Raw genomic sequence first — 144,179 nt, 5'->3', positions numbered from 1 at the left:
CCACCAATCTTTCGATTACTGACTTCATTATTACGTAATGGATTACATGGATTAATATGCAATAGTCATTAAATCCCTGCACAGCTGCGTGCAGTACCAGCCCTCGAAAGCACATTCTCAATCACCCCCTGTTCCATTTTCCTAGTTCAGCGTGTAGGCATTCTCTTATTCTCTTTCTCTTTTTTCTTTTCCTTTCTCTCTCCCTATCTTTCCGTCTTTTTTGTCAAGTCGTGTCATGTCTTTTGTATTTCTCTTGTCTTGTTCCGTTCTGTCGTAATTTATATCTGTGATAAGTATTTGTAAATAAGTAATTCATAAGTTTGTTCATTTTTTGAGTGGTTCACAACATACAAGCTTGCTTTTTAGTGGACCTCTCAGTTCTTTTTTTTTCTCAACTGAAGCATAACTTTGTACTTTTTTGCCAGTATGCATTTTTTTTTATTTATATCATTTATTTTTTACAAAGTCGAATGTTTATGTTTATGATGTAATTCCAAATATATTATGCGTTATGTTTTGTTGGAAAAAGAAGAATGAAAAATAAATGAATTGAATTGAATTGAATTGAGTGTCACAATGATGAGGACAGTCAAAGCAAGCACAATTAATGTATGGACTGAAGGGTGGCGATCATGGAGATTATAATAATGTAGAGAAAGTTGTTGCCTCAAAGAATTTACCAAACCCATATTTGTCATTAGGGGTATATTGGTTCGTGATGGACACTAACTATCAAAGTGGACATATAAAGTCTGATTACTTGTAGAACAGTTAATGAAACAGAACATGTCAGTTTGTGGTTGTATCTACATGAAAGATTTTTAAACCATTCTATTTATGTGCCAAGGCAGCAGCGAGTGTCAAAATGAGGAGGGTATTCAGACCAAAAATGAAACTGACGATGACAATGATTGAGATGAGATGGAAAGAAAGTTGGTTGCCTCAGAGATTAAACCAATTTCTGTCAGGAGGACCATGCTGGTTCTTTGGTTAGACAAAACTCATAAAACCCGATACAATTAATCACTTTGATTATCAATTTTATGCTGATTACTTTAGAGAAGTGGTCAGTGTCAATTTACGATAAAAAAAGAAAAAACAAAAGTCAAAAACAAATATAAAATACAAAATAAAATCCAAATATAACAAAATACATATGAATTGAAATGACTTTTATGATGTACAATTATTGCTGAATATGCTATCCACAACAGATATACAAACAAAAAAGTAGACTCTCAATTATCTATAATTACACTAAAATGTGATCTTGGGCTTAATTTGCATAATTAATTGATAATCTAAGATCACAAATCATGTATCATTTCAAAAAATCTTGTGACACAATCGTGTAGATTACGGGTGTCATGCACTCCAAATTTCGTCGCGATCGTACCATGGATGGCCAAGATTTGGAGGAGGGGGGGGGGGGCAGTTTTAGCACAGCCAAAAACGCCTGGACCGATTGGCAGGGGGTAATGGAACATTTACATCTGATTACTTAATAGAGACAATGAAATAGGAAATGTCAGTCAGGCAAGTTCACAGTTGAATCTGACTCTTTTTTAATACGGTTTCCTCTGCCATTGGCATTCTTCTTAGATGCCTAAGAGATTAAATCCATTTCTCTTATGATGAGTATATTGGTCCCACAGCCATAGAAACTAACTTATTGCAATGTTCATGTCTGGTCACTTGTAAAACAATTAATAAAATTGAAAATGTCAGTCATGTGAGGTTATTGTTGAATCTAGCTTATCCATTTTGCTACCGTTGGATGTCTTGGCCCTGGAAATGGTGGTTTTGCTGTCAAAATCAAATTTGAGGGTCATTTAGAAGCCGATATATTGAAGAAAACATGTTTTACTGCGGCCATTTTGGAAAAATCCAAGATGGCGGCCATATAGGTATCGGCGCAAATGGAAACCTTGTTTTCCTGATTGCCTATACAATAACCTTTCCAAAAATGTATAATTTTGATACTCTCCAAAAAAAATCCGGCGAAATTACATAAGGAACCCGACTATTCGTTTTGCGGTGCAGGGTCACATATATGTGACCCGCTACAACAAAAGGATCCTAAAGTTACTGACGGCTAAGCCGAGAAAATCGAGTTTGAAGCCACATCATCAACATTGGTCATAACAATCGGATTTCTGTTTTTGGCATAATTTTGTAGTTTAATATTTTGTCTATCATCTGCCGACATTTTGTAGCTAAATGATCAAAGGAAAGGCAAGAAATTAATGTGTTTTTTTTTTTTCTGGGCCATGATTTTCCGACTTTCAACATAACAGAAACATGTCCGAAGATTTTGGATGTATCGCCGCAGGTAGACTCCGCCCCCAGCAACGAGGGAGTGATCTTATTGGTCAGTGCTTGGCATTCTAATTAACTGATTGGTCATGCGTAAATCGCTGGCGCTAAGCCTGAATGAACATCCCGGAGGTCGCTGGGAGCGTGCCTTCTATTGTCAAGCGGTGCAAACTGTCTCGCCTCCTCTTGACCATGACAGCGTCGGAAGGAAAACTTTGAAGGCGTTTTTCTCGAAACTATGATTTCATTAACCACTTGACATGCGCTAATAAAATCATCGATATCTCCGCAACCGAGTACTTTTATTAGTTATGCTATGTATGAAATTAAAGTAGAAGAGAAAGGGAATAATGTCATGTCATTTTTAGAGAATTTTCCTCCCCCGACTTTTGGATCCTTTTGTTGTAGCGGGTCACTATGCTATGATATCAGTCATAATTAAGATATAACACAGTCATTTTCCAAAGAAGAATAATGACAAACTATTTCTTAAAAACATAGGAAACATGATGCATGGTGCCTGATTCAAACTTATTACATAGTGGTAATTTCAAAGACACTCCCCTCTAATATGAATGGAACAATTTCCTACCGCCCCTAATCTTCTGGCGTTTTCATTGGTCGAAATCATGAGATATGAATTATGCGAATGAATTGGCATAATATATCAGTTATGCGTGGCGCTCATTTTCAGCATAGTGATGTTTCCTTTGAAAAGGCGCTCGCTACGCACTCTCGCAGCTCGCCGCGGTCGCGCGCTGTGTGTGCGAGTCCGTTACTCTCTGAAAGTATGTCGAGCTCCCTTTGCAAAAGGCTGCAAATCGTCGGAATTAGCAACCCGTATTCATTTTCTGACTAACAATTTTGCGAATAACAATACCTCTTCCCTTTTCAGAATTTAGGACCTCCAGGATAGTAAACTTACGAAATAACGAACCTTATTTCAGTTAGTATTGGAATAACAAATCCTCGGACCTAACAGTAACCCTCTTCAACAGGTATATCTACACATTATGTTTGTTTGTTTGTTCATTATCCATCTGGAAAAAAAAAAAAAAACATGGGTCTCTTATATGCATGAGCTGCAAAACGCTCGCACAGGAACCCGTCCTTTCTGAAGGACAGAATGTCTTGCCTCTTCCCAAGGGAAATAAAGAACATCGGTCACTGCCGAACGAGCGCCCGAGTCACCTGCGATGCATGTGTAATCACAAAGGGAAACTACGCATATCATAATATATTCGTTATGCTTTAGTCATGACAAAGCAGAAGTGAAACTCTTCACACACATACACACACACACACACACACACACACACACACACACACACACAGGTAAATGCACACACACACACACACACACACACACTCGCGCGCGCAGCCACGATGGATAAAATTTATAGTCGCGTTTTACTGGGATATGTATTCTGTAGACAATAATCCGGGCTCTACATCTCCTACTTTGAAGTTACGCTCTCCTAAAGTCACGCTCATCGTCTGGGGTCGAAGAAATCTTTTCGCAGATTCGTTAGTGGTCGCCTGTTTTTAGAAGTAAGTAAAGTGGCTGAAAGATTTATTTGCATGATCCTCCCTTTAAGATCTTTTGTATTGGTATTTGTATTGGATATGTTGAATGTGTCGAAGACCTTTTCTCCCTGCTAGCAAGAATGACATGCTCGCTAGTAAGCCAGAACAAGGAGCTTCTGAAGCTCGTTGGCCGGAAAGACGTCGGGAGTTGTGAACGACACAACCTAGCCCACAATCTGAAGTTTGATTGATATGAGTTGCGAAGGAGGCAGGTCGTCTTCAATTTCGTGTTACGTGTCATTGGGTGTGTAGGGAGTGCGAAAATGAAAGGCTGTGTGAGAACTAATTTATTTTCTTTTCTCAGGCTGCTCTTAATAAATTATACGTGTACAAGGAACTGAAACTAAATTCTTGACGAGAATAATTGTGACCTCTTCCGCTTTTAACAGAGCGGGATGTGATGATAAGATATTGTGTATGTGCATTGAATGACAATGCCTCAATAGCATGCACGCTTATTATTGCAGGAATTCTACTCCATGTTACTGATAAGCAGAGTGTAGGCTTACTGCAACCCCCGGAAAATAGAGGTGGGCAATAGAGAGTCAATTTAGGACACATTTTCAGAACATGCTCATCACACCTTACGTTGATGATTTTGTGCGTACTGACATCATTTTTGGAAAAAAAAAAAAAAAAACGGAAAAAAAAATTCGAAATCCGGGCCACCAAAATTGTCTTTTTTTTTTTATTTGGTGTTCCGACTTTCATTTTTGGGTGGCCCCGGCCCAACGAGTCACCGTTAGTGTCGAGCCCCGGATAATTTTAATGTAAAACACAATGTTCGACATGATACTAACTTTTGACCCATATTTAGGGATACACGTTCCTTCTCCTTTATATCTACCCAAACCGATTTTTCTTTTTTACATTTTCTTATTTTTTTTTTCAAGTCATAGTAACTACCGTCCTCATAATAACACCTTCTAGCTATCAGTTTGATGTTTCTAACGAAAAAAAAAACAGCAGGAAATATACAAATAACTAACGTTTTACATGTATGTGCCATGCACATACCGGTGTGGCCTATGCATCCAGGATGCATGTCAACTGTGAAACCAGTGCTAATAATGTATCTGTTTTTGTGGTAATTAAGATTTGGTCATTAGACCTGCATTCACAATATACAGTTCCACTCTACGTGCGCACAAATTTAATTGCGAAATTACTTGAATAAGTCATCTATATGTGCCAAGTGTTCCTCACAGAGGTAAAGTTTCGATTGGATGATGGGTCCCATCATTATATTACATAGAAGAATCTACATCAACAGTACTGTCTCTACATCAGCTTGCTTTGGGCATCAGTGCTGATGCTGATTTGTCGATTTCATTCTTTTTATATGCTCGATTGTGTATGCCTCATGCTCTTGGTCTCAACATATACAAAGGTACCAATTTCGTGCACCTTTGTAATCCCATATCACATTGCAGAATTCAATGACGCCCAGTTCACTATCAAAAGTTACTTCAAGGTTGGAATGGACAGTTGGTTGTTTGATGCCATTGGTTGACTTTAGATTGAATGCATTCACCATCGAACAGTAGGCAGATCAGGGGCAGGGAGATTATCAGACTGTCCTCCAGTCTTTAGAGGAGTATAGATCACCTTCATGTCCACCTCAGAGATTTGGTTTCAAGACCTTATACACATGTGAGGGCACAATAGCCTTGATGGGATATGAGTCTGCGGTATGGCTGCTCTCCACATAAAATAGCTTTTAGTTTCGTGAGATCTTGGGTATCCAGGCAAATCTTGAGCTCATCAACATTTTGTTATGGGCCTCCCTATGTTTTACATTCATGTAACAGACATCTTATGCACATACTCTAACTGCTTCTTGTGCTAAGTCGATATTTTGGAATGTGAAAAGAAAACTGGAAATAACTAATAAAGTCAAAGTCAGTCTCTCTCTCTCTCTCTCTCTCTCTCTCTCTCTCTCTCTCTTCCTCTCTCTTTTAGCCTGTCAGTTGAAGAAACTCGGAGATGGACTGAGAACGTTGCATTTTTTCTTTTTTTTTCTTTTTTTTTTTAAGCTGATGAAACCGTTATGGCATTGGCACCAGAAATATAAAGTGCCCCAACACCTTTTGAAGCGTAGCGCCGGCCATGTTCACAGTATAGAAACTCAGAGAACTTGATTACTGTCTTGTTATGCCTTGCAAAACATCCTTGTACAGATTTCTGTTTCTTTTGCAAGAAAATTGGCGTCAGCCCATCGATGATGAAATACCTCACGTTGGTCAGGCATCTCTGCACGACTTGTTACTCCGACTTTATTGCGATATGATAAGCACGAAATGTCCCTCATTTAATGTTCCAATATTTTTGTGCGTGTTCCTTGTACTTCTTGTTGATCTGGAATTTGTCTCGTAGAAGCATTCCATGGTTTGGAGCTAGGTATAGTCGTCGTACTCATGATGAAGAAAAAAAAAATGTTGTTTCTTTTTTTCGATGGCACGACTGACCACCTCAAACTATAGCCGATCCGTCTCATCCTGCATGTCGTCATTCTGTGTGTGTGTGTGTGTGTGTGTGTGTGTGTGCATGTTTTTTGACAAATTTTCTTAATTGTTTTCAAGTCATATTAACTACCATCCTCATAATAACAACCTCTAGCTATCAATCTGATATTTTCTACCAAAAATACAGCAGGGAATATACAAATAACTTACGTTATAGTATTATACACGGGTGTGTCATTCTGTTTTACTACTTGAAGGTCGGCAATGCATTGTCTTTCATACTCGAGTGAGTCTCCCAGGTAATATTTTGATTTTGTTAGACTGTCCATAACCTTGTTAATCACTTCCTTGGATCTTACAGTCAATTGTTTAAAGTTGATTTTAAGGTACAGCCCAATACAAAAAAAAGGAGCATCAAGACAATTTTATTTTGTTTCGTCACTGAATCCAAGTCTTTTGAATCAATAGTAAAGTCCAAGATGAATAATTGACAGTCATTATCATGGTGATTAGACCCTTCATTCTATACTTGCAGGTCGAAGGTTGCAGACGTGCAGTTGTGCTTTCGCTTTTCTACTTGGACTATTAATCAAATTTTGTATCTATTTTCTGTCATTAAGATTTGATTAATTATTGTTTGTTCTTCCTGATCATAGGCGTGATCTTCTTTTCGTTTATTGATTTATTTCTGCTGAATTTGTTTTGAATTTTGACCACAGATATGAACCCATATCATCGTAAATTGTTCGACTCTCGGCAGTCAAGCACTGCTTGCAGTCTGTCGCAGTGCGGGCACGTCCGCTGCTCTTTAGCTTCCGCCAAATACAGTTTCGCAATGTATAAATGTTATCTTTCGCTTTACTACCTTGACGGTGAATTACTTTGTAGGAACATTTATCATTGCAGCGAACAGTATGTTATTTTTGATATATTTGCCTATTTTTCTCTGTTTTGCTTTATTGTATCCACTATTATTATTATTCATGTATTTTCGAATGAAATTACATTTATTTTACTTGTGAAAGGAAAGTATTATCTGTATACTACTGTGTTATCATATATCCATAGTGTATTTACATCTTATGTACCAAAATTACATCTGATTCTGGGTATACGTGTGTAAACTGCGTAGTTCGCTGCATGTTGCCAAAGCTAAGTGTGCCCTATCATGTGGCTGCCATTTTGTTTCTCACCTCCTCTAAACACGCGTCCTCTTTATTCCTTTTGTCCTATATTATCCCGACTATTCAATTTATTGAGAGGCCTAAGACTTTCTTCAGAGCTCCTTATCGCTTGACCTCTTTCCACTGTCACAGCCGGTTTTTTTTTTTTCCCTTTGTAATCGGTCCAGAGCGCCTTCAGTTTTCTTTCACCCCTTATATTCATTTTGCCTCTCCCCTTCCCACTTCATTTTGAGGGACTTTACAGTACTGTTTAAGGTGGGGATTCTTGTTTTGAACACGCCTTATTGTGAAAAAGAGAAACCTATAATAAATATGAAAGAGTTTGTTAATTCAAGAATGGTTCAACGTTTATTTAATGAAAATTGGTTTTGAATTGGCTGAGACATCCATACAAGTAATAATTATATAGGTGACAGGCCACCCCTTTTTATCAAAATCTCTTTGTTTCACTTTTTTTTTTGATATCTCACTCAGTTAGCAAAATATCCGGGGCCCATATGGGGCAAATGAAGAGTTTCGTTTCGTTTCGTTTCGTTTCGTTTATTCATTCCAATAAAAAATCCGTGGTTACAAAACACACAAAACAATAATCAATCGAAAATTGACATAATACAGACAAACAAGGTTCAAGTTTACATATTTGCCAAAAATAAAAAATTCATGGAAATGAAAAAGAGAACTAGAGAAAGGCCTTGCGGCCTTGTATGAAATAAGTTCCCTCAGGTATGTACGAGTACTAGATTATGGAGGCACATAGAGTGTTTTACAGTTTCGAGACAAGAACAGAACAAAAACAACAAAAACATATAGATGTAACAGTCATATGAAAATGTGCAGAAAAAAAATATATGGTTCAGTATCTGTCAAGAAAGTACTTTTTGAGAGATTTTTTGAACATCTTTGAATATTTTTGACAGCGTATATCACTTGACAAAGAATTCCAAACAACGGGTAAATTAAACCGGACAGATTTTTTAAGCAAAAGTTGTATTAACCTTAAACATATGAAATAAATTACTGTTACGAGTATCATAATGATGGATGCTGTTATTTACGAAGAACATTTCAGAAATATTAAGAGGTAACATATTCTGAAAATGCAGAAATCCAATTATTGCTGTATAATATAAGAACAAATCATGGAAATTCAAAATCTTCAACTTTTTAAAATAAAGGGGCTGAATGAGCAAAATAATCACTACCAGTGCAAATACGAACTGCCTTCTTCTGCAACTTTATCAATGCATCTACTTTATACTGACTACAATTTCCCCAAACAACTACACAGTATGTTAAATAAGGTAATATCAATGAATTATACAAAATAATAAGAGCACGTAATGGCAAATGATATTTTACCTTATGCAATATGCCGACACACCTCGAAATTTTACTATTAACATAATCTACATGTGTATTCCATTGTAAATGTTTATCAATATAAACACCAAGAAATTTAACACTCTCTAATCTTTCTATACAATGTGAATCAACTGAAATTTCAATGTTCTGTATGTAATCAAAAACCTTACTAAATTTATTATAAAACATAAAAAACTAGTTTTATTAAAATTAACAATCAACTTATTACTTTTAAACCAGTTACTAACCTTTTCTAACTCAAACTCAATATTATCCTTCAAATTTTCAGTTCCAGATTGGGTATAAATTAAGGTGGTATCATCTGCATATAATATGAAATCAAAATTTGTAGAAGAATGGATGATATCATTAATATATATCAAAAACAGCAAAGGACATAAAATAGAACCTTGAGGGACACCATAATTAAATGCAGTTAAAGGTGAGGAACAATTTCCGAAAACTGTATATTGAAAACGGTTTGATAAATAATCTGAGAACCATTTTAAAGGGGTCCCTCGAATACCATAATAATGTAATTTATACAATAATATTTCATGATTTACAATATCAAAGGCCTTTGAAAGATCCAGAAAAAAATCCAAATGCAAAATTATTCATATTCAAAGCTTTAACAACTGTATCTTGGAGTTTTATCAAAGCATGATCAGTCCCATGATTTTTTCTAAAACCATACTGGTTGTTACAAAGGATATTGTTAAAAGACAAAAAAAGAAAAAACCCGATTATATATACATTTTTCTATTATTTTTGAAAAACATGGTAATATTGATATGGGTCGATAATTATTAAATGAATGAGATTCTCCTCTCTTATAAACAGGTACTATCTTTGCAACATTTAATTTTTTTTTGGAACTGCACCTGTTTGTAGAGATAAATTGAATATATAAAGTAAAGGTTTCAAAACTGAATATATTATTTGTTTCATTATGTATACATTTAAATAATCAACATCATACGAAAAACCGTTTTTCAATGATTTACAAACTTCAATCAACTCAGATTCATCTATGGGTTTTAAAATATCGACTTGGAAAAGTGATCTGTGAGGTAAGTATCGAATGAAGGAATAGATGTCATATTATCAGACAATGAATCTAATGCAGTTTTACAACAGTTTTCAAAATGAATATTAAATTCATTTGCTATTAACTGAGGATCATTTATTTCCCTATTATCACTAACAAAATAATTAGGGAAATGTTTCTTAGATTTTTTCAAAATATCATTAATTATTGACCAAATACCTTTGTTATCATTTCTATTTTCTGATATTCTGTTACAATAATTTTTTTTTTTAGCATGACGTAAACAATTGTTCACTTTATTTCTATACATTTTATATTTCCTTTCATTTATAACAGTTTTATCATTCAAAAATATCTTATACAATTTATGTTTCTTCTTTATATATCTTAACAATTCTCGGGTAATCCATGGTTTCCCTATTTTACACTTACGGACACTACTTTTCTTCAAAGGCAAATTTCTGTCTACTACTGAAATCAACAAAAACAAAAATATATCATAAGCTTCATTTGCATCAGAAGTTGAATATACAGAAGACCAATCTAAATTACTAAGTTATTGTTTTACTTTTTACAAACCTTCATCTGATATTTTTCGAATAATTTTCTCCTGAGATCTTTTCTCATGTTTGAATATTGTTGTATTTGCAAACATAAAAAATGGTAAATGATCAGTGATATCAGCATAAAAACTGCCACAATCCAACTCAGAACAAATAACATTAGTGAAAATATTATCAATAAGTGTTTTACTATTCCTTGTTATACGTGTAGGGGTATAAATTAAAGGGACCAAACCATAGGATGAGTTGAGATTTATAAAACGTTTGGCTTCTTGATCTAACGAAATTCCCAATAAATTTATATTAAAATCACCTAAGATATATACATTTCTACATTCATTTGAAATAATACGAAGAACTCTGTTATAAAAATAAAAAAAAACAAATCCATTTTACATCCTGGTTTCTTATATATCACACCCACAGTTGAGTTGTTATTACTGCCCTCAAAATCAACAAAAAGATATTCACAACAAGCCTTCTCTTCTTCAGTTTGAAGGATATCAATTCTGATCTTAAATTTAATACTATCCAAAATGAAAAATGCTACCCCACCCCCTTTCCCAGAATACCTATTTGAATTTATAAAAGTATATCCTTGCAATATATACGGGATTATAGGAGTATCAACTATCCAAGTTTCAGATATTGCTATCACAGAAAAAGAATGTTTAAGTGATGATAAAAAATCATAAATGGAATCAAAGTTTTTCTGCAAACTTCGGGCGTTGAAATGTATCAAACTAAGACCAGATATATCATCCAACTTCAGATTAAATTCACATGGCGTATAACATTTGTATGAATTGGATATTTCTAAGAAGTGAATATCTGGATCTATACTTTCAAGTGTATTACTCATTCTGAATATAAACACAATTTTTTATCAAATATTCAGCGTCAATGGAATTCATTATAATCAGTAGTATTGAATACTGTATTTGAACATATTTATATCTTAATTCTGCAAGTTTTGAGAAAAGTATGGATGAAAATAAAATATACACACACAGAGACATCACAAGAAACACACACATTAGGATTCATTCAAGGACACTACTGGAATAAAGGGGGGGGGGGAATCAGACACAAAATTTAGTAAAACACAAAAATCACATCAAAGAGTCAAAAAGAGTTCAAAAGTCTTTGAGTATGCAGAAGATAAAGTTAAAGTACCACCAGGAGATAGGGTGGTCGAGACTTGATGATTATATCATGCATGTTAAAAGTCACAGCTTTTTTATTTTATGTCTTTGTGTTGTGGACCAGTCTTGTTTGATTGTTTGTTCCTTTCAACAGCACGTAGATGCGACCGTCTCTGCTCCATGCCTGTTCAACTTTTTCGTTTGCCCTTGCCTCACTGAGGAGTTTCTGATTCCGTGCTGTCAGATCCTCTACAATAGACATCCTCTGACCCTTGAGCTTGCGGCGTTTGGAGATGAATTCCTGGCGTATCCTGTACGATCTGAACTTCACGATGATGCCCCTCGGGTTGTCTTTGCTCTGTTCCCTCTTCGGTCCAACTCTATGAGAACGTTCAATGTCCTCCAGCTTCAGGTCTGCTTTCAAGTGCTCTTTCGCGACTTTCAGAATGATGGCATCAGTGTTTTCCCCCAGTCTCTCGGGGTAGCCAAATAGACGAACGCAGTTCCTTCTGGAGTATTGTTCCTGGGCATCAAGCTTAACATCCATCGCCTGTATGCTGTCTTTCTGGTCGCTGACCTGCTTTCGGAGGTCAATGAGCTCTCTGGACTTTTCATTGTTGCTCATTTCAAGGTCCAGTATGAGGGCATTTTGTTTCTCTATGGTTTCCTCCATTGCTTTTATCCGCTTGGAAATCGTTTCTTCTACCAAAGCGATGAAGCTTTTGTTTTGTAGAATGTCTTTGATGACATCTTGTGTCAGCTGGGTGGAGTCAACCCGGTCAAGTGTAGATTGGGATCTGGTCTTCACAGTAGGCTTGTCAGAGGACATGTTAGGCACAATGCAGTCTTAACGACCAGATTAGGGCAATAACACTGCAAAGGATTCTTCAAAGGGGCATTCAGAGAGGTTCTTCGGTCCAGTGACTAGCACAGACAGAGTGTTAGTATGCAGTCTTCTCCAAGATACTCCAGCAAAGTGATCATGTGGAACTGACACATATATCCTCTCAGGGAAAGTAATTTTGACACACAAAAATGAAGCAAAGAATAGGCTCAGTCACAACACATATATATTATAGTTCGACTCCTGGTGGATGACCTCTCTCCACACAATGTTCACATATCAAAGTTACTCACTCAAATTGCTGAAAACTAGATCAATTATGATGAACTTCACGAGCCACTCTTCACCACTCTTCCTGCTCTGTCAACCTTTTAATATCTGTTTCAAAAAGTTCGGTTTCAAAAGGTACTACATCCATAATTTCAAGTTCTGAGAAAAACGTGATTTTTTATTTATCATATTTAGGAAGCTCAGACTGGAATGATATTTCCCCCTATTATACTACTAGATGATACAACACTAAAACCACTCTCTACGAAAATCCAGGTCCATTCATTTATTTTTCATGAGTTAAACATTCTTATATTTTTGTGGATATAGTACCTTTTGCAACCGAAAGTGGATGTAGTACCTTTTGAAACCGAAATTTCGCATGCCATAGATATATTCAGTGTGATGTTATGACATGTTTCGCGGATTTATTTTTTTCAGCAATGGTGTTGATGGGGATGGGATACGAGGTCAAGGGGGCCTAGGTAATTGGCAATGCCCTGCCCTATTTAGCATCAAGAACAACAAACCAATGTGCATCGCTAATGCCCCACTTCTCCCTTGCTGACTAATATTTTGTATGAATGACTGTCATTGGTCATAAGCATGGGGGGGGGGGGATCCATTATGCGTGAACGGTTATAGATGGGGAAGGGTCACAATATCTCACCAGGTGATTTCTCTCTACCCTTTTCTCCTTTTGTTTTTCTCTCACGAGCTTTACCACATGATTTCTTATCTTTTTCCTCTATGTACTACATTTTTGGCTATTTTTCTCTCTGTGAATTCTCCCTTCACGTGTCTCAAGAATACTGTATTCATTATCTTTTCTTCATTTTTTTTAAATGTAACTTCTGAGGGAAAAGGTGGAAAAGCAGCATCTGAATGTTCTGTATTCTCTCAACACTGTAATTAAATTCAGTACATGAATTTCATTCTTGTATGTTCTTTATCAGGTAAGAGAAATCTGATAATCTACTCATAGCTGATGAAAGTCAAGACCGTCGATGAGTAATATGACCACCTATACTAAACGCACATTTGGTATTACCTATGTGACATTGTATAAGTAAAAGGTGTCATTTACAAGAATGAATATATATCTAGTGTTCAAAGCTGTATGTCACTATGTACTTTCAAGCCCTGGTACTTGACATCATGCACGTATAGAATAGCACAGCATACCCACAGGTAAAGCACTGTTGGTAGGGATGTCAGGATTTCATGCCATTGTATACATTTAACAGAGTAACTTTGCTTTCAGACTAGTTGTCAAAAACTTATTAGCTGTGAAGCTATTTATGTAAGAAATAGACCATACCTACACAGTGTCTGTACTTTATTCTGGGGACAATTTATGGCTCAAACTCAACACCCTAGCAGTAACGCAGGGTGCACGTCACGAGACCGACACCCACGAGTCATACAGCCCACAAGTTATACAGCTCACAAGTCATACAGCCCACGAGTCATACAGCTCACAAGTCATACAGCCCACCAGTTATACAGCCCACGAGTTCGACACTGAGTGAATAAAGCCCACGAGTTCGACATCAAGTTAGATAAGCCCATGAGTTATACGGCTCACGAGACCGACACTACACACAAAAGGCTCATGAGACCGACAGTAAGCAATCAAAACCCACGAGACCGACACTACACTTAAAAGGTCCACGAGACCGACGCTACGCATACAAGGCTCACGAGACCGACATTACGCAAAAGAGGTTCACGAGACCGACACTAAGCAAAGAAGGCCCACGAGACCGACGGATGAACAGCGCCACCTATAGACCAATAAATTGTATAGGGTGTCCTGATACTTAGCATAGGAAGATATGAGAGATGGAAAAGAAGAGTTGCCATCTCCGGCAGGGTGTAACCCCATCAGTTGCCCCCCCCCCCCCCCCTGAAATGATCAGGATCTTTAATTGTGTTTGCATGGGTGTGTGTTTGTGAAACAAAATGAACAAAGTACAGTAAACGTGTGTAACAGATCTTTCTACAATAAACCTGCGAGGGTGTTAGTATCAATAAAAAATAAAAATAACGTAATCGTCTATTAAGGTAGCGTAAGGGATTCGGAAAAAAAATTAGATGCATCCATGAAAACAGCTATTGTATTTCACGAAAAATGTACTGTTTGGAGGAGAATAACACATGCCACAAATTGAGGTGAATCCCTGCGATATAAAACGTTTTAATCAGTAGCATTACATTACAGTTACAGAGAAAATTACAAATAGATCTTACTGCAAAACTTCCATGCAGGAGGGTAGAAAATCTAAAATAGAATAAGTAACTAGTGAATCGGGAAAGAGAAGAGGTAAAAATTATATCCTGTCCATCTTCTAGCTAAAAACTGGGAAAGCCTATTAAAATAGCACGATGGCATTATCAAAACTTTAAAATTAATCCGTATATCGTTCTTGCCCTCTTTTTAATTCATTTGTGGGGGGGGGGGTTGTCTTTTTTTTTGGGGGGGGATGAAGAATACTAATTCTTCTATTTTTTTTTGGGGGGGGATGAAGAATACAATTCTATTTTTCTACTTGATAACAATGTCGCTCCCACACCCCCCCCCCCCCCACCAGAAGCATGTAGAAATACATGTTTGATGTCGTTCATTAAAATTTACAAATTACAACCGCCAGTATCTTATTTTTTCGTTCATGGAACACCCTGTACAGGTGATTGACATGTAGATGGCGCTGTTTATCCTGTCGGTCTCGTGGGCCTTCTTTGCCTACTGTCGGTCTCGTGAGCTTTCTTTGCTTTAGTGTCGGTCTCGTGAGCCTTTTTAGCTTAGTGTCGGTCTCGTGGGCCTTTTCTGCCTACTGTCGGTCTCGTGGGCTTTCTTTGCTTAGTGCCGGTCTCATGAGCATTTATTGCTTAGTGTCGGTCTCGTGGGCTATGTTTGCTTAGTGTCGGTCTCATGAGCCTTTTGTGCGTAGTGTCGAACTCATGGGCTGTATGACTCCTGAGCCGTATAACTCGTGGGCTGTATGACTCATGGACCTATTATTGATGTCGGTCTCGTGGACCGTATGACTCGTGGGTGTCGGTCTCGTGGGATGCCCCCGTAACGCACGGTACCGGTAACTAACAGTAAATGCAGTACATGTGACTACATGAGAGTCGCGTAATTTCTCCAGTTTCTCCGCCGTTTCTCCTTTATTCTTGTCGACTGCTTTTAATTTACGTTCCTTCTCCTGGGATGGTTTGTTTTGTCAATGAGTTCTTCTTCATTTCCCTACATTGCTTGATCGAAATGTGATGAGTTATTCAAGATATTGGTCAGATTTGCGTGGTGATTTTAACAGAAAGCCAAAAAGCCAAAAGCCAACTTCTATTGTTTACAGATTAAAGTCAGTAGACAATGGTAGAGGGTCAAGCCAATGCTGCTCTCTGATTGGTCAATTTCCCGATGATGTCATTTGAGTGGAAGTAGTACCTTTTGCAACCCAAAGGAAATGGATATAGTACCTTTTGCAACCCAACTGAAATGGATATAGTACCTTTTGCAACCGAACTGATTTTTAAATGTAATCTTTAAACACTTTCTGGTTGGAAATTCATCTTTTTTTTTTAGTATATGTGTAAAGAGGTCCTAAAAATTAGTACATCAAGACCAAAAAGTGGATTTTGATGGAAAATGGATGTAGTACCTTTTGCAACTGAGCTCTTCAAATACGGGTTCATCTTGGGAAAACATGGGCCCCACATGGATTTAACATATGGTTTCCAGATGGGGCCATACGAGCCCCGTTTCCCCCATATGCGTCCCATGTAACTTTTGCACAGTTTAGACCGTGTGGTCCCACATGGGTCATATGGGTTTTGTGTGGGCTGAATATGGGACTGTGCATCACAAAACGAACAAAGTGGCGCAACCGTTGGTTTTACATGAGGACTCAAAAAGATTAAAGGGTCCATAGAATCATCATGAGTTTTTCTTATTTTCTCAAAGAGCTATCCTTCTACATTATTCTTAAATTTGAGGTAAAAACGTGAATAGGCAAATGTGTTTTAAGCAGTTTTTAATACCTTTTTTTTGGGGGGGGGGAGTAGAATGATCAGATATGTCTTAGTGGCCCCTTTATGTCTTGAAATCCTTTGCATACTCTTCATTTTCAAGTATAATAACTTTTTGAAGATAAAGCTACTGTCATGGAAGTTGGCATTAGGTAAAAAAAAATGTGTTGAGAACAGATTGCCTTATTTCAGCTTAATCTTATAAGTCCTTCCTTACTGGGCTCTGATTGCTTACATCCTGATTTATGTCCCATTTATCGCACAGCCAAAACGGTTTCATAAAGATTAAGCGCTTGAATAGACACTGTAATTCAGAGCCTCTTTTCTCAGGTCACACTTTTCCCGAGTGAATGCTTTCTTGTTAGTATTAAGGTAGGTTTAGGGAAGTCCATTTGAATTGAGTTCTATAGCATTTCAAATCTTAGAGGCTGCTCTTTCAGAATCTGCCTTAAACTAAAAATCCATGTCTGATGACTTGACTTGTTGTGTGTATTGTTGAGTAGGGTCACATATGACCTTTGCCAGGTCTGCCCCATGTCTTCCCCATATGAACCATATGGTCACCAGACAGTATGGTCTAACATGAACCCACTTCGCTCACATGGGACCCATTATTATCTTTCACCCTGCTGGAATACAACCCGTCTGGGGATCATGATAAGGAGCCCATGTATGTCCTTTCCCCGTAGGTCCATACACCGTCTTGGGCCCATATGGGCCAATTGGGTTTTGTGTGAGCCTATGGGCTCTGCCAGTTGAGCTCCATATTACCCCACATACATCACATGGGGCCCATATTGGTACTGTCAGGGCATGCACGTAATTTAGAAGATACAGTGTGTATACATGTACTCTTATAATTATACATATGTATGTATATATATATATATATATATATATATATATGTATATATATATATATATATATATATATGTATTGTTGTATATATATATATATATATATATATATATATATACACACACAAGTGTATCTGGAAGAAAAGGGATTTTTTTTCACAGTGGAAGCACAGAAATTTTTTTCTCATGTGAATGTTTGCAAAATAATACTAATAATAAAGCAAACAACATACAGTACGTGTACCAGGATAATTTATAACAGACCAGTTCCGATTTCTTCACAAAATCTACCCTCCGAAAAAGCTTGACAGAGGGCTTGCTCGAACCAACAACAACCAAGTGAACGTTTGCCTATGGAACTCAGTGGAAGAGAGCAGGTGAATAAAATGCTTTATTTCTAGGCTGTTGGAAAAGAAATATCAATAAGTTGTTGCGTAATAAATTACAAAAAACAGTCTATTGGCACAAGTGATGACACTTCAGAAGCTAACAGGAATGATGAACAATTCTGTATGATGTATTACAAAAGCATTCAGCTTGATGCAAAGTTACGTTGGGAGTAATGGAGTGAAACAAAGAACTTAATTCTTAGAATATTTGATGTAGCATAAAACTTAAAACTGTAAAATACGGAAAGACTACCAAATGAAGGATATTATTCACAATGCATTTAAAGAAAGAATGTAATGTTATGTTAAGATTATGATACATGTATAATGAATTATTATCTATGATGATCGTATACACACAAAAAAATATGCATAAACAAATGTTCAATACTTTGTTTTATTTTACAGTCCAAGGTAATTTAAGTATGATATTCAATCCTCTCACTCTTCCTTTTCAATCTAGAAAATACCGACAACATTCTGCCCATTTAATGAAAAATAAGAAATGTCACTGAAAGCGATTACGATTAACGTCCCACCAAAGTCTACAATCACAAAGGTAACAGTCAATCACTTTCTTCCTCTAGCACAATCTATGTCTGGCTTCTCGCCTAGCCTTTTCCTTTTTGATAACGCAAGTTAGTAATCAAACGGTCAGCCCAGTTTATGGTGTTTTTCTCGCTGGTATCTTGCATCCCGTTGCTCGTGCATGCGAATAATCATATCTGCAGTGGAAAAGATGATAAAAACTAAACGCTAAATCGCCAGTATATTACACATAAACAAATTCCATAACTGAAAACTTTAAATGCATGGACATTGCATATAAACTATCGGGATACTGCATCTCGAAATCAAGTAAGGAAACAAACAGAAAGAAAAAACAAAACTACTTGTGGGAGCATGAAATGTCCGTACCCTCATGGACAGATATGGTGCAGCAAGGCCGCAACGGAAAACAGCCCTAGTTGCCAAAGAGTTTTCACGCTACAACATTGATATTGTGAAACTCGGATTGCAGAGGAAGGCTCACTCAAAGAACCTACCACTGGCTACACCTTTTTTCATGAAAGGCAAAGCCAAAAAGGAAGACAAGATCCATGGACTTGGCCTGGCTGTAAAGACCAGTCTGATGAGACAAATTTCAGACCCACCCTCTGGCATCAGTGAACAGCTTATGACGTTACGCCTGCCCCTTAGTCATAAGAGACATGCAATAATCATTCGTGCATAAGTGCTCCAACGCTAATAAGTTAGGAGGAAGCAATCGAAGAGTTTTATACCGACCTCAGTTCCATTCTCAACAAGATCCCGTCCACTGACGAAATCATCCTTCTAGGAGACTTCAACGCTCGGATAGCCAGCAACCATGGTCGATGGGACAGGATTCTTGGTAGACACGGTGTTGGCAAGATGAACACCTCCTGCTGTTGAGTAAGTATGCAGAGTTTGACCTCGTCATTACAAACACAGTTTTCAGATTGGCAAACATATAAAAGACTACCTGGATGCATCCCAGATCAAAACAATGGCACCTGATTAACTATATCATTTTCGACAGAGAGATCTCCGGGACGTCTGTTACCAGGCTCATGCGAGGAGCTGAATGCTACACAAATCACAGGCTTGTCCTCACCACCATGAACTGGCACCTCGCTCCCCATCACCATAGACGGCCAAAGCTTGTTCGTGCTGCCTTCAACACAGCCAGACTCAAGCATCCTTTCGTCCTGCAGAAGTTCCAATCTAGGCTCAATGAAAAAGCTGTCGTCCACTGAACCATTGACTGGAGACCCAATGCAAGTGGAACCAGTTCAAAGAAGTGCTAACCGATGCTGCCAAGCCATGGCTTCAAGAAGCGACACCAAAAGGAATGGTTTGATGAGGAAAAATGCGGCCATCGGTCAGGTGCTTTCCGAAAAGAACGAGGCTTTCATGGAATTGGCAGAACGACAATGACTCCACCTCTTTGAGGAACAGATTCAAGTTGTTACAGAAAAAGGCTCAACAAAAGCTGTTCAAAATGCAAGATCAGTGGTGGGAGAAAAAAGCTGAAGAGATCCAGAGTTTTGCTGACTCGAACAAATCTAAAGAGTTCTTCAGCTCCATCAAAGCAATATTTAGCCTGTAAAATCCGTCTCCTGTCCCTTGCTGTCAGCAGATGGAACCACCTTGATCAGGGACAGGGTTGGCATATATGAGAGATGGAAGAAACACTTCAGCCAACTCCTGAATTTCTCGTCTGCAGTTGAACATGCCGCACAGCAAACAGTGAAAGTTGAACAGGTCCCACAGCAAACAGTGAAAGAGGAACTTGATGTTGCACCATCCATAGCCGAAGTCAAGAAATCCATCAAACAGACGAACTCAAGAAAGGCAAGAGGTGTACAAGACACTCAGCGACCAGGCCTTTTAAGCATTCTACGATGTTCTTACCAGTATCTGGAATGAAGAAAAAAATGCCAGCTGACTTCCGTGATGCCACCAAAGTTGCCTTATTCGAAAAACAAAGGCTCAAGAGCAGACTGTGGAAAAAAAGAGGTATATCCCTCTTGTCCATTGCTTGAAAAATTCTTGTTCGTGTCATTCTGAATACGCTTATCTCCCCCAGTTGCGGAGAAAAAACCTCCCTACGACTCAGTGTGGTTTTCGACGCAATGGTAGTATAGTCGACATGTTCTTTGTTACGAGACAGGTCCAGGTAAAGAGCATTGAGCAAAACATGAACCTCTATGCTGCCTTCATAGATCTAACAAAGGCAGTGTCAACAGTGCCAACAGGGTAGCACTCTGGACAATTCTTAGAAAACTTGGCTGTCCAGCAAAGTTCACTGCACTCATTAGACTGTTCCACAAACATATGACTGGAGGTTCTGTCAAACGGTGAACCATCCGAACAAATGCCATTTCCAGTGGTGTAAAGCAAGGTTGTGATCAACCTCTTCTTCGCACAAGACCTGTTCCACACTGTCAGATAGCTTGAGTTCGGCATCTACATCGTGTACAGATAAGATGGGTCGCTGTTTGATTTGCGATGCCTTTCAGCAAAGACAAAGGTGCTGTAAAGGCTCATTCTTGAAACTCTGTTCGCAGATAATTGTGCTCTGGTGGTAGCACATGGAGAGAACCACCTACAGATGATCGTCAACAAGTTCTCTGTAGGTTGAAGATGTTTGGTCTTACAATCAGTCTCAGAAAGACAGAAGTCCTCGTCCAGCCAGCACGGAACAGCATGCACCCTGCCAGCCAAGCATCACTGTTAATGGAACACAGCTTAGGAATGTCAAAAGTTTCAAATACGTCCTGGTCAGTACGCTCTTTAGTGACGGTACTTTTGACATTGAAATGTAAGCAAGAATTCTTCTTGCTTACATTTCAATGTCATACAAATTCCAGCTTGGCACTTGGAAAACTACGCACGAAAGTCCTACAACCCAAAAACGTTCGCCTTTCAACCAAACTCAAGGTGCACAACGCAGTTGTTCTATCATGTCTGCTCTTCGGCTGCGAAACATGGACCCTGTACCGCAGGCAAACCAAAAAGCTAGAACAGTTCCACATGCACTCCCTGCGGTCTATCATGCATATTCGATGGCAAGATCGCATCACAAACCAAGAGGTCTCGGACAGAAACAGGACATCAAGCATTGAAACAAAAATCCTCCAAGTTCAACTTCGATGGTCCGGTCATGGTATCCGCATGGCAGAGTCAAGAATCCCTCGTCAGCTCCTCTATAGTGAGCTGGTACAGGGCAATCGCAATCAAGACCGTCACAAGAAACATCATAAAGACAATCTCAATGCCAACCTCAAAAGGGCGCATTTACAAACCCTTGAACTTGAGACAGCTGCTGTAGAAAGATACCGATGGCGAGCCTTAACAAAGAAGGCTGTAACTACGTTTGAAGTTAACCGCAGCCAACGCTTTGCAGCTGCTCGGGAGCGATGGCATCAAGCTGCATCTACCTGTGTCCCATCGTCTGGCATTCCATGTTTCACCTAAAACCGCATGTGTGTAAAACCCTGTAACACCCATATGGGACCAATATGGTTTGATAATATTTGGGTTCTAGGTCGCGTGCCCATGTGGGTTTTATGCGAGTTTTATAATTTGTGACCGTGCACCTCAAAACGAACACAAGTCGCACACAATGATTTTGCGTGAGGACTGAAAATAAGTGAAATGGGTCAACCTAGCCGAACTTGACTTTTTCATATTTTCTGAAAGAGTGAGTCTTCTTTTACATTGCGCTAAAATTTGGTATCATAAAACGGACAGGAAGTGTGTTTTTTAGCAGTTATCTCGAACATTTTTGGTAGAATAGTGTGATTAGGTGTGTCTTTAGAATCACTTTTTAATTTCTACAAAGAACCTTGTCCACACTCTTCACTTTCAACTCTAGTAACTTTTGAAAGGATTGTGCTACTGCTTTGAAAGTTGGCATTAATTATGGACAGAATGAGTTAATGAGGCATGCTTAATTTCAGTTTAATGTATTAATCCCTTCATTGTCGTTACTCTTGTGGTTTACTTCCTGTTTTTTTGTTCCATTCATCGCACAGCCAGCACGGTTTGGTAAAGATTAAGCGCTTGAATAGACATTGTACTTCAGAGCCTCTTTTCTCAGTTCACACCTTTCCTGAGTTTGTGCTTTCTTTCCAATATTTAGATAGGTTAGGAGAGTCCATTTGATTTGAGTTACACATCATTTTAAAGCTTAAAGTCTGTTCTTTCAGAATATGGTCCTAACTAAAAATTAATGTCTGGCGATTTTTTGTTTGTTTTGAGGTGCAGGGTCACATTTATGGGTCCAGAAGGCCAATGTAAAACCAATATGGGTCCAAGATACTTCGCTACCTGAGCAGTCATTTCAAAACCAATAAAAAAACAACAACTTTTGATACTCCTTAGAATTACATGCTTTTTGACAGTCCTTAGAGTGGTTTCTGAATTTCGCACAAAACGTATAATGATAAATCCTCACCTCCATTTAACCCCACTCGATCACCTACCTACATTACCGTCACATTGGCAGCCATGTCTGGAATTCAGGATGTACCTTCTCTCATTGTTCCTAATGACCCGGAAGAGAACCCCGACCTCTCAGACATAGGACCTGACCCCATTCCGATTCCTGGCCGCCATAGTGACTTTACTGAAGATTTAAAGAAAAAAAAAAACAACGACCGAATTCCCAACCCCACTCTGATAAGGAATCTGATATGTATCACACAGCCACTCGTCCTCCCGTCAACCCGTATGTATCGATTATTGAAACTGTCAAAAGCATTACTCTCATATACGCCATCCAGGTCGCTCGTGAAATTAACAAAATGGAAAAAAGTTTCTCATGTCCGACGTATTAAAACAAAAATCCTTTACTATCAAATGTTTCAATCCTTAACAGGTTCGTATTCGAATGGAACTTAATAAATTCTGCAACACCCGAATTCGAGTCACGGACGACAAGTCATTCTCTCCAGTCCAAAATGTGTAATTAAACGCGTCTCGTCCGAATTAACGGAAACAGGAAATAAAAGTCTGAATTTATCTAATTTGAGAGAGAAGATCACGTTTCCAAACGCGTTTGAAACGGTGTTTGCAAACATGATTTATTGAAACGCAATTCTCAGGGTGCCGCATTTATTTGACAATCATACGATCGCAATTCGAGTGGTGTCATGCACTGCGCAGCTGTTTTACACCGTTTGACCCGGGAAGTAAAGGTCAACTGCTTACCATCAGACATGCCCATCAGTCACACATAAATAACGGGTAGAGAGCACACCCCGAAACAATTGGCATTTGACCCCGAGATATAAAAGCGTTTTAAACGGCATTGCGTTTATTTACTCACAGAACTTCGATCGTGGTGTCAAACGCGTTTCAAAACGCCCTTTGAAAGCATTTTCAAAACTGCGTTTCTAAACGCGTTTGGAAACACGGTTGCGTTTAACCCCTGAAAATGCCTGAATTTGTTATATAAGCGCAGCCTTAAAGGCGCTGACGGACCAGGATGTGACCAAAGTTAAGCGCATCTTAAAACTATCAAACTATGATCTTACCCCAAACAATGTACTTCATCTCTCTCGGACTGCCCTCACTTCCAGAATAGGTGTGCAATGTCTACGGAACTTTCCAAGTAAGGTCACTAACAAAAAAAAAAAAAATATTGTGGTACTCCCTGTGGTACTTGTCAGTACCACACAATGTACCACACACTTGTAATGTTACCACAGGAACTGTGTGGTACTGTACCACAGGCGTGTAGGGTACTTCCTGTAGTAATTGTCGGTACCACACAATGTACCACACACTTGTAATGTTACCACAGGAACTGTGTGGTACTGTACCACAGGCTTGTAGGGTACTTTCTGTAGTAATTGTCGGTACCACACAGTGTACCACATGATTAAATGTTACCACAGAAAATGTGTGGTACTGTTTTACAGGCTTATGTGGTACTCCCTGTGGTACTGGTCGGTACCACACAATGTACTACACAAATACTAGGTGTTTCAAAAAACATTTTCCACTTTTGATCATTAATAATTCTGAAACTGTTCATCCGATAAAACTGTCATTGATATGAGTAATAGCTGAATATTGTACAATTTTGTTGAAGGTAATTTGAATGTGAAACCCTAAATCAGTTTCATTAAATCTAAGATTGATTTTGAAGTAAGGTTTCAGATTTTGGTCAAATTTTAACCCTCTGTACAAAAATAAACTTTACACAGAAACCAATGATGTTTATGTGAGTGTGTGCTGACAATGGCCCTGAACAATGGACATGCCTGAACCATCTGTTGACTGGGCGTCAGTCTCGCGCTCCTTGGCACATGAATGCTTAATCAATAATTCATGTTGATTGCCCTGGGCACTGCTAGTCTGAATTCATGCTCGGTAAAGGGTAAAATGCATGCACATGGAAAAAGTAAGCACATGTTTCCATGTGCTTGCAAACACCACATTTCATTCCAGCTGGCAATCATTTTCAAATTTTGCTTCACATATCACTAAATTTGGGATATAATTAAGCATTTAATGATCTAAAGTTCCTGATTTTTATGCAACTGTCTATGTATACCGGTACTAACTAAATAGTCTGACAATTTTTCGCTTTTTCGATAAAAAGAGATCATTTTTGGTAAAGAGTTCAGCAGCATTTATCATTGGGGTGATTTGTTTCACAGTAGATTTATTTAAGGCTCCATATACACAAGAGTGTATACTCTAATTGATTTTCTTTTCATCCTGTCACCATGTTTACGATAGAACAGAAGGTATTCATTGTAATTTCGTTTTTCAGAAGTAGGGAGAGGACTGTCGCGACTCACAGACAGTATCGGCAGGTGTTTGACTTTTAATACACAGATACTGCCAGAGCCTGAATAAAGACTAGTTGTGACAGTGGAATTTCTCATGAATAAATAATGAAGCATTCAAACCCTGGCCATTGTTCAGGACCATTGTCAGGTGTTAACCACACACTCCCATACACACCCACTGACCCCCTGTGCAAAGTGAAATTTTGTACAGAGGGTTGAAAATAGAGCAAAATCTGGAACCTAACTGTGAAATTAATCATGGATTTCATGAAACTGATTTATGCTTTCATATTTAAACCACCTTCAACCAAATTGTACAGTATTCAGCTATCACTCATATCAATGACAGTGTTATCTGATATATAGTTTATGAATTATTAAGAATCAAAAGTGGGAAATGTTTTTTGAAACACCTAGTATATGTTAACACAGGAACTGTGTGGTACTGTGTCTCAGGCTTGTGTGGTACTCTCTGTGGTACTTGTCAGTACCACACATATACAACACAAGCATATGTCAGCACAGGCACTGATGGGTGGTACAGAATAGTACAGCAGGACAGTACCACAAGAAAGTACATGTCTAATGTCCTGTGGTATTGGGACGTTCCACAGGGTAGTAACACATGCTGTGGTATTTTGGGATGCATAACACAGGACAGTACCACAGGACAGTACCACATGAATTGTCCTGTGGTATATTGGGACTTACCACAGGGCAGTACCATAGGAAAGTACCACGGAAGATACCACAGGATAGTACCACAGGATAGTACCACACGACTTGTCCTGTGGTATTTTGGGACGTACCACAGGACAGTACCACAGGGCAGTACCACATGACAGAACCACAAGAAAGTACCACAGGATAGTACCACATTACAGTACCACACGACTTGTCCTGTGGTATTTTTGGATGTACAACAGGACAGTACCACAGGAATTGTCCTGTGGTATTTTTGGACGTTCCACAGGAGAGTACCACAGGCTGTACCACAACAGTACCATAGCAATAGTACCACAGGACAGTACCACACAAATTGTCCTGTGGTATTTTGGGACGGACCACATGAGAGTACCACACGACAGTACCACACGACTTGTCCTATGGTATTTTGGGACGTACCACAGGACAGTACCCAATGAATTTTCCTGTGATAATTTGGGACGTAATACAGGGCAGTACCACAGGAAATTACCACAGGAAATTACCACAGGATAGTACCACAGGACAGTACCACACGACTTGTCCTGTGGTATTTTGGGACGTACCACAGGACAGTATCACAGAACAGTACCACAGGAAAGTACCACAGGATAGAACCACAGGACAGTACCACAGGACAGCACCACACAACTTGTCCTGCGGTATTTTGGGACATACCACAGGACAGTACCACAGGGCAGTACCACAGGACAGTACCACAGGCAGTACCACAGGACAGTACCATTGCAATAGTACCACATGACAGTACCACACAAATTGTCCTGTGATATTTTGGGACGTACCACAGGAGAGTACCACACAACAGTACCACTAGACTTGTCCTGTGGTATTTTGGGACGCACCACAGGACAGTACCACATGAATTGTCCTGTGGTATTTTGGGACGAATTACAGGGCAGTATTACAGGAAATTACCACAGGATAGTACCACAGGACAGTACCACAGGACAGTACCACAGGGCGGTACCACAGGAAATTGCCACAGGACAGTACCACAGGACAGTACCACACGACTTGTTCTGTGGTATTTTGGGACGTGCCACAGGGCGGTACCACAGGAAATTGCTACAGGATAGTACCACAGGACAGTACCACACGAGTTGTCCTGTGGTATTTTGGGACGTACCACAGGACAGTATCACAGGGCAGTACCACACAGGAAAGTACCACAGGACAGTACCACACGACTTGCCCTGTGGTGTTTTGGGACGTACCACAGGACAGTACCACAGGGCAGTACCACAGGAATGTACCACAGGATAGTACCACAGGACAGTACCACACGACTTGTCCTGTGGTATTTTGGGACGTACCACAGGACAGTACCACATGGCAGTTCCACAGGACAGTACCACAGGAAAGTATCACAGGATAGTACCACAGGACAGTACCACAGGAATTGTCCTGTGGTATTTTGGGACGTACCACAGGACAGTACCACAGGACAGTACCACAGGATAGTACCACAGGACAGTACCTCACGACTTGTCCTGTGGTATTTTGGGACGTACCACAGGATATTACCACAGGACAGTACCACAGGAATTGTCCTGTGATATTTTGCGACATACCACAGGACATTACCTCAGGACATTACTACAGGAACTGGCATGTGGTATTTTGGTACAATACCACAGGACAGTACCACAGGAACTAATCCTGTGATATACCTGTGGTATGTATCCCAAAATCCCACAGGAAGATCATATGGTGCTGCATGTTCCCCACAGAAGTATCACACAGCAAATTAAATGCGTAATATCACACAGTCGTGCCCCAAAGCAATACCATACAATAATATCACACATATACAATAGGAAGTACCTCAGAAAAATACCACAGGTTATTCTTTTTTTTTTCTTTTACCAGAGGACTATCACATCAGGAGAATATCAAACAGCAGTACCACACAGGAGTACAACACATGAAGATTGTAAGGCAGAACCAACTGAAATAACAAAAACATAAACAAAAAAGCACATACAATATTCCTGAACTAATTGATAGATGAGTTATGCTGTGAATTATAGCAATTGATTTGTCATTACTTAACCTGTTTTATACTCCTACAGTATTACCTATTTAGTGAAAGTGCTGATGTAAAGCATGAGAAATTTCATAAGGACTTCTGTAGTACTTCTGTGGTACTCCTGTGGTACTCCTGTGGTACAAATTTTTACATAGCTCATGAATATTCACACAAAAGCACTCTGGATTTTAGAAAATACATATATGACTTTAAAAGTCAAATGATTAATGGGACTTACTTTGAACTTTATTAAATATTGTCTAATTATCTTATGTTATTCCCAGTATCCTAGATATTGTTATGAAAGTTTAATTTCATATCTTGATAATAAAGTATAATCTAGTTGGTAACCATGCCTTAATGCTTTACGGATAGACGGCCATTATATACGTACTGATACGGTCGATGACATTTGTTACGGGAGGTTAACTTTGGCCTAACGAACCATCATAACTACCAAAAATACCCAGACTCTCAAACAAGGTGTTTGGTCGATCTCGGTCATCTTGTCAAACTCTTTTATTTACATATTCCTCCGCGGAACAATAAAGTGCCCAGAAATGATAGTACAATGCACATGTATCCATAACACTTCCCCCTAAAAGAGTGCATTTAACGTTTTAACACAAATGGACTCTATGTACGTTGGCACAATATTTTGGAACAGCATTGTACATTCCTCATCCAATTCACTCTTATAACTCCATGAGTTTACCATGGTTGCATCATTATAAGAACACATAAAAAAGTATGCTATGGCTATAACATCATCACAACCTGTGATAAAACATGTACGACTTTAGTACCATTCAACATGTACCAATCTTACACTCTCGTGAGTTACTGCTGCTTGTGAGTTACAGCATACTGGAATTGCATGTAGTTGTGCAACACTGAATACTGCAATGTTAACTTTCTCAACACCTTAACCTTTATGCAATCATGTCATGCATACAGTACAAACAATACACTTGTACCAAAATCATGTGGTTTCCTCGTTAGAACACACATGCAACATAAGTCATTTTTTACACTGTCATTATCAATGATTTACCTGTGTACAACGATTATAAAACACGTCATCTCTTCCACAAGCAACTGCATATAATCCAACTGTTGTAATCATATTACAACCTAAAACCAAAACATCATATTCCATGATATGTGACTTGCATATACCTGTAGACGTTGTGTCAGCATCTATTGAAATGTCAAGATATCAACAAATGTCATATATCCTACTTATGTTTCTGAAAACTACACCAAAAGTATGACCTGCCTAACAAAGCATCATATGAACCTGAATGATATATCCCCGATGATAACCTGTGTGTATACCTGTATGCATCCCTGTATAACACAGTTCGCTTAAATACATGCCTGTTGGTATATTGGATCAACTGTGAAATACTGGACACCTTCGCCAAGGCAATGATTGAACTATAACAATGAGCAAAAGCTATGTACATGTATAACTATATAATTTCTGTACCAAATACAGTATACATGCTAATTAAATCCAAAAGGCAACATCCAATAAACTTAGGGTGTATGCCACAACAAATTGAACCAATACCTGTACATGTACAAGTATGAAACTTCAAATACCTGAATGGTGCCTACATTACTCGATACACCACATACTCTATACAAACAGCAACACTACCTGTTTGAAGTCATTTTACCAACAACTCACATTCTTGACAACTGTTGATGGCTAGTGTAACTTAAAACAGCCTTCATATCTTCTTTTGGAGAGTGACTCAAAACACTAATACTGTATAGCTTGCTGTGTTTCCTTATTAACACAAACATGTCTGAAAATACTTCAGTGTTGTTATTTACACACTTAAAGTGCCATTCATGCTGTTGGCATCACAATGATATAGTGTATGCAAGATACATACATATACATGATGTACACACACTGTCCTGTGTACTTGCAAAACAGAATTACACCTGTTTAAGTGTCACAAACATAAAATACATTTGCACAATTGTTGCATCTGGCAACAAGACAAAATACCTTGTATTGAGATGTCTCAATTAAGCACGGGAGAGTGTGTCCGCGACAATGTTTTCCTTTCCGCGAATGTGCCTAATGTCAAGGTTATACTCCTGTAGGATTAAACTCCATCGCGTCAGTCTCTGGTTTTTGTTTCTCATTCTGTTGACGAATGTCAGTGGGTTGTGATCAGTCCACACAACAACGGGTTGAGTTGTGCTGCCCACGTAGACATCAAAATGGCTGAGCGAAAGAATTAACGCTAGGGTCTCCTTCTCAACGGGAGAATACCTCCGCTGGTGCACGTTCAATTTCTTTGAGAAGTAGCAGACTGGTCTGTCCACTCCATCATCATCAGCTTGCATCATCACGGCGCCTGCTCCGACATCGCTGGCATCGACAGCTAGGCTGAAGCCTTTTGTGAAGTCCGGCGCTGCCAACACAGGACCACTCGACAGGATTGCCTTCACTTGGTCAAACGCAGACTGGCATGCGGCTGACCACTGGAACTTCACGTTCTTCCGCAGGAGATCAGTCAAGGGAGCCACAACATCCGAGAAGTTATGGCAGAAGCGACGGTAATATCCGGCCATGCCAATGAATCTCATCAGCTCCTTCCTCGCACTTTCACATGCACTTCTCTCAGCATACTTCTTCAACATGTTGATGTGACACAACCGTTTCTTTTTCTTCCTGTCTGGCGTCTGAATAATGTAATTCACATCACTCAGTCTCTCCTCCACGACATAGGGACCAGAGAAGCGAGCACACAGAGGATTACCAGGAATGGGCAGCAGTATCAATACCTTTTCACCGGGACTGAACATCCTTTCCCTGGACCTCTTATCAAACCACTGTTTGACTGTTTCTCAAATGTCCAGCTGCAAATTCACGTGCACGAGTCGGCCTACCACGGAACGTGGTCACGTAATTCAACAAACCGGGTAAGTCATCCTCACCCAACAGCTTCTCTCTCAAGACCTTCAATGGACCACGAACCTCGTGTCCAAACACTAACTCAAAGGGACTAAATCCTAAGGACTCTTGCACAGACTCTCGTACCGAGAAAAGCAACAACGGCAAGCCTTCATCCCAGTCCTTCTCGACCTCAAGGCAGTATGTTCTCATCATGTTCTTCAGCGTCTGATGAAAACGCTCCAGAGCGCCTTGACTCTGTGGATGATAGGCACTCGAGGTTACACATTTGATACCCAACTCACGCATCACTTGCTGAAATATCTTTGAAGTGAAGTTGGAACCCTGGTCTGATTGCACCACCTTTGGCAAGCCAACCGTTGTAAAGATCTTCACTAACGCCTTGTTAACGTTCTGTGCAGTGATACGCCGAAGTGGCACAGCTTCTGGAAATCTCGTAGAAACGCACATCATAGTGAGCAAGTACTCATGTCCAGCCTTTGTCTTTGGCAACTAGGACCAACACAGTCTATGATAACTGTGCTAAACGGCTCATCAAATGCTGGTATGGGCTTCAGGGGAGCAGGAGGAATCTTCTGATTAGGTTTTCCCACCACTTGACAAACATGGCAAGTCCTACAGAAATCTGAAACATCCCGTCTCAAGCCAGGCCAAAAGAAATATTTCAAAATCTTGTCAACCGTCTTATTGACTCCAAGATGACCACCAAGAGCTGACTCATGCGACACACTCAAAATGTGTTTACGAAATACTGTTGGAATGACAAGTTGGTGAACTTCTCGCCATTCTTCATCACTGGAAGAGTCAACTGGCATCCACTTCCTCATCAACACATCTCCTTTCTTATAGTAGCAAGTCCTTTCACTCGGTGCTTCTTCTTCAGCAAGAGCACTATCACACAACGCTACCAACTGTGGATCATTCTTCTGTGCGTCAATCAAGAGCTCTTGTTCAACCCAATCTCCGTTTCATCTACAGGCTGAGATTCATCTCCTATCTGACGTGATTTTGATGCTGCGGTTCTACTTGCTTCTACATCATCTAACCGACAGAAGAAACTCCCTTCTAGACTCATATCCTCCGGACTAGCCTTCAATTCAGACTTTTCTGATTTTCTAGACATGGAACGTGTGACTACACAAGCTGGGAAAATTTCAGGGAATTCCTGAACCAATGTAGCTGTCTCATTTCCTTCTTTATCCAAAGGGACTGCACTGACCACTGGAATAGTCACTTCATCTCCTGCAAGATCATTGCCTAATATCAATGCTACACCATCCACAGGAAGTGACTTCCTAACACCAAGGCTCACCCTTCCTGAAACTAGGCCTGACTGCAAATCGACTGTGTGAAGAGGGGCTTCAACGTAACCTCCTTCTACTCCTTGTAACAGTACACTTGTGCCTGTGGACGACATTTGCCCAAAAGGAAGGACACTGTCAAGAATCAATGACTGGGATGCACCAGTATCCCGCAGGATGGTAACCTTTCTGGCTTCATCACACCCTACCAATGACACATAGCCTACAGAAGTGAATGGTTCATACTGAGACTTAATCTTGTCTTGATCAGCTGACTAAAATCACACTCTGAACTTGTTCACACCAATCACCTGCCGATTCCACTGAACGACTCACCAATCCATTGGGATGAGACTTCTTTTCTTTGTCTTTTTCCTTTTTTTCTTGTTCAGAATGGGACAATTAGACTTCACATGCCCTGGCTGCCTACAATGGAAACACACAATAGGCTTCTCAGTGTTCCTACCTTTCTTGTCAGTCTCATTTTCTACCACTAGACCAGCTTTCACCTCTGTCTTACTGCTAGAATTTGTCTTGCCAACACTTAGACGATTAGGAGCTCCATATTTGCTTCCTACATACCTGTTTCCATGACTATGGGATAAAGTATACTCATCATCCACTGTACTAGCTACCAACAAAGTTTTCACTTCTCGTTCCTCAATATGCGAACGCACCTCTTGAGGTAGCGAACTCTTAAACTCCTCTAGTAGCACAAGTTCCCGCAAATCTTCAACAGTAGCCACGCCTACTGATTGCAGCCAACGAGTGAAGGCAATTTCCTTCACTTTTGCAAATTCTCTGAATGATCTGTGACTCCAGTTTTCTACTATTCCTGAATTTTTGTCTGTACGCTTCAGGAACCAAGGTGTACGCGTTCAGAATTGCCTTTTTTTACTGTTGCATAATCCTGAGCTTCTTCGCGTGACAGTGAAGCATAAGCATCACATGCCTTTCCCTTTAACTTAGTCTGCAAAAGATGAGGCCATTTTTCTTTCGGCCACTCCATGCGATCCGCCACCTGTTCGAAATGCAGGAAATATCTATCCACATCTCCTTCATCGAACTCAGGGACCATTCTGACATTTTTGGCGATATCAAAATGCCCACCACTGACGCTTACACCATACTCTCTCTCATGGACTTGACGAGCCCTTTCAAGAGAAACCCTCTCTCTCTCTCTAACTCAATTCTCGCTTTCTCAAGTTCAAGCTCTTTCAGACGTACTTCTACACTCCCTTGCACATCACCAGGGGGACTACCTGATATGCTACGCAATGCCTGGAGGGGAAATACTTCTTCATCTACAAGAAATTTGATTGTGTGCTGTGTAATCTCTGACTTTTTCATTGTGCTCTTCACAGCAGGAACCTTGTAGTTTTCTGCAACACGTAACAAATCAACCTATTTCAAGGTTAGCAACTCCTCAACTGTGGGTGAATCCACAAACTTCTCAATGGAAAAATTTTGATCTTTCTCCATTATGCACCAGTAATGTACAATTAATAGTGCAACAAGAAAACCTGACTTCTCACCAGCCAGCCAGCTGAAAAATACCCTTTTCGATTGAAGAAAACCAGTCGCACTACAAACAATAACCCGTATGCTATACCACACACGATCCCACTGGGAATAACCCGTTTGCTGCACCACATACGAACCGACTTGGAATATTAAACCCGTGTGCTAAACCACACACGAACAGCAATAGCATAACCCGTGTGCTAAACCATACACAAACCACCGTGGAATAACCCGGTGTGCTATCACACACGAACAACCATGAAATCACCTGTATGCTAAACCACATACAAACCACCGTGGAATAACCCGTGTGCTAAACCACACACGAACCACCGTGAAATCACCTGTATGCTAACCACATACAGCTGTACAAACCGTCGTGGAATAACCCGTATGCTTAACCACATACGAACCGCCGTAGAATAACCCGTATGCTGAACCACACACGAACCACCACGTACGGGACCAACGACCAACGTTTGACCAACGTTTCCACGCAGACACTACACACACGCAGCGTATACCCAGATTAAACCATCCTCAACACTACGCACGTGCCAAATTAACCCTTTCGATCCCGAAAGAAATACGAACGTGAGTTTCCCTCACGCAGACACAGAAAGACGACCGATTTACATCAAAATGTATAACATATCACTCCGCGTCCATCTCCGTGCGCACACACACACACACACTACGCCGTAAACGCACCATGCTTTCTCAAATCGTAACACCTTCACATACAGTACACTGTAACAATCACGATGCAAACGACATACATAGTTGCGCGACGTAAACTGTATCGCGATCGCCCATGTCCACGACATAGCATAGAGTGCTACACACGCTACTCACCGAAATTCATCGGCCCAGCGAGAAAGAAAAAACACTCCTGGGCTCATATCAAACCCGACCAAATCACCTAAGTCCGCAGAAACCCTGCCGAACTCTCGTGACGTGCCCCCAATTTGTTACGGGAGGTTAACTTTGGCCTAACGAACCATCATAACCACCAAAAATACCCAGAGTCTCAAACAAGGTGTTTGGTCGATCTCGGTCATCTTGTTGAACTCTTTTATTTACATATTCCACCGCGGAACAATAAAGTGCCCAGAAATGATAGTAGGGCCTACAATGCACATGTATCCATAACACTACCTAGGAATTGGATGACTATACAGATCTATTATAAGTCTAGAATGGCACTTGGCCATTTAATTACTCTCGTTTGAGGTTATACATTAGGAATAAGACAGGTTGTTAAGTAGGGCCATGATTGTCCTGAAATCCATCAATCACCTATCAGGAGTATTCCTTGATAATATGTGGCTATTTTTTTTTAATCTATCCTGTGTGGTATTCTCCTGTGGTTCCATGGTAATGCTGTGTGGTACTGCCTTGTGGTAATCACTGGCGTAGCCGGGGGGGGGGGGGGCGATGGGGGCGGTCGCTCCCCCTAAGATTTGGACCGGGGATTTGGGAGGCGGAAAAAAAAATGCGTGTATACTGTATGCATGCACATGAAGCGGGTCTCCTTTGCAACCTTTCATCAAATAAGATATTTTTTTTGAATATTTCACTCAAATTGTGCACCAGATCGTTGAATTTCAATTTAAAATATGCAAAATCTCTCGTGCTTGGGAGGGGGAAACCCCCTCCCAAACCCTCCCCCTCTGTGCCTCTTTCCCTAGCTTAGTACACTTTTTAGATTTGCACAAAAATTATGAATAATTCTGAGTGCACAAGACTTATCACTTATATTCCGAAAACTCAAGGTTCCCTCATGTATAAGGGGAGTTTCCCCTTTTAATCGACCCTTTCCTCCCTCAGTACCCCCCCCCCCTCCGTATTAGTTTTTTTTTTGTGATTTCCCAAATGTTGATTCCATCAAATATGCGTATACGAGATATCTCAACTTCAACCTCAAAAAGGCAAAAGCTCCATCGGAAGGGAAGGGTGGAGATAACACTCGCCCACGCATTCTCCCTGCTCGCCCGCCCCTCCCCCCCCCCCCCTTCCGCCATGCATAGAAGTAGACTGTGGCTATACCCAGATCGCTTTATTTCAATTCTAAAAACGCAAAAGCTCCGCGAGCGGGAGGGGAAATCCCCCTTCCCCTAAGCTCTACCTCACTAGACTTTATACATACACACAGATGGTGCACATTCGGAATAAGAGCTAAATTCCGTGATTTTAACACTTCGATGAAAAAGTATTGCACCAAAAATTTGCACCAGATCGCTGAATTTCAGGTCTGAAAACGTAAAATCACGTTCGTGTGGGAGGGGATATGCCCCTATCATCTACACCCTCGTGTGCATGCTTTTTCTGTTTGATTGCTGAACAGACAGCGTTCATGATATTCAGTGTAAGAATTAATACAAGAAGATTATTTAAATGATACCATTTTATAGGCATATTATTCAATAATAATCTACACTAAAATATACTGCAACCTTAAACAAGTGGGACTGTTTCAACTCGTTAAAACATGCAAAAACATGCATCAAATTGAACCATTTACAACATCAAAATGCAAAAAGTTCTTACCGTGGGAGGGGGGACACCCCCTCCCACACCCTCCCCTCCCCCTTCGTTCGCTCCGTTCGCTCGCGTTCAGTCGCGTTCATGATATTCAGTGAAAAGAATTGATACTAGAAGTGTATTTAAATGATACCATTTTATAGGCAAATTGTTCAATAATAATCTACACTAAAATATACTGCTACCTTAAACAAGTGGGACTGTTTCACGTCGATAAAACGCGCAAAAACAAGCATCAAATTGCACTATTTGCAACATCAAAATGCAAAAAGTTCTCACCGTGGGAGGGGGGACACCCCCCTCCCACACCCTCCCCTCCCCCTCGCTCGCTCCGCTCGCTCGGGTTCAGTCGCGTTCATGATTCAGTGAAAAGAATTGATACAAGAAGTGTATTTAAATTATACAAATTTACAGGCAAATTGTTCAATAATAATCGACATCAAAAAAAACTGCTACCTTAAACAAGTGGGACTGTTTCACGTCGATAAAACGCGCAAAAACATGCATCAAATTGCACCATTTACAACATCAAAATGCAAAAAGTTCTTACCGTGGGAGGGGGGACACCCCCCTCCCACACCCTCCCCTCCCCCTCGCTCGCTCCGCTCGCTCGGGTTCAGTCGCGTTCATGATATTCATGAAAAAATTAATACAAGAAGTGTATTTAAATCATGCCATATTACAGGCAAATTGTTCAATGATAATCTACATCAAGATATACTGCAACCTTAAACAAGTGGGACTGTTTCAACTCGTTAAAACATGCAAAAACATGCATCAAATTGAACCATTTACAACATCAAAATGCAAAAATTTCTTACCGTGGGAGGGGGGACACCCCCTCCCACACCCTCCCCTCCCCCTTCGCTCGCTCCGTTCGCTCGCGTTCAGTCACGTTCATGATATTCAGTGAAAAGAATTGATACTAGAAGTGTATTTAAATGATACCATTTTATAGGCAAATTGTTCAATAATAATCTACACTAAAATATACTGCTACCTTAAACAAGTGGGACTGTTTCACGTCGATAAAACGCGCAAAAACAAGCATCAAATTGCACTATTTGCAACATCAAAATTCAAAAAGTTCTCACCGTGGGAGGGGGGACACCCCCCTCCCACACCCTCCCCTCCCCCTCGCTCGCTCCGCTCGCTCGGGTTCAGTCGCGTTCATGATTCAGTGAAAAGAATTGATACAAGAAGTGTATTTAAATTATACAATTTTACAGGCAAATTGTTCAATAATAATCGACATCAAAATAAACTGCTACCTTAAACAAGTGGAACTGTTTCATGTCGATAAAACGTGCAAAAACATGCATGAAATTGCACCATTTACAACATCAAAATGCAAAAAGTTCTTACCGTGGGAGGGGGGACACCCCCCTCCCACACCCTCCCCCCCCCCCCTCGCTCGCTCCGCTCGCTCGGGCTCGGTCGCTTCGCTCCCTCGCAGACTAACCGCCCCCCTAAGATGAAATCCTGGCTACGCCGTTGGTGGTAATGACCTGTGATAATGACCTGTGGTACTGTCCTGTGGTACTGTCCCAAAATACCACAGGACAGTTCCTGTGGTATCGTTCTGTGGTGCTAGTCATGTGGTACTGCCCTGTGCTACTGCCCTGTGCTACATCCCAAAATACTACAGGAATTCCTGTGGGACTGTCCCGTGGTACTGTTCTGTGGTACCGGTCCTGTGGTACTGTCCTGTGGTACTTTCCTGTGGTATTGTCCTAAGGTACCGTCCTGTGGTAATTACCACAGGTGAACCACAGGACTTTTTTTTCGTAAGTTATATATTCATTTGTTTCTCACTGTTTTCACTGCATAGGTTTCGTCACATGAATGGTACATGAAGAATTAAACAGCGCTGTGTAAAGTGTGGAGAGAACGATGATATCTCTTCCTGCCCGTCCATATCCAATCCAAAATGTCTGCGAGGCGGGAGCTCACATAGCGCGGCCTTCGCAGGTTGCCCAAAGTTCACACTTGCGTGTAAAGTGTAAAATCACTTCCCTTTGAATCATGTCTCATAATAATATGCGGAAGCTGCCAAAAAACTAGGTTACCCAATCAAACACCAAGAATATGAATTCTAACCCATCTGACCCGCGACAACTCCCAGGTCCTAATGTGCCCGATTCCCCTCCTTAGTCCACCTTACCTGCTCCCATTCATAATTCCAAGTCCAACCCCACCACTTCCTCCATCACTATTTTTGGTTCCCATCCTTCCACTGTGATTGTGTCACATACCTTTCCGCAACCCCAACAGGCTACTGACAGGCCACAGTTTCACAGAATTGTCCCTGTCCCTACAGATACAAATACGCCCCCTACACAAACAAACAAACGGCAACTCCCATCACTCTGCAACATCCATTCTCCTGGCGAAAAAAACAAACAAACAAACAAACTAGTCTCTTTTGTGAGCAGAGTAATTTGCAATTTCGATGCGGCTAATTCTAATGACAAGAAACTCATGTTGGTTGTTCAATCTACAAACACTACTTGCTTCGATGTGGTCGTTTCCCAAGAACAGAATATATACGAACTCTTACATCACAACCAATCTGAACCTCATTATTTATGTTATCATATCACAAATGTATGTTATCCTCGTGCAAGAGACCTGGTGTCACGATGACACACATTTTTACATTCCGAATTTCACGGCTCTGTGAAGCAATCGCGTCTGCTCACGTGGAAGTGGCTGTGCAGTTTTTATCCGTCAAGACATACATTTCAGCAATGTTCATTCTCTACCTCACCTATAAAAGGATTTAAAGCCAATTTGTTTGGAAATGCTTCTGTTACTGTTGTAATTATTTACAATCCTATAACAAAGTCCGCACAGGATTTACTTTCTCTTGCAGCTGACTGCCTGCCATACTATGTCTTTATAGGAGATTTTAACGCCCACCATTGTGCATGGGGATTAACCACAATGGACCTCAACGGAAAAGTAATGTTTGAATCAGGATAATCTTATACTTAATGATTCCGCAGCAGGCCGCTTTGACATTGCCAGAGGATTTTCCACGTCAATTGATCCCTTGTTATTAGTCCCTCACTGTTCGGTAGTCCCCATTTCCCTCGGGAGTGATTACTATCTTATATCCTGCAATTGTCATTTTACACTGTCATTAAAGTGGTAACGATTCCTTCAAAATCATAACAATCTCCCGTCCCGTTGATTTTTTTTTGAAGTACTAAGTGGGAATTATTTCTGCCTGAATAAGAATTGTAACATCATTTTGCACACCTTCCGTCCAGCTAATATATACGATTTGTATGGTCTTTGTCTACAATGTATGACCCAAACTGATAATGCTTCTATTCCTCTCCAGAACCGATCTGTCCTCCACCTCTTCCCTTGTGGTTGGCGACAGTCATTGTGCCAAACGTAAGCTTGATAAAGTTATATCTTCACAATCCTGGGGCAACATTAGATCACGTAAAAGTTCTTATTTCACTAATTTTAGCGATTCTTTGGACCCTTCTCCAGGCTCTCAGATGCATGGTGCAACGTAAAGCGGTTGTCTATTAACAATCACGCCAGGAGTACATTCCCATCCATACTTTAAAATAAGCACACTTATAGTACTCATGACGCCCACTGTATCGTCATCGCTATGGCAGTTGCTTTCTCTCAAAAGCATTCTTTAACTGCCACTCTCCCTCACCCTACTTCCCAACTCCAATCATTGTTTATTATGTACATGACATTTATTCTCCTCTCAACGCTCCTTTCACTCCCTAGGAGTTCGAAACGGCAATCAAAGCTCCTAAGAACCGAGCTCATGTGGTCGATGGAATAAAAAAAAAAATACACACTGTTAAACCTTTTATCTGCCAGTATGATTTGCTTCCTATTAGAGATTATCAGTATGAGTCATTACTCCTCTACTATTCAATCTGTTTACTGATGAAAATTATACATTATTGTGCATCAAACGTGTCTGTGTATGCTGATATCATCGCTGTATGAGATTTTTACACCAATCACATAAATACATAACTCCAGTTTGATGTTAATAACATCTCTGGTTGGATGAAACAGTGTGGACTCTTTTTGTCTATACTAGGAAGTATAAAGTGGTAATTTTTCACTCTCGACAAGTCTTTCCCACAGATTTCTATATTTGTCTCAAGAAGTTGTCCCTTCTCATTAATACCTAGGGGTAACCCTTGGTTACTCTTTGTTATGGTCCCCACATTTCAAGACATTTGAATGAAATGCAACAAGCGGCTAAACCTCTTTCGTTCTTTAAAGGACAAGTCCACCTTCATATACACGTGGGTTCAGTGAATCCAGCAATATTAGTAGAACACATCATTGAGAGTTTGAGGAAAATCGGACGATTCGTTCAAAAGTTATGAAATTTTTAAGCTTCTGCTAAGTCAGGACTTGATGAGAAGACTATTATAGCTTGTGATGTCACATGAGTACAACGATACAAAAAAAAAGAAAATTCAACACATTTCCATTTTTCTCGCATAACAAAAGATCACTGGACTTCTCTCTCTCAGAATGCAGGGGGAATAATATTGCCCTTAACATACTTCAGTTACAAGTCGAAGAAATTGGCACTTTATTGAACAAGTAAAGTTTTGTGAAATTCTCTTTCTATTTTCCTTATATTGTTGTACGCATATGACATCATACACTGTAGTAGTCTTTTCATCCAGCAATGACTAAACAGATACTTCAAAAATTTATAACTTTTGAACGGATTGTCCGATTTTCCTCAAACTTTCACTGATGTGTTCTACTAATATTGCTGCATTCTCTCAATCCTTATGTATATGAAGGTGGACTTGTCCTTTAACCAGCTCAAACTGGGGCGCCGATACACAAACCCTTCTCTTACTCTACTGGTCTTTAGTCAGCCCTCATCTCAATTTCGTCTGCGAAATCTATATCGTTCGTATTCCCGCTCCTTCCTATCAAACTGATTACCATACACGATCATGCCCTTTGGTCTGAATTCATTTCCAAGATTGTTATGTCTCCCACTTTCTGGCACTGAATTTCTACTGAGAGGTACCAAAACGTCATAGAAACCACTACTATATTTGCAAAATATTTTTCCGTTGTTTCGCTGCAGAAACTACTTTAATGTATCAACGCCTCTGTTCTCCCCCCCCCCCCCAAGCATTGGTGTGATGCTTAAGAGTAGTCTGAATTAAATAAACATTGTATTTTTTTCTTCTCTCTCTGGAAATAATGATACAGCCATAGTAATGTTTTATAATGATGCTATGTGACCCTGTACCACAAAACAATAAAAAAGTCACCAGACATGAATATTTAGTTAAGACCAAATTCTAAAAGAGCACTCTTAAAGATTTGAAATGATGTATAACTCAGATCGAATGGATTATCCTTTTCTATCTAAGTATTGAAAAGAAAGCACAAACTCAGGAAAGTGTAAACTGAGAAAAGAGGCCCAGAAGTACAGTGTCTATTCAAGCACTTAATCTTTACAAAACCGTGCTGGCTATGCGATGTATGGGACCCCCCCCCCAAAAAAAAAAAAAACAAAAAAAAAAAAAACAAAAAACAAAACAAAAAACAAACAAACAAACAAAAAAAAACAAAACAAAACAAAACAAAACAAAAACAAAACAAAAACTAAAACAAAAAACAACAAAACAACAAAAAACAACAAAAAAACGAGACATGAAAACTCGTCACATTGAGGACGAGTTAGGTGATACGCTTGTGGTCATCAGATGACAGTCATCTGTGATCGACAAAGAAAAGAATGTGATATAGGCACCTTGAAGTTATATTGAGCGTACATGCGAAACCGTTTCTGTAACCACTCGGCCACGGGTCATCCACGGAAATGGTAAGACAAAAAAAAAACAATGTATAGATATAACAGGGGGAAAGTCAATGCCCACTCAACCAACGTGGCCGTGTGAACATCTATTGCATTGCTAGACGGAAAAGCGGCCTTGTAACGACTGAGGTCGCTATGCCATTTCTGGCAACTTGGGAAAAATACGTCCCGCAGACATAAAACCTATAATCGGCTGGTTTTGATACCTTGCCTTTAATCACAATTTTCAGTGTAATGACGTCATCAAATTACAAAACAATGACATCGTCTTGAAAGACAATTGTTCAAAGTACAACACCTCAGTCGTCGTCATTACATACTATGATCGGTTTGACAAAGTCAACCTGCAAAATTGTGCTGCAGTCGAAGCAATGTGGTCTCCAACACACAAAAAAGAGTTATATGGCGTGTGTGTGTGTGTCTGTGTGTGTGTATAGGTGCGTTTATATACGTACGTGATTTCTACATGGACGAATATGTAATACAAAATTGAAGAAAAAAAAGTAAAATAGCTAAGTATTTTGTTTCGTGATCTTGTGGGGTTCCAACCCGCAACCTTACGTCTCTGAGACGTCGCCTTTATCCACTCGGCCATACGTCTCGACGAGAAAATATGGGGAACGTAAACTTATGTATGTGAAAGATACATGAGGAATCGTTTTGTCCACATTCCATTTTCATTTTCAGTTTTAAACTGCAAAATTGTCAATCTGATGAGGAGATTTCAAAGAATAAAATGCATGATTACTGCAGCTTATTGTCTCAGCTACAACATACTAAAGTTTCAGAGGAAATGAAGCAAAATCAGCTGAGATAGAGGTGCTTAAACGTTGTCAAGTCAATGCATGGTTAAAAAAAAAATCACCTCCCATAGACATAACACGTAAACTTGTCCGATTTTGTGTCTTTACTTTTATCACAATTTAAAGTATGATGACGTCATCAAACTAGAAAACATCAATATGGATTTGAAAGACAGTTGTTTAATGTATAATATATTAATCGTACGTTGTCAGTTTGCTATTGACATGACGATCAATCACTTGAATATGAGGCAGCTATAAGTACCTGTATGAAATTATTATAGGCATGGTTATCAAATTCCCTTAAAATTTCCTTATTATTGCTTTATTTTTACACACAGTTAAGCTATCTCTTTAAACTCGTCACAGTTTAATGAGAATCATGAACATCATACATTAGTACCATATTCAGTTCCATAGCTGATCGCGTTTGCTAATTAATTAAGATTTATTGTCTAGAATGTGCCATATGGCCAACCTGTATACACACGTGGACACACAAACACAATGCTAAATGTATGTATCAAACCTCTGTAACACAACTTTGAACTAACTGTAGAAAGTATCGCTGCACTTATCATACATACTTTTTATCATTATCTGAAACTCCACAAAAACCACTAATTGACAAATAATCATCAATACAGAAGACTGACTTAAAGGAACAATTCAAATACCTTTTTTACAATGTATAGCTTGTTCCATGTATAAATCAGCACAAAGTAACCACGACTACATTGTGTTACTGAATTGATATGAACAAATTTCATTTTATTACAATATTTCAAATCAGTTTAAAAAGCCCAGCCTGCAAAATTTTGCAGCAGTCGAAGTAATGCAGTCTCCAACGCAAAACAAAGGGATACTATGTGAGTGTGTGCGTATAGTTGTGTTTACATGCGAACGTGATTTCTACATGGACGAAGGTGTAGTACTCCATTGAAGAAAAAACAAATTAAAAAAATAATTATTTTCTTTCGTGCTCTTGTGAGGTTCGAACCCGTACGTGTGCAACCTCACGTTTCTGAGACGACGCCTCTAACCACTCGGCCATACGTCTCGACGAGAAAATTAGAGGAACGTAGATTTATGTACGTGAAAGATGAATCAGGAATCGTTTCGTCCACATTCCATTCTCATTTTCAGTTTTAAATTGCAAAATTGTCAACCTCATGAGGAGATTTCAAAGAATAAAATGCATGATTACTGCAGCTTATTGTCACAGCTACAACATACTTAAGTTTCAGAGGAAATGAAACAAAATCAGCTGAGATAAAGGTGCTTAAACGTTGTTAAGTCAATGCATGGTTTAAAAAAAACTCACCTCCCATAGACAATACACGTAAACTTGTCCGATTTTGCGTCTTTACCTTTAATCACAATTTAAGGTATGATGACGTCATCAAATATCAAAAGCATGATATGGACTTAAAAGGCAAATGTTCAAAGTACAACATATCTGAATTTGGGATAATATTGAGCTTAAACAACAGAGATACGAGTAAATGAATGACAGAAACAGTACCTCAAAAAATTAATTCCACTTTTTTGATTTCAGATGATGATATGATGACGTCATGAGTTTTCCTGGCAATATTGGTACTTGAAACGTTATTTCCAATTCATATGCTTTTGTAATATGCAATAGAAATATAGGGTCAATGGACGATTTAAAGAGCTATGCCGAAATAAACAAAGACATGTTTTTTCACTATATTTGCAGAAAGACGCGCGCGCGGAATTTCAACTTTGACGCCAGTGCATTTCTTTGTTATAGGTCAACATCGATCGGAAATCAATGGATATTGTTACTCAAAGTATCAGGAATCCAAATCAGTCAAAAAAAAAATGCATTTTCATGTTGCTTACGCCCTCTGCGCGCGAAATTGCGCGGACGGACGCGCACGCGAGAAAATGTTTGAAACGCTTAAAATTGTCTGAAACTTCGAGATTTCCCATTGGGAAGTCGTTTTGAGCCTTTTAAAATTTTGACGCGCGCAAACGCGCGCGTAATGAAGACCTGGGTAACTAGCGTTAAAAAGTAAGATAGAGCGTGACCTGAACTTTATGTCCACCGAAAATGATACAGAAATGATATCCAGTTATGAAGTTATGATCGATCATGTGACAAGGTCCGAAAATCACAAAATGGCGCCTAGATGACGTCATAGATATGTTACTGTCATGAAAACCTTATTGTGGCTAGATTTTGTCATGAGACATGTTGACTGAAAATGTCATGTTATTCCGTAATGTCATTGTTGAGATATTGACGACACAAAATGTGGCAGAAAGAAAGAAGAATAAAAACGAGACATGAAAACTCGTCACATTGAGGACGAGTTAGGTGATACGCTTGTGGTCATGAGATGACAGTCATCTGTGATCGACAAAGAAAAGAATGTGATATAGGCACCTTGAAGTTATATTGAGCGTGCATGCGAAACCGTATCTGTAACCACTCGACCACGGGTCATCCACGGAAATGGTAAGACAAAAAAACAACAACAATGTATAGATATAACGGGGGGAAAGTCAATGCCCACTCAACTAACGTGGCCGTGTGAACATCTATTGCATTGCTAGACGGAAAAGCGGCCTTGTAACGACTGAGGTCGCTATGCCATTTCTGGCAACTTGGGAAAAATACGTCCCGCAGACATAAAACCTATAATCGGCTGGTTTTGATACCTTGCCTTTAATCACAATTTTCAGTGTAATGACGTCATCAAATTACAAAACAATGACATGGTCTTGAAAGAAAATTGTTCAAAGTACAACACCTCAGTCGTCGTCATTACATACTATGATCGGTTTGACAAAGTCAACCTGCAAAATGTTGCTGCAGTCGAAGCAATGTGGTCTCCAACACACAAAAAAGAGGGATATGGCGTGTGTGTGTGTCTGTGTGTGTGTATAGGTGCGTTTATATACGAACGTGATTTCTACATGGACGAATATGTAATACAAAATTGAAGAAAAAAAAACAGTAAAGTAGCTAATTATTTTGTTTCGTGATCTTGTGGGGTTCGAACCCGCAACCTCACGTCTCTGAGACGTCGCCTTTAACCACTCGGCGACACGTCTCGACGGGAAAATATGGGGAACGTTATGGACTTGAAAGACAGTTGTTCAATATATAACACATTCGTCGTACGTTGTCAGTTTGCTATTGACATGACGATCTATCATTTGAATATGAGGCAGGCATTAGTACCTGTATGAAATTATTATAGGCATGGTTATCAAATTGCCCTAAAATATCCTTATAATTGCCTTATTTTTACACACAGTTACGCTATCCCTTTAAACTCGTCACAGTTTAATCAGAATCATTAACATCATACATTAGTACCATATTCAGTTCCATAGCTGATCACGTTTGCTAATCAATTAAGAGTAATTGTCTAGCATGTGTCATATGGCCAACCTGTATACACACGTATATACACACACACAATGCTAAATGTATGTATCAAACATCTGTAACACAGCTTTGAACTAACTATAGGAATTATCGCTGCACTTATCATCCATACTTTTTATCACTATCTGAAACTCCACAAAAACCACTAATTGACAAATAATCATCAATACAGAAGACTGAATACCTTTTTTACAATGTATAGCTTGTTACATGTATAAATCAGCACAAAGTAACCACGACTACATTGTGTTACTGAATTAATATGAACAAATTTCATGTTGTGACAGTATACTATATCAGTTTGAAAAGCCCAACCTGCAAAACTATAATTTTGCAGCAGTCGAAGTAATGCAGTCTCCAACGCAAAACAAAGGTATACTGTGTGAGTGTGTGCGTATAGGTGTGTTTACATGCAAACGTGATTTCTACATGGACGAAGGTGTAGTACTCTATTGAAGAAAAAAAGTAAAAAAAATATATTATTTTCTTTCGTGCTCTTGTGAGGATCGAACCCGTACGTGTGCAACCTCACGTTTCTAAGACGACGCCTCTAACCACTCGACCATACGTCTCGACGAGAAAATTAGAGGAACGTAAGCTTATGTACGTGAAAGATGAATCAGGAATCGTTTGGTCCGCATTCCATTCTCATTTTCAGTTTTAAATTGCAAAATTGTCAACCTCATGAGGAGATTTCAAAGAATAAAATGCATGATTACTGCAGCTTATTGTCACAGCTACAACATAAATAAGTTTCAGAGGAAATGAAGCAAAATCAGCTGAGATAAAGGTGCTTAAACGTTGTCAAGTCAATGCATGGTTTCTAAAAAAATCACCTCCCATAGACATAACACGTAAACTTGTCCGATTTTGCGTCTTTACCTTTAAACACAATTTAAAGCATGATGACGTCATCAAATTTCAAAACCATGACATGGACTTGAAAGGCAAATGTTCAAAGTACAACATATCTGAATTTGGGATAATATTGAGCTTAAACAACAGAGATACGAGCAAATGAATGTCAGAAACAGTACCTCAAAAAATTAATTCCACTTTTTTGATTTCAGATGACGATATGATGACGTCATAATGTAATTATGGAAATAATGATACTTGAAACGTCATGTCCAATTTATATGCTTTTGTAATATGCAATAAAAACATAGGGTCACCTGACGTTTTAAAGAGCTATGGCGAAATAAACAAAGACATGTTTTTTCACTATATTTGCACATAGACGCGCACGCGAAATTTGAACTTTGACGCAAGTGCATTGCTTTGTTATTTGTAGGAATCGATTAGAAATCAATGGATATTGTTGCTCAAAGTATCAGGAATCCAAATCTGTCAAAAAAAGTGTATTTTCATGTTGCTGACGCGCTGTGCGCGCGAAAATGCGCGGACGGACGCGCACGCGCAAAATTGTTTGAAACGCATAAAATTGTCTGAAACTTCGAGATTTCCCATTGGAAAGTTGTTTTGAGCCTTTTAAAATTTTGACGCGCGCTTACGCGCACTTAATGATGTCCTAGGTAATTAGCATCAAAAGAAGTAAGATAGAACGTGACCTGAACTTTATGTCCACAAAAAATGATACAGAAATGACCTTTAGTTATGAAGTTATGATCGATCATGTAACATGGTCCAAAAATCACAAAATGGCGCCTAGACGACGTCATAGATATGTTACTGTCATGAAAACCTTATTGTGGCTAGATATTGTCATGAGACATGTTCCCTGAAAATGTCATGTTATTCCGTAATGTCATTCTTGAGATATTGATGACACAAAATTGTCCAGAAAGAAAGAAGAATAAAAAGAAACTAGACTTGGAATTTGTCAAGACTGACAAATTAGGTGATCCGATTTTTTTTAATCAATGATTCGAGTCCTGATCGCAATAGGCATGACCATATAGGTTTCATCTGTGTTTAGAGACATTGGACGTGTGATATTTGGATTCTCATTTAGAAAAGAGAGTTAGGTCTGCTATCTCTGTTACCAAATTCGGTATACACTATAAAGAAGATACAGAATGAAGTATATTTGACCATTGACCCAACTTTGCACAGCCAAGATGGCATCTGACCAAAAAGTGGTTATTTTGTGAAATGATTCTTGTAACATGGCCTTTGCGTGTGTAAAATATGGGAAAGATAGGACATGTATTCACCAAGATACAGGTTAAAACATTTATGACCTTTGACCCTAATTTACATACCCAAGATGGTGTCTGATCAAGTAGTTGTTATTTTATGAAATAATGTACGTGACATAAACTAAACATGTGCCAAATATGGGGATGATAGGGGCTGTTTTTCTTGAGTTATTGCAAAGAAAGTTGCAGAGAGAAAGAAATATCTCAATACATCGAATATAAGTTTGATGTCAACCAAGTTTTTACGTGATCTCGGCATCGTATGAAAAAATGAAGAATCACTGATGATAGCCCAAAGTCTCAGCTACATCATATTAAAATCTGGGAGAAATTTACAGAAGAGTAAGTGAGGTAGTGCTCGATAAAGAAAGTCATGTCAATTTTCATTTCCAGAAAAATTCCCTCCCATAGAGATAACACGTAAACTGGTTAAATTTGACAAGGTTACATTATATCCATTTTCACGTGGTGAAGACATCATCCGATTAAAACTTTGATTAACAAAACTTAAAGAGTATTACATTGGCTACAACATACTAACATCTGGAAGAAATTCACCGAAGGGTAATTGAGCTAGTCGTCGATAAAGACAATCATGTCAATTTTCACATCTAGAAAAATTCCCTCCCATAGAGATAACACGTCATAATAAAGATAAAGAAAGAAGTACATATGACCTTTGACCCTACTTTGCACAGACAAGATGGCGTCTGAGCAAAAAGTGGTTATTTTGTGAAATGATTCTTGTAACATGGTCTTTACGTATGCAAAATATGGGAAAGATAAGACATGTATTAACCAAGATACAGGATGAAACATTTTTGACCTTTGACCCTAATTTACATACCCAAGAAGGTGCCCGATCAAGTAGTTGTTATTTTATGAAATAATGTACGTGACATAAACTAAACATGTGCAAAATATTGGGCTGATAGAGCTTGTTTTTCTTGAGTTATTGCAAAGAAAGTTGCAGAAAGAAAGGAATATGAAAATACATGGAAGATAAGCTTTAATTTCAACCAAGTTTTTGGGCATGATGCCGACTCCGTATGAAAAAACGAAGGGCACATTAACGATAGCCCAAAGTCTCAGCTACAACATACTAAAATATGGGAGAAATTCACCGAAGCATAAGTGAGCTAGTGCTCGATAAAGATAGTCATGTCAGTTTTCATTTCCAGAAAAACTGCACTCCCATAGAGATAACACGTAAACTGGTCAAATTTGACAAGATTACTTTAAATCCATTTTTACGAGGTGATGCCGTCATCCAATCAAATTGTTGTTATTATATATCTGAAAGACCATTTAATAAGCTACAACATATTGAAATTTGGACGTAAATCAATTAAAGAAAAAGTGAGATATGCTTGAATGAACTTGAAATTTGATGACGTCATTTTGAAAATTTACTTTTTTAACTTTATTAAGAAATTTGATATCTTTGAATGACTTTTTCAGTATCGCCAACCCATAAACTGACATGTACAACTCATCAGCTTTCAGAATATGTAAAGAAAATGGGGGGTCACCGTCCATCCTGACGAGTAAAATCGGATTTAAAATTGGCGGTTTTGGGGCATTGTTGTACTGTATATCGCCATTGACGCGCGCGCGGAATTTCAACTTTGACAGTCCCGTATGACGTCATATTGAGTCGGATTGACTTGAAACTTGCTAGAAATATTCCTTGACTTTTCAGACATCCGATAAATGTAAAAAATCGGGAAATTTCTGTTGCATATGAGCTGTACGTGCGTATATGTGCGCGCGCGTACGCGTCCGTCCAATTTTTTCAATTTTTCAAAAAATGCTCCAAATGGTCTGAAACGTATGCAAAAAAAATTTGAGCTTGATTGGAGCATACAAATATTTCAACGCGCGCGTACGCGCACGTCTTTACGATGCGAGGAATTCTGAAAATATGGGTAGAATTCCCTTGAATTGAAATTTATGTGACGTAAATTTCATTGAGAAATTCCACTCCATTAATGAGATATGATTGAAAATGTGTTTTCATATAATGACGTCATAGTGACGTCACGGTCGACTGATCACTACGATTTTACTTGACATGTCGTCTTTGGGACATGATACACATATGGTATAAGTTTGACATTCATAGGCAATGCACTTTCTGAGCTTATCTCTACACAACTTTTGCGGAGAAATAAAGAAGAAGAAGAAGAAGAAGAAGAAGAACAAAGAATCAGTACAGATACAGAAGGTGATCCGAGAGGATTCTCGGATCACCTAATAAAGAGAGATTTTGACAATCACAATAGGTGATACGCTGATAGCGTATCACCTAATAAAAAGAAACGAGATATGAAACTCGTCACGCTGACGAGTTAGGTGATACGCTTGGGGTCATCAGGTGTCGGTCATCTGTGATCGACAAAGAAAAGAATGTGATATAGGCACCTTGAAGTTATATTGAGCGTGCATGCAAAACCGTTTTTCTAACCAATCGGCCACGGGACATCCCCGGAAATGGTAAGGCAAAAAAGAAATGTATGGATATTACAGGGGGAAAAAGTCAATGCCCACTCAACAATCGTGGCCGCGTGAACATGTATTGCATTGCTAGACGGAAATGCGGCCTTGTAACGACTGATGTCGCTATGCCATTTCTGGCAACTTGGGAAAAATACGCGCCGTAGACATAAAGCCTATAATCGGCTGGTTTTGATACCTTGCCTTTAATCACAATTTTCAGTGTGATGACGTCATCAAAGTACAAAACAATGACATGGTCTTGAAAGACAAATGTTCAAAGTACAACACCTCAGTCGTCGTCATTACATACTATGATCGGTTTGACAAAGTCAACCTGCAAAATGTTGCTGCAGTCGAAGCAATGTGGTCTCCAACACACAAAAAAGAGGGATATGGCGTGTGTGTGTGTGTCTGTGTGTGTGTATAGGTGCGTTTATATACGAACGTGATTTCTACATGGACGAATATGTAATACAAAATTGAAGAAAAAAAAGTAAAATAGCTAAGTATTTTGTTTCGTGATCTTGTGGGGTTCGAACCCGCAACCTCACGTCTCTGAGACGTCGCCTTTAACCACTCGGCCATACGTCTCGGCGAGAAAATATGAGGAACGTAAACTTATGTATGTGAAAGCTGAATCGGGAATCGTTTTGTCCACATTCCATTCTCATTTTCAGTTTTAAACTGCAAAATTGTCAACCTGATGATGTGATTTCAAAAAATAAAATGCATGATTACTGAAGCTTATTGTCTCAGCTACAACATACTTAAGTTTCAGAGGAAATGAAGCAAAATCAGCTGAGATAAAGGTGCTTAAACGTTGTCAAGTCAATGCATGGTTTTAAAAAAAATCACCTCCCATAGACATAACACGTAAACTTGTCCGATTTTGCATCTTTACCTTTAATCACAATTTAAGGTATGATGACGTCATCAAATTTCAAAACCATGACTTGGACTTAAAAGGCAAATGTTCAAAGTACAACATATCTGAATTTGGGATAATATTGAGCTTAAACAACAGAGATACGAGCAAATGAATGTCAGAAACAGTACCTCAAAAAAATTAATTCCACTTTTTTGATTTCAGATGATGATATGATGACGTCATAATGTATTTAGGGAAATATTGATACTTGAAACGTTATTTTCAATTCATATGCTTTTGTAATATGCAATAAAAACATAGGGTCACCTGACGTTTTAAAGAGCTATGGCGAAATAAACAAAGACATGTTTTTCGCTATATTTCCACATAGACGAGAACACGAAATTTCAACTTTGACGCCAGCGCATTCCTTTGTTATAGGTCGAAATTGATCGGAAATCAATGGATATTGTTACTTAATGTATCAGGAATCCAAATCTGTCAAAAAATGTGCATTTTCAGTTTGCTTACGCGCACTACGCGCGAAAATGTGCGGACGGACGCGAACGCGCGAAACGCTTAAAATTGTCTGAAACTTCGAGATTTCCCATTGGTAAGTTGTTTTGAGCCTTTTAAAAGTTTGACGCGCGCGTACGCGCGCGTAATAATGTCTTAGGTAATTAGCATTAAAATGTATGATAGAGCGTGACCTGAACTTAATGTCCGCCGAAAATGATACAGACATGACCTTTAGATATGAAGTTATGATCGATCATGTAACATGGTCCGAAAATCACAAAATGGCGCCTAGATGACGTCATAGATATGTTACTGTCATGAAAACCTTATTGTGGCTAGATTTTGTCATGAGACATGTTCCCTGAAAATGTCATGTTATTCCGTAATGTCATTCTTGAGATATTGATGACACAAAATTGTCCAGAAAGAAAGAAGAATAAAAAGAAATAAAGAGAGATTTTGACAATCACAATAGGTGATACGCTGATAGCGTATCACCTAAAAAGAGAAATTTTGGCAATCACAATAGGTGATACGCTGATAGCGTATCACCTAAAAACACGATGTGGAGCATTGGAGTCACAGCAACGTAGAAATTAATGTAATATAAAAGTGAAAGTAAGCATGCCTTTATGAACACATTCTGTCCATAATCAATGCCAGCGTTCAAAGCAGCAGCATTATCCTTTCAAAAGTTATTAGAGTTGAAAGTGAAGAATGTGTACAAGGTTTCCCAGAAACGAAAATGGGACTCTAATAAACTGCTAAAAAACACACACTTTTAAGCCCATTTTATGATCCCAAATTTCAGCATAGTGTAAAAGAAGGCTTGCTCTTTCAGAAAATATGAACAAGTCAAGATCGGCTAGGTTGACCCATTTCACTTATTTTCAGTCGTCACGTAAAATCAGTGTGATATATATGTGCCTCTTTTTTGCTCGTTTTGTGATGCACGGTCACACATTCTGTAAATCATAACATAGTGTTTGTGCTTTATTTAAACGAAGAACGTGCTGCCAACAGGCGCTCAATGCATCTTTTTCAATGGATTTAGCACCTTTTGGTTGAAACCTTTTTAGCTACTATTCGGTTGGGACCCCTGATATTAATATGTCGATGCGTGGTAGGAGGTGTGTGTTTGTGTGTATATGCTTGCGTTTGTGCACGTGGGTGAGTTAGTGTGCGGTACACGCGCGCGTGTATTATAGTTATTTGAGTTTGGATGAGGAATATGAGATATAGAAATTCATTAAAAACATATGAGTTCCTTTGTGGAAACTAAACGAGCTTTCTTTTTTGGATACGTCCATTGGGAACTCCCTCTTTGAGACATGGTATGATTAATATTCTTGTTTAATATCACTAAGATTTAGAATGTTTGTTTTATATTAGTGGTGTCTGGGCAAATTATTTGTAAAGGGCGCCATTTTTTCTACCCCCCCTCTCTCTCTCTCTTCTTTTTCTTCCTCTTTCTTTAAAACAACAACAACTATCCTACAATAAACAAAATGATGATAGGGATGAAATGAATGAAAAGTAAATGGTGTGGTTGCAACAGCCCTGAAGAATTAAAAGTGGAAAAACAGAAAGCTAGACACAAAGCAAACACTGAATAAAAGAGAGGTAAAATAAGCAATCTATTACCATGACATTACTCGGAACGTTCTCTCCTAATCGTACGATAAATGAAACCACACTATTTGTGACTGTGCACCTCAAAACGAACATAAAGTCGCACACACTGATTTTGCATGAGGACTGAAAAAAATGAAATGGGTCAACCTAGCCGAATTTGACTTTCTCTTTTTTTTTTCTGAAAGAGCGGGTCTTCTTTTACATTATGCTAAAATTTGGTATCATAAAACGGGCAGAAAAGTGCGTTTGTTTAGCAGTTTATCTCGAACATTTTTGGTAGAATAGTATAATTAGGTGTGTCTTCAGAATACCTTTTTCATTTCTGAAAAAACCTTGTCCACACTCTTCAATCTGAACTCTAATAACTTTTGAAATGATAGTGCTACTGCTTTGAAAGTTAGCATTTATTATAGACAGAATGTGTTAATGAGGCATGCTTAATTTCAGTTTAATCTAATAATCCTTTCATTGTTGTTACTCTGGTGGTTCACTTCCTGTTTTTTTTTTTGTCCCATTCATCGCACAGCCAGCACGATTTGGTAAAGATTAAGCGCTTGAGACACTGCACTTCATAGCCTCTTTTCTCAGTTCACAATATTTCTGAGTTTGTGCTTTCTTTCCAATATCTAGATAGGTTAAGAGAGTCCATTTGATTTGAGTTATACGTCATTTTGAAGCTTAAAGGACAGGTTCACCTTCATAAACATAAGGATTGAGAAAATGCAGCAATATAAGTACAACACATTAGTGAAAGTTTGAGGAAAATTGGACAATCGATGCAAAAGTTATGAATTTTTAAAATGTTTGTGTTGGAACCGCTGGATGAGGAGACTACTGCAGCTTCTGAATCATATGCGTACAACAGTATAAAGAAAATGTAAAGAAAATTCAACATATTTTCACTCTTTTCGCATAATAAAAGACCACTTGACTTGTCTCTTTCTAAAGGCAGGGGGAATAATATTACCCATAACATATGTCGAACTTGTCCTTTAAAGTTTGCTCTTTCAGAACATTGTCTTAACTAAAAATTCATATCTGGCGACTTTTTGTTTGCTTTGAGGTGCCGGGTAACATTTGGTCCTTACTCCGACACAAAGCATCAAAAAGGTTGGAAATCACGTCAAGATGGCGGAAACACTGACAATGGAAGATCGTTCAAGTCTGCCAGTAACCTGGAGGTAAGCATGAGCACTATTCACTGACTATGAAGATAGCGATATAGAGGGCGCACTAAAATCTGAGAGATATGATTTCAAACATACGGCCCATGATAGTTTTTTTTTTCGAGATAAATTATGTGCTATTGTATAAAAACAAGAGACGTGTTTTCCTTTTAATAAATACAGCTAGTTCAAAATGTCCAATAATTTACCTGAACACGCTTGTTTATTTCTGTTATATCATGAAAAATAGCTTGTCATGTGTTTACTTGGATACAACACCTCCAATCAAAATGTTATGGCACAATAATGGCGGTGATCTCTTTCCTTTTTCTTAAGAGTAATATGCAGATATGGAGTGCTAGTTACTCTGTGGTCAATTAGTCATTCGTCTCCAACAGCTATAGTTTTCTGCAACTTTTTTTTTATGATGTATGTATATTAAGAGAATCACGGTGTAAGTATAATATACAATAATTGTTTTCTTCCACTTCACTACTTATCAATGTACACACACACACTCATAATTTATATTATGATATCATTATCAGTATATTTTTAATTCGTTTTTTATTTTCTCTAACAAACATATTTATATTCTATACGCACCGCTTTATTCGGATTGTTAGCTGCTATATGTCATCAATGATCTCGCAGATATTGGAGGAAACCCTAAAGCTATGGTGTGACTCCTTGAGTTCAGCGTTGAGGAGACCATATGTGACCCTGCACCTCAAAACAAACAAAAAGTTGCCAGACATGAATTTTTAGTTAAGACCATATTCTGAAAGAGCGGAATTTAAGCTTTAAAATGATGTATAATTCAAAACAAATGGACTCTCCTAACCTATCTAAATATTGGAAAGAAAGCACAAACTCAGGAAAAGTGTGAACTAAGAGAGGCTCTGGAGTACAGTGTCTATTCAAGCACTTAATCTTTACCAAACCGTGCTGGCTGTGCGATGAATGGGACAAAAAACAGGAAGTAAACCACCAGAGTAACAACAATGAAGGGATTATCAGATTAAACTGAAATTAAGCATGCCTTATTAACACATTCTGTCCATAATAAATGCCAACTTTAAAAGCAGTAACACTATCTTTTCAAAAGTCATTAGAGTTAAAAGTGAAGAGTGTGGACAAGGTTTTTCAGAAATGAAAAAAGGATTCTAAAGACACACCTAATCACACTATTCTACCAAAAATGTTCGAGATAAACTGCTAAAAAAACACACTTTCCTGCCCGTTTTATGATACCAAATTTTAGCTTAATGTAAAAGAAGATCCGCTCTTTCAGAAAATATGAAAAAGTCAAGTTCGGCTAGGTTGACCCATTTCACTTATTTTCAGTCCTCACGCAAAATCAGTGTGTGCGACTTTATGTTCGTTTTGAGGTGCACGGTCACATATGGATTTTTGGATGCTTAGGTCAAACATCCGTTGTAAGCACGATCCCTATAGTCCATGGGCCAAGAGCCGAAAAATGGGTTGTTGGTACCATCCGAGATGGCAAAACCTTTTTGGTGTCATTTTGTTTGTCGGACATAGATATGCTTATCAAGCTATGATAGCATTTCCAAATGAGTAGCTTAGTCATAATAAATGAATTTTTAACCAATTTGGGCTCGTTTTTATATCCCTATACTTCCGAATCGAAACTAACCGCTATACAAAGAAGAGCACTGCCTTCTGCATGTCCACAGGTGTTCTGTTGTAAACGCGGTGCGCTTAGTCTTTATTCAAGGCAGCGAAGGGAATATCCAAAGGGTTATGATGTCCACAGCTGCCACGCGGTGCGCTTAGTCTTTATCTAGAACAATGTACCGTTAATCATATCTAAAGTTCCTAATAAAAGGGATTATCTATACTGTTTTTATACCACCCTCTCAACAAATACATCAGTTTTAAACAAAAATCACTCTGTTCATTGACAACATTATTAATTATAATGTATTGTAGTGTACCGGTACATTGTTTTTGCATAATCTTTCATTGTTGGATGGAAATAAAGCGACATTGGCGTGGTATTAGCGTTTTCACCGTAGCGTTTTCAGCGGAAAATGATAACTAATTGAAAACTACGCTAGAATTCACTAGAAATTGCTTTTTTGTTGTTGTTGTTGTTTTTAGATAAAGGGATATACACTGTATTTATAAGCTTTGGATATTCCCTTCGCAGTCTTGAATATTAGACTAAGCGCTGTGGACATCATAACCCTTGGATATTCCCTTTGCTGCCTTGAATAAAGACTAAGCGCACCGCGTTTACAACAGAATACCTGTGAACATACAGAAGACAGTGTTCTTCTTTGTATAGCGGTTTGTCTCGATTTAGAAGTACAGGGATATAACAACGAGACCAAATTGGTTTAAAATTCATTTACTATGACTAAGCTACTCATTTGGAAATGCTATCATAGCTTGATAAGCATATCTATGCCCGACAAACAAAATGACACCAAAAAGGTATTGCCACCTCAGATGGTACCAATATCTGGCCTGGCCCATGGACTACTATGGGCTTGTGCCGAAAGGGTGGGTTGGGTGGTGGCGCGTCGCGTTAATGGGAACACCACCCTTCGTCCAAAGCCCCCCGGTTTTGCCGAAAGGGTGCGTTGGGAGCGTTAGGCGCGTTAGTTCAGATAACGCTACCAAACGGCACAACCGGGGGGCGTTTCACCGAATATACGCGTTGTGATAAGGTGGCCAAGGTTAAATAATGATTTTCAAATATTTTTTTTTTTTTACTGAACGTCTTTTCAAAAAGTTGTTAAGTTATTTTCTCATCTGAAAAAAACTACAGAATTGATATGAATTTTTTTTCTCCAGTAAAATTTCATATTACATACACAATTTAAAAAAAAATCACATTTAGGAAACTATCAGTAAAGTTCCACATGCAACTGGCGCGCGCGCGACGATATCGTGATTCGATGATGCATGCATATTTGCCTGCATGGTACGTGCTAGTTGGTGCTGCTGCCGTGACGGTCAACAGAGCTGAGCAGAATGCCTTATTGTACCTCCACTTTCGATGCGATATACATATAACTCTCTTTATTTATTCATCTTCCTGGTGAGTTCAGTAAGTACTCCGGATATTATTGTATTTTCTGCTTGTACTGTCATGCTCACTCAAGCTGTAGGACCTACGTGCAGGGAGGGAGTAATCTAGACTCAATTCGTTAGTACTCGAAACCTTACCGCTGTAAACTGTAGGTACATATTATGTAGTGTGGTATATAAACGGTCATAGGTTCTAATAGTACTAGGTCTATACGTAAAATTGAGGCACATGACATAGGTGTGGGTGTGTGTGACTTCATTAACACCTAAGTTTTATAGTACAGAAAGGTATTTCTTATTTTTATGCCTCCGCCGTCGCCACGAAGTGGTGCCGGAGGCATTATGTTTTCGGGTTGTCTGTCCGTCCTTCCGTCCGTCCGTCCGTCCGTCCTTCTGTCCCTAACAAAAAAGTCCTGTGGTACTCCCTGTGGTACTTGTCGGTACCACACAATGTACCACACACTTGTAATGTTACCACAGGAACTGTGTGGTACTGTACCACAGGCTTGTAGGGTACTCCCTGTAGTACTTGTCAGTACCACACAATGTACCACATAAATAAATGTTACCACAGGAACTGTGTGGTACTGTTTTACAGGCTCATGTGGTACTCCCTGTGGTACTGGTTTGTACCACACAATGTACCACACAAATATATGTTAACACAGGAACTGTGTGGTACTGTGTCACAGGCTCGTGTGGTACTCGGGGATGTACCACAGGGCAGTACCACAGTACATTACCACAGGAAAGTACCACAGGACAGTACCACAAGACAGTATACACACAAATTGTCCTGTGGTATTCTGGGACGTATACCACACGACAGTACCACAGGACAGTACCACATGAATTGTCCTGTGGTATTTTGGGACGTACCACAGGAGAGTACAACAGGAAAGTACCACAGGATAGTACCACAGGACAGTACCACACAACTTGTTCTGTGGTATTTTAGGACGTACCACAGGACAGTACCACAGGGCAGTTCCACAGGACAGTACCACAGGAAAGTACCACAGGATAGTACCACAGGACAGTACCACAGGAATTGTCCTGTGGTATTTTGGGACGTACCACAGGACAGTACCACAGGACAGTACCACAGGATAGTACCACAGGACAGTACCTCACGACTTGTCCTGTGGTATTTTGGGACGTACCACAGGATAGTACCACAGGACAGTACCACAGGAATTGTCCTGTGGTATTTTGGGACGTACCACAGGACAGTACCACAGGATAGTACCACAAGACAGTACCTCACGACTTGTCCTGTGGTATTTTGGGACGTACCACAGGACAGTACCACAGGGCAGTACCACAGGACAGTACCACAGAGCAGTACCACAGGACAGTACCACAGGAAAGTACCACAGGATAGTACCACAGGACAGAACCACACGACTTGTCCTGTGGTATTTTGGGACGTACCACAGGGCAGTACCACAGGACAGTACCACAGGAAAGTACCACAGGATAGTACCACAGGACAGTACCACACGACTTGTCCTGTGGTATTTTGGGACGTACCACAGGACAGTACAACAGGGCAGTACCACAGGAAAGTACTACAGGATAGTACCACAGGACAGTACCACACGACTCGTCCTGTGGTATTTTGGGACATACCACAGGACAGTACCACAGGAATTGTCCTGTGGTATTTTGGGACGTACCACATGACAGTACCACAGGATATTACCACAGGACAGTACCTCACGACTTGTCCTGTGGTATTTTGGGACGTACCACAGGACAGTACCACAGGGCAGTACCACAGGACAATACCACAAGCCAGTACCACAGGACAGTACCACAGGAAAGTACCACAGGATAGTACCACAGGACAGTACCACACGACTTGTCCTGTGGTATTTTGGGACGTACCACAGGGCAGTACCACAGCACAGTACCACAGGATAGTACCACAGGACAGTACCACACGACTTGTCCTGTGGTATTTTGGGACGTACCACAGGACAGTACCACAGGACAGTACCACAGGAAAGTACCACAGGACAGTACACCACATGACTTGTCCTGTGGTATTTTGGGACGTACCACAGGACAGTACCACACGAATTGTCCTGTGGAATTTTGGGACGTACCACAGGACAGTACGACAGGAATTCCTGTGGTAATTTTCGATGTATACCACAGGAGAGTACCACAGGAACTGTCCAAAATCCCACAGGAAAATCATAATATGGTGCTATTCCACAAAGAAGTACCACACAGCAAATTAAATTCGTAAGTACCACAGAAAAATGCTACGGGATATTCTTCTTTTTTTCTTAACATTTTATACCAGAGGACTATCACATCAGGAGAATATCAAACAGCAGTACCACACAGGAGTACCACACAGGAAAATTGAAAGGCAGAATCAACTGAAATTTATAACAAAAATACAAACAAAAAAGCACATATTAATATTCCTCAATTAATTGATAGATGAGTTATGCTGTGAATTATAGCAATTGATTTGCCATTTTATCATGTCCTATACTCCTACAGTATTAGCTATTTAGTGAAAGTGCTGATGTAAAGCATGAGAAATTTCATAAGGACTTCTGTGGTACTCCTGTGGTACTCCTGTGGTACTCCTGTGGTACAAATTTTTACATAGCTTATGAATATTCATAAAAAGCACTCTAGATTTTAGAAAATACATATATGACTTAAAAAGTCAAAATATTAATGATGGAACTTACTTTGAACTTTATGAAAGATTGTCTTATTATGTTATGTTATTCCCAATATCATAGATATTGTTATGAAAGTGTAATTTCATATCTTGATAATAAAGTATAATCGAGTTAGTAACCATGCCTTAATGCTTTACGGATAGACGGCCATATATATATGTACTGATACGGACGATGGCTACCTAGGAATAGAATATGACTATATAGATCTATTATAGGACTAGATTGGCACTTGGCCATTAGACTCTCGTTTGAGGTTATATGTTAGGAGTAGGACAGGTTATTAAGTAGGGCCATGTTTGTCCTGAAATCCATCACTCACCTATCAGGAATATTCCTTGATACGAGGCTAAAATTCTCCCAGATTTTTTTTTCTATCTATCCTGTGTGGTACTCTCCTGTGGTACCATGGAAATGCTGTGTGGTACTGCCCTGTGGTAATGCTGTGTGGTAATGATCGACCTGTGGTACTGTCCCAAAATACCACAGGACAGTTCCTGTGGTACTGTTCTGTGGTACTAGTCCTGTGGTACTGCCCTGTGGTACATCCCAAAATACCACAGGAATTCCTGTGGTACTGTCCTGTGGTACTGTTCTGTGGTACCGGTCCTGTGGTACTTTCCTGTGGTACTGCCCTGTGGTACGTCCCAAAATACCACAGGAATTCCTGTGGTACCGTCCTGTGGTATGTCCCAAAATACCACAGGACAATTCCTGTGGTACTTTCCTGTGGTATTGTCCTGTGGTACTGTCCTGTGGTACTGCCCTGTGGTACCGTCCTGTGGTAATTACCACAGGAGTACCACAGGACTGTTTCGTAAGGGGTCCGTAATGAATTTTGTGGACAGCGTAACTAAAAAACCTTTTGAGGTATCCTAATGAAACTTGGGGGGTGTTTCACAAAGCCGTTCTTAAAGTTAAGAAGGACTTAAGTGCGACTGGTAATCAGTCCTTGTGTGCTGTATACCTAGATTCTCAATAATTCAGCACAAGAACTGATCACCAGTCACACTTAAGTCCTTCTTAACTTAAGAACGGCTTTGTGAAACACCCCCTTGGCATGTATGTGTATCAGGGGGTGAAGGTGTGCCTATCAACTTTTGGGTGCACATGCTGAAGGTCAAAGGTCTAAAGGTTATGGTCAAATACATAAAATTTCTCTATTTCCACCATATCTATGCAATGCCTGAAGATATTTTCTTAAAACTTAGTGTATACATGCAATACCCAATTAAGATTCTCTGGTGAAAGTTTGCAGTCATGAGGTCAAAGGTCAAGTAAAAAATAGTAAAGCTTCACTTTTTTCTCCGTAACTTAGAAATTGTTCAAGGTATCTACAATCTTCATGGAACATAGTTGACTGGCAGTGGTTATCTAGAGAATTTAGGGTTCATGGGGTCAAAGATCAGGGGTCAAAGGTCAAGGGCAACACTTCAACAGCAAATTTGCCAATTTTTTGTCAATATCTTCACAATTTCTCACCCAATTTCAAAGAAAATTTCGTCCCTACCCTAGGTAATTTGAGGTCCCTCTATCAATTGGTGCTATCAGATTTTCGAAATTCTTTCTAGTTTTTGAGATATATTGCCCTGTGTGCGAACTTAAAATAGGACATGCGTGAAATATGGTCACAGCAATTACATTCTGCCATCGCTTGTTCTCAGTAAAAGCTAGCAAAATTATCACAGTCGTAATTCAAATACATTCTCTTAGACTTGTCATTGTTTAATTTTTTATTTCATTTTTTTTAGATTCTTCAACAGGAATGCATGACCGAGGCAGATTGAGTTCATTAGAGCATACCAGTGATACCATCACTACCATGGCAACCGAGTAAGTTTTGTTTTTGTCAGTGCAATGGTAGAATCTTTACTGTAAACTTTTCAGTTAAGCTTTCCATTCTCCACTTTCACAATGTTGACAGCCCTGCCACATAGTCTGATACTAACTGGCAGTGCCATAAATGAATACAGTATAACAGTGGGTATTAAAAATTCTCATTTTTAGCATTTATCAAAGACAAGCAAACAAAATATTGATTCAAAGAAACACAGAATTGAAGAGCTTCTATGGGTGTGAAGCATGGCATCATATTGATGACGAGATGACGAGGTATACATATATAACCTCGAGATAACTTAAGTAACATCCAACCTTGCAAGTTACATACTTTCAAGAGTCCAAAGTTCACAGAAGTCAATAGGCCAAATAAGAATGATTTCTGGCTTCTTGTCCCCTCCTCCGTTTTTTTTTTTATGGCCGCCTCAGTTTTTTTTAATTATATGATATTTCTGTTCTGAAATTATGTAAATAAGTATATGAGGACATATAGACAATGAAAACCAAAACCATTAATATGATGCAATTACACACCTTGTTTTGAGCCTCTGTAGTGCATGTACAAATGAAATTAATTTGTGAAAAATGTGTTGAGATTGACCCAATAACATTTTTGTGTATCCGAAAAATATCACACAGCAAATAACATGGAACCCCCTCCTCATTTTCAAAAAATCAGGACGAGAAACTATTAATCAATTTTACTTGTCCTTATGTACTTGGAAATACACCGTACTTGTGATATATTACTAACTGTTAGAGATAAGGGCTTCAAACATAGCAGTTGCGGTGAGGAGACGATGTTGTGATGAGATCATGGGGTTAGGAGGTTAAGGTCAAGTCATAGTCGTAATATACCTGAAAATACACCATACTTGCAATAAAAAAAGAGTCATTTGAGATATAGAACTTCAAAAGTAGCAAGTGTTTCCTTGGTATTAAAGGTGACAATCATGTGATGAAATCATGGGGTCATGAGGTCAAAGGGCAAAGGGGTCATTATGTACCTGACCATACACTGTACTTTCAATAACTTAAGAACGGTTGGAGATAAGAACTTCAAACCTGGCACATATGTGGTCATGTGTCATGAACTGGTCCCCCCCCCCCCCCAATATGATGGTGCTCTTACACTTTTTGAATTTTCTTCAAAACCATTACAGCTATTCAAACAAATTTTGTATCATTTTGAAGCTGTATTACCATGCCATTTGCCTGTAACATTTCACTGAAGTAGGATATATAGAATTGGAGTTATAATATTCTAAAGTTAGAAGACCAGGGGTGCCACCTGCACGAAGTCAATGGGAAAGTGCACATTTTAGTGCTATTTCTGGAAGAATGTTGAGATTTTTGTCAAAATTTGGCAAATGACTACAAATTAGGCATCAAATTAGAGCCATTTTACTTTTCTTTACTGTTTATCACCCAATAACTAATGTAACACTTAATATACACCTACTCTTGTATATTTTTGAATTTTTGCCTATGTTTTGAGATTTTTTCATTATTACACGATCATAAACCCTAGACAGTTATTCACCGTAAGGATCTAAATCAGTTTTCCGAAAGTACACCATTTTTTTATTGCCAAAGAAGGGCATCAAAAAAAGTTCTGATGTTCTGTTTTTACCCTGATTGCCTTGAAATTTGGCACAAAGAAGTGATATTAGAAGGTAAAGTAAAGAAGCCTATCGTTTTTGGTGTGGGCGGGGTCATCGCTTCCATGGTAGCACTTTTGTGCAAATAGTAAAGATTTTCTTGAGAGCACTCTACTGGCTGCAGTTCTTCTCGGATCATTTTCAAACTTAGTATAAAGGTGCATTATGGTAAGGCAAAGACACCTATTGTTTTTGGTATGGGTAGAGTCTTCGTAATACCATGGCAACATTTTTTTGGTGGAAATATTCTAGAACCAGCTTTTACCAGATTACGAAACTTGGCACTTAGTTGCCGTAAAACATAATGTGAAAAATCAAATTTTAGGGACTCCCTGCTGCAGTCACAAAATGTATCCGAATGGGGGATGTGTGACGGGTTCAGGGGATACATGTACTCGGGCATGTCCCCATCATAGTGCGTTAGTTGTTTTCCTATCTGGAAGTGTATACTTTTGCTATCACCTTGTAATGCAGAAGGGGGCCAACTTATGACACATGACCACATGTATAATGTACTTTTGAAGTGGAAGCCTTAAATTTCTACTTTTAGAAAGATGAGCCAAAGGTTTCATCTATTTACCTTGATTTTCCTCCAGTAAACTGGAATCATTTTGTTTTCTTTCTTTTTATTCTATTTCAGGGTAATAGTCATCTCTTCTGAGGAAGAAGAGGGGGCATCTGGGGTCACTGTTCATGAAGAGTAAGTTGACGAAGTGAGACTCTCTGTGCCTGATGATCATGTGGTGTATTTGCTGATTTTCAAATGATGAGTTTGATAAAATATGTACAGTTTTGTCACCTCAACCACATGTGACCACATTAAATTTAAATTATTGGCAGGGGTGACGTATAACATGTAACAGCGCTGCTATAGATGTGATAGAAAAAGCCTGAGCTGTCTACAAGTCACAACTATTGGACAATACATGTGTCTGCAGAACTGCTGCTGAGATTGTCACTAAAAACTGATGTTGAAAAGAAAGAAGAAAAACATGGCTATTTTAGTTTAATTACATCAGGTGTTAAAAACCTAAGAAAATATGATAAATGATGTGGATCCGTGTATGTTTGCAGCGCTCGTGGGGGGGGGGGGGACAATTTTGAAATGTTAATGAGAGAATAAGTGAACTGGTGCATTGAGCACCGTTTCGACAGACTTGCATCTGTAATTAGGGGCAGCTTGTTGTCATCTAATAGATAAGGGAAGGCTCAAAAGCCATTGAGGGGGGATATTGTTTTCAAAGCGGATGATGTCTAAATTCCCAGATTTAATGTATGAAATGGCCATTTTTGAAGGTCACGGTGGTGCTCATTGAAACAGTTCATGAGAATCAGCAAATGATAAGTAGGCTCTGATGTCCAAGCCGTGCAATGTACTGAAATGTCTGCACCCATAATGGACCTACTGGTTGGTAGTTGATGAACATAACTGAATTTTATGTGACAGAATAGTATGTGTATTTTACCATAAATGAAAAAATGAAAGGCTCCTCCTCTACACCACCACCTCCCCCCAAAAAAATGATTTGGTAGCATAAATTTTATCCAAATGTGACATACCTTCACACTCCAAATGCAACCTTTAGTGGTGTGATACAGAGGAGAAATGCAATGCTCCATACCTTCTATGGAATAATGCTGCCCTGCATGCAATACACGTACTTGCAGTCAAAGTTGCCAAGTTTGTTTAAGTTTATTAAATGACTGCACAATTTTCAGCGTGTGCATTCAATGACAACAGAAATCAAATGTGCCAGACATTTACTTAATAAAAAGTATTTGCGTGTACTCTTGACGTGTAATATGCACAACTGATTTTTGTAGTCAACATGTGGGTTCAATCAATTACAACCAGTTACAAGTTCTACTGTAATTGTTTATATATTATGTTTGAATTAAAGAGTATTTATTTTATACTTTTCTTTCTTCAGAAATCCAGATGACGTCTTCATTGCAGCTGGGTCTACTGCTTTGTTTGAACGGTCCAACACTTTCAAGCGACCAAAACTTGAGGAGGTTGCTATCTCAAGTGATTCAGCATGGCAGACGAGGAAGATCATCAGACACCACTCCAACCAAGAACTGTCAACAGCAATGTTGGACCTCAATTGTACAAGCAGAAGTGGCATGCCTTCAAAGAAAAGAGCACCTTCTTCAAAGACAGTGAGCGCATAGCAAAGGCACTGCTGTTCCCATCAGTGCAAGTTAACAACTCTGTGCCAGTTGGTTGCGACCAAGAATTGTGCTTCTTGATAGATACTTCTCAGCTCCGTTTTGCAGAAGATATTACTTGTGATGAGACAGGGAAGTACCAAAAGCCCAGTAGGGCCAAATGTAGAATTACAGTCAACAACGATGGAAATGTTGGACCCAGCGAAGACATTGGCAGCTGTAGAACATACACGTTTGTTCGTAAGTACTATAAGCACAGGGACACTCCTAACTTTCAAAGAATGCTGTATGAGCTGCATGATGCAGAGGAGGGCACTATGCACCCAATATGCATGGTCAGATACGAGTGGAAAGGTGAAAAAACTGAGCTAATCATCAGTCCCCATGGTAATGAGAAACACTCTGAACGACCGTATATCAGATCTAAGAAGGAACTTCTTCAAAACTTGAAGTCTTCACATTGCTCCTCAGCCCAGAAAGTTGTTGATGATTACTATGAGAAAGAAGGAGGAAGTGACCTGCACTCGTTTGCCTCTGTACCAAGGGATAGGAAGCAGGTGTATCGCCATGGTTCTGTGAAAGCTAAGAGCTCTGATTTTTCTGAGCTTTTAAAGATGAATTTGAAAGGAGATTTTGTGAAGAGTGTAGAATTTTGTCATGAAAAGGGGAGTGGATCAATGCCAAGATGTGTGTTGTACACAGACAAACAAGCTGAAGACATGCGGAGAAACGTTTGTGAGAAGGGCAAAGTTCTGGTGTTTGACTCTACTTTTGATTGTGGGCCATTGTATTTGACAATCGCATCTTATCGGCATGATAACTTTGTTAACAGGAGCAATGACAGGTCAGTCTTGATGCCTGGGGCAATTTTGATTCATGGGAGAAGAGATTTTGAAACCTACCGATACTTTGGGAACGAGTTGTCAAAAGGTCTTCAGCACACAAGCGTACAGTTCTATGGGACAGATGGAGAGATTGCACTTCAGAAGGGCATAGCAGCCACCTCGAGCTTCAAGGATTCAAGCCATCTTCATTGCATGCTTCATCATAAGAGAAACTGTGAAGCTAAGCTAGCTAAACTGGGTGTCAGAAGAAATGCCAGAAGGATTGTACGTTCAATATATGGCGAGCAGGTAGACGGTACAAGGTATGAAGGATTGGCTGATTGCAGCACAGAGGAAGAATACGAACTGCAATTGGCAGCATGGGCTCCTCAATGGGATGCTCTTGAGACAGAAGAATCCGGTAGAGAAGCTGAGTTTTCTACTTGGTTTCGTCGCTTCAAATCTGCAGATGTGAAAACGTCCATGTTGAAGCCCTTGCGCAACCAGGCAGGTTTGGGAGACCCACCAAGGCAATTCACAACAAATGATGCCGAGTCAATGAATGTCATGGTATCCAAATGGATCTCTGGAAAGAAAGGTTGGGACGAACTTGCAAAATGTCTTCAGGACTTCGTCGTTTCTAAATACCGGGAGCTAGAAATGGCAGTCCTTGGTATTGGGGAACGCAAACTAGATCATCAGCACAAGCATCTCCAAAAGACAACGGTACAATGGAGAAACATGTCAAAAGAAGAACACAAGGAAGTCCTCCAACAGGCTCATTTGATACCTGAAGTGCATGCAGAGTTGTCAATAGGACCTGATGAGAGCTCAGTATGTGGCTTCACTTCAGAACAGCTACAAGATGTTTGGCATAAAGCTGGACTAATTCTCCAGTCACCTGGAAACATTGTGCATGCTCCCAACAACCCCCAAATAACAGTGTGTTTCAGTGAAATATCAAACTTCACTGTGACACAAAAGGGAGAGATGGCAAAATTTGTCTGCGAGGAGAAGTGCAAGTCATTCAGCTTTCATGAGAGACTCTTTTGTGAACATTGCTTGGCAGTAGCCGAGCATAGAGGTGTACTAGCTGATTTTCTTGTAACAATCAATGCCAAGAAACGTGCCTCCACAGTAAGTCTCGTAAACAAGGCCTTACAGCAGCAGTGTCGGGGTAGTGGAAAGAAACAAGCAACAAAAAGGAGGGGAGCAAATAATACTACTGCTTGCGAGGTCAAGAACGTAGTAAGAATGCCACAAACTCACCAACCCTTTACGGTGGCGAGGAAAGTTGGACTTATCAGCAGATGCTACGGATGTATGCAGAAATTCAGTGAGCAGATGAATCTTCCCCCAAGGGACCTTATCCTAAGGAAACTAGATTTCAGAGAGTGGGTGGATAAGAACACTGCAGAAATGAAAAGAAGTCAGTCCCTGGTGCCTACATACTATCATATGAAGATGGATTGTGTTCGCAGGAGATATCCCATCACTGAAATAAAGGACATCTTACTGTATGATGAAGTGAAAGAACAGCTCTGTGAAGAGCATCTCACCAAACTACGCAACTTTGGCCTAAGCTTCCATTAACATACATGTGGCTTTGAAGAAATTACAATAGGGAGATACTCTGGCAAGCAGATGTAAATGTTGAAATGGAGATTATGACAGTATTCTTTTTTGTTCCCTTTTTGTGCACAAGTGAAAGAGTCAATGTATAAAACAGAAGAGGGAAAATAGAGAAAAAGTGTTGTGTTTTGTCACCCCCTCTGTTTCTTTGTTTGTAAATCTGATGAATAAATACAAAAAAAAAGGCTTTGCAGGACAATCTTAAATACAAATATTGAATCAGACTACTGCTCATCTGACCAAGATTGTATGCTAAAGGACATTGGTGTTTGATAGTTAAAGAAAAAAGAAATAAAACTGAAGTGAGAGGTTTGCTTAAATTTTTGTTCTTGAGGGAAATTTTGCAAATGCCACCAACATTTTGTTCATACACTTACATGTATAGCCAGCCTTCAAAAATACATGTATGTACAATACCTTGGTAGGAATTGGTGTCGAAAGCGAAAGCTTTTTGTGTGCTATAATATAGCTACAAGTTTACTTTCTGGCCTCCTTAGTTTACAACATGATCTGATCGAGATAAAGATCACAGATAGAAGCTACCACATGTAAGAATGACTATGTGAATGATTTAATCAGATGTTGAAAATGAGGGGCATTAAACTTTTCTCATTTGAAGGACAGCTTTTATATGTGACAGATACTATGGTTTACCATTCTTGTATTTTACTTTGAAGAAGAGGTGTGCTTATCAGACCTTGTCTGTGGCAGTCAACATTGATATTCTCATTTGAAGGCCAAATTTTGTGTGTGACAGATACTAATTGTACGCTGTGTATATGGTTTACCATTCTTGTATTTTACTTTGAAGAAGAGGTGTGCTTATCAGACCTTGTCTGTGGCAGTCCACATTGATATCCTTTTCCACAAGTTTACTTTCTGGCCTCTTTAGTTTACAACATGATTTGATCAAGATAAAGATCACAGATAGAAGCTATCACATGTAAGAAGGACTATGTGAATGATTTAATCAGATGTTGAAATTGAGGGGCATTTTCTCATTTGAAGGCCAAATTGTGTGTGTGACATATACTAAATGTACCTGTGTATATGGTTTACCATTCTTGTATTTTACTTTGAAAAAGAGGTGTGCTTATCAGACCTTGTCTGTGGCAGTCAACATTGATATCCTTTTTCTACAAGTTTCCTTTCTGGCCTATTTAGTTTACAACACGATTTGATCGAGATAAAGATCACAGATAGAAGCTACCACATGTAAGAAGGACTATGTGAATGATTTAATCAGATGTTGAAATTGAGGGGCATTTTCTCATTTGAAGGCCAAATTGTGTGTGTGACAGATACTAAGTGTACCTGTGTATATGGTTTACCATTCTTGTATTTTACTTTGAAAAAGAGGTGTGCTTATCAGACCTTGTCTGTGGCAGTCAACATTGATATCCTTTTTCTACAAGTTTACTTTCTGGCCTCTTTAGTTTACAACATGATTTGATCAAGATAAAGATCACAGATAGAAGCTACCACATGTAAGAAGGACTATGTGAATGATTTAATCAGATGTTGAAATTGAGGGGCATTTTCTCATTTGAAGGCCAAATTTTGTGTGTGACAGATACTAATTGTACGCTGTGTATATGGTTTACCATTCTTGTATTTTACTTTGAAAAAGAGGTGTGCTTATCAGACCTTGTCTGTGGCAGTCAACATTGATATCCTTTTTCCACAAGTTTACTTTCTGGCCTCAACATGATTTGATCAAGATAAAGATCACAGATAGAAGCTATCACATGTAAGAAGGACAATGTGAATGATTCAATCAGATGTTGAAAATGAGGGGCATTTTTTTCATTTGAAGGCCAAATTTTGTGTGTGACAGATACTATTTGTACCTGTGTATATGGTTTACCATTCTTGTATTTTACTTTGAAGAAGAGGTGTGCTTATCAGACCTTGCCTGTGGCAATCAACATTGGTATTGTTTTTCTTTTTTAATCAATGCATAGTGACAGGTCATTTTGTGATGCGAAAACCTTAAGTACAGGTAACAACCAAAGACAATTTCTGTACTGAGAAAAGTTATCGCTTTCCTATAAAATTGTTATGCTTCTCTTGATGTAGAAGTATGTATCATGGTGGGTCTGATCCAAAAATCAAGGGAGCGCGACGGGACGGAATTTGAATGGGTTTTTTATTTAAAACAAAAAAAGTTTAAGTGTTAGCAGCCATTTATTACTAGAAATGTGTTAAGCTTACATGAAGAAATCACACTGCACTATGGACAAGATCAGCATCTGTTTTGTTTCCATGGCAACAACAAATTTTATTGGCGCGACGGGACGGACTGAAAAAATCACTGGTTTTTGTGAAGAAAATTCAAAGGAGAATTAATTCAAAGTTAATGAGTAATACAGACCATGTCATGTGGTGTTTGTTTGTCAATATTCCAAACATTACTTGCACAAATAGAGAAACATCTAGATCTAATAGATTTTATTTTTTAGGTAATTTTCTCAAAAGCTGTTGAAGTCCGTCCCGTCGCGCGACGGGACGGACAAAAATGAACTATGTACAAAACGAATGGGAAATTCTAGAGAATCAGCTAATTTTCATCAAAATGTATTTAAACTTTGAAAAACACAGTTTTATAACATCTTAGTGTAGATTAAGCACACCAAGAGTCAAACTACTAATGAGTGCTGAAAAATTTGATCAACAATTATTATCATAAGGCCAAAAATTCTCATTTTACAAGAATTCTTACACTTTTGGTGCGGTAATCCTTGATTTTCTTTCTCGAGGAAAATTCCTTTTCATGAATGATAATGTTGCAATGGCATTTCATTTGCCCAAAGATTGAATCTTTCCACCAAGATTTGATCACCAATGCAAAGGCTGTCTTTAATGAAGATCTTGGCAACTGTGGATACTCTTCATATTCTCTTCCATTTTTTTTTCCAATTTCCAGCGAGAAAAACAAAAATGTGGCTCTGAGTCTGATCCCAAAAATCAAGGGACAGCGATGAGACGGAATTTAAGAGATTTTTTTTTGCTCACACACACACAAAAAAAAATGTTAGCATGATAGAAGCTTACATGAAAGCATGAAAGTGCACTATAAACAAGGTAGACATTTGTTTTGTTTCCATGGAAACAACAAAATTTACTGGCGTGACGGGACGGAATTAAAAAAAAATCACTGTTTTTTTTTTTAACAAAATTCAAAGGAGAATTGTATCAACGTTGATGAGCAAGACTTGCCATGCTATGTGGCATTGTTTGCTACCATTCCCTAGATTACTTCAACAAAAGAGCTAACATACAGATCTATTATAGTTTTTAAGTAATTTCCTTGAAAGATGTTGAATTCCATCCCATAGCGCAACGGGAGGAAACGATATGCACTATGTACAAAACAAATGGGATATTTTCAACACTGACTAATTTTTATCAAAATGTGTTCGAGCCTGTAGTTAACACAGTTTTATAACATTTTAGTGTAGAGTACCAAGATTAAACTACTGAGAAATGATGGAAAATTTCAGTAACAGTTATCACTATTGTAGTTAAAGATTTTCATTACACAAAAATCCTTGCACTTATGGTATAGTAATCCTTGATTATATTTTTCCTAGGAACACATTTTTTTCTTTTTTTTATGAGTGAAAATGAGACTCATTACGTTGCGCGTCATTTGCACAAGCTTTGATTCTACCTCCACGATTTGACTGACTGCGCTATAAAGTCTATACAAGTTTTCAACAGCAACAATGCCACTCAGAGTAGTGGCAAATCATTTTGGGGAAGTAATTTTGTGATTATCTTAGTATCCAGATGCTGTTTTTTTTTCAATTTCCTTCCACAAGGGGTTGAGCATCATATATTAGGATCACAGTTTTTGACAGCCATGTTGTAGTTTTTCAGTTTTAAAACTTCACCTCTTTTTTGAGTTGCAGTAATATTGTTGACATTTCTTTTTTTTATATAAATTGCATTTTTAAACTTGTATGTCAGAAGTGTCTAAGAATTGAAACAGGTTTATGTATTTTTTAGATGAAGAATTTTGAATTGTCAATTCCCCATGTGCATTCCATCATGGGGATGCTCAAAATCAATGTTTCAGTATTGAAATTCAAACGATTGTCTAAGAATGCTTTTTTCCCCATTTTTCTCATAAACTTTTTGTGGCAATTTTTCTTCCCTATTTCTCAGACAGGGTAGGAATCTGCATGTTGATAAATAGTAATCTCAATTTAAAAAAAAAAATACAGTTCGAACACATGGACAAGAGAATCAGGTTTATCTAAAAATGCAGTATTGACTTCCAGAGTAGACTGTGCATTTGTAATTTACAATAATTTTTTTTTTAATGTCTAAATGGGAATTGCCTTGCTAAAAATAAGTTGGTGAATTACATCACGGACAAAATGAAACAAAAAGTAAGCATAGATCTTAGTACATTACTCCAAACAGTAAAAGGCTATTCATGTACATGTAAAATGAATGCAACTACAAATCAGCAGAACATCAAACTTAAAGGGAGAGTACAGTATTGGTTGAGATGAAGATTGAGCTTTTACACTGATACCTTCTTTTTTTCCAGATACTAAGAAACCAATATATGAAATAATACAGAGCATACAATTCTAAGAGGAATTTAAAGTTTATTAGATGAAAATCAGTTTTGAAATGGCTGACATATCTCGAACGAAGTAAAACAAATAATATCCATTGCAGAAAAAGGTGGAACCCACCTGGCTTTGTTTTACTTTGTTTTGCATATATCAGCCATTTCAAAACCAATTTTCATCAAATAAACTTTAAATCCCTCCAAGAGTTACATGCTGTTTTATATTTCATAAAGGGTTTCTCATTACCTCACAAAAATAGATGAAAACTTGGTGCCCCATTTTGACCAAAACTATACCATCTCTTTAACTTCAATTGGTCAACCTCACTAGTCAATCAGATCATGGGATGGGGGTAGAGATAATTTAAGAACTGAAGGGAAGATGAAGGATCCATAAAACCCCTTGACCACATACAATGGTTACTCTTTTCACAAGTTTGCCAATTACATTTTAGTCTTTTTATTCTGTTCAAGTTAGGGACACTCTTTTTCTAGCCCATTGTGGTATAAAAATTCCGTCCCGTCGCACCTACCATTGTTTACATGTGCAGTCCGTCCCGTCGCGCCTGCCATTATGTAAAGTCCGTCCCGTCGCGCGACGGGACGGACATTATGTTGGACAGTTATAATTTTCTTATGAATAGAGAATTATTTAATTTAGTGTCATGGATATAGAGCCCCACTAATTCATTGATACATTATGGAATATGAGTGACCAAACTCAAGTCTATCATACAGAAAAAATAATAATGTTGTGTCAAAGTACTGAAAAACATGTTTTTTTCAAGAAAAAATGAAGATTTTGACCCAAAATTCAACTATAATGAGAAAAATGAATACCAGATATGAATTGCTCCTAGGAAGGGTACTCTATGATAAGAATTGATGTTTCCCCTGCTTTTGTAGTTTTTGTGCAAATTACTTGAAAAAGTAAAGTCCGTCCCGTCGCGCAAAGAGGGCGCTTTTCATGTTTCTCAGCTGATTCTCAGCTTTTATATGATATATAACATGAAATACAAGTGTCAATATGAAAATTTAGTCCAAGTGAACACTATTTTTGGATCAGACCCTGGTATTCATTTGAATAGTTTTAGTTATCCATTATCGTTGTTGTTTGGATATACAGTCGACTAGTGTTTATTTTCTTCAGAAAATATGACAGATTGGTGTGTGCGTATTGAAATGCGACTGCATTGAAAAATACACTACAAAGAAATGGAGTACTGGACTGGTACATCTGCCATTCAGAAAGTAATTTGTACAGTATTGCCTCGGTCTACATTCCCATGCATACCATGGGATCACATAAGTAATTCTGTGTCAGATTTTACCCGTGCTGAAAATCCAGTCTTAATGCTAAACGGGTGTTGGAGACGATTTTCAGAATTTTGTGCCTGAAAAGTACATGAATTGATTACATCTGGTAGGGCCTACAGTGTTCAGAAATGTGTAGCTGTCAGGAAGAGGATTAATGATGTGTTCAAATCTCATTACAAAACGCATTGAACAAGGATGACATTGCAAATGCAAAAATTCATATTATGTGGCAGTGTATTTCCATTTCGATAGAACGCGGAACACAACTTTTGTGTGAAAAACAGCGGACAGTATCAGGTTATGTTGTACGTGCAAGGTGATGTATGTGAATCAAACATTAGATAAGAAACGGACAGTTTTTGAATGCTATTTGTTTACTTTCTTGCCTATATTGTATCAAGCTGTGTTCCTAAAGCAAGATGTTCATTTTAGGTGCTTGAATATTTGTATTTAGTTTTTGTTTTTAATTTCCTTGAGTTCTTACCTGTATGCATTTTGAAGAGCATGTGAATGTGATCAAGTTGGATGTTATAAGATCATTTTGCCATTTAACTTATGTGTGAAAAATACTTCTTCTGGACAAGATTTGCGTCTGTTTGTGTAAAATAGCAACTTGTTTGGGGTTTCTTTGTTAATACTTGCACGACTTTTGGTTCACAGAGAAAAAGAAGTTTTTCTTCCTGGCTAGCATGTTACGAAACCTCATGTGACTTCTTAGTTTATTTGGAATTTAAAAAAAGAAGCAATGTACAACTTGAGAAAGAAGGTTACTTTGTTCACTTTATGCTTCTCAGGTGTGTATGTTTGCAAGGAAAAACATTAGTTTCTCTTCCAAACTACGCAGTATGACTGATTTCAGCTCATTTGAAAAAAAAGTAGTGAAAGTTGAGGAAGAAAGTTACTTTTTTTTAACTTTATAGTCCTCAGGTGTGTATGTTGCAAAACATTTTAGTTTCTCTTCCAAATCGACATATCTGCTTGCAAAAGGTCATGTGACTTGGTAGCAGTATGACTGATTTTAGCTTGTTTGAAATAAAAAAAAGTTATAAAAGTTGAAGAAAGTTACTTTTTTGTTTGTTTATTTTATACTTCTCAGGTGTGTATGTTTGCAAAGAAAAACATTCATTTCTCTTCCAAACTGACCTCAGCTTGCAAAAGGTCATGTGACTTTGTAGCAGTGTGACTGATTTTAGTTTATTTGGTATCACATTCTGATTGTTTTCTCTCACTCGATGGGGGGCTTCCAAACTTCTACAGGGGAAACTCCATATAACGAGATGGTCGGGACCGAATCGTTCTCCTCGTTATAGCCGATATCTCGTTATATCAGTAGGCATAAAAGAATGCATAGCATAAAGACATTAATTTGCACATGTGGGACTACCCATCATATTCAATCAATACTGATAACTTGGTAATGTGTATGAGGGAATTGCTCACCTTTATGGGTAAGAAGATGTTTTTCGCAAATGAAATCCAATATGAATAATGTGTTTCTTATCAATTGTAGATCGTATTTGTAAATCTCTATACAATGTAGCTTGCGATTGTGTCAAGATCGTCTGTGGATTGGTATGTGGTTATGGTATGGGTGTGTGTTGTGTGTAGAAAGCTTGAATATGGTCTGCATGCACAATGTTGTGTGTGTATGTGACACATTCTGCATGTACATCATGTGCGTGTGTGTGAAGATGGGGAATTCCCTACGTAGAAAGGCAATCACAGCATCAGATTGCCTCACACCTGCTAAACGTCATGATGATGTCATGACTGTATACATACGGCCGTCCCACGACATTTTCTGCATGTATCAGTGCGCGCGCACATCACACACACACACACACACACATTCACTTACAACATGCGGTGCTAGCTATAAGAGTGCACTGAAGAAAATATGTGTGTACAAGACAGTTTTTGGCGCATCGAGCTTTACATTCAAAACTCGTCTTTTAATATTACATGAGAAAAAGTACTAACGCACCCTTTCGGCAAAAACGGGGGGGGGGGGGCTTTGGACGAAGGGTGGGGTTCCAGTCAACGCGACGCGACCCAACGCTCCCAACGCACCCTTTCGGCAAAACGGGGGGGGGGGGGAGGGGGGGCTTTGGACGAAGGGTGGTGTTCCCATTAACGCGACGCGCCACCACCCAACCCACCCTTTCGGCACAAGCCATCACGATGATGTCAAATTACGTCATGACTGCGGGTTAGCAAGACGTGCGTCTCACGAGCTCTCGAGAATTCATACTTTTCACAGAAATTACTGCCTTCTAAATTGGATAAACGTCATATTATCCTCTCAAGTGTTACTGGGACATGAGTCAGTACCACTTAAGAACTCGCAAAGGAGGCAAAAAAGCAGCAAATTCGCCTAATTTTCCTGGTCAAAATATGGATGCAGTTGGTTCCACGCCACCAGTACCAGCAGGCGCCACGCACGTTGCTTCAGGCCCCGACCATGCCCCAGCAATCCCCGCCACGCCTGACATAGCATCAAGTCCTACGAGGGAGGCATGGGAGTCCTTCGTCACGCTCTCCCGACAGATAAATGGAAAGCTTCATTACGTCATAGCAGAGCTCGCTGCATTCAAGCAGGAATTGTCCGTAACCAAGCAAACTGTTGCGGAGCTTGAAAAAAGCATGAGGGACGCCTCTAGCAGAATTGATGATATGCAACGAAAGGACATTCCTGAAATTTCAAAGAAAGCGGATAAATACAAGGAGGAGCTGGAAAACAAGCTGTTGCTGTTTGAAGTTCGTGACAGGAAATTAAACCTCCTCATCTACGGAGCCCACCAAAAGCCCAACGAAAACCCGTATAACACCGCAGCTGAGGTGTTTGCGAAGCTTCTCGCTATTCCTATGGAAACCGCTGCTAGAATTCCTCTAGTCAACGCTCATCGTCTGCCTACAAGGTCTGGAGCTGCTGCCCCTGAAACCAATGTTCGCGCAGGTGCTGGGAAACGTCCGGATCCTATCATTGTCCGATTCGCGTACATGATCGACAGAGATCGCGTACTTCGCGCATATGAGCATCCAACACAGTCCACACGGGACTCTGACGGCCCAGCGGGCGAGCGGGAACCCGACCACTGTAAGCGAATCTCTATCCGTACCGATCTTCCAGCCTGCATGAAACGCGAAAGGGGAAGGCTTTCATCAATCGCTTACGATCTTCGAAAGAAGCAGCACCTCTCTATACGAATCAAGATAATTGGCACCAAAATAATTCTACAAACTCGCCCAAGATCGACTGGTAATGCCCCAAGCAGCTGGATTAATTGGTCGGATTCTCAGGCGTAAGCATTTCACTCATTTGATATTTCTAAATCACTTGATTAAAAGAATGCGATATTGTTAAAGTAACTATCAGAAGCATTGATCATTATTTCCATTCTCATGCATTTATTGACCTCTACTGCACTCTGTTCCACTTATATAAAATCATAGTCTGACTCGTCAGTAAATCAATGACAAATGACAAATACGAACCCAATAATTTACTGCATGTGTTTAATATTCTATTACGTATCGTTATCATATTTGAACTTCAACCCATTCAAAAGTATGGAGCAAGTGTGGGGTATATGCCTGACGTAAATGATTTCATGTTAGTATTTTTTGTGTTATTTATATTCCACTTTCAATTGGCCTAGCTCCTAGGCATTCTGTTCATCCTCGCTGGGCAATGGAATTTTCTAGTGTAGTGGGGATTCATATTGAATGAAGGAAAAAAAAATACCCGTGAAAATCAATCATGTCTATATGAATGATCCGATACTGCATGTGTTATCCCATTACTTATCGCTATTACTCTAACTTCAACCCATTCAAAAGTCGGGGCCATACCTGGGACATATGCCTGACAATCGTGATATCATGTTGGTATTTTGTTTTGTGTGTGTCTTTTAAACTCCACTTTCAATTGGCCTATAACTGTCCCTGGGCATTTTGCTCATCCACGTGTGTGTGTCCTTTAAACTCCACTTTCAATTGGCCTATATAATCCCTGGGCATTTTGCTCATCCACGCTGGGCACATGAATTTTTTAGTCTAGTAGGGATTCATGTTGCATGAATGCCGTGAAAATACCCTAGAATATTATTCTTGCTTTTATATACTATACTGCATGTGTTATCGTTTATTACTTTTCGCTATCATACTGGAATTTCAACCCATCCAAAAGTCTGGAGCAAGCCTGGGGTATATGCCTGAAGATAATGATATCATGTTAGTATTTTGCGTCACAAATGTTCCACTTTCAATTGGCCTAGCCCCTAGGCATCTCACTCATCCTCGCAGAGCAGTGGAATTTTCCAGCAAGTCCAGTGTATAGTAGGGATATACATGCTGAATGAATGCCGAACAAAAACCAAAACCAAAACCAAAAAAAAAACCCTCGAAAATCGATTGTGTTTCTATGAATGACCCTATACTGCTTGTGTTACCCTAGTACTTATCTCTATCATATTGGAACTCCAACCCATTCAAAAGTCTAGGGAAAGCCTGGGGTAAATGCCTTACAATCATCATGTTAGTATTTCCTGTATCATTTATATTCTACTTTCAATTGGCCAAGCCCCTTGGCAATTTGCTCATCCTCGCTGGGCAGTGGAATTTTCCAGTGTAGTAGCGATTCGTGTTGAATGAAAGCCGAAAAATACCCTTGAAAATCCACCGTGTTTACAATATGAATGACCCTACACTGCATGTATTATTCTATTGCTTATCGCAATCCAAAAGTATGGGTCAAGTGTGGGGTATATGCCTGACAATTGCCATGTCAGTATTTTTGTGTGTCACATATTATGTTCAACTTTAAATTGGCCTAGCCCCTAGATATTTTGCTCATCCTCGCTATAGACAGCGGAATTTTCCAGTGTAGTACTAGTAGGGATACGACTTGAATGAATGTCAAAAAAAAAGAAACCTTGAAATCCATCGTGTCTATATGAATGACCCTATATTGCATGTGTCTTCATATTACTGATCGCAATGTCGGAACCTCAACCCAACCATAAGTTCGGCACAAGCCTGGGGTATATGCCTGACAATTGTCATGTTAGTATTTTTGTGTCATTTATATTCCTATTTCAATTGGCCTAGCCCACTGACATTTTGCTCATTCACGCTGGGCAATAGAATTTTCCAATGTATTAGAGATAAGGATTCGTATTTAATGAATAAAAAAAAAATACCCATGAAAATCCATGTGTTTGTAATATGAATGACCCTATACTTTATGTGTTATGCTATAGATTAGTAACTGATCGCTATTATTATTGGAACTTCAACCCATCCCAAAGTATGGGGCAAGAGTGGGGTATATGCCTGACGATAATGATATCATGTTAGAATTTTTATGTCACAAATGTTTCACTTTCAATTGGCCTATAACCGGAGGGCCAAACCCCAAAAAGTCGCTTACTTAACGAGTGAGTTGCACTCTCTCTACAAACTAAGTAGACCATGCTTATTTTCAAGTTTTTATTGTAACAAACAACATTCCACTGGTCTACCTCAAAAAATTTGCTGCGAAAGCCTCCAAATCCAAGATGGCGTCCAAGATGGCCGCCATATTTACTGAATTTGTTATTTGAAAGATAGAATTTGATTGAAAAATCAGATTTCGACAAATTTGATGTCGTGTGAAAGAGAATACAATTTTCTACAAGTTGATACCATTTTTGTGGGTTATTGTGATAACTGGATTGAGATTTTAAGGAAAAAAAACACTCATTTTTTGATATTTTTCTGAAAAAAGGAAAATCATGAAAATGCTTGATTCAGCATAAATCAAAGAAAGACTGAAGGATTATCTTGAAACGTTTCAAGAATTTTGTTTGACATATAATTAATATCTGAAGAAAATTAAGGGTCAGTGCCGTTTTTGGTTCAGGAGTTATAATGTCTCAAACTTGAAAACTCACTATGTAAAAATGGCCACTTTAGTTGTGACAAGACCTTGTTGGTCGTAAAAAGAGCCTGCGCGCGCCAAGACTACTACAGGCACCACTGCCACTGGCGTTTGTAGCAGTGCCAGTGGTGCGTGTAGTAGTCTTGGCAAACGCAGACTTTTTCTTTGACAAACAAGGGTTTGTGCCTGCAAACTAACTTTTCATACCAAGTGGTAGCTCAGGTGACGCTGATCGCTATTATTTCATAGTAGATTGTTCTGAAGCAGATGAGATGAAGCAAAACATATCTTTCAAATAGAGGTAGAAGCTTGAAACGACCTTGCTACAGAAAGTTTAAAACAAAATTTGGATCAATCACTAAAAAAAAAAAATCAAGATTGCAGTCCATCAAAGCTGACATAGTGTATTGCGCCAAAGTAAATGAATCATTTCGATTTTGATACAATTTTGTCTGTTTTGCTGTCTATTCATATGTTTTTTATATATTCTGAACATTTTAATGCCATTTCAAACCATCTTAGGTTTTTATGGAGACATTTTTCAGAATGCACCATGAATATTTCTCTAAAAAGTTTTAAAAAATAAAATTCAAAATGTTTATGAAAACCATGCAGAAATTAACATCTTTCCAAAATAATCAATATTTGGAGAAAATTAGAGGTCAGTATTGTATTTGGTTCAGGAGTTATAATGTCTCAAACTTGAAATCCCATTTTACATAATATGTTATTTACACGCATCTGTTCCCAAAGACGTCACAGAGGGTCAAATCCAAGATCGTGCTTACTTTTCGAGTTCCACTCTCTCTATAAACAAGACCATACATAATATTAAGCATATTAAGCAATGTTCCGTAAGTACACCTCAGTAGATTTGTTGCAAAGTACAGATGCGGTCCAACAGGGCCGCCATTTTATTGAAATTAACATTTCAAACATAAAATTTGATAGAGACATTGGAATGCAACAAATTTGATGTCATATGAAGGAGAGTAAAACTTTCTAAAAGTTGATACCTCTTTAGCTGTGTATTGTGATATATTGGGGGGATTGTTTGCTTCTCTTTTTTTTTGGGGGGGATCCATATTTGTATATTGTTTTTGAAAAAAAGGAAGAAATATAAAAATGCATGATTTAGTATTTATCAAAGAAGAACTAAAGAATTATTTTGAAACCTGCGATTGAGATTGAGATTTACTGAGTTTGAGACATAATTCATATTTCTGGAATTACAGGCAATATCATATACTGTTGACAAGTTAACATCTAAAACTTGAAAAATTATATTTATGCATTATAAATTTTGCTTACAATGTGTTTACATGTTCACACGTAATACTGATAATGGTCTAGTGACTTGCAAGTACCTGCAAACTAACTTTTCATGCCAAGTGGTAGGTGACGTTGGTCGCTATTATACTGTAGCATTTCATCATAGTAGATTGTTCTGAGGCAGATAAGATTGAACAGAAAGTATTTTCCAAAAAGAGATAGGAGCTTAAAATTTGGCACAAATTTTGCCAATGTGTAATATTTAGCGATAAAAATAGTATCCACACAAAATTCAAGATGGCGGTAATTAATCGAGGTTGTCGTTCAAGGCATTATTTATCATTAGTGCACGTTAAACAAAAACCCAGCTTCACTTAATTCCTCAGACTAGTTCTAAACTGTGAGTTAGGGATTAATGTACAAACTTAAATCAGTATGATTAATGCTAAATATTGTTAGATATACTAAATAGATCTGATAAGAATGTTTTTTTTTTATGTCAACAGTTATCATGGTTATGGTTTCTTGAAAAGAAATGGTGATATCTCCGTATGTTTAGGCTTCATTATAATTTTTTACATGGTAGAATGTTTTGTAATACAACTAACCTGCACGTATAAATCGAATGTGATATCTCTCCCAATGGTAAACAATACCTTTAGTGTGTTGCGTCAAAGTTATCTCAACTTATAACTTATAATTTGATATGTTTTTTAAATCTTCTTATATTACTGTCTATTACATGTTTCTATACATCCGAACGATATTGTACTAGTGTAAACCATATTGAGGGTCTTTTTTTTTTGGGGGGGGGGGGTGGAGCTCATTCCAGTGTTTGGGTAAGGCCCAATCTTTGATAAAAAAAAATGCTTCTGTATCAAAGATATGCTTTTTTACTTGTATGTTACTCTGCTGTTGTAGAAACGTGAATGATGATGGTATATGTGTAATAATGTCTGATCCGTAGATGTCCTTGAAAGCCCTTCTGATCCGGTTCCCCCCCCCAAAAAAAAAAAAAAAAAAAACTCCAACATGGCGGCAATCTCTCAACTTTGCTCTTAAATGTTATCAGACTTTTCTTACATTGTTTTTAGGCTGATTTCATGTGGGTTATAGTGTCAAAATTGATCTGAACTTATGCCATTGGTAGATGCTTTCCTATATTAGATATCAGGATCACTAGAGAGTGAAAATGTTCATTTTCATTCATTTTAGAGCGACCTCTGGGATCACTCGAAGAGTGACGAGTGATCCCTAAGGCAGGGCTCGACACTAACGGTGGTCCGGTGGCCCGGGGCCACAAAAAAAAAAAACGCACGTCGGACCACCAAAATGTCAGAAATGAAGAATTTGGTGGCCTGATCGGGCCACCATAAAAGGTTGGATATTTGCCTTTGGGCCACCAAAAGTAAAAGTTAGTGTGAAGCTCTGCGTAAGGTCACTCTAAAATGAGTAAAAAAGAACATTTTCACTCAAAAGTCACTCCAATTTCACTCTAAACTCACCGTTTTCTATTATTCACTCCTGACATAAAAAATAAAAACTTCCACTCGATTTGTTTTTTCTTTTTCGGAGAGTAGAATATCATTGGTTTAAAAAATGTGTCCATAAAAACTTAAGACGGTTTAAGATAGCTCTACAGACAAAATTGTATCAAAAACGAAATAATACATAATTTGGCGCAATACACTATGTCAACTTTGATGGCTGTCATCTTGATTTTTTTTTGAGCGGTTGATCTAATTTCTATCTTAAACTATCTATAACAAGATTGGTGCCAAGTTTCAAGCTACTACCTCTATTAGATTTTTTTTTGCTTCATCTCATCTACTTCAGAACAATCTACTTTGAAATAATAGCGATCAGTATCACCTGAGCTACCACTTGGTATGAAAAGTTAGTTTGCAGGCACAAACCCTTGTTTGTCAAAGAAAAAGTCTGCATTTGTCAAGACTACTACACGCATCACTGGCACTGCTACAAGCGCCAGTGTCAGTGGTGCGTGTAGTAGTCTTGGCGCGCGCAGGCTTTTTTACGACCAACAAGGTCTTGGTCACAACTAAAGTGGCCATTTTTACGTAGTGATTTTTCAAGTTTCAGACATTATAACTCCTGAACCGAAAATGGTACTGACCCCTAATTTTCTCCAAATATTAATTATATGTCATACAAAATTCTTGAAACGTTTCAAGATAATCCTTCAGTCTTTCACTGATTTATGCTGAATCAAGCATTTTCATGATTTTCTTTTTTTTTCAAAAAAAAATCAAAAATGAGTGTTTTTTCCTTAAAATCTCAATCCAATTATCACAATAACCCACAGAAATGGTATCAACTTGTAGAAAATTGTATTCTTTTTCATATGACATCACATTTGTTGAAATATGATGTTTCTATCGAATTCTATCATTTAAATAACAAATTCAGTAAATATGGCGGCCATCTTGGACGCCATCTTGGATTTGGAGGCTTTCGCAACAATTTTGTTTGAGGTAGACCAGTGGAATGCTGTTTGTTACAATAAAAAATTGAAAATAAGCATGGTCTACTTAGTTTGTAGAGAGAGTGCAACTGGACCTCTGTTTTTAGCTTTTGGCCCCCCGGTTATAGCCCCTAGGCATCTCGCTCATCCTCGTAGGGCAATGGAATTGTCCAGTGTAGTTACGATACGTCTTGAATGGATGCCGAAAAAAAAAAATACCCTTGAAAATCCATCCTGTTTATATGAATGACCCTATACTGTTTGTGTTATCCTATGGCTTATCGCTATCATACTGGAACTTCAACCCATCCAAAACTATGGGCCAAGCCTGGGGTATTTGCCTAACAATACGGATGTCAAAGGGCCCTAGTAGTATTTTTGTGTCATTTATACCCTACTTTCAATTGGCCTAGCCCCTAGGCATATTACTTTTTTAAAGCGCTCTCTTATGATGCCACCTTATGCTGTAGCTTTGATCACCTTTTTTCTTCTTTCAAATACTTTAAAAATAATTGCTGTTCAGGGCCTTACCTGCCAGGGATCTAGTCTCACAAAATAATTTTGACCAGAGACCGGTGAACCAGCCCCTCAACTCACTAAGAATAAGACTTTTCTTCTTTTTTTGTTGTTGAGAATATTGTCCCTTTTCCCGTTTTGTTCTCTCGGTACGTTGACATGGTATCTCATTAATTAATATACAATTATTGTATACGATCAAGTACAGTATACAATATTTAGGCATTTGAGTGTAATAGATTGCTTGAAATCATAATGATTAGCCAAATTTATAACCTTGCCTTTTCTATTTTTCTTTTTATGACGATAACAAATATGAACATAGTAAAAAAATGTCAGAAAATTGTATATTCTCTTTTGATCAAGTTAACTTCGTATAGTGTAAGCAATTCATTGACACATGATCCAAGTTGTTTATGATGTTTATGAACGTTGAATATTTAATTTTATTTTGAATTATTTGGACGAATATGAGTATTCATGAATCTACGCTGGTGGTTTATCAAAGTAGACCTATTCCATAGTATGACTATTATGATTCTATAAGTAAACCTGTATAAATCTTAGCGTATCGGCATGTACTAAGTATATCAGTACGTATGCCAGTGTTGTCAATACGAGCATACATAATGCATATACAGATGTATGTGTTAACGTATACGGTACTTTAGTGCTTTTGCATTCTTCGCAGCTGATCACTAAGATTCAGAGCGTTATGTAACAGCAACAGTGTGAAGCTCTATGTTTTGTATAAGTGTAATTTTAAGAGGAGCTGTTGCCTGTGATTTTGGTCAGGATACTTGGCTCCGTTCATGCTACCGATTTTATTCGGTGTAGTTTAATGGCATTACGGATTCCAACAGCTCTCTTTGCGACCAATTATTTTCAGAATGTTGACCTGTTTCGTATGTAAATTAATGTATTCTCCAGTTGTTTTTAAACATTGCTCTGGTTTCCCTTACGGGATTCTTATCATTGATTTGTTATTTTGGTGGTGAGCAAATCCCTAAGTATTTGTCGTCCCCTCGTCTCTTTGTTGGTTGCTGATATTTTTTCTCGTTCGAAATACGCTCGTTACAAGCATATGATTACATTGTACGTCTATGTAATTCAAAAATCATACGTCAATATGGTAATTTCTGTGAAATTCCACACAAATTTATAACACACGAGGGATCTCGTGAGCCAAACTTGTTTATTAGCATGTACCCTGTTAAGTCCGACATAGTTTGGATTTTCTACATTTGTTGTTGTTATTATTTCGGAAGCCCACAGAGTCCTTCGATGTATCTTTGTCCGCTCGTTGTAGTCCATGGGCCAAGAGCCGATAAATGGGTTGTTGGTACCACCCGAGGTGGCAAAACCTTGTTGGTGTCATTTTGTTTATCGGACATAGATACGCGTATCAAGCTATGATAGCATTTCCAAATGAGTAGCTTAGTCATAATAAATGAATTTTTAACCAATTTGGTCTCGTTTTTATATCCCCATACTTCTGAATCGAAACTAACCGCTATACAAATACGAGCACTGCCTTCTGTATGTCCACAGATGTTCTGTTGTAAACGCGGTGCGCTTAGTCTTAATTCAAGGCAGCGAAGGGAATATCCAAAGGGTTATGATGTCCACAGCTGTCATGCAGTGCGCTTAGTCTTTATCTAGAACAATGTACCGTTATCATATCTAAAGTTCCTAATACAAGGGATTATCTATACTGTTTTTATACCACCCTCTCAACAAATACATCAGTTTTAAACAAAAATCACTCTGTTCATTTACAACATTATTAATTATAATGTATTTTAGTGTACCGGTACATTGTTTTTGCATAATCTTTCATTGTTGGATGGAAATAAAGCGACATTGGCGTGGTATTAGCGTTTTCAACGTGGTGTTTTCACCGGAAAATGATAAATAATTGAAAAATACGCTAAAATTCACGAGAAATTGCTTTTTGTTGTTGCTGTTTTTAGATAAAGGGATATACACTGTATTATAAGCTTTGGATATTCCCTTCGCCGTCTTGAATATTAGACTAAGCGCTGTGGACGTCATAACCCTTGGATTTCCCTTCGCTGCCTTGAATAAAGACTCAGCGCACCGCGTTTACAACAGAACACCCCTGTGAACATACAGAAGACAGTGCTCTTCTTTGTATAGCGGTTGGTCTCGATTCAGAAGTACAGGGATATAACAACGAGACCAAATTGGTTTAAAATTCATTTACTATGACTAAGCTACTCATTTGGAAATACTATCATAGCTTGATAAGCATATCTATGCCCGACAAACAAAATGACACCAAAAAGGTATTGCCACCTCAGATGGTACCAATATCTGGCCTGGCCCATGGACTATTGTAGGTGTTCCATGTTTGTCTTCTTCAACGTTACTATGTTTTCTTGTCTCCCTTCTCTTTTCCGTTTTCCGTTCTACTCCGCAGCGTTACTCTGCTAGCTCTGATTCTGACGCCGTTCATATTCGTCAATTATTATCGTATTCTGCCACATTCCGTTGGCTGCGCTTGTTATCTTGTGTATTGATTCATGCTATTCTAGTTTTATAGGCAAAGCTGATTCTCATTGATACACATACACCCCATATTTCCAATGGCTGAGAACATGAATGCGCCGTTTCATTCCGTGTCAAATGATGACTTCTTTGAACTATGTAGACATATGTCAGAAACTGATACATTGAATGGGACAGATAGTGCACGAATTACCCCATATGATAGTCTTGTTCTTGATAATTTGAATTCATCCACAAATGAATTGCCTCATGATTTCAGTCCTGACTGAACTCAGAATGTTTTGTGTAATTATATCACTGTGAATCATTGTAAAGACATGTATAATAATTTTCCTAAAGACACCTTTTCTTTGTTGCATTTGAACATAAGGAGCATAAACAAACATTTTGAGGACTTTAATTTTCTGCTGGAATCTGATACAAATCAACCATTTTCAGGTATGGGATTATGTGAAACCTGGTTAATTTCTAATTCTGGAAATTCTTTTGCAATAGATGGGTATAACATGTTTTTCAATAACAGGCCAGATAATAGGAGTGGTGGAGGTGTAGCGTTGTATGTATCACGTACTTTTGAATATACTGTTCTTGATGATATTTCTAGAATGGATAGTTTTGTTGAATCTCTTTTTATTGAAATTTGTATTCCAGGAAATAGAAATATCGTTGTCGGCATATTGTACAGACCACCAAATTCAAGCTTCAAAGATTTTTGTATTTATCTTTCAGATTTGACACAATCCCCGGTTTTTCAAAATAAGGACTGTTTTTTACTTGGTGACTTTAATATTGATCTATTGAAATTGGACAATGATAATATCTCAAGCGAGTTTCATCAAACATGTTTGTCTTCTTCCTTTCTTCCGCTTATTTTAAAACCCACACGTGTTACAGATCACTCTGCTACCCTTATTGACAACTTTTTTGTAATGTTTTACCCCTCCCAGATTCTTTTATAATTCTGTCAGATATGACTGATCATTTTCCAATTATGACTCACTTTCCTCTTAAGACAATAGCTAATATTGTCAAACCTTCTGTATTTCCCTTATTTAGTCGCAGAGTGTCGCCTGAAAAGCTTGCTAGTCTGGACGCGGCCCTGGATAATACTGACTGGTCGAGAGTTTTAGAAAGTGATGATATTAATTTGTCTTTTAACCATTTACGGAAATTTTTAATCACCATTTGAATGAAATAATTCCAAAACAAAAGAATAAATCAGATTACAAAAAGACACCCATATTACCGTGGATCTCAAAATCAATTCTCCGTTCTATCAACAGGAAAAATCGATTATACTATAAATACAAAATGGAAAGGAATGAATCAAGCTTTACGTAGAGTTGCGTAGAGTTGCGTAGCGACTACGCCGAAATCGGCTGCGTACTCGTGAAAAATAGTTGTGATGATCCGCGCAGGATCGGCGTAGTCCAAGCGTAGGGTTACGTATGGTTGCGCAGGAAGCGCGTATCAGCGTAGCTTATTCAACGTGTAACGGGCGTAGAGTTGCGTACATAAACGTAGGTTGGGAGTACAGGCCGCGTAGAGTTGCTTACAGTTGCGTGAAGTTGCGTACCGCGTTCGTATGCACAAATTGTTGAAGCTGCAGAGCTATTTCAGCATTGGTTTCTGTTTCTTATTCCACTAATTACCTGCTGTTCAAACATAATTATGTTGAGGAGGTTAAAATCTTTGCTGATATCTTCAGTTCTCCATCATTCAGCTGTCCTAGAAACAATATTCGCATAAAAACGATTGTTTAGCTAAAATCAGAAAAGAGAAGAAAATGAGACGTTGCAAGAATCAGAAAATTAAGAAGTGTATTGGTCAAATCTCGGATCCAGCGGAGACCAAGGGGCAGTATTAACAACTGATGAAAAAACTGCATGCTGCCGATGTTTGTTCATTTATCAATTTCACGGGAATGGAGCCCATGCGTTCAATGAACTCTTGACACGAAATGCACCGAGAATTAAATAATAAGATATCAATTTCATGAGTTCTTTAGAACCTAGTTCAAACTTGCTCTAACCTTCATTTGATAAAGATGACCAGCAGCTTATATCATTGTGAAGTAACTTCAAGTTCGTGGAAACGCGTGCAATGCCCACCTGCCAGACATGGAACAACTCTAGCATGGCAACAGAAGCAGAGCAGCAAATGAGCAAATGAACTACCTCATGGTGCCATAGATGGGAAGATGAGATACCCATCATTTAGATCAGTGTGACTAAATGGCACCTGAAATTGCAGTAGGTTCCTCTACCTTATGGGCATCCAACCCATCAATAACAATAGGAGACAACATGTCTTTATACCGATTTCCCTTATGCTCCTCCAGAATTCTTCACTAGCCTGCCACATTTTTCTCGTTGCGTTTGCACTCATGTCTTCGTGCGCTATCCTGGTTGATCACTAAAAACAGTAAACTGTAGCCTACCTTCCACCCCAATCTAATTCTTCTCTTTTATGACTGATACAGCAGCTTCTTAGCCTTCTTGTCATAGTCTTCACGAGCCTTATCACAGAGCATTGGGTGCTATTGAACCAACTCCATTACAACGTGTACCCTTGCTTGGTCAGTTAAAACTAACAAGGCTGAGAGCACATTTTTGTTTCCTCTACCTCGGTGATTTTTAGGGAACTTAATTCCCACTGGAGCTTCATTGCCAGATTAGTTCACACAGTTCTGGCAAATCGCCTGCATCTTGATCAGTAGAGGCATGTAAAATGAGCAGGAGAAGAATTTTTGCACCAGCCACAGCAATTTGCTCTTCTTCTTTTTTTTTAATGTAATTCGGCCTTTTTCGGCCTTTTGCAGTTATTAGGCCCACAAAAGATATAATGAAGACTAGAAGAGCACATGATGATATTCACCAGCGTTTCAGAGTCCAGTGGGGTGAATGATATCATACAGTTTTCAAACATGGATCACATTGGACTGCCAAATCTTCACCAATAATAATAGTCTAAGCAATTGTAAGCAACACTACGTAAATGTACGCCAGGTCTACGCAAGTCTCCGCAAATGTCTACGTAACAGTACGTAACAGTACGCAACACTACGCCATGTCATACGCGGGCCGAAAAAGTTCCTTCGTCACGGTTTGATGGCGTACTGTTGCGTATGAATGGCGCACAGTGCGTAGTGTTGCGTATACTTGCGTAAAACCTGCGTATCAGTGCTCCACGCGGAGGGTACGCGAAAAAAATTAAACATCTTTAATTTTTTGCGTACATCTCGCGTACGTATTTTGCGTCCCTCGGCGTACTCTTTCGTAGAGTTGCGTACTTACAGCATACAGATGCGTAGTGTTGCGGAGTCACTACGCAACGCTACGCAACTATATGGAACTCTACGTAAAGCTCGGTGTGAAACCCCCTTTAGAACAAATATACATCTTATAAAAAATACTTTAACAATGATTCTACGATCTGAAAAGAAAAGATATTATTCAAAGTTATTATTGAAATATAAGTTTGATATAAAAAGTACTTGGAAGGTTTTAAAACAGGCCATGAATGTTGCAAGTGAAAATTCAGATATTCATAACATTAAGAGGAATGATGAAATAATTCATGATTCTGTTCACATTGCAAATGCTTTTAATTCCTTCTTTTCAGAAATTGGTGAAACAATTGCTCAAAATATTCCTACTACTCAGAACCATTTCACTGAATTCTTAGGACAGTTTAATCTCAACTCTATATTTTTTACTCCTACTAATAGATATGAAATAATTGACATGGCATTTTCTTTAAAGAATAAACGGAAGTTCTGGTTAAAAGGTTTAAAAGGTGTTATATCTTCGATCGCTGAACCTCTTGCTCATATATTTAATTTGTCAATATCCCAGGGCGTATTTCCTGAAAAAAAAATGAAACTGGCAAAAGTAATTCCAATATTCGAAAAAGGCGATAAACTTGATACCAGTAATTATCGTCCAATTTCATTATTATCTTCTTTGTCTAAAGTTCTGGAAAAACTTATTTATAAGAGAATGACTAATTTTCTGAAACAATATAAAATATTTTCAAATTCTCAGTTTGGTTTTCGTGAGAAGCACAGTACCAGTCATGCTCTCGTTTGTTGAACGAGTGGCTCGTGCAATTGATGACCACTCTCGTATGAATAGCATTTTCTTCTCCAAGGCCTTCGATACAATTAATCATGATAATATCTTGTACAGCAATATATTATATTGCTTTACAAGTTATCACATTATGGAATACGTGGGAAGGCCTTGGAGTGGTTCAAGAGTTATTTATCCAATAGAAGACAGTTTTTTACAATGAAAAATGATAACTCGGTGATTAGAGAAGTTAAATGTGGGGTTCCTCAGGGAAGTATGTTAGGGCCATTGTTATTCATTATTTATATCAATGATTTTTGTCAAGTATCTGAAGCTCTTTCTTTCATTCATTTTGCTGACGATACTAATGCATTTCTAGTTCATAGCGATATTGATGTTCTTGTACGAAAAGTTAATAGCGAGTTGAAGAAAGTAACACATTGGGTCAGAGCTAATAAGCTCTCTTTGAATGTTCAGAAAACGAAATATATGCTTTTTAGTAATACTGTTGGCACTTTAAGTACTGACATAGTTTTGGATGACACTTCTTTGGAAAGAATTTCACATTTTGAATTCCTTGGGGTTATTTTAGATGAGAAACTTTCTTGGAAATTGCATATCGATTATATTTGTAATATAATTTCACGTAATATAGGAGTTATTAATAGACTAAAATTGTGTTTACCTGAAAAATCATTACTTATGTTATACTCCTCATTGATATTGCCTTACCTTAATTATGGAATTTTAGTCTGGGGCAACACGCACCAAAATCTGTTGGATAGAGTGTTCCTTTTGCAAAAGAAAGCTCTTCGTGTCATTTGTTATTCTCCCATACGTTCTCATACAGATGCACTGTTTGCCTCTAATAAGTTGTTAAAATTTAGAGATTTGTTTTTATTCAGTTTAGGTCAATTTATGTATATGTACAACAATAACCTTCTTCCTGATGTTTTCCGTTCCATGTTCCTGAAAAATCAGTCATTTCATGAATATCCAACTCGACGCTCTAACGAATATCATTTACCTCTTTTCCGTACGATTTTAGCAAATAACACATTTGTTTACACTGGAATTCCATGCATCCTGATATTAAAAATGCCCCCTCAATATATTCATTTAAGAGGAAATTGAAAGTTTCTTTGTTGCAACCTTATTCTATTGAATAGAATTAACCAGCTGTTATAACTTCTTTTCTAAGAACCTACGTTTTCACATATTGATTGCCAAGTATACTTTAGCTCTTGTATATACATTCATATAATGCTACGATATTTCTCCGATCATATGTGTCTATTGCCCTGTTCTTTCTTGCGTCACTTTTTCTCACCTTCTCGACATACTTCTTACGAGATCTGTCTGTAGAACGTTTTTGTCTGTTCTGTTCTTTTCTATTATGTTAGCTTTGCCTCATTTTGTCTCGTCTCATAGTCAACTCTCCATTGTATTGTTACGCCTACTCCAGTCTCATTTCATGTTTATTTGTTTGTATATCTGTCTGCTTTTGTTGATCTATCTTTCTAGTGGGCTTCCAGACTATTACTTTTTTTCTCAACTGATGTTTTTCCTCTGAGGGGCCCACAATCAACAAGCTTTGTCTTTTTAGTGGGTCCCTCCATTTTTCGAATTTTGCATACTGTATAATTACTTCTAGTCACTTGAGTTATATGATAGTGTATAATTATTATAAGGTGGTACAATCATATACATTATTTCATGTTATACTTTACGCACATTAATTTCTGCTATCAAAAAAGTGATGTTCATATCTTTTTTGTCGAAAAATGAAATAAAACATTGAATTGAAATTGAATTGTATCATCAAGATAATCACAATAATGCTTTAAACAAAATGACACCGTCCAAAACATAATTTTTATTATGTGTCCTAAACAGACCGGCATGCAGCTTCGTTTTGGAATAATAAAAAAAGCAATTGAAGGAGTCGCGTCTACGTTTCTTAAAACATCCCGACAACTGTTTAGTTTGTTCTTTTCATGACATTTCCAACAGTAATATATATATATATATATATATATATATATATATATATATATATACATACATAAATATGCATATGTACCGGGTGTCCCAAAAAAAGCGGAACGGTGAATTTTCAGTACCTTGCGTTCTGAAGGTGATATGATTTTTGACGTCATTAGAAAGAGCATCTTTCGCAGGAGACAACGATACCATAATCACTAAATTTGGTTCAGCACTTTTTATTCTACGCCAATTTCTGTAAATGCAGTCATTTTCAGATTTCGCCTGATTTTGGAATTTATGAGAGAATAATTTGAGCGCGACACGCCATCCATACGGTGAATATTGTGTAAGCTCAGTGATCCACGTCAACAAACGATACAGCTTTGACAATGGGCGCGGGCCAGTGTGTGTGTATGCGTGTGTGTTTGTGAGCCCAATGTGAAAGCTTTTGTCGACATGGATCAACGAACTTACACAATTCACCGTATGGAACGCTCGTCGCACCCGAATTATTATGTCATAATCCGGCGAAATTTAAAAAAAGATTGCGTTTACGGAAACTGGCGTAGAATAAAAAGTACAGAACCAAATTTAATGATTTTGGTATCATTGTCTTCTGCGGAAGATGCTATTTCTAATGATGTCAAAAAATATACAGTTTTATTACTTTTAGAACGCAAAGTACTGAAAATCGACCGTTCCGCTTTTTTGGGGACACCCGGTATATATATAAGCGGAAGGTGCAAATTTTGCAAATGCCACAGCGAAGGTGTTTCTCCCATTACTAAATCATTGGATTCACTTACCACAAGCAAGTAGACAACATGCGGTATCGGAGGCCTGCCCGTGAAAGTTATATTGGTGTAAGCGCACGCAGGTCTGGGGCTCAATTTCGATATCATTTTTTTATTTTTTTTTTCTGATGTGTCTAAATGTGTTCATCTAATACGAAGCATCATTTCGTGTTCACCTTTCCGTATAGGGCCCAGTGGACAAAGCGAACAAAAGCCCATTTTAAAGAGAGCACCGGGAAAGCAAAGGTAACAACGGTTTCAGGCCCTCCGTGGCATATCTCCAAACAAAAACTTACTTTCTCTCTCTCTCTCTCTCTCTCTCTCTCTCTCTATCTATCTATCTATCTATCTCTCTCTCTGTCTTTCTCACTCACTCAAATTCTTTGCTTAATCGCAAATTGTAGCATTGTACTGTAGAAAGAAAAATACATTCATACACATAGAACCTGTAAAGTTTTATGTCTGGTTTTTAAAGTGAAACCATTCACTATACCCCACAGCTTGGTGTAATTTATTGAGACTGTTTATTTATAATTATAATGATAACCAAAATAATAATGACAACAATGATGTCATTAACAATGTAAACAATAGTTACAATATTGGTAATAGTCACAATGATAATATAAACAATAGTTAAAACAGCAATTGTAACAATAATAATATCAATAATAATTATAATGATAATAATAACAATTACAATAGTAATACATCACATTATTGAAAATAGATGTATTGAACTGACGCTGATTAATCTCAGTTTATGTACGTAAATAAACACCATCACCATTCTTTTTTTTCTGTATTTTGATAATGTGCTTGTTACCAGTGTTATTGATTAAAGGACAAGTTCACCTTCATAAACATAAGGACTGAGGGAATGCAACAATATTAGTAGAACACATCAGTGAAAGTTTGAGGAAAATTGGACAATCGATGCAAAAGTTATGAATTTTTAAAAATTTTGTGTTTGAACCGCTGGATGAGGAGACTACTACAGCTTGTGAGTCATATGCGTACAACAGTATAAAGAAAATGTAAAAGAAAATTCAACATATTTTCACTTTTTTCGCATAATAAAAGAGCTCTTGACTTGCCTCTTTCTAAAGGCAGGGGGAATAATATTACCCATAACATTTGTCGGTAACGAGTCAGGGGAATGTGTACTTTTTTTCAAAAGATGGCATTTTGTAAAATTCTCTGTATATTTTCCTTATATTGTTGTACGCATGTGACATCTAAGTTATTCATACACTGCAGTAGTCTTCTCATCCAGCGGTTACTGCACGAAAACTTCAAAAATTCATAACTTTTGAACGGATTGTCTGATTTTCCTCAAACTTTCAATGATGTGTTCTACTAATATTGCTACATTCTCTCAATCCTTGTGTTTATGAAGGTGAACTTGTCCTTTAAAATAAAAGGTGCGAAATTGTATCATTACACTATTTTTGTTATTATATTATTTTCACTAGTATGTTTATTTCTACTTTATCCTTTTGTTCAAAGTCAACGTGAGAAAACGTGTGGAATTGTATTCTGATATGTACGAAACGCATTTCAAAATCACTCCAGAAAGAGAAAAGGCCGTTCGGTGTCTGGAAGACGGTGATTCCTCTAATTTTAGTTGCCACATGCTGCAGCTCATCGGCGTCAGCAAACGACCCTCGTCAGTTGACCCTCGGGGAAGTTGGCAGCATCACCTTCGATGCTCCATGGAATCCAGAGGACGGGCTCTTTCCTCACTTCACGATCCAATTCGAGTCTCAGAGCCAACCTTTCTGTACTTTGATCCAGCGCCATCAGCGAGGGTTCAAGTCTCCAAGCCAACATGATCGTTTCCGAGTTAGCTACACACTAGGAGAAACTGATTTGCAAGCCACAACCGACATATCAGACGTGTCTCACGAAGATGCAGGGGTGTACATCATGATTTTGACATCGATTGATGCGGCAAGTGGCACTACCATTAGAGTCGTCAAAGAAATTAAGGTATCTCCACCTCTGGGCGAGGCTCAGTGTCGCATACTCGATGCTCCCGAAGGATATTCCAACCATTACGCAAATGTTGCATGTCGAGCCGTAGCGGGCAGCGGAAATGTCACCCTGGCTTGCTATCAGGATGGCGTCCGTATCCCCTACATGCGAGAAATACGCACTAACGGTGAATACGTCTATGGTAGTTTCTGGATGAAATCAGGTGGTAGTCCTGTGTATTGCTGTTCTCATGATCATACTTCACGAATTGATGAAAGCACGTGTCTCGATTTTGTTTGGTCCCCCAAAGAGCCTACCACCGTCAATAGTCAGGGTCCTCCCTCGACAGGGCAGAATTCACAAAGAACCCCCAATGAATCGACTGATTCTGCTGGTAGCTTGCATGCTCAGCTTCTTATTGTTTTCGCATTGTTTGTTTTGTCTATAAAATTTGTCATTCCGTAGTTAAAGCGGGGTTCCCATTATCACGATTGGCGCCACGATTGAAATCGTGGTCTTAATCGTGCAGCAAGCGTGATGGTCTTATCAGATTGTATCAGATCTTAAGGTCAATCGTGGCAATCGCGTTAATCGTAGGAAAATTTTGGACGGTCAAAAATTTTCTACGATTAACACGATTAGTTTTTGATCGTGATCATCGCATCAGATCGTCTGGGATCGTATCCAAACGCAGCAAATCTCTTCTAATCGTGCTTCTTAATCGTGTTGATCGGGATTGACTTTTTCACTTCACTTCCGCTTATTATTATTATTTTTTGCCCATTTGCCCTTATTTTACTCATAAATTGATTTATTTTGTATTCTGATAGGTTGTAGCCTGCATCTTTAGATTGTTATTTCCCAACGGTAAATTGTATGACGGTGTGGGGTTTAATTGTCGTAATTCTTAAGGTACATTTTCAAAATCATTTTTTAATGATTTCATAAAATGAAAGTTGTATTACAGATTTTTAGATGTTTTCATACATTATGTTAATGATGTTTTCATCAATGAGTTGTTATTATCATTATACAGACACACAAAACAGGATATGGGATAACGTTTGTAACGAAAACAAAAAATGAGCAAAAATAAAATGGCAATTGTATGTCTGCACGTATTGACTAACGTCAGTACAAAGATGAAAATAATTTGATGAATCGTGCTTGAATGGGTACATATCAAAGGCAAATGGTTAATTTTTAAAAGTATATTACAGATTTTTTTTTTTTTGGGGGGGGGAGGGTTCAGTATCCTACTGTTTGTGTATTGTACATAGTAATTAAGAGTCGTTGTCTCATCAGCCATCGTTTGACCCCTTCTATTTTGACACTTTTCAATGTCTTTTTTTGTATGTTTGGTAGAGCATAATTCTAGAGGAAAATGGTTATTTTCAACTCTCATTATTACTGCAAATGTAAAGGTGACCATTGTCGTGGATGTGAGATCACCCGTATGATTATGACAATGAAATTCACTCTTATTATTTTTCACAGTTAGTTATTCAATAAGTGTAGCAATATACCCCAGCGGAATAATTTTGCGTAAAACCTCCTTTTTGGTTAAAAAGTGACATCATTTTGATTAGGGAGTCACTTTTCTGTTATGTGTGTGTATCAGTTATGTTATCAATAACCCATGAGATAAAGACATCTTGAAATAAAAAGGCATATGATACATACACTTTGCGAATATGAAATCGAACACATAAGCAATATTATCCATTCGGCCAACTTTCTTATATCAAGCCTATATTTAAACACACATAATACTATGTTACATAACATTCAAAATGATCCCATCCTCTTTCTTAGCTTCCATTTCATCATATAATTATTTTCTTCATGTATTGGAGAGAAAGGTCATTTTGTCTTGCTGTTTTTTTTTTTTCCTGGGGAAGAGGGGTAATCATCTGATCTTATGTATTTGGTTTCTTTATTTCATTCTTTTTTTTTGTGAGGGGGGAGGGTGAGCATGTCGATTTAATAATCTATTAATTTCTTTACGTTTGATATTAGACGAGGGGATATCTGAGGTTATGGCAGGCCTGGGTGCTGCTTTCTCTCTGATAACATAATCGTCATTAGCAATACTGCAAACGTTACGTTGTCATCATCGTCAACCTGTCAAGCCTTGCCATCATCAATGGTTGTGGATAAAATTAATAGGCCTAATCACTCTGCATATAATTTAAGGGAAACAATGAAATCCATCGTCAGCCGGACTATAATATTCCCATTCGGGTCCAATCGCGCCTTAAATGGGGGTCGCTTCTGATCCCGATCATAAAAGATATCGTATCTTATCTCAGCAGCCCGTATTGGTTCGCGGTATTCATATTAGAACGTATCAGTACGTTGCTGCACGTAAAAGATCGGGGATCCTCATCGTAATGGTCATGTTAGATCGGTACCAATCGTGAACTCAATCAGGACAATCCTGTCGGATCGTATTTGAACGGCAGACCAGATCGTGACAGATCGTATCGCTTGAAATAGACCAATCGTGACCATATCGTATCCAAGCGTACCAACACGTATTGACTCGCATAACCTCGTATCCAAACGTGAAATTTCAGACGAGTTCAACAATTTTTCCACGCTCAGTCACGAATGTCCAATCGTGGCGTTCGCAATGGATCGCACGATAGTGGGAACCCCGCTTAAGCTTATCGCTACTCTATAAAACTTAAACCATGCGAAACAGAGTGATTGCAAGTTCTGTTCCATCGGGGGGGGGGGGGGGGGTTACCTAGTGGACATTCAAGACACCTGACTCCAAATAACAGGACCTGAGTTCGAATCCAGCCCAGTACTTACGTCCTTGGGCAAAACGATTTTACTCACAATGTGCCTTTTTACCCAGGACGTGTAGTTAGTCATGCTGAGGGTAATTGCAGTGCCCTTTCGTAGAACAGTGTTAAAACTGAAGACCCTACCCTAGTTAAAGAAGATTTCACTCAGCAAAAAAAAAAAAAAAGAAGTTCCCCCTAACATTTTTGGATATATCCCAAAAAGTATTTTATGGATTTTCATAATTCAAACGGGAACATTAATGTGCGTATGGCCATTTTGCATCATGCGCTCAAGTTGTAGATCAGTTTGTTGAAGGAAATGGCATCGAACGTATGGAGTGGCCTGCAAGATCCCCTGACTGTAATCCAGCAGAGAATCCTTGCGATATCATTAAGCGGAAAGCGAGTATTAAAGAAGATGAAAGATGCCACTTCTATAATTCGTTGGAACTGGAATTTCGTGATAACCGTGTTCCTTATATCAGGAGTGCATTCTATATGAATTTTAGAATATAATTATATATTTTGTTATTGTGTATCAGACATTATGCGTTGTCTATTAAAAGGTGGTGTCGCTGTACGAACCATGATAGATGCAATGAAACGTGACCCAATGGTTTTAGGGCAACATAACGTATTTCTTTCATTTCAAGTTGTGCAATTTTGATCTTCGAATTGATTAGTACTTCAAACACGTAACAAGTGATAAACAGCACGCTACTGTAGTTTCAAAGAACCAAGTCCCAACGTTCCGCTTTCAAAATAGGATGAATTATTGGAGGATGTAGAGTGGTACAGGTTGGGAATCGCGCGCGTGCCTGTGGTGATTATGATCGGAGCCTTCTACATTCATTGTACAATGTATTACAATTATTCTTTTACACTGTACTCAGTACATGTATCGTAATGGAGAGCTCTGATCATGTTGGAAGTGGTGCGCCCTCAGTGGCGGGGCGCGGCTCACGATATTGCTTGGCATATGTACACACTGAAGAATCACGATTATACAGCTGCACACTATATTCAATGATACTCGGTATTATGATGATATGTATTTTTTTTTGTCTTTGTCGATTTTTATAGAATATTATATGCTCAAACCATATATCTATTTCTTAAATTGCATTCAATGATAATTCTTGCCCATTTTTGTCCCACCCTTTTTATGGTTGTTTTTGGTATGTCATGGTTCCTTCCTTTTGGATGTGCTTTTTTTTTTCTTCTTCTTCTTCTTGCCCCTATTTATTGCAAATCCAGTTCTTTTTTATGCGACTCATGATTTATGTAACAGTGTATAACGACATACAGTTTTAATATTGTATATTTGCTCAGGGGATCAGCCTCGAAAGGCCCATGGCCTACTGCTGATTTCCTCCACCATTTATTTTAATTGTTATGTCAATCTGGAACACACACTTTTTACTTTTAACAGTGATTATGTATTTATCCAAAATAATTTTTGGTTTGTATATGTATGTGTTAGAACTGATTGATTGTGTATTTATATGTTTTTACCTGAACTGTGAAAATAAACTGAAACTGAAACTGGAACTGAAACTGAAACTATTGATTCCTTTTTTTTTTAATACTTTCAATCCATATTAAAAGTCAACCTGAATGTACTCCTGAAGGTGTTAATGTTGACGAAACGACCCTCACTCTAAGCGCTAATGACACAAAAGAGAGAGAGAGAGAGAGACAGAGAGACAGAGAGACAGAGAGAGAGAGAGACGGAAAAACAACATTGTTGCACTAAACGACGATATGGCATGGATAACTAAAATTCGTCCTAAACACTAATAGAACTTTTGTCATAATTTATTGTTTCCCAAGCCAATCTCCGGAAAATTGAAGTTTAAAGTATCTCATTGAATGGTGACTTGACAATTTTTTTTTTTCAGTTCTCCGAAATATTTAGGAGTTTTGTTAGATAAAGAACTGAAGTAATCGAAACATATTGAAAATTACTTTACGAAAAAGTGTCTGCATGAGAGCGAAGGGTTTTCCTCAAAGCATAATAATGTAGTGTTACCTCGATTTGGTTACTGTGGTGTTGTTAAGTCAAGTAGTTTTCAATCTCGTGAAACAAAGCTGCTATACTTGAATAAGATAAAATATAATGAAATTTAATCAAAAAAAAATAAAAGAGGCACGAAGCTTTTTTTATAAGGAATATGACATATGAAAATTCTCATTCGAAAATTAAAACATTATGACGTTTTAGTAAGTATAAGGAGAAGGAGGAGGAGTATCGCTTTGCCAGGGCTGTACAGCAGGGAGTGCAGGGAGCATGGACTCAATGGGAAGGGGTGGAGCAGAGGAAGGTGTCATGGAATGACCTTTGGTCAATGTCCTCTGGAGCTGTGCGCTTCAGGATCAGTTCCACCTTTGATGTTTTGCCGTCTCCAGTAAATCTTCAGAGATAGGGCATTGCGGAGGATGGTGGATGCAGGGTTTGCAACAAGGCGAAGGGCTCACCAGAGCACATTTTGTGAGCATGTGGAGGTCTATTACAGGCCTATACATGAAGGCACAATAATTTAATAATTTAATAACCAGAGGGTTTTTTTTTCATGGTTAAATCCAGAAACTCTGGTTAAGAATTTTTAACCAGAGTTTTTCTATTGCATACAGCTTACCAATAGTTTTTTCTCAGGTTAATGTTCAAGAAACTCGGGTTATCTACCCTTAGCTCTCTGACCAAAGGTTAAATCCAAATTTCTCTGGTTAGCCCCACTTACGCACTTAGACGTAGAGCAACCAAGGCTGCCATTCTGGAAACAATTCAGCTGGGAATTGGACTAGGAGAACTAGGCCTACTGCGCACTGTTTGTTCGTTAATTTCTGGGAAGATTCGTGTGCAGGAGTCGGGAACGCAGTGGAACAGCTAGTAGACTGTACTAGATCTATGCCTATGAGTTAGATCTAGTTCTCTAATTTAAAAAAAAATAGTTCTATCTATAGTATCACCATTATCAATGTACTAATCGATCTAATGTTAGATCCAGCTAGGTTCTTACTTTCTAGCTACATAGAATCTACTCATTAGACACTTACCTGGTATACTAGGTTAGAACTAGATCAAACGTCAGACTCTAGAACAATCTAGTTCTAAATTCTAGAAGGCCTGACTTTAGAGCCCTAGATACGTGAATGAAGGTAACACCAAAGAGGTAGATTCAATAGTATTAGAGGTAGACCTACTGCAAGTAGCTGTAACATAGACTAGATGTTACCGTTTGGTACAAACTGCGGCCAGCCCGAACGTAGCTAACGTTACAGCATATCTGTGTGAAGAAGCGCCCCGGGGTTAGAATATGTAACCGTAACAGTTGAGTTAGATCTACACAGTGGCGTATAGGGAAAACGCCGCCCGGGACAAACGTGAAAATTGAGCCCCTATATTTCTGAAAAAAGAGATCAACCCCAACCCCATCCTGATAGGGACTTTAAACAAAAAGTCAACATGATATGCTTTTTCAAGCACTTTAAAGGGGTCTTTTGAGGGTAATTTAAATGTAATAGATTTCGATAAATTTTGGCGAGCGAGCGCAGCGAGCGAGCCGAAAATTGTTGTATATTTTTCGCGTCATCATCACGTTTTGTTCTCATTTTTTTCGGGGGGGGGGATAAATTTTGGCGAACGAGCGTAGCGAGCGAGCCGGAAATTTTTATATTTCAGCTTACAAAGCATGGAATTCTTGTCATTTGTTTTGGCCTATTAAATCTTACAATTCTAATCAAGATATAGTGACGGCCTTATAGATAACGATTTATACCAGCAAACTGAAGCCTTGAAAAAATACTCCAATTTAGAACGCACGAGTGAGCCGAAATTTGTATATTTCCGCGTCATCATCTCGTTTTGTTCTTATCTTTTTTTTCAAGTTGTTTGGATAAATTTTGGCCAGCGAGCGCAGCGAACGAGCCGAAAATTTCTGTATTTCAGCTTACAAAACATGGAATTTTTGTCATTTTTTTTTTTGCTTTATCAATTCTTACAATTCTAATCAAGATATAGTGACGAGGACCTGAAAAAATGCTCTAAATTAGAACGCGCGAGTGAGCTGAAATTTGTATATTTCCGCGTCTTATTACGTTCTGTTCTTATCTTGTTTAATTTAGTTTTTTGCGCCCCCTCGTATGTTCGACACCTTTGGCGCCCTCGTTTGATCCAATGGGCGATTGCTTCAGAACGAAAGAAATAAAATTGCAGCCGCTGCTCCGTTTAACATTTTGTCTTCTAACGATGGCATGTGTGAACACAATAAACGTTTTCATTTTTTTGTTTTTATTTGTATGATTTTGTTGTCTCCCCCCTTATACTTCCATCTGTCCGTTTATTATCTTCCTGGCGTTTTAGCAATACCTTTGTTATGGCTCAAAAAGATCACTGATTATTTATCTAACCGTCAGTAATTTGTTGATTTTGATTCATGTTCTTCCAGGAGATTAAACATCGATTGTGGAGATGCATACAGTAAAGCCTCAGAATTTAATGAACACTTTGCCAGCGCTGCTTTGAATTTTTTAAATGAACATGAGGTTGAGAAAACTGACGTGACCGAAGTAGATAATATAGGAGAATCTGTCTTTTTTTTGATAATATGGACACATTTACAGTTGTATCTGAAGCTCAGGTTATGAACGAAATCATCAAACTGAAAAATAAAAAATCGACTGGAATTGATGGTATATCGGTTGAGAATTTGAAGGATGTGCTGATATATTGAATGAGTCTATAATGTAGTTGATAAATAGATCCATTATTGAAGGAGTTGTCTGAGATTCATGGAAAATAGCCAAGGTAATTCCGATATACCAAAAAGGAGATATGTCGAACCCTGATAATTACAGGCCGATTTCCCTGCTGCCTTGTATCTCGAAATTACTCGAGCGCATAGTTTCGTCGCAATTATTACACCGTCTTAATGCGAACAATGTCTTAACACCGGTTCAGTCTGGATTCAGGGCAAATCATTCCACTGTAACTGCCCTTGTGAAGGTTACTAATGAATGGCTTTTATCCACGGATGAAGGTGAACATACTCAGGCGATATTCAATTCAATTCAATTCAATTCATGCTTTATTTCATTTTTCGAAAAGAACATAAACATTTCACTTTCTTTGGTAACAGAGAATAAGGTTGCATAGTCAAAACAAAGTAAATTGAGAAAAATAAAGTCGAGGAACCTTGGAATAAGAAATACGTTGTAATGGAAATTGACTGAAGTGATAAAGACGACATAATACGTAAGACATCGAAAAATGGAGGGACCCACTAAAAAGACAATGCTTGTAGAATGTGGGCCCCTCAAGTACAGAATGTCAATAGAAATTGAACTGATGCAAAAAGGGGAAGAAAGACTGGGAATAAAGTAAAAAAAAAAGTCTGGAAGCCCACTAGGAAGATAGAGTATCAAACAGACATACATACTCAGGCGAGTAAACATAAAACGAAACTGGGACGACGAAACTAATACAGGGGGACTCATAGACAAGACAGAACGAGACAAGACTAATATAACAGGAAGACAATACAACGGACAGAAAGACAGAACAGGTCCAGTGATCCTCGACAGAATTCATTGAAAAAAAAAAATGATGGGATGCGTGAAAAGGATACCATTATATAGAAAAGTATAGAGAAATAGATGCAGAAATGATATAAATAAAATCCAACCTACTCTGTAGGTGTCTCAGGACAAGAGAGACGAGAAAATACGGTATATCACTTGTAAGCCAAGTTCTTCGAAAAGGAATTGAAATATCAAAAGCCAACAGGCTATTCAATTCTGTGGGATCCTAAAATTGCATTAAAGAAAACTTTAATCTTCTTTTAAATGAATATATAGAGGGGGAATTTTTTATATCATTATTCAGGGAATTCCAGTAAGTTGGGCCAGTGTAAATAAATGTGTTCTTAGCAAACATCGTTCGTAAAATAGGTAAATGCAATTCATTGGAGCGTCGAGTGGGATACTCATGGAATGATTGATTTCTTTGAAACATAGAAGCAAAAATGGACGGGAGTGAGTCGTTGCTGTACATGTACATAAATTGCCCCAAATTATATAAAAACAAATCTTTAATTGTTAATAGCTTATTGGAAGAAAATAACAAATTTGAGTGAGAGGGTATGCAAGGATAACAGATGACACGGAGAGCTTTCTTTTGTAGAAGGAACACTCTGTCCAGTAGATTCTGATGAGTGTTACCCCATACTAAACCACCATAATTAAGATAAGGCAATATCAATGAAGAATATAACATAAGTAATGATTTTTGTGGAATATACGAATTCATTCTATTTATAACGCCTATATTACGCGAGATTGTGTTGGATATATAATCAATATGTATTAACTTCCAGGAAAGTTTGTCGTCAACAATAATTCCAAGAAATTTAAGATGTGAAACTCTTTCTAACTGAATAACATTCAAAACTATAACTGTACTCAAAGTACCAACAGTATTACTGAAAATCATGTATTTCGTTTTTTTTTTGGGCATTCAAGGATAATCTGTTGGCTCTTACCAAATTACTCACTTTTTGTAATTCAGGATTAACTTTTTGAACAAGAAAATTAGCATCATTGTGGGCAAAAAAATACATTGGTATCGTCAGCAAAATGGATGAAAGAAAGTATTTGAGATGCCTGACAAAAATCATTAATATAAGCAATAAATAACAGTGGCCCTAATAAACTTCCCTGCGGAACACCACAATTTACTTCTCTTATTACTGAACAATTATCTTTGATTATAACAAACCGTCTTCTATTTTCCAAATAACTCTTGAACCACTCCAAGGCCTTCCCACGTATTCCGTAATGCGATAATTTGTGGAGTAGAATATCGTGATCAACAGTGTCGAAGGCCTTGGAGAAGTCCAAGAAAATACTAATTAAATGAGAATGAGTATCAATTGCGTGAGCCACTTTATCAATACAATATAAAAGAGCATGAGTTGTACTATGCTTCTCTCGAAAACCAAATTGCGAATTAGTAAAAATATTATGCAACTTCAAAAAAACAACAGTTCTCTTATAAATGAGTTTCTCTAAAACTTTGGACAACGATGATAATAATGAAATTGGACGATAATTACTGACATCGGATTTATCACCCTTCTTAAATAATGGAATTACTTTGGCCAGTTTCATCTTGTCAGGAAACACACCGTTAGAAATTGACAAATTGAATATACGAACAAGTGGATCAGCAACTGAAGATATAACACCTTTAAGAATGAAATTATCTATATCATCATACCCAGAACTCCTCTTGTTCTTAAAAGAAGATACAATATCGATAATCTCATGTCTATTAGTTGGAGTAAAATAAACAGAATTGGAATTGCGCTGGCCTAAATATTCAGTAAAATGATGCTCTGACGCAGGAATATTTTGGGCGTAATTTTCACCTATCTTTGAAAAGTAAGAATTGAATCCATTTGCAATGTGAACAGGGTCACTGATAATTTCATCATTCAACTTAATGTTGTCGAAACCAGATTTTTTAGTCGAAACATTCATAGCTTGTTTTAACACATTCCAAGTATTTTTCATATCAAACTTGTATCTTTGCAATTGCTTAAGATAGTATCTTTTCTTTTCAGAACGTAAAATCATAGTTAGAGTATTTTTATATGAACTGTATTTACGTTTTGATCGCTCATTTTTTTCCAATTTGTATCTATAATACAATCGATTTTTCCTGTTAATCGACCGAAGAATTGATTTTGTAATCCACGGCAACCTAGGTGTCTTTTTATAATCTGGTTTAGTTTTTTGTTTTGGAATTACAATATCCAAATGATAATTAAATATTTCCATGAAACAATCAAAAGACAAATCAATATCATCACTTTCAAAAACTCTTGACCAATCAACAGTTTCGAGAACCGCATCAAGACTAGCTAGCTTTTCAGACGAGACTCTACGACTCAATAAAGGAGATGAAAAAAATTTAACATTTTTAACTGAGGTTTTAAGCGCAAAATGAGTCATGATTGGATAATGGTCTGTCATATCTGAAAGAATTATATAAGAATTAATAAGGGGTAGGGTATTACAAAACATATTGTCGATCAGAGTAGCAGAGTGAGCAGTGACACGCGTAGGTTTCGAAATAAGCGGAAGAAAAGAAGAGGACAAAAATGTTTGAAGAAACGCGTGTGCGGCAGTATCATTTTCCAACTTGAGTAAGTCAATATTGAAGTCGCCGAGGAAGAAACAATCCTTATTTTTAAAAGCTGGGGATTTTATCAAATCTGAAAGGTAAGTTAAAAAATCCTTGATATTGGAGTTTGGTGGTCTGTACATAATGCCGACTACAATATTCCTAATTCCTGGGATGTAAATTTCTAAAAAAATAATGATTAAACAATATTTTCCATTCTGGAAATATCATCATGAACAATACATTCAAAAGCATTCGATATGTACAGTGCAACACCTCCACCACTCTTATCGGGCCTGTTATTAGCAAATATATTGTAGCCGTCAATGTTGACAAAATTTTCAGTGTTGGAATTTAACCAGGTTTCACTTAAACCAATAACAGAAAATGCCTGATTTGCATCAGTCTCTAAAAATAATTTTAACTCATCAAAATGCTTATTCAAATGCAACAAAGAAAATGTATCTTCAGAAAAACTAATATATCTACACAAGATATTTTCAGTTAACTCTCCACCAAAGTCATAAGGCAATTCATTTACAGATGAATTAAAGTTTTCAGCGACAGCATTGTCATAAAAAAATTGTTCGTGAATTAGATACTCCACGAACAGGATCTGAATCTAACCTTATGTGCCTAAATAACTAAAAAAAGTCATTATTTGAAAGAGAACTAAACGGCGCATTCGGGAAATTAGCCATTATAAATGTGGAACATATCTATGAAAATTTGTATACCGATCGAGCCTCAATGACAGGAAGGAGTGCATACTGCGAGAAAATAAGAAACCAACAGAGTAAGGTAAGACACTGGGGAAGCCGAAGAACATGGATTCTGTCAAAATCATAATGAGCAGAGGATCGCTGCGAAGAAGTCGAACAGGGAAGAAAAGAGAGCAGTACAAAGTAGACGAGAAAGTTCAGTAACAACGAAGAGAAACATGAAACACACATAACATGTAAACGAGGACAAATCGGTTGTCTCCGAGGGCTTCCGAGACGATAACAATGGAATATATACAACATAGAAATCCGAACGGACATTAGGAATGACATGCTAATAGTTTTTGACTGGCTCCCGCAATGTATAGCTGGCAACGGCGTAGCCAGGATTTCATCTTAGGGGGGGGGGGGGGGCGGTTAGTCTGCGAGGGAGCGAAGCGACCGAGCCCGAGCGAGCGGAGCGAGCGAGGGGGGGGGGGAGGGTGTGGGAGGGGGGTGTCCCCCCTTCCACGGTAAGAACTTTTTGCATTTTGATGTTGTAAATGGTGCAATTTGATGCATGTTTCTGCGCGTTATATAGACGTGAAACATTCCCACTTGTTTAAGGCAGCAGTTTATTTTGATGTAGATTATTATTGAACAATTTGCCTATAAAATGCTATAAGTTAAATACACTTCTTGTATTAACTCTTTTCACTGAATATCATGAACGCGACTGAACCCGAGAGAGCGGAGCGAGTGAAGGGGGAGGGGAGGGTGTGGGAGGGGGGTGTCCCCCTCCCATGGTGAGAACTTTTTGTATTTTGATGTTGCAAATGGTGCAATTTGATGCATGTTTTTGCGTGTTTTAACGAGTTGAAACAGTCCCACTTGTTTAAGGTTGCAGTATATTTTGATGTAGATTATCATTGAATAATTTGCCTATAATATGGTATAATTTAAATACACTTCTTGTATTACTTCTTTTCACTGAATATCATGAACGCGACTGAACCCGAGCGAGCGGAGCGAGCGAGGGGGGAGGGGAGGGTGTGGGAGGGGGTGTCCCCCTCCCACGGTAAGAACTTTTTGCATTTTGATATTGCAAATGGTGCAATTAGATGCATGTTTTTGCGCGTTTTATCGACGTGAAACAGTCCCACTTGTTTAGGGTTGCAGTATATTTTAGTGTAGATTATTATTGAACAATTTGCCTATAAACTGGTATACGTTAAATACACTTCTTGTATTAATTCTTTTCACTGAATATCATGAACGCGACTGAACCCGAGCGAGTGGAGCGAGTGAAGGGGGAGGGGAGAGTGTGGGAGGGGGGTGTCCCCCCTCCCACGGCGAGAACTTTTTGCATTTTGATGTTGCAAATGGTGCAATTTGATGCATGTTTTTGCGTGTTTTAACGAGTTGAAACAGTCCCACTTGTTTAAGGTTGCAGTATATTTTGATGTAGATTATCATTGAACAATTTGCCTATATAATGGTTTAATTTAGATACACTTTTTGTATCAATTCTTTTCACTGAATATCATGAACGCGACTGAACCCGAGCGAGCAGAGCCAGGAAGGGGGGAGGGGAGGGGGTGTCCCCCCTCCCACGGTGAGAACTTTTTGCATTTCGATGTTGCAAATGGTGCAATTTGATGCATGTTTTTGCGCGTTTTATCGACGTGAAACAGTCCCACTTGTTTAAGGTTGCAGTATATTTTGATGTAGATTATCATTGAACAACTTGCCTATAAAATGGTATACGTTAAATACACTTCTTGTATTAATTCTTTTCACTGAATATCATGAACGCGACTGAACCCGAGCGAGTGGATCGAGTGAAGGGGGAGGGGAGGGTGTGTCCCCCCTCCCACGTGAGAACTTTTTGCATTTCGATGTTGCAAATGGTGCAATTTGATGCATGTTTTTGCGTGTTTTAACGTGATGAAACAGTCCCACTTGTTTAAGGCTGCAGTATAATTTAGTGTATATTATTATTGAACAACTTGCCTATAAAATAGTATCATTTAAATAATCTTCTTGTATTAATTCTTACACTGAATATCATGAACACCGTCTGTTCAGCAGTCAAACAGAAAAAACATGCACACGAGGGTGTAGATAGGGGCATATCCCCTCCCACACGAAGGTGACTTTGCGTTTTCAGACCTGAAATTCAGCGATCTGTTGCAAATTTTTGGTGCAATACTTTTTCATCGAAGTGATAAAATCACGGAATTTAGCTCTTATTCCGAATGTGCACCATCTGTGTGTATGTATAAAGTCTAGTGAGGTATATATAGAGGAAGGGGGATTCCTCCTCCCTCTCGCGGAGCTTTTGCGTTTTTAGAATTGAAATAAAGCGATCTGGGTGTAGCAACAGTCTATACTTCTATGCATGGTGGAAGGAGGAGGGGCGGGGGAGCAGGGAGAAGGCGTGGGCGAGTGTTATCCCCACCCTTCCCTTCCGATCGAGCTTTTGCCTTTTTAAGGTTGAAATTGAGATATCTCATCTACGCATTTTTGATGGAATCACCATTTGGGAAATCACACACACACACACACACACACACACACACAACTGATGGGGGGGGGGCTGAGGGAGGAAAGGGTCGATTAAAAGGCCCGTTCCCCTTATACATGAGGGAACCTTGAGGTTTCGGAATATAAGTGATAAGTCTTGTGCACTCAGAATTATTCATAATTTTTTGTAAATCTAAAAAGTGTACTAAGCTAGGGAAAGAGGCATAGAGGGGGAGGGTTTGGGAGGGGGTATCCCCCTCCCAAGCACGAGAGATTTTGCATATTTTGAATTGAAATTCAACGATCTGGTGCACACTTTGAGTGAAATATTCAAAAAATATCTTATTTGATGAAAGGTTGCAAAGGAGACCCGCTTCATGTGCATGCATATACAGTATACACACATTTTTTTTTTTCCGCCTCCCAAATCCCCGGTCCAAATCTTAGGGGGGGGGGGGGGGGGCGATCGCCCCCATCGCCCCCCCCCCCCTGGCTACGCCAGTGATAGCTGTTGCGCTTTGAGCGCTCGAAAAGGTCCAGTTGTGATGTAGTGGATGGATAAAAGAGAAAAAAGAATCACTATGCTGAAAATAATAACAGGATAGAAAAAACCTGTTTGACAGACAGACTAACGAGTACAACATCCTGATATTACAAATGAAATCAGTGTGACACATGAAACGCTTATCAAACAAGGGCATTTGCCCATATAATTTAAGATGCATTTAAATATGACATTTCGGGGGCCCATGGAGTTCCTATAATAAACCAGATCACTAACATTAACAGTATCACAAGCCAAGGCCGTGTAAAAATAACCACTAAACGCATATGGAAAGCTGTGAATGGTGCGATGTTTTAGCCAATCGGGTTGCAGGGACTCCCATTATGCATAATCAATATACAAGGAACACATATGGAAAGATTTATAAGCATTACAGGGGTCAGTGACTGAGTGAACCAACTGCAAGTCACTGATGTTATTCAACGTGGGCTCACTAGAATAAATCAATAGGTGACCGGACAAAAGCCAAACAAACAAAACACAGGCGTGATCGAGAAGGCTAAAAGTAGGCTGAAACACTTAAGGTTTTCAATAGTTTGTCAGACTGAAGAAAAAATGAGTGCACATAGTGATAACACATAATCAACAACTGATGTGTAACAAAAATAATCAGCTGTGGTGCTAAGTACGTAATAAACTATGATAGATTATGCATGACTCAGAGGAGAAGGAATCTGATGGAGCAGGGTTCACGACCACAGAAGACTGTACACTATCATGCAGACAAAGAGTAATTTGAGATCATTTAAAGGATCAAAGTTGCCAATTTTAAAGAATTTGGAGGACTAAAAGTAGGCAGGAGCACCTGAGGTATCCAACAGTTTGTTTGACTGAAGAGAACATGAATGCTCATGGTGATTACACAAATTATCGGAAACTGATGAGAATAGTCAGCTCTGGGTGTTAAGTGCGTAAATTGACTATAATAGAGGTTATGCATAACCATAAGAAGACGGAATCTGGAACAGGGTTAACGACCACAACAACTTGTGTACAATATCATGCAGGCAGGGAGTGATATAAAAGCGCTTAAAGATCGGTTTGCCTGAGTGAATAAACTCCGTGGATGGTTGAAAAAAACCACACGGGAATCTGGAACAGAGGAATTTGATTTGTATAGTTTGATTGTGTCTATGCATGGAAAACATCGGTCACCTATTTGGTAGTTGTAACAATCAACTCGAGATTATGCATGAGTCCTCAATTACAAACACACTGGTTCAACAAACAAAATGAAAAGCACAATCATTTCAGAATACAAGGGGGAAGTGCTGACACGGCTGTTGGCTGTTTGGAACAAACTGTTAATTGAGGTCACTCAACCTCTAGTATGTGTGGTACATTAAACAACAGCAGCTAGGAATGCATTGAACACCCGAAACGAAGTATAATTACATAATATGACCTGCGCAACGTCAGCCGAGACTTGGCCTTTAACTTTTACAAGCATACCAGAAACCTGAAACCACCCTAGTTAAAGAACCAAAGAACCAATATTCGTCGACCTACGGAAAGCGTTTGACACTGTCGACCACAATGTAATGTTAGACAAGTTGTCGAGAATTGGAATAAATGGAGGTACACTTCAGGGGTTTAAGAGTTATCTGACGGGCAGGAGGATAGTGACTAAGGTCAATAACGCATTGTCTGATGAAATGTACTTAACTCATGGCGTGCCCCAGGGCTCTCTTCTTGGCCCTCTACTGTTTTTTTTTTTTTTGTTTTCATTAATGACCTGCCTCGCATTTTGCAGTCATGTCTTGTTCATCTGTATGCGGATGATACAGTCATCTACTACACCAACAAAGATGTTGAAGTTTTGGAGTCCATTTTAAACAAAGAAATGCAAGTTTTGGATCAGTGGATGTCACAGAACAAATTATTGGTCAATTATTCAAAGACCGTCAGTATGCTTTTTGGGACGAGATTTATGCTCTAACGGTGTAATAATTCACTAGATGTAAAAAAAAAAAAAAAAAAATACCCAGATTCGAAATGTTGAAACGGTAAATTATCTTGGAATTCATATCGACGCTGAGTTGAAATGGAATATCCATGCAGATAAAATGTGCCAGAAAATCAGTAGACTGATTGGTTTACTTAGATGATTAGGACATGTTGCAAATGAATCAAATTTGAATTTGATATGTAAATCCGTGATTCTGCTACCACATTTTGATTACGCAAACGTTATCTGGTATTCCGCTCCACAAGGTTCTCTGTCAGCCCTTCAAAAACTACAGAATAGAGCGGGTCGTATGATTATGAGAATAAATCCATATTCTTTTGTTTCTACTTAACATGAAAATTCATGACATTTTGGGCCGGGAATCTCTTGAAAACCGATATAAAACAAGAATATGAGTGTGATGATTTATAAGATATTGCATAATTTTCTCCCTAATTACATATATGATAATATTTCTGGAAGATTTATTAATTATTCACTTCGTTCAAAGCAGATTTTGAATCTTCCAAAGCCAAATTCTGATAATTGTAAAAGGACTTCTTCTTTTCTGAAACAGGGGAATATCAATGTATAATCAATTGCCCATTGCTTTCTCTGGCCAAGATGACACCACTTTATTGGCTGGCTTTACCCCTCGAATCTTCGCAGCTATAACCTCTAGTTCGTCCTTCTCCTTCTCCAGAGGACTTCCAATACTCGGAGCTCCCAACACCTCCTCTGCGAGTGCCCTGACTTGCCCAGGTGGGGTCTTCTGGTCCCGGCCACACTGTCTACATGGTCTCCTAGACACACCGTCAGCATTTCCATGGCTCCCCCCCCCTACCGGTGCTGTATCTCGAAATCCCGTACTCAAACGCCAGCTCCAACCGTACGTGCCTGCCAGAACTGCCTCTCTGACTCTCTGGTCTCTACCCCTCTGTAGGCTGGAGATGGGTGATCTGGGTCCTATTGAGTTGGCAACTCAATGCTCCTGCTGCTCCTCCTCTCAAGTCGATTTGATGTTTCCCTCCTTCCGGTGGTCTCCACCCTGGCTCTGATTTCGTCCTCTTCCGTCACATCTACCCTGGTACTGTCAGCACAGCTCCCTGCTATAGCACCAATCATCCTCCCGTACTGTTTGTAGCCTCCGGAACACCGCATTGTGGTGGTGATATACCACCCTCGGTGCTCTTTTCTTCTTCTCTTCTGTTGGCCCCAATCCAGCAGTCCTTCCCGTTGCTGGTGGTGGTGGCCGCCTCATACCCGTTTCAGCCCGAAATTCCTCCATCATCTGCTCCACCTCTGCCATCTCAAACTGCAGTTTTCTCCACAACTGCGCTGGTGAAAACTGCTTCGAGACGGCCGGTCCCAACTCCCCACCTGGTTCCAAATTCCGCTGGTTATTTATCCCCTTCTGCTTTCGAATTCCGCTGCTTCCTTATCCCGCTCATGACACCAATGTGTAGCGAAACAAATTTGTAGAGATCTCCCAGTCCTGACACCATGTGTGACCCTGCACCACAAAACAAACAAAAAGTCGCCAGACATGAATTTTAAATTTACGACCATATTCTAACAGAGCAGACTTTAAACTTTTAAATGATGAATAACTCTAATCAAATGGTCTCTCCTAACCTATCTCAATATTGGAAAGAAAGCATAAACTCAGGAAAAGTGTGAACTAAGAAAAGGAGCTCTAAAGTACAGTGTGCATTCAAACGCTTAATCTTTACCAAACCGTGCTGCCTGCGCGATCAAAAAACAGGACGTTAACCACCACAGTAACAACAATGAAAAGATTATCAGTGTAAACTAAAATTAAGCAAGCCTCATTAACACATTCCTTTCATAATTAATGTCAACTTTCAAAGCATTTGCGTTATCCTTTCAAAAGTTATTGGAGTTGAAAGTGAAAAGTGTGGACAGGGTTTTTGCAGAAAAGAAAAGGAGACTCTAAGACACACCTAATCACACTATTCTACCAAAAATGTTCGAGGTAAACTGCTAAAAAAACATACTTTCCTGCCCGTTTTTTAGCAAAATGTAAAAGAAGACTTGCGCTTTTAAAAGATATAAACAAAAATCAGGATTGGCTAGGTTGACCCATTTCACCTATTTTCAGTCTTCACGCAAAGTCAGTGTGTGCGAAGTTTTGTTTGTTTATTTGTGATGAACGGTCACATATGAAGAGTTTGTTTGCAAAAACCGATAAGTCCATATTTGCCAAATGGCGATATTTGTGATTAAAGGTCAAGAAAAAACAAAAACAAAGGAATTACAACAATAACCATCCACCTATATAACTGAGGCCATCTAAGAATTAGGAAAAATCTGCCCCTGTTTTCTGATTCCCTCAAGCAGCTAGGTTCATATGACCAAATATGATAACATAATGTGGCTATTCAATGGGCTGTTATTGGCTGGCATTTGTTTAATTTGCTACACCATGGCGGGCTGCCTATTAAAGCCTACAGTAGCACACACACACACACACACACACACACGCACAAATCATAATCTAGCTGGATTATTGGTGTCCCCGAAGCAAGCCTAAATCCAGGTTTACGACAGACTTGGAGTAATTTGTGATTATGATAATTCAGTTCAGTTTCTTCTCTTAAATAAAGCGCCCTTTTCGTCAGTCAACCTTTGTAGCACAGGGGGGCCCCTTTCGATGCAGCCGGCTCGCTGCGCGGGCAGTTCCGGCGCGGTCCGCCCGGGCCGGCCAGCGCGGGGCCGGCCGCCATGATGTACACAACCAACTCATACGGCTAGGTGGCACAATGCGCGCAAAACAAATGGTGATTACACCTGTCCTTGTCTCCCCCATCCGCAGGGTACTGCTTATCTAACTCTCTAACTCTTTACAGAAAAAATCTCTAACGATCACAAGATCTTAACCAGTGAGCCATGAGACCCCTCAAAATTGCATGAAACACACACAAAAGCATTGAAAAAATTAAGAAATATGCTAAAATGTAATTTAGATTGATTGAAGTTCTTTTGGTGTGATTATCGTGAAAGCGTAAGAGCCTTCAACCTGTCCGATCGGGAGTACCGAGTTCCGTCGTAAGTTGTTTTAGCATTATTGCATTATGTCAGGTTATAATTTATCATATTGACGAAAAAGACCTTAGAAATTTATTTGTCCATGGTATTCTTCCCGACACTTCTTGGACATTTGCGAATTCCCGTGATTTTTGTGACTTCATGCTAGATTCAATTTTTGCCATGGCGAGTCAGCGATTTAAATCGAAGCGCGACACCAAAGTCTACAGCGCAAAACCAAGGAAATGACAGCCCACACAAAGAGCACACACGCTGTCAAATTCGTAACGTACGTGATTGACAGCTGCATCAACCCATCTGTTCGATCCCAGCCCAGGGTGCCCATGGGAGGTGAGTACATCTTCATTGCCTTGCCCCCCCCCCCCCCCCCCCCCCGACCATACTCTACACTTCAATCCATCGCAACTCGACGAGGTCCCTTCTTCTTTTACATGGACAACTGAATCAACTCTATCGGTCCGATGCTAGCCCAGAGTGTCCATGGGAGGAGGCGTACACATCCATCTTCTTTGGATGACTGCTTTGCCCGCCACCCCTCCCTCCCCCACCTCGATTCCAAATCACAACTACCTATTACACCCCGATAAATGTTGACGTAGTTATACATATCATACCTTCGACCACTAAAACAATAATTTTTTGAATAATTCTGGCGCTATGGTCAGCAGGTCAGCAGTTAACATGGTAGAGTGTGACAATACGGCAATAGAATTTATCAGATATATTGTCATGATTATCATGATTGTACCTACACCGTAGAGTATACTGAGGAAGTCTGCCCTTGTACGCTGCGTGTGATGTGCATAATTGCAAAATACTTAGACAGGAATATGAAGGCAAATAACACAGCAGTTCAATGAACACATAAGCGTACGATGAGAGCATGGACTACAAAAATACTCCGAGTCAACCCAATTGTATACTGTTCCAAGATCAATTAATGAGAGAGAGAGAGAGAGAGAGAGAGAGAGAGAGAGAAAGAAAAACAAAAACAAAAACAAAAAAATTACAGCACCTTTTCACATAGGAATTGACTTGACCGTTGCCATTATGTACAGTCGTAATAGAGAGGTCGTCTAGGAGAGGAGATAGGGGCATATTAAGCTTTGTACTTCGCTTGCAATTTTGTTTCTGCTACAATGAGCTAGATAAACAGTCACAAGTTACATTTCTTCTTCATTTTCCACGAAATCGGCGAAGTAAAATTGGGTGATGAGCTGGGAGTCGACACTTACGCATGCGCAGTATAATGACAAAACTAAAGGAAACAAAACAAAAAGATCATAACACGGTGACCCCGGGCTCAATGTGCAAGTCTAAACGACTACTGCTTACTATATCCAGCCTCAGGGCGACACAGGCAATCATTTGAGGACGGGATCTCGTCAGGATCACATCTTATCAACCAAGGTGTAGCCTAAGCAATTAGTGGTATATAATCGTCATGGCGGAATCTACCATGAACACCAGCCCTTATAAGATTGACACGATAGAAATGCATGCTGGCGGGGATTCGTTTCGTCTGGTTCTTTCTGGCTTTCCGAAGAACTGTGGAAAAACGCTGATGGAAAAATGGCGTCACGTTCGAGACCACTACGATCACTTGAGACGGGCACTTTTGCTCGCACCCCGAGGTAATGGTTCCTACGGCTTACTAATCGTAGAGCCCGACCACGATGAAGCAGATTTAGCAGTTATTTTAATGTGCAACCAGGGCTTTGGTGCTATGTGCGGCTCTGGAACCATGGCCCTTGCCCGTTACGCCGTGGACTTCGGGATCGTGAAGCCTGTGGCACCTGAAACGCAAGTCAACATAGAGTGGGTCTGCGGATTGGTCAAAACTTTCGTGGAGTACGACGACCAAACCAAGAGATCTGGGAAAGCAAGATTCCGCAGCGTTCCAGCTTTTGCGTTCAAAACTGGTAAGGAGATTGTCGCGCTGGGTATTCTCAATTGCATACACGTATCGTATCATAGCTCTGATACACATGCAGATTGATTCCACATAACCATTTTTACACACACACATACACAGACTCATTCACAAAACACAACTATACTAATAATAATGAAAAATGTACAATCATGTTGAATGCACATGTAGTTTGGATGTGATTTCATGAATAAGTTGCATAAAAAGAATGCATTTTTTTTTTGGTAAGTTAACTTTCAGATCTTGTTCATTTTTTAACAATGTTGTGGTTAGAAAATCTCTGTGTACACGCAGGGACCTAAATGATTGTGTGTGCTGTGCCATCGCATAATATTCCAAGACAATATCGGTGAATTCAACTCCTCTGAGGCTCAGCTGGTATTCACGTTTTCCGTCAAGGTCTAGGACAGAATTTTGTATTCATCATTTATTCATGAGGAATCCTCCTTTCACAGGTAGCCTATTTCAGACCCTTTTAAAAATCAATAATAGTCTAAACTATGGCACCCTGACAGGAACGCAGAGCTGACCTATACCGAGTTAATTATTCATCAGCAATAATGGATAACTTGACTCCATCAGGTAAATGAGGTGAAAGCCAAGGGTGCGGAGGTTCCACGACATTTGTTCCTGAATATTGCTCCCACGAAATATTTGCACGCTATTAAAGCTAAATTCTATCCACAACCATGACCCTAACCTAAGGCCATAATCACAATCACAATTCTCACACCAAACTAAACCTAAAACCCCATCACAACCTTAACCCTATAGGTCACTGGAGCAAGTTAAGACAGGAACAATAATTGATTGTCTCAGGAGCAAAATGTCGTGTTACCGGATGGGGGGATGGGGGCTGGTGGTGGGGCTGAGGGGATGCAATCCTGCCCCTCCAATTATACAAAAACACACATAAGAATCTATGTCTCTTGACAAGAAAATAAAATAAATAGAAAAAATAAAAAAGCAAACTTGAATATCCATGAATTCCTGAGATTCCTTACACCATGGGAGAGGAAGGGGATGGTTCTATGACTATCAGACTGTGAGACCGTGTATGTCTTTTTCTGCTGAATGATTTTAATGTTTTCATAGTTGGCTGTGAGTTTGTCATTACGGAGCTTGACATTTTAGAAGCGCGGACGTTCAAAGGAAAAAAAAAAAAACATGCTCTCAGAGTGCGCAGAAGCGCGCGTCAAGTCGATCTATTTTCAGCTTGCGTCGCCTGAGTTTTTCACTACGCGTACTGGGCTATTTTTACGTCCGCACAGTTTGCAACGTAGAGAACTACGTCATGCACTGATCATAGTGGGGCGCGATTTTATTTTTTATACGTTGCGTCCCAACGTAATCTAAAGTTACTTTTCAACGCAACGTAGGGGAGAGGAGAACGTCCAGCGCACTCGTCGTCTCAAACGTCCGCGCGTCAAAATCTAAAGCTCCCTATTCTGGCAACAAGAGAACGAAGCAAAGAAGCAAACAATACCCCCCGAGTAAGAATCAATTTGACCAGGAAGGTTACTCGCATACATGCCGTACATGCACATAAGTTTTAAGTACGGTGCGCCAAGCTAGTGTCGTATGGTCTCTTTCGTCAACGAAACTGCCATTTCTTCATCATGTTGACCAATTGTCCTTTCATCGATGAAAAAAAAAAATATTTTGTTGAAGAAACATAATACAAACTGATGACTTATATTTACCTCTTCTTCGATATGCTACATCGCATAGATTTGGTAAATACCAAGGAATACGTGTTTGAATTCTGTACCTGGTGAAATGAAGTTTCGTCCGTCCCTTGCCTCTTTTAAGCGAATGTAAAAGATATTTGCTAAATGATTGGACTTCGGTGAAATTCTACCAAATATCTATATGTGACCCTGCTCCTCAAAACAAACAAAAAGTCGCCAGACATGATTTTTTAGATAAGACAATATTCTGAAAGAACAGACTTTAAGCTTTAAAATGACGTGTAACTCAAATCTAAATATTGGAAAGAAAGCACAAACTCAGGAAAAGTTGGAACTGAGAAAAGAGGCTCTAAAGTACAGTGTCTATTCAAGCGCTTAATCTTTGTGCTGGCTGTGCGATGAATGGGACAAAAAACAGGAAGTAAACCACCAGAGTACCAACAATGAAGGGATTACTAGATTAAACTGAAATTAAGCATACCTCATTGACACATTCTGTCCATAATTAATGCCAACTTTTAAAGCAGTAGCCCCATTCTTTCAAAAGTTATTAGAGTTGAAAGTGAAGAGTGTGGACAAGGTTTTTCAGAAATGAAAAAGGGATTCTAAAGACACCCCTAATCACACTATTCTGCAAAAAAAAATGTTCGAGATAAACTGCTAAAAAAACACACACTTTCCTGCCCATTTTATGATACCAAATTTTAGCATAATGTAAAGGAAGACCCGCTCTTTCAGAAAATATGTAAAAGTCATGTTCGGCTAAGTTGACCCATTTCACTTATTTTCAGTCCTCACGCAAAATCAGTGTGTGAGACTTTATGTTCGTTTTGAGGTGCACGGTCACATATAATGTCTGACATATCTTTCATCATCCTGTCACAGTTTGCCTGTTCTATTTTTTTTTTTTTTTTTTTAGATATCTCCGTCATTTCAAAACAGATTTTGATCAAATAAACTTTTTGATTCCCTTTAGAATTGTAAGCTCTTGAATATTTCATAGAGTGGTTTCTAAACATCTCGCAGAACGTCACAAGCTGAATCCTCACCTCAACCAGTACTGTATTACATAGGCAAAGCAAGTATGACCTTTTGTGAGCAGCAATGCCCTCACGAATAACCCGATGTCTCTACGATCTCAGCCGAATGGAAACATTTCCATTTTCATGTTTATACATCTTATTTCAACTTCGGGATAGTGTGACATCTGCATAAATGAATTGCTTCTTTTTTTTTCGTCCTTGTCATGCCATCAGATATGGAAGTCGATGTCGCTGGTTACGGGGCGGTAACGGTGGACATTGGTTATGGAGGAGCATATTATGCTTACGTCAGCGCAGACCAGTTGGGACTCGACGTTTGCAAGTCACCCATGAGAGACATCCAATCGGCAGCCGTCGCGGTGGCCAAGGCGGTAGGATCAGCGGTGAACCTGAGTCATCCAAATGATACGGATCTGGCTACCCTGTATGGGACCATCATAACGGATGGAAAAGACGAATGGAGTTTAGAGCCTTCTGTTAACATATGTGTGTCGGCTCTTGGACAGGTATGCGCTGATGTATACCACCAGTATTGACTAAAAATGTTTATTTTAATGTACGTAATGTGTAGAAAGGATATGGTCATGATCATTATATTGACATAATATCACAGATCACTGACAACGACAGAGTACTTTGTTAAATTTCCGCGAGGCGATGGGTTTCATTCGATTAAGTGTCTACTTTAAAATGAAATCCACTCCAAAATTTTGTCGATTACATAAGACAGAAAACAATTAGTATCTGCAGAATTGTGCAAAAGTTAGGCATTCTCAAATTTCAATATTTTTCTTCGAAAAACATGCACTTCCTTACTAGTCGTTATGACTATTTAAATCAGCAAGTTGATTGCATTGCAAGTTTTCAAGCCTTTAGCTGGCCTCGGAGACCTCTCAGTGACGTCTCCTATAATTGCGGCTAAGTCGAGGGGGACTAATTTCTGCCCATGACGTCTTCGAAACCTCTTTGACTTCCCCTTTTGTTTGGACATCAAGCTGATTATTTCTCCTTCGAGCAGTCGTATGTTTAAACTGCTGAATATCTTCAATCCTGTTAGATAAATGTCAATGTTATATTTGGTTGCAATGTTGTGAAACTGGATATCAAAACCCCAAAGACCGCAATTTCTTTCTTTCTTTCTTGGTTTCATCTATCGATCTTTCCTGCTCTTACTTTAATAATGCCTCGACGGTTTACTAGTCACTCTTTCCTCCATCAAAACTTGATATCAACTCCTAACATCTTGTCGTGTTGCAAGTGTTCCGATCTCCCCTGTGTAACACTATACTGATCCGGCAAAGAGAATTTGCTTCCCTGCGATTTTAATTCGGTGACATTGAGAACCATCACCAGCACCATAATCCGGAAAGAATATATCGTATATCGTATATCATTGTGTTCATTCTCTTCTTTGTATATGTCCGCTGTTGTACTTTCTTACCAGTGTTTGTACCCAATTCTTCTCAATATCACTTTTTGTAGGTTCATTAAGTCATTTTTTTGTTGTCTTATGTATTTTCTTAGGGTTCCACCATCATACAAACATTGCCTTTTAGTGGGACCTTCCATTTCCATTCCTATCATTGTACTATGCATGTATATATACCTTAAAAATACGATTATGTTGTTACTCATGACAACTTATTATTATTACATATTATTACAAATATGTTCAATTAATTCATTGAATATGATACTCCCTGTTTGTTTAATGGAAATGAAAATAAAGTTAAATGAATGGAATTGGAAGAACATCTTCGGAAGCGTGAACAAACATGAAAAAAAATTAAATCAAGCAATAATGACATACTGATATGTGTGATTCTAAAAAAGAGAAACTTTATTTTTCTCCTCTTTCCAGATTTTGAAATCCTTTTCTCCCTAAATCCCGTTTCAGGTATCCAGATGTCCATGCGGATCGGGAGTGACCGGTCGAATTGCTGTGCAGGTCCACAAAGGGCTTATTGACCTTAATCAGGTACGGCGGTTCGAAAGTGGAGTCTCCGGTTTGGAGTTCACTGGGAAGGCCGTGGAGACGACCAAAGTGGGGAACTACGATGCGGTGGTGGTGGAGGTTGCCGGAAAGGGCCACTTCATCGGGAGAAGCACTTTCTTCGCTGAGGAGGGGGATGCACTGAGTAATGGGTTCCGATTAGAGTAAGGGGACAGGCTACCAGCGTTTAGAAATGAGGGACTGGTGGTCTCTAAAATGACGTAGTCTTGTGAAGCACTATCATTTGATGGTTGATTTGGTGGTTGAAAAGAAATACATTCATTATATACATATGTGACCCTGCACCACAAAACAAACAAAACGTCGCCAGACATGAAATTTTAGTTAAGACCTTATTCTGAAAGAACAGACTTTAAGCTTTAAAATGATGTATAACTCAAATCAAATGGACTCTCCTAAATATTGGAAAGAAAGCACAAACTCAGGAAAAGTGTGAACCGAGAAAGGAGGCTTTGAAGTACAGTGTCTATTCAAGCGCTTAATCTTTACCAAACCGTGCTGGCTGTGCAATGAATGGGACCAAAAAAAAAAAAAAAAAAAAAACAGTGAGTAAACCTTGCATATAACAACAATGAGGGGATTATCAAAATAAATTGAAATTAAGCATGCCTCAATAACACAATTTTTCCATAATTACTGATATATTTCAAATCAGTAGCACTATCCTTTAAAAAGTTATTCGAGTTTGAAGTGAAGAGTGTGTACAAGATTTTTCAGAAATGAAAAAGGGACTCTAAAGACACACCTAACCACATAATTCTACCAAAATGTTCAAGATAAACTGCTTAAAAACACACTTTCCTGCCCGTTTTATGACCCCAAATTTTAGCATAATGTAAAAGAAGACTTGCTCTTTCGGAAATATGAACAAGTCAAGAGCGGCTTGGTTCACCCATTGCACTTATTTTCAGTCCTCACGCAAAATCAGTGTGTGCGACTTTACGTTCGTTTTGTGATGCACGGTCGCATATAGTGTCCTACATATGAAGAGTTTGTTCGCAAAAACCGATAAGTCCATATTTGCCAAATGGAGATATTTGCGATTAAAGGTCAAGAAAAATGGAGATAATAGTAAAAAAAGTTTGTTTGTTTTGACCATAACTTCAAAAATGTACCTTTACGTGGAGTGACCAATATACCATTTAAAAGGTATTATTTTGTACTTTATGACAGAGACCGTAGCTCAAAATCTTAAATAATGGTCTTATCGGTTTTTGCGAACAAACTATTCATATATTTTCATATTTACGATAATATGACACACAGACACAAAAAATAATATATCGGGAGGTACATGTCCATGACTCTTAGAAGCAGAAAAAAATATCTTAGAACCTGTCTTTCTGTCTATAACGGTGACTCTTTTCTTCACCTTTGACGATAGATATTTCCATGGTATACAGTCAAATTTTCGCTGTTATGATGATAACGATACCGCGTACCACATAAGATGTGGAAGTAGTGATGCACCATAGAGATGAATCCGGGATCCATGCGGAGATCATGACAAGTCGTGATTCACAACATTTTTATTTTTCATCTTGCACGTGTACTCACACACTCTTTGCTCAAAGAACCCCCAAACAATGGCTTTCAACCGACCCAAATTGTGGAGTGATCTTCCCGCAGATATAGTCAAATCTTGTTCTCTGTTTATCTTCAAACAAAAACCAATACATGTTGCTGAATGAGCATAAAACTGACTGATACGATTACGTGTTATTTTACATTGATCTCTTCCAACGCATGACGGATCAATTCAAGTATATGTTTGCTTTACCTGTGGTTTCGGTTTTTATCGTGTTTATGCTCCCATATAATTACTACACTATAGTACTTATCATACTTTGAACTCGTTATGAAACTGCTTGTATGTAGGTCATGCTCCTATACTAGCTTATTTTTATGCTATCTTTTATCCATCAGCTCTTATTCTCTTCCATTTTTTTTCTTTCTCTATTTTTTTTGACTTCTGCTCTTTGTACGTCGATTGCTATTTTTAGCTTTCAAAATAGTTTTGTCCTTGTATGCTTTGTCTCCTATCTCCATTGCAAAACGAATTTATATTAATACTTTTTTTTCCTGAACGCGCGGTTACAAGCTTTGCTTTAGCGGTTCCTTCGTATAATTGTACATGTTATAGAGAATTGTCCTTTGTGTATATATTATGCTGACAAATTTTACTGAAATGACTAACCTATTGATAGTTTAAACACAAACATAATTTTAGATGATTCTTATTTACAAAGAGTATCAAACATCATATTTTTGGGAGTCATTGTAGACGATAAACTTTCTTGGAAATTACATGTTGATAATGTTTGTAATATAATATCGCGTAATATAGGTGTTATTAATAGATTGAAATTTCATATTCCACAAAAAAGCATTACTTATGTTATATTTGTCGTTAATATTGCCTCATTTGAATTATGGAGTTTTAGTTTGGGGCAACACGCATCAGAATTTACTTGAAAGACTGTCCCTCTTGCAAAAGAAAGCCCTCCGCGTTATCTGCCATTCCTCTGTACGTTCTCATACAAACACGTTGTTTGCCTCTAACAAGCTCTAAAAAATTAAAGATCTGTTTTTGTATAATTTAGGCCAATTCATGTATAAGTATTGCAACAATTTGCTTCCATCTATTTTTGATTCTATGTTCCTAAAAAAAACCAATCATTTCATGAATATCCCACTAGGCGTTCAAATGAATTTCATTTACCCCTTTTACGCACGATCCTTGCTAAAAATACACTTATTTATATAGGTCCAAACTATTTGAATTCCTTAAATCATGAAATAAAAAACGCCCTATCCATATATTCTTTTAAGAGGAGACTGAAGTCCTTTATATTGCAGTCGTATGACCCTACAGAATGAACTAGCCATTTGGCCTTCTTTCTCACATACTGACTTACTCACTTTTTCTCCTCTTTGAAGAGTTTATTGTAATATTTTGAATGTCTGCTGTCATCTACGTTATCTCCAAAAGAGTCAAAGACTTGAATTTCTGTCTTATTCGTATTCATACGTCCCTTCATTTCCTTGCTTTTCTCCTCTCAGGCGTTACAATATCACTTTTTTTTAATCACTTTTTTTTTCTACAGCTATCATCTGTTTCTCTTGACATGCTTCTGTCGAAGATCGCTGTCTCTATTTTGTCTTCTATTTGTTAGTCTTGTCTATTCCGTTTTGTCCCATACAGCCTTTTCTTCATAAGTAGTTTTGTTGTCTAGTCTTGCTTCATGTTTGTTCGCGTCTGTTAGTTTTGTCCACCCCGTTTTGTCCCGTACAGCCTTTCTTCCAGCAGTTGTTTTGTTGTCTAGTCTTGTCCTATGTTGTTCACGTCTACATGAGTAAGTGTACTTATTTGTGAATCTAATTCTCAGTGGGCTTCCAGACTTCTTCCTCTTCTTTCTTCTTTCTTTTTTTTTTTCCTTTTGTATTTATGATGCATCAACTCATCTTCCCATTGATGTTATTATTACAGAGGGGCCCACATTCTACAAGCTCTGTCGTTTAGTGGGTCTCTCCATTTTTCGCACTTTAAGCAAAGTTATACATGTAATTCATTTCGATCACTTCTGCTTCTTTTTTACTACAATGTATAATTACGATAAGGTTCTCAATTGTTGTACATTCTTTTGATACATAATGTTTTGTTTACTTTATTCACTGTTGTCAAAAGAAGTGTGACTTATATGTTTTGTCGAAAAATGAAATAAACCTTGAATTGAATTGAATTGAATTATCAATTTTGAGTATTTTGCAATAAATTGCTTGTTTGTATATTTTTCTTCTTTTTTGTTAAGTACATGTTCAGATGTGATGGGAAATATGCAAATAAACAGCTGGAACTGTTCACTGTGTCTCAAGTTTAAAGACCAGCACAGTTTCAGTATCAATTCAATTCAATTTTCGTACCTCGAATAGTTAGAATTGTGTTGAATTGTGTTGAATAGTTATGACCCTTCGAACCCTCTTCCTTTACCATTTTACCAATGACCTCTGTAAGATCGTCCTGTTCTTCTCTGTTCTGTTCCTGGCATTTTTCTTTTCACAAGATAATTGCCTTGTGTTCGTTTCATCATGACGTGGGATTGTGTGCACGCGCGCGCGCGCACACACACACACACACACACATACACATTTATGTCTCGACAAACAAAACAACACAAAAAATTGGGAAAATCGCGACACACATGAATTTCAAAAGGTTCCGTTTGGATTAGAGAAGGGGATACCATTAACCTTGGAATTGATCATTTATACACAAGATGAGTCCACGCATAAGCTACAATTTCCCATGTCAAACTGAGATTGGGCAAAAGTTGGACTTGGGTCGTTCTTATATTCAGGTCTTCAAATGTTTACAAGGAGACTGCAAACTATAACGAATTCTCTTTTTTAGCAGTTCCCTCCATTTTCTTTATTGTTGATTCAGTATTAATTTTCTTATACAAAATATTCACAACACCTACTGTATTTCTATAATCACAGCGTTGTCCTTAAGATGTTGAATGATTTGAGTAATTATGTGTTTACAAACTATGTTGGAGAAATGGAATGGAATTTAATGACATGAAATGGAATGAAATGACATGGGAATCCGACCGGTTTCAATGTAAATGCTGTCTCAAGACTACACAGTGCACCATTTTTTGGTTTGAAATGGGAAAACTGTTTGAGTATTATTATCGTATGTGTCTTTTTATACGACAGACCGCATGGTTCCACAGGTGAAAGCCCTTGCATGTGTTTTGTTTTGTCGCCACCTGTCCTGTGAGTGGTAATAATAATGAGAATAATATTAAAAATAATATTATAATATGTGACCTTGCACCTCAAAACGAACATAAAGTCGCACACACTGATTTTGCGTGAGGACTGAAAATAAGTGAAATAGGTCAACCTAGCCGAACTTGACTTTTTCAGATTTTCTGAAAGAGCGGGTCTTTACATTATGCTAAAATTTGGTATCATAAAACGGCCAGGAAAGTGTGTTTTTTAGCAGTTTATCTCGAACATTTTTGGTAGAATAGTGTGATTAGGTGTGTCTTTAGAATCCCTTTTTCATTTCTGAAAAAAACTTTGTCCACACTCTTCACTTTCAACTCTAATAACTTTTGAAAGGATAATGGTACTGCTTTGAAAGTTGGCATTAATTATGGACAGAATGTGTTAATGAGGCATGCTTAATTTCACTTTAATCTGATAATCACTTCATTGTTGTTACTCTGGTGGTTTACTTCCTGTTTTTTGTCCCATTCATTGCACAGCCAGCACGGTTTGGTAAAGATTAAGCGCTTGAATAGACACTGTACTTCAGAGCCTCTTTTCTCAGTTCACACTTTTCCTGAGTTTGTGCTTTCTTTCGAATATTTAGATAGGTTAGAAGAGTCTATTTGATTTGAATTATACATCATTTTAAAGCTTAAAGTCTGCTCTTTCAGAATATGGTCTAAACTAAAAATTCATGTCTGGCGACTTTTTGTTTGTTTTGAGGTGCAGGGTCGCATATGATAATATAATATAATGCTAATAATGATAATACTAATAAGAATAATAAGAATAATAAGATTAAGAATATTACTACTAATAATAATGATAATAATAACAATCATAATTTATGTAACATACCCTTGTACAGGAGAATACTGAGTATCGAAACGACGTGTATGTAAACAAAGTAGAAATGTTACATAATTATACTGACCAATTTTGTCCTTAATCTTTAGCACCATTAGCTGTCGGGCGGAAGTCAGTAGATGTAGTACAATAGATACGATGGCTGCTATCTAAATCGGTAGATAGTTGATTCGAGTCCAACCGTATGTACTGATCAAGTTAGGCGGTATTTGGACTTTGATCCCGTGCATGCTACAAGGTTTCATCAATAAGTGTTGGGGTAAATCGAAAGAACCAGCAGTTTTAACAAACCATTGATATCGATAAACATTAACTCTTAATGTGCCAGGCCCAAAACCCCTAACGTGCCAGAAGCTTTTACCTAAAGCTAGAATGTTTCGAAATTGGACCGACAATGAAATTTAAAACCGCCATATCTCTGAAACTATTGACTGTTTTGAATTGAGTTCTACACAACATATATCAAGAAATGTTTGTTCTTTCATGTCATGTAGTCAGTTTGCCATAATTTCTATCTGAACCTGAAATATTGCAGAAGTAATTGATACATCAAAAAAATTATTAGAAATTTTTGTGTAGTATGGAAAAAAAGAGTCAGTCGCAGTTTTTCTTCAATAGAACGCTCCCTTGACTCTGTGAGAAAGTTTTAGAGCAACATCTCCTCTTTCAAATGATAACAAAATTGCCTTCTAGAATTGTATGATTCCAAAGATACTAGCAGTTAATTTTGTCTTAGCAATTTCTCTTTCTGCCTCAGTAATTCATTCCCAAATGTGACTTCTTTAGTCCCAGATCCTGTATTTGCAACTGAAGTAATGTCCCTGGCCCTGGAAGAGTGTCTTTTGTCCACTTGAGAAGGAAGAACCTACTAATCCTCCTTTTGTCTCAGCGGACAGGGGGCGGGCGTATTGTATTGAAATCGGCTGGCCTTTGTCCGCGCGTAATTCCTATGCTAGCGTGGGGGACGATTAGTGACGTTTACCAAAACAAAAGGATGAAAGACTTGACCACCGAACGAAAGCTGACCCTCTTTCAGGGACAAAATCAAAGCAGCTTCCCGCAGGACAGCATCCAAGTGGAACAATGCGAGTGGAACCGCATAGACAATACACGCAGATTCAATAGCATACACACGCGTGGTTTACCAATGAGACTTTTGGTCCATACACATCTTGCGGAGGGTGCGCTCACTGCGGATTTTCCCGACGTGAAAAAAATACATCTAGCTGAAAAATCATGTATTTACTCAAAAATTTCCAATGTAAACATGGTCATATTTTCAGTGGAAACGATGGTTATACTAATCAGCTACCAGTACATATCATTGGCAGTTTCTTGGTGTAACACATTACGGTACCACAATAACTTAAATGATCAATGCTTTTCTCGCTCTTCTTAGTCGCCGATCGGCGACCATGGCACGTCAGGACTAAGGTCGCCGTTCGGCGACCATGGCACGTTAAGAGTTAACGTCTATTCAGTTTAAGAGTCGGTCTATTTCCCGACGGGATTGAGAGAGGAATGATCAGTGTGAATTTTCCTTATTTCTTTGTTTATCAATATAAGAAGCCTTAATATTTGTGACCCTGCACCAGAAAACAAACAAAAAGTCGCCAGACATGGATTTTTAGTTAAGGGCGAATTCTGAAAGAGCAGACTCTAAGCTTTAAAATGATGTAAAAGAAATGGATTCTCCTTACGTGTATAAATACTGGAAAGAAAGCACACACTCTGGAAAGTGAGAACTGAGAAAAGAGGCTCTGAAATACAGGGTCTATTCACTTGTTTAATCTTTACCAAACCGTGCTACCTGTGCCATGAAAGGGACAAAAACCTCATGATAACCACTGTAGCAACAACAATTAAGGGATTATCAGATTAAACTGGAATTAAGCATGGTCTATTATCAAATTCCGACAATAAGTGTCAACTTTCAGAGCAGTACCGTCATCTTTTCAAAGGTTATTAGAGTTGAAAGTGAAGAGGACGCAAAGGATTTTCAAGAAATGAAAAGGGCCTCGTAGAAAAACCTGATCACAATACTCTACAAAAAAAAAGTTCGTAGAAAAACTGCTGAAAACCCACTTTCCCAGTCAGTTTATGATCCGAAACTCAAGAAAAATGTAGGAGAAGAATAGCTCTTTCAGAAAATATGGAAAACTCGAAATTAACTCGGTTCAGCCATTTCACCTTTCTTGAGTCCTCACGTAAAATTAAGGGGTGCGACTTTTTTGTTTTGTTTTGTGGTGCACGGTCACGTTTTATAGATCAGCTCGTTCAAGTGCAAAGTCGTTTATTTATATATGTGACAGTATGCAATGCTACAGAAATCGTATTTAGTCACATCTGCATTCAAGTCTCTCTGTTTACTAGAAAAATACTTACCATATTGTATCTTACTGACGCGTTTGCTATATTTCTACTGCGCAATGATATTCCTTATGTTTATCTTATATCAGTGCAACGTTATGCTATCATTTTTAATCATTGCGCTTGTTATTCTCTGTCTTTGTGCATTTGAAATTTGTATTGAATTGGTATGGTTTCCTTCGCTTCCTTTATATTGTTTCGTTTCTGGCTTTCTGTTCATTCATGTGATCTTACTCTGATGAGTCCACGTCGAAAAGCTTTAAGGGCTTTTTACACTTGTGTTTCTTAACCCCGGACTTTCTCTGACCCAGGACTATCGTTAGTCCCGTACCAATTTTTTCAGCTTTTTACACTCGCCAATTAGTCCCTTACTATCTCTTGTCCGGGGCTAAGGAGAAAACTGACCTTTTTACACTCGTATTTCTTAGCCCCGGACTTTCCAAACCACATGAATATTCATAATTACGTTGTGTACTGTACACGTACACGCACGCACCGGCAGCACTTGATTACCTCGTTTCTGATTGATCAGTGAGGGTCGGACTTCGTCTCCGTCGCTTAGCCCAGGATTATTTTTTCGTTCTGTTTACACTCACTTGCTTGGCACCGCAATTGCGGTGCTAACCCCTGCTATTTTGCAGGGCCAAATAGTACCGTACTATCGGTGGGGCTAGTCCACTTTGGCAAAAACGAGTGTAAACAGAAAGTGGGCTAAGGATAGTCCCGTACCAACCGTACCCGTACGGTGGGGCTAAGGGGGGGGGGGGGGGGGGCCTTAGCCCCACCGTTGGTCCGGGGCTAAGCAAAATTTTACAAGTGTAAAAAGCCCTTTAGTATGTTTGTGTTGAATGTTATTTTCCGATTTTGCAGTACCAAGCACTTATTCATTTATTGAATCTGTATTCGATTGAATGGGAAAATAAATGAAATCAAACAAAACAAAACATCTAATGACAACTGATACATTGAACTACGATGTGGACTACTCAATACTGGTTATAATGATTACAATAATAACAAAAATAATAATAACAATAACAAAAATAAAGGCAATTTATACTGCGCAGATACTGTGATGATGTACTCTATAGAATAACATACATAATACATAGAATACATTATTTCAAAAGAAGACTTTTTAGCCTGACCATAAACTCATTAATTGTAGCAGCTGCTGCTAAAACATGTACAAATGGCAGGTGGCATGAATTTTGGAAATCACAATCGCATAATGAATGTGGGACCCTGCTATAAATTCCTGAGGGACGCCTGTTTGCAACTACATTAAACATTAAAGGAACGGTATAGTTTCGGTCGACATCAGGGCTTCGTGTTTTCGATGTTTTTCAATGATATATTTTTAGATATAAATAAGTAAGCTTTTAAGACATATAACAGAGTACAAAAGTACGATTTTAAGAGATATTCAATGTTTATTCCATGAAAATTGGTTTTGAAATCGCTAAATTAATTATCCAAAACAAAGTAATCATAATAACAGACGGGACCCGTTCGCATATTTTTAGTCATTTCAAAGCTGATTTTCATCAAATTAAAAACAAAATGTTCATTCTTCTGATATTGAATGTTGCTTATATATTGATGGCTTACCCCTTGTAGAAAAATATGGTGAAATATTGATGCTAACCTTACCTGGAATGAACATGTAATTATTATAAGTAGTATTGTATAGGGAAACATAGACATATTGTTCAAACTGAGAGATCTTTTAATAGAAAAGTCTCTTTTTATCTTATATAATGCACTGATTTTACCATACATCACATATTGCAAAATGGTATAGGCATATTCTAACAAGACAAAAATTCAATCAGTTCACCTTCTCCAAAAAAAAGAGCACTCCAAATTTCCACCAACTCACGTTATCTTGCAAATTCTGAACCATTATTCTCTGAACTGAAAACTCTGAAAATCATTGATATTCATACATTACAATGCGCAATATTCATGTACAAATACAAATCCAACACCCTCCCTTCCTCGTTCCACATCCTATTCACTGTGAACTCCAGCGTCCACGATTACCCAACCCTACATTCCAAAGGTTATCGCCTCCACAATCCCAAGCTTATGATAGCTCACAAGTCAATTATACACCATGGACCTGACGTTTGGAATAATCTCCCTGAGCAAATCAAGGCAACCACTAGATTATAGTTTTTTTTAAGGCACTTATGAAAAAAAAATCTTTTATCGAAATATAATGATGTGTGAATGTTTGGGGTTGTTATGTTCACTCATAAACAGTTTATATTGATATAGTAGGAGTTTAGAAATTTGCGGCATATCAAAATGTTTGATATTGTATACTGAAGTATCTAACAGACATACATGTGACACAAAAATACACCATAATCAGGTATAAATACCCAACCATTAAATTAGCAAAATAGTTTTTCCTGCATTCACAGCACAGCACAGTATCATAGTAAAGAATGCCTATTGACAACAAATAAAAGATAACTATTTTGAATTTTCCCTTTATTCTTGATTTTATTAATTAATACGTTATTTTAGATTTGATTATTGCTTTTATTTTGTAGATGCGTCCGTCATACAGATATGTAAATCGATTTCAAGACTTGAATTTCACCCCGAGGCCTTGATCCATGTCAAGCTGCTGCTTATGATCGCGGTCTTCTGCTTTTCTGTTATTATAATAACTAGAAATGTTTTATTTTGAAAATCAATTTATTTAAATCCCCCTCTGTCATTTTTTTCCCGAAATTCGTATATTGGAACGACATGATATACTCGGAATGAATAATCAATTACTATCAACATAATCTACAACTGTTGATTCAACGATTCGCTTCTAAACATTTTTTTTTTTTTTGGAATGATATCATGGTACACGTCTTATACATCGAGTACTGTCATGTTCATAGTGTGTGTGTGTGTATATATATATATTATGTACTTTGAATTGATTTGTAAGACAGTAAATGCTTGCTTATGCGTTGAGTAATGTTCATTTCTAAATATGTGTATTCTTTTGTCATGTGTGATTTGGAAAAAGGCAGAAATCTAATTTAATCTTATCTAATCTAATCGAAATAAACATTGAATGCCTCTTACAATCGTATATGCTCTTAAGCATTTCATAAAGTGGTTTCTAAGCATATCGTGAAGAAAAGAAGTTAAGTTAAAAGCTGAATTCTCACCTCAACCAATACTATATCTTCCCTTTAAGATACCGAAAGCAAACTAATAATTCGATGAGAGGTATCACGCGGCTCCAATACCACTCCGAGGCCTCCTCTCCAAATAATCCCCTTACGAGACAATTTATACAATTATATCTTTCTTTGTTCTTTGCCGAAGGCCTTGACAAGGTAAGAGAGAATACCGGACTGTAATTGCATGTGTGGCACATCGTTTTTTGTTTGGTTTAAGCTGATACCTTATCAAATGTGACCCTGCACCACAAAACCAATAACAGGTCGCCAGACATGGATTTGTTTTTCGTTAGGGACATATATTGAAAGAGGAGACTAAAGGTTTTAAGATGATGTATAACTCAATTCAAATGGACTCCCCTAACCTATCTAAATACCGGAAAGAAAGCACACACTCTGAAACAGTGGGAACTAAGAAAAGAAGCGCTTAATCCCTACCAAGCCGTGCAAGCTGTGCGGTGAAAGGGACAAAACACATGATGTAAACCACCGGAGCAACAACAATAAAGAGAATATCGAATTAAGCTGAAATTGAGCACGTTCTATTAACACATTATGGTCACGATTAATGCCAACTTTCAAAGCAGTAGCATAATCCTTTCACAAGTTATTAGATTTGAAAGTAAAGAATGTGCAAAGGATTTTAAGGAATGAAATTCGGTCCGCTGAGACATACCTAGCACATTGCATGTGCTCACGAGTAAACATACACTTCGTTAATTATTCAAATGCTCCACGTGAGTCATAATCTTGAAATAATCAGTCAACAATGTTCGAGCTTCCATTGAAATTGTTTTTTTTTTCATTTTCTCTGAAGGCTAAAATGCTCAGAGGCCATTTTTTGCATTACAATCTCTGCAGCAGGAAATACATGAAAATTGTGTCATTTCATGCTTTATTTCATGATTATCATATCCAACGATAATAATTATGATAATAGTAGTAATGATAATAGTAATAGTAATAATAATAATAGTAATAATAATAATAATAACAACAATAATAATAATAATAAGGTCTTATTTATCCAGGGTAGTTTCTTCAGTGTCTCCACTACTCTACCAGAGGGCCCGGCCATTATTATTACCCTAGCATTGCCAGGTACCCATTTATACACCTGCGTTGAGAGGGGCATTGTGGGTAAAAACATCTTGTCCAAGGACGTGAGTGCTGGCAGGGCGGGAATCGAACTCGGGTCCTCCGATCTGGAGTCGGCTTCTTGTCACGAGACCGACCACCCACAAGTCATACAGCCCACAAGTCATATAGCTCACCAATCATACAGCCCATGCGCCATACAGCTTACAAGTCATACAGCCCAAAGTTCAACACTTAGCGAACAAGGCCCACGAGACCGACACGTAAAGACCCGTGCTGTACACGAACCTGGCGACATCGTGTGTGGGGCTGTTTTTACCCAGTGTCGAACTCATGGGCTGTATGATTCGTGGGTGTCGGCTTTGGGGGATGACCCCGTCTTATCCACATATGCCACAGCGCCCTTTACTCTTTATGTCAGAGTGTGGTATATTTCATTAAGAAAGATAACAATTATTCATCAAAATGAGTTACCATAGAATCTTTAACAAAAAAGTAGCGCTACAAGGTAAAAACTAGACTTGGAATTTGTCAACACTGACAAATTAGGTGATCCGATCTATTCGGAAATCAATGATTTGAGTCCTGATCCCAATAGACATGACCATACCGGTTTCATTTATGTTGAGGGGACATTGGCCGTATGATGTTTGGATTCTCATTTAGAAAAGGGAGACAGACCTGCCATCTTTAGTACCGAATTCCGCATACACTAACGAACAAACAGAATGAAATATACAATGTATTTGACCTTTGACCCACCTTTGCACTCCCAAGATGGCATCTGAGGAAAAAGCGGTTATTTTGTGAAATGATTCTTGCGACATCGTCTATACGTGTGCAAAATATGGCAAAGATAGGACAGGTATTCACCAACATACAGAATAAAACATTTATGACCTTTGACCCTAATTTACACACTCAAGATGGTGTCCGATCAAGTGGTTGTTATTTTATGAAATAATATACGTTACATGAAGTAAACATGTGCAAAGTATGGGGGTGATAGGGGCTGTTTTTACTGAGTTATTGCAAAGAAAGTTGCAGAAAGAAAGAGATATCTCAATACATCGATGAAAAGCTTTAATTTCAACCAAGTTTTTTTGACGTGATGTCGACGTCGTATGAAAAAATGGAGGGTTCATTCACGATATTCCAAAGTCTCACTTATAACATATTAAAATCTAGGAGAAATTCACCAAAGGATAAGTGAGCTAGTGCTCGATAAAGATAGACATGTCAATCCTAATTTCCAGAAAAACCGCACTCCCATAGAGATAACACGCAAACTGGTCAAATTTGACAAGGTTAAGTTCGATCCATTTTTACGAAGTGATGCCGTCATCCAATCAAAATTTTGTGAGAATATTTTTGAAAGAACATTAAATAAGCTACAACATACGGAAATCTGGGTGAAAATCGGCAAAGGATATGTGAGATACGCTCGAGTGAACTTGAAATTCGATGACGTCATTTTGAAAACGTCTTTTTTTTATTTCATGAAGAAATTTGATATCTTTTATTCATTTTTTCAGCATAGCCAAACCATGAAATGACATGTACAACTCATCAGCTTTCAGAATATGACAAGAAAATGGGGGGGGGGGGGGGGGGGGCACTGTCCATCCTGACGAGTAAAATCGAATTTGAAATTGGCGGTTTTTGGCATAGTTTCACTGTATATCGCCATTGACGCGCGCAGAATTTCAACTTTGAAGAGCCCGTATGACGTCATATTGAGTCGGATTGACTTGAAACTTGGTATGAATATTCGTTGATTCGGTGTGCGTGGTGTGCGTGGTGTGCGTGGTGTTGGATCTCCCAATTCTCAATCATATTTATTTCCATTTCCTGTTGATTCGGTTTTTACAACATTATTGGACAGACTGACACTCTATACTTTTCATGTGGATTTTGCCAACGGATTGGAATCCATCGTTTTTCTGAGCCTGACTAACAGAAAGGTGCTCACCAGGATGCTGGACAAGCCATGTCGTAGACAGTAAATCATAGTCCCATTGCATTCAACTGCGTGTATATAGTTTGCGGTGGATCTGCTCTGTGCTATATGGTTACGGACAGTCGCGGACAATTTTGACAAAGATGTAAGTTCAACACCACCTGACACTATTTCTTACCTGGAGAGAGACCGACTCAGCTGATAGTCAGCGAGTCCCTCAATATTATCTTTGCACCTACACAAAACAGTATGATTTAATTCTGTCAGAACTTTTCTGGAATACATTATTCATGTGATATCATGCAATAATATTGAACTGACCTAGCATTCTTTTTCTTGGAAAACCTGAACAAAAAAGACGTCATATCATTTACGTCTTTCTTCTTCATATTTTGCCTGTGTCATCTCGATTACATATTCAATTCCCATTTTGATACGTACTTCAGAATTTCTATTTCATTCAAAATGGCTGGCCCCAACACCAGAGCCAAAACCAATGTAGACACCGCAATATATCAAGCTGCCCAGGATTATCTGCAAAGTGACGCATTTTTGAAGGCCGTGGAGGTAGCAATCGAGAGGGGGATTAACAAACAATTAAGCAGGTTGTTTGAGCGGATTGAGAAACTGGAGGAAAGCACTACCGAGTCAAAGGAACGATTGGAGCAGAACACCAGCTCATTGATGGACTTGGAAGTCCAACTCCGAGAGAAAACGAACCAAATTGATCGGCTGGATAGCGTCATTGAAAAGCAAGCAGTGTCTCTCAACAACCTCAAACTTGAAATGAATGAAATCCAACAATATTCGCGTAGGAACTGTTTAAAAGTCTATGGCGTTCCCGAAAACAAAGGAGAGAACACAGATCATGTCGTCTGTCGCCTCGCAAGTGAGCGATTAGGTGTCCCCCTGTCAGAAGAGGACCTGGACAGATCCCACCGTGTCGCAAGCAGGGTGGGGCAGAACTCCTCGTCGAACGCTGAGGGCGCAAATTCCAAGAAGAAGAAGCCACGAGCAATAATAGTAAAGTTTTGCTCCTACCGCAAGCGGTCCGCAGTCCTGCGTGCAAGGAGAAAGCTGAAAGGCAGCGGCATAGCGATCGATGAAGCTTTGACGGCCTCTAATCAAGACCTGGTATGGACTGCCAAACGTCATGAAAAAGTAAAAGAGGCCTGGACCTCTGATGGTCACGTGACTGTGCTGCTGGCTGGTACAAGCGGAAAAGACATCAAACGGTTCATTCGAAACAAAGATGAACTAAAATCTCTAAACTGATTAAGCACGTGATATGATATATTCCGTTATATTTACTCAAATTCATACGTCATTATCATTAATTTGATGTTTTATTGTCTTTATTGTATCCATGAATTCAAATTGGATTTTCATTCACAAATTCGACTCTTTTTTGGTCAAAATTCTAGTTGCAAACGTCTTACTATTCTGTAAGTTGTGTTATTTTTTAATAGTTCCTCTGTACATTTGAGGGCTCCTTTTCTTATTCTGTGGCCCATTTGTTCTTGTTAGCTATTACCTTAGCTTAGTAATAAATACAGTTTGGTAAAGTATTTTTTTTGTATTTTTTTTTTAAATTTGCTTGTATGATACAGTGTGATTTTCAATTTCCATTTTCAGATGTAACAAATATTGAATTTGGCAATTTATTTCCAGGTACCCTAAATGTGTTAGATAAAACCACCGGAGTTAAAGACAACATATTGCATATTAAATTAAATGAAGATTCTTCTTTAGACGACCGTACTGAAAACCTTGATCCTGATGACAACTTCCTTAGTTTTGACAAGTCAAACAAATACTGGCTCCCAAAAGAATTTAACCAAAATATAAACTTCGACAATGCTACTTTAAGCTTGCTCCATTTCAACTCACGTAGTCTCTTCAAAAATTACAATGCTATTCATGATTTCATTGGTCAATTAAACACAAGGTTTTCAGTTTACGGTTTTAGTGAGACTTGGATTCATGATAGAACACCAATTACTTTGTTTCACCTTGATAATTATAAATTTTTCCATAACGACAGAATAAAGAGTAGGGAAGGGGGAGTTGCTATGCTTATTCCCAATTCATTAAATTCTGCTGTTAGATGTGATCTCAACTTAGGCCAAGATTTGTGTGATTCACTCTTTATTGAAATTAGTGTCACAGGTCAAAAAACATTATTGTAGCCGTTATCTATCGTGACCCGAAATCTAATATCAATGAATTCAACACACAGTTTAATGAATGTCTAGAGAGATTGACCAAAGAAAACAAAGAAGTTTATGTCATGGGGGATTTTAATTTAAATTTATTGAATTGTTCGTCCTTAGATTATGTAAATGAATTTGTGAATATTGTGTATAATAATTGTTTTCGTCCTTTAATTGATAAGCCTACAAGAATCACTAAATCTTCTTCAACTTTAATTGATAATATTTTGACAAATGTATGCACAAAAGATATTATCTCAAGTATATTCTATAGTGATATCACAGATCACTAACCAATATTTTCATTAACTCATAATATTTTCATGAATGAACATGGTGAAAAAAAGTTTGTACCCAATAGAAAACATCTCAATCCCAGAAACATTGCTTCTTTGAATAAGGAACTAGCAAAAATTGACTGGAATATTATTTTTTCATCCAACGACGTTGAATTTACATATGACATATTTCTCACGAAGTTTAAGCAATCTTTTGATAACATCTGTAAAGTTGAAATATCCGTTAATAAAAAGAAAAAGAATATTCCCGGAAACCATGGATCACCAGATCTCTACTTAAATGCATTAATAAAAAGAACAGACTTTATAAAGTATTTTGCTCCAAACGCGACAAATCGTCCGAATTGAAATTTAAGAAAAACCGTAATAAATTAATTGTAACTTTGCGAGCCGCACGAAAACAATATTTTGGTGATTTACTTCAGACGAATAAGAATAATCTAGTTAGAGTTTGGTCAATAATTAATAGTCTCATTGGTAAGACAAATAAAGATGCTTTCCCTTCTTTTTTATAAAGAATAATGAAAAAATATACAATGATCAGCACATTGTAAATGAATTCAATGAATATTTTTCAAATATTGCATCAATTGCTCTTGAAAAATTGAATAACACTTCCATGACTCACTTTTCTTCTTATCTTAAACATTCTTGTGAAACAACTTTGTATTTTGCTCCAACTAATGAATCCGAAATTATTAATATTGTAAAAAGTTTTAAGAACAGTAACAGCACAGGATTCGATGAACTAAGTACTTCCCTTCTAAAAAAGGTAATTTATTCAGTTGTTTCCCCCTTAGTACACATATTAAATTTATCTTTATGTTGTGGAAGGGTTCCAAAAAAATTAAAAATTGCTAAAATAATACCTGTTTTTAAAAGGGGAGACAAACACTTATTTTCTAATTACAGACCCATAGCTTTGTTGCCTTGTATTTCGAAAATTTTAGAAAAAAATGTTTATAAAACATTAATATTTCATTTGGACAAACACCAACTACTAAATAATTCCCAATATGGTTTCAGGGCACGTCATTCATTCGAGCATGCGTTAATAGACCTTCATGATAGACTGCTGAATAATATCAATAACAATAATCACTCTTTCGGAATTTTTCTTGATCTAACCAAAGCTTTTGATCTGATTAATCATGATAATCTTTTGTACAAATTATCTTACTTTGGAATTAGGGGTACAGTGTGGGACTTGTTCCACAGCTATTTAGAGGAAAGATACCAATTTATTTTCTACAATAACTGAAGTTCATCATATTCAAGGGTCCAGTGGGAGTCCCCCAGGGATCCATACTGGGCCCTCTCCTGTTTCTTTTATATATCAATGATTTATGTTATGTATCCTCCTTCTTATAATTTTGTGTTATTTGCTGATGATACCAATATTATTTCCTCTCACAGTGATTTTAAGTAACTTGTCTCTAAAACAAATACTGAGCTTGATAAAGTGTCTGAGTGGTTTGATGCTAATAAATTAATTGTTAATTACGAAAAGACAAGCGTTATGTATTTTCGTAAACCCACAATATCTCATGTCTTAGATGAAGTGAAAATCAAGATGAATAATGTTCAATTATGTATATCAACATCAGTTGAATTTCTAGGTATCATACTTGATGAAAAATTAAAATTTAACGAACACCGTTTTTTGATTTCTAACAAAGTTTCCAAAAATATTGGTATATTATGCAAGTTACGTACTACGCTCCCTGAAAAGTAGCTATTTATGTTGTATAATTCTCTTGTCCTCCCATATTTACAGTATTGCACCATTACATGGGCATTTGCCCATGTGTGTTACTCATTTAGATCCCATACACAAATTGCAGAAGAAAGCTCTACGTATATGCTCTAATTCTGCTTATTTTGCCCCTTCTCAGCCTCTATTTTTTCGTTTAAAAACCTTAACAATATATGATATTTATAGATTCAAAATCGCTAATTTAATGTTCTATGTTAATAATAATTTGGCACCAGTTAATATTTCTAATTTATTTCGCCACAATAAAGATGTTCACCAATATAATACTCGCTCACGTCTTAAATTCAATTATCCTGCAGCCAATAGTCACTCCATATTACAATCTGTTAAGCATACCGCTCCCCATATCTGGAACAACCTTTCAAATGACATCGCTTCTTGTTCAACCATAACTTCTTTCAAATTTAAATTGAAGAATCTTTTGATTCATACATATAAAGACAATAACCAAGTTCAATCATTTTATTTGATTTGAATTCCAAAAGAATTTACAATAGTTATAATGTATACTCATGAATGTTATTACCAAGAGGAATATATATGCATCATGTATGTGACTGTATTTATGGGGGGGGGGGGAGGAGGAGGCGTCGAACTTCACTGGGCTAAGACCTCCTTACTTATTTTTTTTCCATTTCAATGTATAGTATCTTCTGTGTTTTATGTACTATTTCAAATAGTTTATTATTTTACTTCATTTAAAAATTATGTTCACTTCGTCATGTACATGTACATGCATTCTATTTATCATTGTAATCTGGGGGCTTTACGCCTTTTCAAGCAATCGCTTTTTGTCGTCCCCGTTCTCCTCATCAATACTTCTTTTTTTGTTTGCTATGTTGATCTCACAATGTATTTGTTTTATGATGATTGAGATGAATAAACGAATTGAATTGAATTGAATTGATATTTCAGGTACAAGATCCGGGTGAAAAATGGAGAAATTTTTATTGCATATGAGCTATGCGTGCGTATATATGCGCGCGCGTACGCGTTCGTCCATTTTTTTCAATTTTTCAAAAAATGCTCCAAATAGTCTGAAACGTGTGCAAAAAAAAAATTGAGCTCGATTGGAGCATACAAATATTTCAACGCGCGCGTACGCGCACGTTTCTAAAGTTAATATGAATTTTGAGAATATGAGTAAAATGCGCTTGACTTGAAATATATGTGACGTAAATTTCATTGAAAAATTCCATTCCATTAATGAGATATGAATGAAAATGTGTTCTCATATAATGACGTCATAGTGACGTCGCGGTCGACTGATCACTATGATTTTAACAGATCTGTCGTCTTTGGGACATGATACATATATGGTATAATTTTGAAATTGATAGGCAGAGGACTCTCTGAGCTAATTTCTGCACAACTTTTGAGGAGAAATAAAGAAAGAAGAATAAAGAATCAGTACAGATACAGAAGGTGATCCCAGAGGATACTCGGATCACCTAATGAACTTGCAAACATCCTATCGAAGGATACTGGACATTAAGCAGAAATAAGATGTAACTCTGTCTTCTTGGTGGGCTTCCAGTCTTTTTTCTGATTTTTTGCCCGGGCTTTTTTCCCCTTTTCTGCATCAGTTACTTATTTTTCCTATTTGACATTCTGCACATGAGGGGCCCAAATCCTGCAAGCTTTGTCCTTTTTGTTGGTCCATCCACTTTTCGATGTTTTGCCTATTGTTATATCGTCTTCATCTCACTTCAGTCAGTCAATTTTATGACAACGTATTTGTTACCCCAAGGTTCCACAATTTTAATTTTCTCAATTTACATCGTTTTGATTGTACAACTTTATTCTCTGCATGAGGGAAATCTCTCGTTTGAAGAAGCTACACCCCTGTAGACAATGCCAGTGTATATCTTGGCAATCAAGGACTTAAAAACCAAAGATATAAAACACCTGTTTCTTGACCCTGGCCTAATCTAAGCATCAGTCACCGCCACGGGGGGGGGGGGGGGGGGCACCCGCGAGAGGAGAAGATTGTTTTGGTTTTGGCATGGGCTATGTAGCTCCATGGTGCGTGTGTGTGTCGACAAACTTCTACAATGCTCTCCTTCTTATTCCTGTATTTTCGTTATTTATGGTCATTTTTTTTCGTTTGAAATTCAAAACGGATGACTATAGAATTTCTCAATAGAATATAAAATCTAACACTTTAGAAAGAATAGAGAAAATTGAGTGCACTTTGAATGGTCTGCCACAGGCAGATATCCTTATCATGCTCTTACGTAATATGACAGCTGTTGCAGTCATTAAACCCTGGCTTGGCCTCCAGGTTTGCCACGCCTGAGTAGAAAGTTATTTTGCAGTGGACAAATACATCTACTCCCATTCTCAAACGAGGAATCGTTAGGGGGGTATAGAACCCCATCAGCTTCGT

At 38.3% G+C, this 144,179-nt stretch overlaps 3 protein-coding genes and 1 pseudogene across 3 annotated transcripts; 3 read left to right on the top strand and 1 right to left on the bottom strand.

Annotated features, from left to right (window-relative positions):
• Positions 1–31,006: 31,006 nt before the first annotated feature.
• Positions 31,007–31,549, bottom strand: LOC139715581 (KRAB-A domain-containing protein 2-like). The gene has a single exon (XM_071627143.1). It carries the CDS (start codon positions 31,547–31,549, stop codon positions 31,007–31,009), a length of 543 nt encoding a protein of 180 aa, XP_071483244.1.
• Positions 31,550–54,820: 23,271 nt separating this feature from the next.
• LOC139715580 (uncharacterized) lies at positions 54,821–114,532 on the top strand. Its single transcript, XM_071627141.1, has 4 exons — positions 54,821–55,410; positions 94,966–95,023; positions 96,353–96,990; positions 114,418–114,532. The coding sequence occupies exons 1-4, from the start codon at positions 55,358–55,360 to the stop codon at positions 114,530–114,532; spliced, it is 864 nt and encodes a 287-aa protein (XP_071483242.1). The 5' UTR covers positions 54,821–55,357.
• Positions 62,992–69,258, top strand: LOC139715595 (uncharacterized; annotated as a pseudogene).
• Positions 114,533–117,987: 3,455 nt separating the features above from the next.
• Positions 117,988–123,371, top strand: LOC139715579 (trans-L-3-hydroxyproline dehydratase-like). The gene is made up of 3 exons (XM_071627140.1): positions 117,988–118,465; positions 121,424–121,716; positions 123,108–123,371. The coding sequence occupies exons 1-3, from the start codon at positions 117,988–117,990 to the stop codon at positions 123,369–123,371; spliced, it is 1,035 nt and encodes a 344-aa protein (XP_071483241.1).
• Positions 123,372–144,179: the final 20,808 nt, after the last annotated feature.

This window comes from Diadema antillarum, unplaced genomic scaffold (assembly GCF_040938485.1).
Source record: "Diadema antillarum isolate AM-2024a unplaced genomic scaffold, OU_Dant_1.0 scf00000051, whole genome shotgun sequence".
Lineage (NCBI taxonomy): Eukaryota > Metazoa > Echinodermata > Echinoidea > Diadematoida > Diadematidae > Diadema > Diadema antillarum.
The sequence above is the reverse complement of the archived record's forward strand: the minus strand, read 5'-3'. Positions and strand labels throughout refer to the sequence as shown.

Bases quoted from the DNA above. Each gene is read 5' to 3' on its own strand.
- LOC139715579 (XM_071627140.1), top strand. From the start codon at position 117,988: ATGGCGGAATCTACCATGAACACCAGCCCTTATAAGATTGACACGATA. The intron at 118,466-121,423 runs GTAAGGAGATTG...TCATGCCATCAG, and splicing joins AGCTTTTGCGTTCAAAACTG to ATATGGAAGTCGATGTCGCT. The intron at 121,717-123,107 runs GTATGCGCTGAT...ATCCCGTTTCAG, and splicing joins GTGTGTCGGCTCTTGGACAG to GTATCCAGATGTCCATGCGG.
- LOC139715580 (XM_071627141.1), top strand. From the start codon at position 55,358: ATGGCGGAAACACTGACAATGGAAGATCGTTCAAGTCTGCCAGTAACC. The intron at 95,024-96,352 runs GTAACAACGGTT...AAATCACTCCAG, and splicing joins AGAGCACCGGGAAAGCAAAG to AAAGAGAAAAGGCCGTTCGG. The intron at 96,991-114,417 runs GTATTGCTGTTC...ACCCCTCTGTAG, and splicing joins AAATCAGGTGGTAGTCCTGT to GCTGGAGATGGGTGATCTGG.
- LOC139715581 (XM_071627143.1), bottom strand. From the start codon at position 31,549: ATGATGTGCGTTTCTACGAGATTTCCAGAAGCTGTGCCACTTCGGCGT.